This window comes from Homo sapiens, chromosome 13 (genome assembly GCF_000001405.40).
Source record: "Homo sapiens chromosome 13, GRCh38.p14 Primary Assembly".
NCBI lineage: Eukaryota > Metazoa > Chordata > Mammalia > Primates > Hominidae > Homo > Homo sapiens.
Genome location: NC_000013.11, coordinates 22,203,310 through 22,347,488, shown reverse-complemented (window position 1 = coordinate 22,347,488; position 144,179 = coordinate 22,203,310). Strand labels below are relative to the sequence as shown.

Below are 144,179 nucleotides of genomic sequence, written 5' to 3'. Positions count from 1 at the left end.
TTCATTCATTTTATCTTCCATCAGTGATACCCATTCCTCCAGTTGATTGAATTGGCTACTGAGGCTTGTGCATTCGTCATGTAGTTCTCGTGCCATGGTTTTCAGCTCCATCAGATCTTTTAAGGACTTTTCTGCATTGGTTATTCTAGTTAGCCATTCGTCTATTTTTTTTTCAAGCTTTTTAACTTCTTTGCCATGGGTTCGAACTTCCTCCTTTAGCTCAGAATAGTTTGATCATCTGAAGTCTTCTTCTCTCAATTTGTCAAAGTCATTCTCTGTCCAATTTTGTTCCATTGCTTGTGAGGAACCGCATTCCTCTGGAGGAGGAGAGGTGCTCTGATTTTTAGAGTTTCCAGTTTTTCTGCTCTGTTTTTTCCCCATCTTTGTGGTTTTATCTACCTTTGGTCTTTGATGATGGTGACGTACAGGGGTTTTGGTGTGGATGTCCTTTCTGTTTGTTAGTTTTCCTTCTAACAGTCAGGACCCTCAGCTGCAGGTCTGCTGGAGTTTGCTGGAGGTCCACCCAGACCCTGTTTGCCTGGGTATCAGCAGTGGAGGCTGCAGAACAGCGGATATTGGTAAACAGCAAACGTTGCTGCCTGATTGTTCCTCTGGAAGTTTTGTCTCAGAGGAGTACCCGGCCGTGTGAAGGGTCAGTCTGCCCCTACTGGGGGGTGCCTCCCAGTTAGGCTACTCGGGGGTCAGGGACCCACTTGAGGAGGCAGTCTGTCCGTTCTCAGATCTCAAGCTGCATGCTGGCAGAACCACTACTCTCCTCAAAGCTGTCAGAAAGGGACATTTAAGTCTGCAGAGGTTTCCGCTGCCTTTTGTTTGGCTATGCCCTGCCCCCAGAGGTGGAGTCTACAGAGGCAGGCAGGCCTCCTTGAGCTGCGGTGGGCTCCATCCAGTTCGAGCTTCCCGGCCGCTTTGTTTACCTACTCAAGCCTCAGCAATGGCGGGCACCCCTCCCCCAGCCTTGCTGCCGCCTTGCAGTTTGATCTCAGACTGCTGTGCTAGCAATGAGCGAGGCTCTGTGGGCGTAGGACCCTCCGAGCCAGGGGTGGGATATAATCTCCTGGTGTGCCGTTTGCTAAGACTGTTGGAAAAGTGCAGTATTAGGGTGGGAGTGACCCGATTTTCCAGGTGCCGTCTGTCACCCCTTTCTATGACTAGGAAAGGTAATTCCCTGACCCCTTGTGCTTCCCGGGTGAGGTGATGCCTTGCCCTGCTTCGGCTCACACTCGGTGTGCTGCACCCATTGTCCTGCACCCACTGTCTGACACTACCCAGTGAGATGAACCGGGTACCTCAGTTGGAAATGCAGAAATCAGGTGTCTTCTGCGCTGCTCACACTGGGAGCTGTAGACTGGAGCTGTTCCTATTTGGCCATCTTGGCTCCACCGGCTGATTTTAATTATTAATTTAGTTTACTGAATACAGATTTACTGAGATTTTCCTTTCCTTCTTGAAATATTTTAGGTAACTTATGTCTTCCTATAAATTTTTTCCAATGTTGTCTAATGTATTGGCATCAGTCATTCATAGTGTTTCTTTATAATCATTTTCATTCTTGTAAAGTTGTTACAGATGTACCCTCTTCTATTTCTGATTTTGGTAATATATGTTTTTTCACTTTTTTTGGTAAGTCTAGATGAAGCTATATTTTTTTTAAATTTTGTAAAGGATTAACTATGATTTTATTGTTTTTCACCATTATTTTTCCATCTTTATTTACTTTAATTATTTCATTTCTGATTACTTCCTTCTTGCTATTTACTATGCATATAATTTGCTCTTCTCTTCTATTATTGAAGTTATAGCTTAGATAATTAATATTAAATCTTTCTTTTTTTCTAAGTGTTTAATGCTCTAAATTTTCTTTTGAACACTTCTCTAAAAGCCATTCATAGATTTTGATATGCTGTTTTCATTTTCATTAAATTCAAAATATTTTCTTATTTACCTTGTAAATTATTCTAATTAGTTTTTTAGAGGCATATTGGTTAGTTTGCAAATATTTGAGGAGTCTCAAATTTAATTCAGTTGTTTCATTTTATTCAGAGAACATATTTTTGGCATGATTTTAATGTATTTTAACTTATTAAAATTTGTCATGGAGTTTAGCATATGTTCTACCCAGGAGAATATTCCAGGCATATTGAAAAGTATGTGTATTCTGCTATTATTTAGTGGAGCATTCTATAAATGACAATTAGATTGAGGTAACTGAAAGTGTTCAAGTCTTCTATACCCTTAATTTGTTCTGCCTAATTCTCCTGTCAACTATGAGAAAGCTGGATTCAAATCTCCATACTGAAGGTTGAGTTGTCAATTTCTCTTTTAATTCTAAAAATTTCTACTTCATGTAATTTGAAACTCTGTTGTTAGGTGCATATGCATAGGTACTTGTTATTAGATCCCTGATATATTAACTCTTTCATCATTGTCAATGTCTCTCTTTTTCTCTAGTAACACTGAAGTTGGCCCAATTTTAAACTTGCACCTTTTCTCAGAAAACTGAACATCAGACCTCCCAGATGATTTCAGGGAGGTAAGGATTTCCAGATCACTGCACCTGGACAATAAGAAGAATCAATTGCCTGTTGATCAATTCCTTTCTCCTCCCTCCCTACTTCTGCCTTTCTGCATGTGGTTACAGTGCTATGCTGGACCACTGCTGCCTGTTGATCAACTCCTCTTCCTTGTCCCTCCTGTTTTCCTTCTTTGCTATACAAAAACCTAACTTTGGTCGGAGAAGGAAGGCGGATTTGAGGTTTTGCTCCCTTCTCTCTGGCTGACATCACCCATAAAATAGTAAAGCCTTCTTCCCTGGTAATACTTGTCCTCTCAGTGATTGGCTTTCTGTGCCGCAAGCAATGGGACCTGGACCAAACCTCTGGTAACAACACTTCTCATATTAAAGTCTATTTTGTCTGATAATGATATAGCTGCTCCAGCTCCCATATAGTTCTGGTTAGCCTGTTATAACTTTCCATGCTTTTACATTCAAAGTTCTGTTACTTTAAACCTAAAGTTTTCTCTTATTGAAAGCATATAATTAAACCTTGATTTATCATCAAGTCTGACACTGCCTCTTAAAATATATACATATTATATAAGATTATATATGTATACACAGTCCAGCCCTTGTGGACACTATGCCTGCTATAAAAATGTACCTTAGACTGGGTAATTTACAAAAAATAGAAGTTTACTGCAAACAGTTCTGAAACCTGAAAATTTCAAGATCAAGGTGAAGTGCAAGCAAATTCAGTGTCTGGTGTGGGCTCACCCCCTGCATCAAGAGGGTACCTTTTAAGCTATGTCCTCACATGACGGAAGGGGGAAAGTGTCTCACTCAGCCTCTTTTATAAGGACATTGATTCCATTTACAATGTTGAAGACCTCTTGACTTAATCAGGCTTCACTTCTTAATACTATCACATTGTGTACTGGGTCACAGCATAAGAATTTGGAAGACACATCAACATTCAGACCATAGAAATACAGTTTTTGATATTTAGTAAGAAGTGATACAGAATAAACTATACATATGTAACATGTACAACTTGATAAGTTTGACACACACACATGAACCTTTGAATCCACCAACACAATCAAGCTAACAAATATAATCCCCACGATATTCTTTATGGCTACTCTATAATCTCTATTTCCTTCCCCTCCCACAACCACGTCCCTGGGCAACTACTAATCTGTAATTTACTATGCATTGTTTTCTGCTTTCTAGACTTTTTTTTTTTTTTTTTTTTTTTTTTTTTGAGACGGAGTCTCGCTCTGTTGCCCAGGCTGGAGTGCAGTGGCGGGATCTCGGCTCACTGCAAGCTCCGCCTCCCGGGTTCACGCCATTCTCCTGCCTCAGCCTCCCAAGTAGCTGGGACTACAGGCGCCCGCCACTATGCCCGGCTAATTTTTTGTATTTTTAGTAGAGACGGGGTTTCACCTTTTTAGCCGGGATGGTCTCGATCTCCTGACCTCGTGATCCGCCCGCCTCAGCCTCCCAAAGTGCTGGGATTACAGGTGCGAGCCACCGCGCCCGGCCGACTTTTATAAAAATAGAGTCATACAATATATCTTCTTCTCAGTGTATTTTCTGAAGATAACTTTTGAGACTCATATTGTTGTGTGCACAAATAGTTCATTCATTTTGTCTGGCTAAGTAATATTCAATTGTACTTTTATAGCAGAGTTTGTGTACTTGTTGATGGGTATGAGGTTTGTTTTAACATTTTAGCTGTTACAAATAAAGCTGCTTGAATGTTCATGTCTTTGCTACTGCGAATAGTGCTGCAATGAACATACACATGTATGTGTCTTTCTGACAGAACTTTGGGTATATACCCAGTAATAGGATTGCTAGGTCAAATGATAGTTCTGTTTTTAGGTGTTTGAGAAATTGCCACACTGTTTTCCACAATGGTTGAACTAATTTACACTCCCATCAACAGTGTATAAGCATTCCTTTTTCTCCTACAAAAAAATATAAAAATTGTCTGGGCATGGTGGTGCATGCCTGAAGACCCACCTATTTGGGAGGTTGGGGTGGGAGGATAGCTTGAGCCTGGGAGGCAGAGGTTTCAATGAGCCAAAATGGAGCCACTGCACTCCAGCCTGGGAAATAAAATGAGACCCTGTGTTAAAAATATTTTAAAAACCCCACAACCTGGCCAGCATTTCTTATTTTTTGAGTTTTTAATAATAGCTATTCTGACTGGTGTGAGATGGTATCTCATTGTGGTTTTGATTTGCATTTCCCTAATTATCAGTGATGTTGAACTTTTTTTCATATGCTTGTTGACCATGTGTGTGTCTTCTTTTGAGAAGTGTCTGTTCATGTCCTTTGCCCACTTTTTAATGGGGTTGTTTTTTCTTGTAAATTTGTTTAAGTTCTTTATAGATGCTGGACATAAGACCTTGTCAGGTGCATAGTTTGCAAAAATTCTTTCCTGTTCAATAAGATGTCTGTTTACCCTGTTAGTTTATTTTGTTGTTCTGAAGCTCTTTAGTTTAACTACATCCCATTTGTCAATTTTTGCTTTTGTTGCAATTGCTCTTGGCATTTTTGCAATGAAATATTTGCCCATGCCTGTGCCCTGGATGGTATTAACTAGGTTGTCTTCCAGGGTTTTCACAGTTTTGGGTTTTACATTTAAGTCTTTAATCCATTTTGAGTTAATTTTTGCATATGATGTAGGGAAAGGGTCAAGTTTCAATTTTACACATATGGCTAGCCACTTATCCCAGCACCATTTATAAACAGTGAATCCTTTCCCTGTTGCTTGTTTTTGTCAGGTTTGTCAAAGACCAGAGAGTTATAGGTGTGTGGTCTTATTTCTGATTTCTCTATTCTGTTCCATTGGTCTATGTGTCTGTTCTTGTATCAGTACCATGCTGTCTTGGTTACTGTACCCCTGTAGTATAGTTCAAAGTTGGCTAGCATGATTCCTCCAGCTTTGTTTTTTTTTTCCCCCTTAGGATTGCCTTGACTATTCAGGCTCCTTTTTGGTTCCACATGAATTTTTAAATACTCTTCTCTACTTCTGTGAAGAATGTGAATGATAGTTTAATGGGAATAGCACTGAATCTATAAATTGCTTTAGGTAGTATGACCATTTTAACAAAATTTATCCTTTCTATCCATGAGCATGGAATGCTTTTCCATTTCTTTGTGTCATCCTTGATTTATTTGAGCAGAGTTTTGTAGTTCTCCTTTTAGAGACATTTCACCTCCCATGTTAGCCTTATTCCAAGGTATTTTATTCCTTTTGTGGAAATTGTAAATGGGAGTTTGTGATTTGGTTCTCAGCTTGACTGTTGTTGGTGTGCAGGAATGCTATTGATTTTTGCACATTTATTTTGTATGCTGATACTTTGATGAAGTTGCTTATTAGCTTAAGAAGCTTTGGGGCTGAGACTATGGGGTTTTCTAGATATAAAATCATGTCATCTGCAAACAGGGATAGTTTGACTTCCTCTCTTCCTATTTGAATGCGTTTTATTTCTTTATCTTGCTTGATTCTCATGGGCAGAACTTCCAATACTATGTTAAATGGGAGTGGTGAGAGAGGACATCCTCATCTTGTGCCAGTTTTCAAGGGGAATGCTTCCAGCTTTTGCCCATTCCATATGATGTTGACTGTGGGTTTGTCATAGATGGCTCTTACTATTTTGAGGTATGTTCCTTCAATAACTAGTTTATCAAGAGTTTTTAACATGAAGGAATGTTGAATTTTATCAAAAGCCTTTTCTGCATCTACTGAGATAATCATATGGTTTTTGTATTTAGTTCCGTTTATGTGATGAATCACATTTGTTCATTTGCATATGTTGAAACAAACTTGCATCCTGGGAATGAAACTGACTTGATCTTGATGGATAAGCTTCTTTACGTGCTGCTGGATTCTGTTTGCCAGTATTTTGTTGAGGATTTTTGCATCGATGATCATCAGGGATATTGGCCTGAAGTTTTCTGTTTTTCTTGTATCTCTGCCAGTCTTTGGTATCAGGATGATGCTGGCCTTGCGGAATGAGTTAGCAAGAGTGTCTCCTTTTCCATGTTTTAGAACAGTTTCAGTAGGAATGGTACCAGCTCTTCTTTGTACATCTGGTAGAATTCAGCTGTGAATTCCTCTGTAGACCTGGTGTTTTCTTTACGGAAAAGTTTTTAAGTGATGTTCCACTCTTTTACACACACATACACACACACACACACCCCTCACAGCTGACTTCATTAAGCTACCTTAAGGGTGAAAGACTTGATGCTTTCCACCTAAAATCAGGAACATCATAAGGATTCCTGTTCTTACCACATTTATTAATAGTTGAAGAGGAAGCTCTGGACAGGACAACTAGGCAAGAAAGATTTTTAAAAAGGCATTCAAATGGGAAAGAAAGAAGTAAAATAAATTATCATGATTTGTCTATATCATGATGATGTATATAGAAAATCAAAAGGAATCCACAAGAAGTCTACTAATAAACAATTTCACCAGTGTTGCAGGTTACAAGATGAATACATAAATATGAACTGTAGTTCTATACTCCAGTAATGAACAATTCAAAAATGAAATTAAGAATACAGTTATATTTATAATAGCATTAAAAAGAATAAAATAATTAGGGAAAATTTAACAGAATTACTACAAAATTTTCACACTGAAAGCTACAAAACACTCTTGAAAGAACTTAAAGAAAACCTAAATAAATGAAAATACATGTCAAGGTCATTAATCAGAATACTTAATATTGTTAAGATGGTAATACTCCTGTGTTAGTCTGTTCTCACATTGCTATAATGTGAGAACATTACCTGAGACTTGGTAATTTATAAAGAAAAGACATTTAATTTGCTCACAGTTCTGTGGGCTATACAGGAAGCATGGCTGGGGAGGCCTGAAGAAACTTATAATCATGCGAGAAGGCAAAGGGGAAGCTGGCACATCCTACATGGCTGGATCAGGAGGAAGAGAGAGTGAAGGGGGTGGTTACTACAGTTTTAAACAACCAGATCTTGTGAGAACTCTATCTTTAGACAGCACTAGGGAGACAGCACTAAACCATTAGAAACCATCCCCATGATCCAATCACCTCCCACCAGACCCCACCTCAAACACTCGGGATCACAATTCAACATGAGATTTGAGTGGAAACACAAAGCCAAACCATATTATTCTACCCTTGGCCCCTCTCAAATCTCACATCCTTCTCCCATTTAAAAACACAATCATGCCTTCTCAACAGTCCTCTAAGTCTTAACTCATTTGCATTAACTCAAAAGTCCAAGTCCAAATTCTCATCTGAGACAAGGCAAGTCCCTTCCACCTATGAGCCTGTAAAATCAGAAAGAAGTTAGTTACTTCCAAGATACAATGGGGGTACAAGGATTGAGTAAATGCTCCAGTTCCAAAAGAAAAAAAAATGCCCAAAACAAAGGGGCTACAGGCCTCATGCGTGTCCAAAACCCAGCAGGGCAGTCAATAACTCTTAAAGCTCTAAAATAATTTCCTTTGGTGCCATGTCTTATATCCAGGCCTCACTGATGCAAGGGGTGGGATCCCAAGTCTTTGGGCAACTCTGCCCCATGACTGTTTTCACAGACTGGCATTGAGTGTCTATGGCTTTTCCAGGCACACAGTGCAAGCTGTTTGTGGATCTACCATTCTGGGGTCTGAAGGACTGTGACTCTCTTCTCACAATTTCACTAGGCAGTGCCCCAGTGGGGACTCTGTGTGGGGGCTACAACCATATATTTCCCCTCTACACTGCCCTATTAGAGGTTCCCCATGAGGGCTCTGCCCCTGCAGCACACTTCTGCCTGAATGTCTAGGCATTTACACGCATCTTCTGAAATCTAGGTGGAGGCTCCCAAACCTCAGCTTTTGCTCTCTGTGTACCTGCAGGCTTAATACCAGGTGGAGGCTGCCAAGGCTCCCATCCTCTGGGGCAGTGACCTGAGATATATCTGGGGACCTTTTGGCCATGGCTTCAGTTGGAGTGACTAGAACAAATGGTGCCATGTCCCAAGGATGCACAGAACAGCTGGGCCCTGGGCCTGGCACACAAAACCACTCTTCCATTCTAGAAGCACAGGCCTGTGATGGGAGGGGCTGCGCTGAAGGTCTCTGAAACACCTTGGAGGCATTTTCCCGTTGTCTTGGCTATTAACATTTGGCTCCTCTTTAGTTATGCAAAATTTCTGCAGCTGGCTTGAATTTCTCCAGACAAAATGGATTTTTATTTTCTTCTACATGGCCAGGCTACAAATTTTCCAAACTTTCATGTTCTGATTCTCTTTTAAATATGAGTTTCAGTTTCAGGTCATTTCTTTTTTTTTTTTTTTTTTTTTTTTTTGAGACGGAGTCTCGCTCTGTCGCCCAGGCTGGAGTGCAGTGGCGGGATCTCTGCTCACTGCAAGCTCCGCCTCCCGGGTTCACACCATTCTCCTGCCTCAGCCTCCCAAGTAGCTGGGACTACAGGCGCCTGCCACTACACCCGGCTAATTTTTTGTATTTTCAGTAGAGACGGGGTTTCACCGTTTTAGCCGGGATGGTCTCGATCTCCTGACCTCGTGATCCGCCCGCCTCGGCCTCCCAAAGTGCTGGGATTACAGGCGTGAGCCACTGCGCCCGGCCTCATTTCTTTATTTATGCAAATGAGTGTAGGCTTTTAGAAGCAGCCAGGCCACATCTTGAATGCTTTGCTGCTTAGACATTTCTTCTGCCAGATAACTGAAATCCTCTCTCTCAAGTTCAAAGTTCCTCAGATCGCTACAGAATGCCTCCAGTCTCTTTGCAAAGCCATAGTAAGAGTGACCTTTAGTCCAGTTCCCAATAAATTCTTCGCCTCCATCTGAGAACTCATCAGCCTGGACTTCACTATCCATATCACTACCAGGATTTTGGTCAAAACCCATTCAACAAGTCTCTAAGGAGTTCCAAACTTTCCCTCATCTTCCTATCTTCTTCTAAACCCTCCCTCACATTTCTGTCTTCTTTTGAACCCCCCAAACTGTTCCAACCTCTTCCCGTTACCCAGTTCCAAAGTCACTTCCACATTTTCAGGTATCTTTATCGCAATGCCCCACTCCCAGTACCAAATTTCTGTATTAGTCCATTCTTAGATTGCTATTAATAACTACCTGAGACTGGGTAATTTATAAAGAAGTTTAATTGGCTCACAGTTCCACAGGCCATACAGGAAGCATGGCTAGGGAGGCCTCAGAAAATTTACAATCATGATAGAAGCCTAAGAGGAAGCCAGCACATCCTACATGGCCAGAGCAGGAGAAAGAGTGTGGTGGGTGGGGGTGAGAGGTGCTACATACTTTTAAACAAGTAGATATCATCAGAATTCTACCGCAAGAGAGAACTAGGGGGATAATGCTAAACCATTAGAACCACCCCCATAATCCAATCACCTCCCACCAGGCCCCACCTCCAAAATCTGGGATCACAATTCAACACGAGATTTGGGTGGGGACACAGAGTCAGAAATCCCTAAATTGATCTTCAAATTCAATGCATTCCCTAACAAAATTTGTTTTTTTTGTTGTTTTTTTTTTTTTTAATTTGACAAGTTGAATCTAGAACTTGTATGGAAAAGCAAGTGTCATATTGTTTTTTCTTTCTAATTTGGTTTTGAAGTGGGCTCCAGGGGTTTCTAATTTGGTTTTGATGGGGCTCCAGGGGATCTGGTCATGGATACTTACAGTGTGCCTTTTATGTGATGCTTCTTCATCCTGGCAGATGGCCTGTGCCTAAGTGGCTGACCCATGACCAGGTGTACCTCTCACAGGAAACTTGCTCACATTGGCAGGCACACTGTGTCTCTTGTCCGACCTGTGTTCAGTTTATTCCTACTCTTTAGGAGAGCCCTTACCAGAGAAAAATCTATGTTTCAGTATGCCTGTCAGGTGAAACAAAGAGGAGGCAAAGCAACAAAACACATGAAATAACAGAAACAGATTATTACCTACCGATCATAGAGAGAAGAGAGCAGCATGCCTCATGGGGCCAATGGGAAGGGGAGAGCTATCTGGGATACACACTCAACCAGAAGATGAGGAGCAAGAAAGACAGAGGCAGGTACCTCTGGGCCAATGCCTTAATTGCAGTGCAAGGTGTTACATAGGCAGATTTCCCACAAGGATTTCTAACTGGTGGGTTTACAGCAAGCAGGCACAAGTTATGTGGAATCATACTGTGACTGAGAGGTGATCACTGCAGCATATCTATGCAGTTCATACAGGGGTGGGGGCCAGTGCAGTGAGTAAGTAAGTAGTACCTAGCTGTTTCCTCCCCTGTAAGACAGATATTTAGATTGGCCACATTGAGGAAGTGAGAGGAGGTGGAGAAGGAAAACTGTGTCAGAGATGACTATGGTCTGCTTCTGGTATGGGAGTCTAATTTATATTCAAAATGAATGCTGAGGCAAGATAAAATTATAGAAATTCAGCAAAGGACCAAGAATTGTCAAAATAATCTTAAAAAAAAAGCAAATTTAGATGACTCATACTTTCCAATTTTAAAACTTATAAAGCTACAATAGTACAGTGTACAGTGTGGTATAGGGATAGAGGTGAACACAAAGATCAATGGAATATGATAAAGCGTCCACTAAAAAGCCCTCATATTTATGGTCAATTAATTTTTTTTTTGCAGGGGAGGCAGAATCTAGCTCTATTCCCCAGGCTGGAGTGCAGTGGTGCCATCTCAGCTCACTGCAACCTCCACCCCCCTCCCAGGTTCAAGCAATTCTACTGCCTCAGCCTCCTGAGTAGCTGGGATTACAGGCATCTGCCACCACGCCCAGCAAATTTTTGTATTTTTAGTAGAGACTGGGTTTTGCCATGTTGGCCAAGCTGGTCTCAAACTCCTGACCTCAGGTGATCCGTCTGCCTCAGCCTCCCAAAGTGCTGGGATTACAGGAGTGAAGTTGTGAGCCACCACGCCCAGCCTGGTCAATTAATTGTGGACAAGTGTGCCAAAAATGATTTAATGATCAGGAATGGTCTCAACAAATGATGCTGGGACAACTGGGTATTCATACGCAAAATAAAAACGAAGTTGGACCCCCACCTCACAACATATGTAAAACAACTCAAAATTCATAATAGACCTAAATGTAAAAGCTAAAACTATAAAATTCTTAGGAAAAAATACAGAAGTAAATCTTTGTGGCCTGGGAATAGGTAATGGCTTCTTTGATGGGAATACAAAAGAAAAATTGTCAACATGATAAAAAATAGATAAATTGGACTCCATTAAAATTTAAAAAATTTGTGATTCAAAGAACACCATCAAGAAAGTGAAGAGACAATCATAAAATGGGATAAAATATTTTCAAATCATATATCTGATAATAGACTTTTATTCAAGATATATAAAGAACTCTCAGGACTCAATAATTAAAAGATAATTTATTTTAAAATGAGGAAAGAATCTGAATAAACATTGTTTTCAAATAAGATATAAAAATGGCCAATAAGCATAAGTAAAGTTGTTCGATGTTTTATCCATTAGGGAATTGCAATCAAAATTGCAATATGATACCACTTCACACCCAGTAGGATGGCCAAAATAAAAAAAGGCAGAAAAGAACAAGTTTTGACAAGGATGTGAAGAAACTAGAACCATCATGAATTGCTAGTGGGAATTTAAAATAGTAGCTACTTTGGAAAACAGCATGAAATGTCCTCAAACTGTTAAACATAGAGTTACCATATGACCTAGCAATTCTATTCCTAAGAATACACTCCAGAAAAATAAAAAATATGTAAAAATAAGTGTCCATATCAAACCTTGTACATGAATATTTATAGCTGTATTATTCATAATAGCCAAAAAGTAGAAACAAACCAAATTTCCATCAACAAGAGCCACCTAAGACCATATTTTATAATTCCTTATACAAAAAAGTCCAGAATAAGAAAATCTGTAGAAAAAAGAAGAGTAGATTTGCAGTTGCTTCAGTCTAGGAGTTGGGAGGGAAATGGAAAATGACTGCTAATGAGGTTGGGGTTTATTTCTGAAGTGACAAAAATGTTTTAAAATTAATTATGATTATGCAACTCTATGAATATTCTGGAAAACCTTGATTTTTATACTTAAGCAAATTACATCGAATATAAATTATATCTCAAGCTATTTAAAAATGACTTTTAAAATACAGGGCAATTCAGTTTATCTATTTTCACTTTAGTGAGCTTTGGTAGTTTGTCTCTTGCAAAAGAAAATTGTCCATCCATTTAATCTAAACATTTAAATTAATTGGCAAAATATTGTTTCTTATATTCTTTTATTTTCCTGTAAGTATCTGTAGAATCTGTAGTGAGATAAGCACTCTTTTTCCTGATACTGACAATTTGTACCTTCTCTCTCTTTTTTCTCTTTTTATTGTGATAAATCTGACTGTTAGTTTTTTCATTGTATTGGTCTTCACAAAAAATGAGTTTTTAAGTTTCATTGATTTATTGTTGCTTGTTTACTATTTAGTTAATTTCACTCATTTTTAAATTTCCTTTGTTCTTCATTGTTTGGGATTCCTATCATCTACTTTTTCTAGTATCTTAAGGTGATAACTTTAGTCATTTAGCAGACCTATCATAAGGTCTACTTTTCCAACATAGTATTTCAGTACTATGAAAAGTACCGTATGCCCTTTTTGAACCATTTCACAAAATTTTATACTCTATGTTTTCACTTTCATTTGGTTCAAAACAGATTTTTAAGTATCCTTTTGATTTCTTTTCTGATCCATTGTTTATTTATGTTAATGATTTACTTTCAAAATATTTAGGAATTTTCTAGAGGTCTTTGTTGTTGATTTCTAATTTAATTCTATTACAGGGTCAGAGAATATATTCTGTTTAAAAATAATTATTTAAAAGTTGTCCAAACTTATTTTGTGACCCAGAATATAGTTCATCTGGTAAATATTTCCTGTTCCTTTGTATATACTGTATATTCTGCTGTTATTATATAACATAGTCTATAAATGCTAATAGGTCAAATTTGTTTATAGTGTTTTTATGTTTCTGCTAATTTCTCTTCAATTCTCATATCCATTTTTAGAGAGGGCTATTAAAATACTCAATTATAGTTGTGGATTTTTCTATTTCTGTTGGCAGTTCTATCAATTTTTAGCCTTATGGGTTTGCACTGTATGCATACAAAGATTCATATTCAGTCAAAGACTACTAGGGACCCTACACAGATTTCTCAGATGCCTTTCTTCTTCTCTCAGGTGGTCTCCTCATATGTTCTATCTGTCTTAGCCTCTCCCAACTCCTCATTCTGTCTCCTGTACTCCAGACATCACTGGGCACTCTGGGATGCCCTTCTCAGGGCTGCAGTCTGAAAATTGCTTCCAGGCAGAAAGCTTGGCAAATTTTAAATTCCTCCCTTATTTGATGTTCTCCTCAGGGGTCACAGTTCTACACTGGCTGTAGGCTGATGCCTGAAGATAGTTTTTTTATTCCTATACTTCATGCAGTTTTCTCATTTTCTTGCTTGTCATAGCAGGAGTTTAGCTACAAGTGGTTGTTACTCTCAATGATCTGAAAATATTGGTCTTTACTGCTTCTGTGTAATGCCCATCTCTCTCTCTCTCTCTATATATATATATATATTTATTTGAGATTGAGTCTGGCTCTGTCACCCAGGCTGAAGTGCAGTGGTGCAATCTCAGCTCACTGCAACCTCCACCTCCCAAGTTCAAGTGATTCTCCTGTCTCAGTCTCCTGAGTAGCTGGGATTACAGGCATGTGCCACCACGCTTCGCTAATTGTTTATAATTTTAGTAGAGACGGGATTTCACCATGTTGGCCAGGCTGGTCTTGCACTCTTGACCTCAGGTGATGCGCCTGCCTCAGCCTCCCAAAGTGTATCTCTCTCTTTAAACAATGGTGGCTACTTTGAGGTCACCTTGAGGTTGGGGCAACCTTCTTAGTATGATCTATGCTAGTGCATTGGTTCCCATTGTTTGGCAAGGAGGCCTCAATATGATGCCCTTGAGAAGAGCCCAGAGCTCAGGGCCAAAATCTTACCTATTGTAAGGAGGCCTTATTACAAAAAGTCAACACCCTGAGCTAATTTCTCGCAGGGAACTTTGCTAAAAATTTTAAGTAGTCACTTATATCTACCAACATGCTTTGATTTTCCAACCAGTTACATGAAATTGAAATGTATTCTCAACACATTTTGTCTCCCCTTCAAGGCACAATTCTCACCAAATATTTTGCCACAGTAACGTGTTCTCTGCCTGTACCCAACCATCGAGTTAATCGGTTAGCTGTTAAGGCAATATTCCTCTTCCGTTACCAAATGTTGATCAAGTTACTATGACAAAGTCCAAGGTAATAAAAGCTTCAAAAACACAGACACTCCTCCCTCATATAAAGACCAGGATTGATATTGCAGTTCCACACTGTTGGCATTATAGGCTCTACCTTGTTGCTCTGGTTTCTGCAATTTAGGATTTCGTCTTGTAGTATAAAATTGCTGCTCCACTTGTGACAACTGTGTCCGCATCCTCGCAATTGAGGACAAGATATGGAAGAAAAGAAGGGCACATTCCCTTACATTTAAAAACACATGCTAAAAGTTCTACATATTATAGTAACTCACATCCCATTCACCAGAATCTATTACATAGTACACCTAGCTGAAATAATATCTGGGAATTTTCATTTTTAGTTGAGCAACTCTGTAACCAGATAAAATTTCTACAAATGAAGACATCAGAAATAACAGATTCTTGGTGTGGGAGAAAGAGTAGTCAGCTAGCTGTCTCGGCCATCATATCTTACTTTCTTGTTTTGTTCTCTCTAATCCTTGAAGGTATGATAAAAACACCTCAAAGATGGTGTCTAGGGCATGGTGTCTTTTGGAGTGGAGACTTTGATAATTGATTCAATGTTTTAATTGTTATTGATTTTGTAAGGCTTTGTATTTCTTAAGTTAATGTTAGTAAAAATGGTTTTCTGGGAAAATTTTCCACTTTCATTCTTTAATTATTATTGCTAAAAGAGTGCTTATATTTTTTTCTTCAAAGCACAGATTTTTGCTGTTTTTCTTTATTGCTTTTAACCATGGTTTGTAAAATTTTTATTACCTGTGTCTTTTAATCTCTCCTTCACCTTGATCATCATTATTGTTTTGCCTTCTCCAGATTTACTCTATTCTCTTTATATTCTTGAGTTCAAAATTTAACTCATTATGTTCATCCTGATATGTAAAATCAATTAACTTCAAGTTACAACTTTTCTTCTAAAGAGCACTTGATACCTTTCCTCCCTTTGGCTTACAGCCTGCAGATTGATCTGAACAAATGACTTCAAACAACCCTTTGCTTTAAGGATTCCAGTTGAGCTGGCCAATGTCAGGCTTTGGAAGAGACCAGAGGCAGGGCAGGAAGGAGAGTAAGTTCAGGGGATTTACACCACTGGTTTCTTTCTTGCAAGATCCCGTTAGGCTAGTGTGTCTCCCCGCTGAACGTATGGACTTCCCAAGGCAGCCTTTTCAATGATTTCTTCTCAACAGAATCTGGAAATTGCTCTCTCTCCTGCTCCCTTCTGTTCTAGGCACGGTGACAAGTTTACTGATCTTAGCTTGGGGTATGTCCAAGGATTCCTGAAGATTTCACCTAAACCCACCCCTTTCTAAATAGTGCCTTTGTAAATTACCATCCTCAAATCATCCAATTGTATTGACATTTGTTTTCTGTGAGAACTCGAAGCTGTATCCCACAATTTTTAAAATTTTTTGTTCAAACTAAACATATAGAAATAGTCATTGTGATTTCTCCATTAAGCATTAGTTACACATATTAGTTTTCTGATAGACATGCAATGTGTAATCTGTCAATTTCTCCTTGTAATTCTGCCAACTTTGTGTACTAGATGCTTTCTACCAGAATATAAGATCCACAAGGGCAGGGAGTTGTCTCTCTTTTGATTATTTCTATATTCCCAGCCCGGCACATAGCAGCATATAAATATTTGTTAAACAAGTAATTTTTATAACTTTTCAGTGATTTGAGCTTTTCTATAATTAGATATTTTACCTTCCCTTTATTTTCAATCTTCCTGGGTAGTTTTTTTTTTCTTTATTGTAAGACTGTCTCTTGTAAACAGCATATACCTGTATTTTATTTTCTCCAATCGCATAATCTAAATCATTTTACTCATATTGGTGTTTTTGATATAATTTATACTTTCTTTGTCAGTTTATAGTCATCTTCTTCTATTTTTCTCCTTTACTGCTTTTATATTCCATTATAATTTCTTATCAGATTATGAATTTTGCCCTTTACAAATCACAGTAAATAATATATCTTATAGAAAATAGTCAACTATAATCTCTTGTTTACCACAGGTTTCATTTGGACCTTCTTCCTCCTGAACTAATCCTTCATATCTTAAAATAGAAAAGTTTTTCTCACTGTCAAATGAGTTGTTTTATTCATTCTAATTTGCAGTTTAGCCTCTGTACTTTTCAATTTGATTTTTACTGAATCATCTGTTATTTACCTGATTATTTTTTCTTTATAAATAACGTTTATTTTCTGATAACTATTAAGATTTTTCCAAGAACGTCAATATTCTAGGAGTTCACTGTGATGTAACTATGTATTGTGGTATCTTCATCCATTCTACTTGTGAATTGGGATGGGCTTTTGATCTGAGCATTCTTTCTTTCCTCATTTCTGCAAAATACTGAGTTGTTAATCCATTGAATTTTAAATATTTTTCAGTCTTCATTCACACTTTTTCATCACATTGCTTATAGGGATTTTTCTGCGATGTTAACAATGTCTTCTTCATCATCACTATTATCATGATCACCTTGGATTCAGAATCATTTCAGCTATTTCACCATTAGTTCATGAGTCAACATACAGAATTTCTATTTGGTTATAAAATAATGTTTTAATCCATTCCCTTTGTCTACTATTGTTTCTTAAATAAAATATGCTTGTGTTGTTTTACTGTGCCGATTTCGAGTGCAATACTTCACAATCTCTTTCAGTTCATTAACTCTGTTTCCTAAGTATAGTTTGAGTATCCCTATCCAAAAAGCTTGGGACCAGAAATGTCTCAGATTTTACATTTGTTTGGATCTTGGAATATTTGCATATACATAGTGAGATATCTTGAGGATAGGACTCAAGTCTAAACATACAATTATTTATGTGCTGTATACATCTTTTCCATATAGGCTGAAGGAAATGTTGTCTGACATTTTTAATAATTTGGTTTATGAAATAAAGTTGGTACATACTGAACCATCAGAAAGCAAAGATGCCACTATCATACCCAACCATGTGGACAATCTGTGGTTGTTTGGCATCACCATCATTCCTGACTCTGAATGTATATACTACTGATAAGCAGTCATTTTCTTACATTTATTCACATGTAAGTACTCAACAGTAAAAAATACAACATACTATTAACTGAGTGAAAATATAATGTGTTCAGAATAACTCAACAGCACAGTGGCATCATCAGAATGCCTGTATCAGCTGTTTAACGGCAGCAACAACACACAACAGCAGACTTTTAGTCTCCACCTGCCATGCTGTGTTTTGACAAAAAGATTACTATACACTATATTTTATTTTTTTTAGGTGAAAAGAAACATCAGAAGCAGTTTAGAGACTAGGAAGTGGATCTTCTAGGGATGAAGAGACATTCTGCTGGATGACTTTTTTTTTCTTTTATTATTATACTTTAAGTTTTAGGGTACATGTGCACATTGTGCAGGTTAGTTACATATGTATACATGTGCCATGCTGGTGCGCTGCACCCACTAACTCGTCATCTAGCATTAGGTATATCACCCAATGCTATCCCTCCCCCCTCCCCCCACCCCACCACAGTCCCCAGAGTGTGATGTTCCCCTTCCTGTGTCCATGTGATCTCATTGTTCAACTCCCACCTATGAGTGAGAATATGCATTTGGTTTTTTGTTCTTGCGATAGTTTACTGAGAATGATTTCCAATTTCATCCATGCTCATCATCACTGGCCATCAGAGAAATGAAAATCAAAACCACAATGAGATACCATCTCACACCAGTTAGAATGGCAATCATTAAAAAGTCAGGAAACAACAGGTGCTGGAGAGGATGTGGAGAAATAGGAACACCTTTACACTGTTGGTGGGACTGTAAACTAGTTCAACCATTGTGGAAGTCAGTGTGGCGATTCCTCAGGGATCTAGAACTAGAAATACCATTTGACCCAGCCATCCCATTACTGGGTATACACCCAAAGGACTATAAATCATGCTGGATGACTTTTTACAAATGTTTTCTCCAGAGTCATCTGTCTTATTAACAATGGTTTTTTGCATTCAACTCCCTTTGGTTTTTAAACTGACATGATTTCTTATTCTGTTATGAATAAATGCTGCTCTAGTCTTCCAATAAGCCCATCACACTTTTTCATCACATGGCTTATAGGGATTTTTCTGCGGCGTTAACCATGTCTTCTTCATCATCACTATTATCATGATCACCTTGGATTCAGAATCATTTCAGCTATTTCACCATTAATTCATGAGTGAACAACTGGAGCCTCATTATTGATGTTAAAAACTGCTTTGATATCCACTTATTCCAGCTTACTCACGAACTCTGAAAGTATATTTTTTGCATATGTAAAGTTGGGCATCATGTTTTTCTCATTTGACATATGAATTCCTTGAAGATCACTGCTTTATTCATTATCACCACTAAACATAGTCACAGGCCAGAGGTTGTGCCAGATGTGCACAGCTGTATCTTTAGTCACTATATTCCAGACATTGGCAACAGCACATATCATGCTAAGCTCCTTTCGTAAACTTTGAACAACCATGCCTCTGTTCACTGCTGACAGCATGCTCTTCAAGAAAGTGTTCTTATATTCAGTCTGCATTGACTAATTATAGGTCAAATGACTGAATTAATACACTGACATTTGAGAGAAAGTTCATGGCATAAAGATGATTTTTGATGAACACTTCAGGATGAGCAGAATTGTTGTCAAAAAATAACAAAATCTTGCAGTCTTCATCCAGTCCAGTTTCTCTGCAGAAAGTGTGAGCCACTGGTACAAAATGTTTGCAAAAACAATCAGAAAACATGTCCCTGGTGATCCATGCCTTTTTGTTAGCATAATAATGAACTGGTCATAAATTCACTCCTTGAAAGTAGCAAGAACAAAAGCTTTTGCCTATCATAGCAGAAATAGTCATTGTAATTTGCCTGGTGCATTAGCACAAACCAACACAGTTATCATATCCTGGCATTCTTAATTTTTGTACAGGCAGTCTCATCAGCTATAGCCAGTGTCTTTCTAGTACAACAATGTCAAAATGGTCATGTGCCATCAGTATTATAGACTTCTTCTGGCCTCAGATTTTTATCAGTGATGACCCTGGCAAAATCAACAATGAATTTCTCCACTGCTTCATGATCAGCAGATGCTTTATCACTACAAATCTTTAAAAATTTAATGTTGAACTTCTTCTTAAATTTCTGCAACCAGCCTGTTAAATATTCATGGTTCTCTTCAATTTTCAACTCACACTGACATATCTTTACTTGTTTCATGATTAGCATACCATTAATTGGCATGTGTTCACTGCCACTCTGATGGATGCACTCTTTAAATACATAATTAATATCTTCATTTTTAGCTTCTGGGAGTATTTTTCATAAATTTCTGTTCATAACTTTTATCATAGAGTTTCAACAGTTTATTTTTATATTTCTTCAGGTCATATATGGTGGTCATTCCAACATCATACTTTTCTGTTAGACATTGCACATGTAATACCACTGTCTAATTTCTCCTACAGTTTAAGTTTCTGTGCTATAGATAAACATAAATACTTTCTATTTTTATTATCACCATTGACAATACGGGCATCTGCAGGCCTTTTGATATTTTTAATAATATCTTTATACTCCAGAGTAGAGAATAAGCAAAAAAATAAAAAAAATAAAAAAAATAAGTCATGCATGCAGGTCTTGACTCCACGTGGGGCATCCTGGGGAACCTGCCATTGCTGTTATCAGCCTACAAATGTGCCATCATATTACCTTTGTGAAGTGGTTGTGTCGGGAAACCTGGGAATGCATTAAAATGCTGCAGCTGACCCACTGAGAGGGTCTTTTTTCTCATAGGGATGCTGAATAAGCTTGTGTTGTGTGCCTGCATTTTGACTGTGACACATCACATCAGGTCATGTGTGGAATTTTCTACTTGTGGCACTCAAAATAATATGTTGGCACCAAAAAGTTTCATATTTTGGAGCACTTTGAATTTTGGATTTTCAAATTAGGGGTGCTCAGCCTGTACATAAAAATATTTTTATTTAAATCTTAAATTTTCCATTTCTAAGGTTTATGATCAGCTTTTTCTCTTAACCAGTTTTTCATGTTTGCCTATATATTTTTGGTCTATTGTTCATCTTGCTGGCATGTCTTCATGTCTTCATTTTTAACATTCCTAAATGTGTCGAATGTAAAGTCTTTATCAGACTCTTCTATAAAATTAATTTCATCTGACATAAATTCCCATTGCAGTTGTTGAGTTTGTTGTATGACTGTTTTTTGCATTACATCTATTGATGTATTCTGGAATTTGAATTTGTAGGCTCATTTAGGTAGAAAGTTATTTTTATTTAGTTGCTTTGCTTCATCCTCCTGCCCCCACTCCCCTAGACCCCTACTACCATTTATCAGTTCTGCTGTTTTATTTTGGCTTTAACCTGGCCCTCCAGAAGGAGTTCTGACCATGTTTATCTTGATCTATAATGACACGAGGTATTACCAGTTCAGCCTTGGAAGTAGCTGATGGTTTGTCTCAGTTCCTGGCTTAAGGCTAAATCATTATTTGTCTCCACAGCGATAGCTCCATATAAAGTGATAGCCCCAGAGGGCAAATTGATCCCAACCCCTGGCCTAAAGGAGTAAGCCTGGCTTCCCTCCTCTGCCTCTCACTGAGCACTACTGACTCCAGCAGCCCAGCCGTCACAGCCTACCTGACTGCTTCAGGCTTTGGAAGGAGGCAGGCCATGGCTGAGTTCTCACTCATCACTTTGCATTTCAATTGTTCCCTCCCCCTATACCACACAGCCCATGAAGATCATTTTCATGGAATGTGGCTCTATCTTAATAATCATTTTACTTTCATATGTTATATTTTGGCTCTATCTTATTTATACATGTTTTGAAATGGAAAAGACGTTTTGAAAGTCTATACATTTATTATCCATTTAAAAAATCAATTGCTTTAGGTGAACTTTTATTTGATTTTCAGAAATCAATGTAAAATGGAGTAACTACAGACTGCCTCTTTGGTAGGACCCTGCATGACTCTGTCTACTTAATATCTCATATCCACACTTCTTGACTTTTGCCAATACGCTTTTGGGTTATAGACACAGATGATCATTTCTATTTTTTGCATTATATATTCCTTCAGAGATGTTGATATATAGATATAGATAAAGATATAGATATACACAAACACATTTATTTTTCATGTTGGTTTGTACTTCTCCTGTTCTTTCAAGGTCCAACTCAAACCTCACCTTCTCCAGATGTTTTCTTTGACCCTCTAGACTGATAAAAATATTCTTGTCATACTTCCTTAAACATAATAACCACACTATGTACTATAAATTTTAATCTATGTAGACCCAAACTAGACAAAATTTCTTAAAGTCAAGACTTACTCATCTTCATGTTTTTTAGTGCCATACATAGTCTTGAGAATATAATCAAAATAAAATAACATATTTAAATAAATTAATATTATAAATAAAGCTAATTATTTGAGAAAGTGCAACCTCAGATATAGAGGTAAGATTCTCGATTTGCTTATTATTTACTTTATGACCTCATGCAAATAAATCTCCTGGAGACTGCGTTTGGTTTTGTTTGCTTTTAAATCTGTAAAAATGAGAAAGGCATACTCCATACTGCAGTAATGTCTCTGCCAGATCTAAAACCACATAGAAGTTGGACAGACTACTTTTAGTATCATTTCATTATATACAAATCTAAAAATATTTCAAATCACAGGCTGATAGCATATGAATACCTATCATTGGTTGTAAATGATATTGCCACAATATAGCTTTTAAAAGTTAAAAACATGATTCTTATGTAAATATAAAGTAAGTACTTGTCAAAAAAATATTTAACTCTCTAATAAAGGAATCGTCACAATGCTAAATCTGGTTCAATGGATAATTAGAAACAATCTGTGTATCTGGAATAATATTGCAAATTAGATATAAAACTGGTGAGTGTACTATAGGGCAACAGGATTATAGCATTTAACTTTATATTTCTTTTGACTAGATGGAAATTACTTACATCTTTATTTTTGAAATTTACAAGGTAACAACATGTAACTTCACAGAGTCTAGGGTCTAACCAGTAGCTAATAGTAATTCAAAGATGCATTCTCCTAGAGACTTAATTATTGGGTAGGCATGTTAAACAATGCTCCAAGACATGCTCTCAATATTTTATCTTAAATTCAAGTTTTTTGTATTTTTAACTGTATTTTCCTTAGTTCTTTAAAAGGAAAACTCCATCTGAATCCCAGAATGTGTGCATGTATCAATTTCCTAGGAATTGAATCAAAAATCGTAGATAAAACAATTGCCTTGATCCTTAGAAGTAATATATTTCCAAGATTTTTAAATGACATCAAAATATTGCTATGTAACAAACTTGTAAGTTGTTTCACATATCTAGGTTTTATTTTAACTGCTATGATGTTTCAACAGGGATCACTGGTGTGTTTGGCACTGTATATTTCATATTAAACCTTGAGTTAAAACTGGACAGCTCTGAACCCTCATTTAGATATTTTGTTTAAGTGGTTAAAGTTCCATAATATTTAAATGGCTGTTCAATTAACTAAAATTTAAGCACTTATTGTTGAATATTTCTCATAACCACTTTGGCTCTTATAATGAACCATATAGTGAACCAAATTCATGTAGGTCAGTATTTGAAAAATGCATTTTAAAACAAATATACTGAAATCTGTGTTACCAGTATGTCTTGGAAAGATTCTCACAGAAATAGGTTTTCAGAGGTGACATCTGATTCCCTCCGAGATTCTATATTTAGGAAGGTCAATACAGGTAATGTCTTATGCTGGAATGTCATCATATCTCTCAAAATTTGTGACACTTGTTCTGGCCAACATACTAAAAGTTGACATGTTCACAAACTGAATTTTTTTTTTTTGAGACGGAGTCTGGCTCTGTAAACTGATTTTTTAAAAAGGGAACAATTGGCTTTATACCAATCTAGTTAAAACTTGAAGTGAATCAATAGAATTAAAAAATATAGAGGAAACTAGATAGTCACACATCTATTTTTCTGAATGTGCATCTACTTACATTGCTGCAACAAATAGAGACATTCACTGTATTTGTATATTCAGGCATAAAGATTAAGAATGAGCAGTCCATATTAATTCAAAGGCATAACAGTAAATGCAATTGTTCATGGTGCATGCAAAAATAACAATTGTCCCAGGAGAGAATGTTGGGGACACTTTAACTTAAGAGAGAATCAGAAGAAACAAATCTGAGGATGGAAATCACAAAGGAGCTAGAGGAATGGGGAGAGAATTAAGTTGAGGCTTCAGTGTCGGAAACCATGTTAGAATTTTAGAGGAATGGCTTCTCAATGTGGTTATACTTATAGCATGATATCACATCTGATAGTAGGAGAGCTAATAGAAGACCATTGGAGACCTCTGATAAGCAGTGAAAGAAACCAGGGTTGTGGTTCAGTGATAAGCAAATGTGGAGAGTGGCACCGTGAAAATATGATTTCAAGAAATATGGCAGCCAGTGGGAAGGGGGCAATGGAGGAATGGCTTAAAGAGAAACATAAACAAGAAGACCCCACTTTAAATTTTTAATTGTTTTTCAGAAATAGGAAATATAAATATGTTTATTTACCAATGAAGCAATGAAGAAGCTGATGGAGAGAGAGAAGACATTTATCCAAAAAAATCAAGAGACATTTGAGAGAAGGCCATGGAAGATAGGGAAGGAAGAATCACTATGTTTTGTGTCTATTATTAAATAATCATGTTTAATCTCTATTTCTATCCCAGGTGGACAAACGAAGGCTCAAAGAGACCAAGGAGCCAATCGAAGAGAAAGCAACAAGTAGTGGCTCCAGAGTCCACATGCAAGACTAGATGACTCCATGACCAAGCTCTTCCACTACCAATTTCATAGTGGAAGGATTTCCAACGGAAAGGAATAGCACCGCAGCTTCAATTTGAAAATTAGAAAGTAAATAGTTAACTATAAATGGAGATATGCATAAAATGTAAAATGAAAGGATGAGAATTTAGAGGGTTTTCACCTTTTGTTGAAGTCTGAAAATGAAGGATTATTGGAGAGTGTGTTGAGGAAAGTGTGGGTATGATAGACAGGAACTTCAGGGGAATAATGCAATCTTGGAATGGCCTTGAGAACCACTCAAATTTATCAGCAGTTCTGGAGGAAACCTATAACAACAGTTTACCATTTCACTGATTTTAATTGTACCACAGGCAAAATAAAGTCCCGTAAATATGGACAACTTCTAGGAAAAACTTGTCCAATCTGCACCCTAGGATGGCTTTGAATGCGGCCCAACATAAATTCATAAACTTTCTGAAAACATTGTGAGTTTCTTTGTGATTTTTTTTTTAGCCCTTTGGCTATCATTACTGTTAGTGTATTTTATGTGTGGCCCAAGACAATTTTTTTTCTTCCAGTTTGGCCCAGGGAAGCCAAAGGATTTTACACCTCTGTCCTAAAACTCACGTTCAGTGATGAATTTTAAGAGTTTCACACTTTTTTAAAATTTTATTTTTGACAGAGTTTCGCTCTTGTTGCCTAGGTTGGAGTGCAATGGCACGATCTTGGCTCACTGCAACCTCCGCCTCCCGGTTTCAAGCAATTCTCCTGCCTCAGCCTCCCAAGTAGCTGGGATTACAGGTGCTCGCCACCACACCCAGCTAATTGTTTGTATTTTTAGTAGAGATGGGGTTTCACCATGTTGACCAGGCTGGTCTTGAACTCCTGACCTCAGGTGATCCGCCTGCCTTGGCCTCCCAAAGTGCTGGGATTACAGGCGTGAGCCACCGTGCCTGGCCGAGTTTCACATTTCTTAATGAAACAATTATGAAATATACATGGCAGGTCTCTCAAGCCTTATATTAAGGAATCATAATAACTTGCACTATAAAATGTTCATGTACAGGAAAGAAACAATTATGTTTGAAAGTTTTAATGACATTATGAGGAACATAATTCATATCAAATTACATTTTTCTGTAACACTCACCTTTCTAGAAAAAGACATGTTGGAAGGATATTTTAAGTATTATTGATTTAGTCATTCTTAAAGCAGTTGAAGGTAGAGAATTTGTCACCAATTGGCTTCCAATTTTGGTTATAAAACGCCTCAGTGAATAGCTTCAATCTGAGGAGATCATCTACTAAACACTGGATAACATAGAGGAAAAGCAAAGCTGGTCTGATCTTCAATGAAGGCATCAAAAAAAGCCATCTTTGCTCTGCATCAAGGAGTTTGAGTGAGCAGACGTGCAGATGTTACTGATTTAGAGTCCACTGGTCTAGACCTCTGCTCCTCCATTCTCACATGCTGGAGAAGGCCTGCCTTCCGGAGAGTCAGAGCCAGTCTTGCGTTTCTGACAAGGGCCACTCACATGTGAGAATGAGGAAGCAGAAGCCCTGCTTTACACAGCCTGGTGTGAAGCCATCTGGAACACTTTTGGCAGTTCTAATCCCCACTGGATAAAAAGGATATGGGAAAATCTAAAAAATATTCAAGTATAATTCTAAAAAATGACATAGAGCTTAGAATATTAGAGCTATAAGATGGTTAATATGGAAATTAATAGCATATTGGTAGGGGAACAAATTCTAAAAAATGTTTTCAGGCTTCTGTGCCCTCAAATGGAAAGCAAATGGTGCAAGAAAAGGCAAAGTACCTCCACAACAGCTGGCCTTGAAAATGTCCCCCTTTTAGCCCTGAAGCAATAGCAGATGGTAGTATCTGCTTGTTGTTGCTGGTATTGTTTTTATTGTTATCATGCGTTAATAATTAAATGCTGACAGCACACTTGGAGCTGCTCGAACTTCAAACGCAAAGCAGCTTCAAATCCCTTGGGCTTATCACCTAAATGAAACAAAACTTCAAAATAATCAAGGAAAAGGAAAGAAATCATGTAAATCAAAGATTATTGCCTATTCTGTTTGCATATTTCCTTCAAGTTTTCTTCTCATCCTCATGACCAGGTGCCCTCAGACTGGGAAGTAAGCTGTCATAGCTAGTCTACTTGCTGAAGAAAGCTGCTAGAATAAAGCAATTAGAAAGATAGAAGAAGGCTAGTTTGGAGGCTTTCAAGGAGAAAAGTAACGTCAGAGCAAAATGGAAAAATAGTCACAAAGGAAGAGTTGAAGATTGGGGCAGATAAAGACCCTGAGGCTAGACCCATCACAACAAAGCATGGTTGTAGCTGCCTAGTAAGGGGAAGTAAAGGAAGAGCCAACCAGGTGAGGAGAAGACCTCTGTGAGTGTGAGTCAAATATAAGCAGAAGAATGTTTGTATTACTGTGACTAAAATAGCCATTGGATTGAGGCATAGTATTTGCAATTCTCTGGAAAGGCAGTATGACACGCAGGTTATCAGGATAAGGCGGGGATTATGCTACCAGGGTTCTAGATCTGGAACTCATGCAAAAATTGGATCTTTGACTAGGGACAGGTGAACCATGATATAATTGTTCCCTAATCTGGCTATCAAAGTATCACTGGGCTATGAATCATCCTTATTCCATAATTCTTCATGGAGTAGCAGAACAATTAAGGCTGGTTACTTCAGTCCGACCCAAGTCTGGCTCACTCAAAAGCTGACTGACTCAGATTGAGTAATTAGACTTATTGAACTACTTACCTCTTAAGAACTTCATTTTCCTCATCAACAAATATGGTGATACTACTTTGTAAGAGTAAATATTTAATGAAGACATGTGTTAGGCAACTGTGCTATGACTATATTCTCTCATTTATTCTTTCCAAATACACAATAAGGTAGGGAACTACTAAGGTAGATTGAGGCCAAGAAAATAGAAAGTTTTGCAAGCTAGTAGACTTTAGACTTTTTTTCAAGGAACAATAAAGAGCCATTGAAAGTTACTGGTGAGTAAGTTTTTCAAGGTAAGAAAATATAGCATTATTGTGCTAGATACATTAAGAAAGAAATATTAAAGCAGAAATAAGTAGTTAGGAGATTATAATAGCCCAGGCATCAGATAATAAAAGAGATACCACTTGACACTAGGATGGCTATAATTGAGAAAACAGAATAATAAATGTTTGCAAGGATGTGAAGTTGGAACCCTGTACATTGCTGGTGGGAATGTAAAATGTTGCAGATGCTATGTTGCTTTTTTGCTTGTCAAAAATACTAAGTGAAGAATGTTATATTACCCAGCAATTCCACTCCTAGGTATATATCCAAAGGAACTGAATCTAGGGACTTGAACAGATACTGGACACCATGTTCATTGGAGCATTATTCACAATCGCCAAGAGTTGGAAACAATCCAAGTTGTCCATCAACAGATAAAGGAATAGACAAAATGTGGTATATGCACACAATGGAATACTCAGCCAAAAAAAGGAATAACATTCTGATACATTCTACAATATGACTGAACCTTGAAAACATTATGCTACATGAAATAAAGTAGACAGCAAGGACAAACATTATATGATTCCATTTATATGGGGCACCTAGAATACGTAAGATCATAGAAAGTAGATTATAGGTCACCAGCGTCTGGTGAGAGTGGGGAATGGGGGAGTTACTGCTTAATAGCCACAGAGTGTCTGTTTGGGATGGTAAAAAACCTGAAAATACATGGATATGATGGTTGCATGACATAATCAATGTAGCTAATGCCACTGAATTGTACACTTAAAGTGATCAAAATGGCACATTTTATGTTATATGTATTTTGCCACAATTTTGAAAATTAATGATGTGATATACCAAAAACCATTACACTGTAACACTTTAAATGGGTGAATTGTTAGGTATGTGAAGTATATCTCAATAAAGCTGTTTAAAAAATGAGATGGAAAGATGCAGGGTATGGGCAGTGGGAAAAGAAATACTAAATACTTTCCCAGACTATGAGTTGATGACTAATAAAATTTTGGAATAAAATGAATTTATAGATGTTTCCACTCCATACTTCCAGAAACAGAACAGTTAGAAGAAGACACTGGCAGGTCTGGGGAAATAAAGGTGACAGTTTAGGACCCACTGCATTAAGCAGGATGCAGACTCTAGGGAGAGAGGAATGCATGTTTATATGAGAAGAGGGGGAAGACAGGTGATAGAGAGCTGAGGTCATTTAGAGAGGTCCTTGCTAAAGAGAGGAGGATGCAAGTGTGGACACAAAGGGCCCAAATGCAAACCTGTAGTGAACTCATCTTAATTGGAAAGTGGGAGAGGAAAGAGGACTCAGAGATGAAGACAAATAATTGATGTCAGAGTCAGAGAGAGGAAAAGTGAGAGAGAGCTAGGAGTACGTCAAGAAGCGAATGCTTAATCATGCGGATGCTGTGGTGAGAGCACAGAAGAACTGAAAGGACCTGCCCAACAGTTCAAGAAGGAGGCCTTTTGTGACTTTTGTGGGGATGATTTCAATTGTTCCGTAGAGCAGAAGCTAAATTCAAAGAAAAAAAAAACAGAACAGTAAACTAATTGGAGTCAATAAGAGCCAATTGCTTTGAAAATGTTGGCTGTGCATTGAAAAGGTAAAATGTGACAATACTAGGGGGAAATGTTGCACAAAAAATGACCTTTCCTAACAGCCATTTTTTGTTTGATTTTGGAATTTATTTGCAAGTTTTGTTTCACAATTTGGAAAACCTTGACAAGCTTATAGTAAAAATCATTTGAAAGGGAGAATGGAAGATTTAATAGTGGTGATGGGGAAAAGATACTTTTTTCTGAAAAAAATTAGAAAAACCAAGATCGGTTTTCAAAATGGAAGTTAGGTATGGCAAAGACAATTGGTATTTCTCCAGAGCATGGCAAAAGGAGAGGTAGGAGGTGCTGTTTTCAGGGAGTGGGCTAATGAAGGAGTTCCTTCCTAGGTGTGTGCTGAAATGCGAGAAGGAACTTGAGAGCAAAATATGTTTCTTGCCATGGAAAAGCCCACAAGAACTCAGGAGAAATAGATAAAAGTATTACTGAGCAATCCAGCTGTGACTAGATATTGGAATAGGATTCCAATCAAGACAGAGCGCATATCTACATTGCAGAGAGCTATGGTGGTCACAAGCAATCCCAGAGCTCTAGCCATGTTTGCTCAAAGAACAGGACTCTTAGTCCACCCAGGATAGAGCCAGAGACAAAAAAGTGACAAAACTTCACCACCCTTTAAAACTGACTTTTCCAAACTATTTCCTGCCATTGTCCACCAAGAAGGCTGTGCCATGACCAAGCCAGAGTCCTCATTTTCCTCCAAATATGATATCCCTTGCATGCTGTATTCCCCAGGGCTGGTGTGTTCTTCATTCTCTTTTATAACTAACCATATTATATTCATATGCAAGATTCAGTTTCAGGAGCTCTTTGTGACACAAACAGACCTTTACTCAAGCTATTTGCTCCTCTCCCCTAAATTCTTTCCACATGCATTGTTTTATCATTTTTCCTCTGACAAATCTCCCCGTCTCCCCAACAGTACTGTAAGTATTTTGAAAGCCACCTTCTCTTTATTGCAGATCACGTGTCAGGAGGAATAATTCTGCATGCTCAGAAGAGGACACAGATATTCACCCCTGGAGTGCCTGTCATGGTGCTGTCCACCGTACAGATCCCCAGGACACATCCTCATATTTGAACTGAACTGCCTTATTCCACACATGACGGTTTCCATTGCCTGCAGGAGAGGTAGAATCTCTTTTAATATTTTTTAAAAGAATATTAATCAGACAGCCGAATAGGAACAGCTCCAGTCTGCAGCTCCCAGCGAGAACAATGCAGAATGCAAGTGATTTCTGCATTTCCAATTGAGGCACATAGCTCATCTCACTGGGACTGGTTAGACAGTGGGTGCAGCCCACGGAGAGCAAACTGAAGCAGGGTGGGGCGTTGCCTCACCCAGGAAGTGCAAGGGGTCAGGGAACTCCCTCCTCTAGCCAAAGGAAGCTGTGAGGGACTGTGGTGTGAGGAACGGTGCATTCTGGCTGAGACACTATGCTTTCCCCACAGTCTTCACAACCCTCAGACTAGGAGATTCCCTCAGGTGCCTACACCACTGCTGCCCTGGGTTTTAAGCACAAAACTGGGCGGTCATTTGGGCAGACACTGAGCTAGCTGCAGGAGTTTTTTTTAATACCCCAGTGGCGCCTGGAATGCCAGCGAAAGAGAACCGTTGACTCCCCTAGAAAGCGGGCTGAAACGAGGGAGCCAAGTGGCCTAGCTCAGCAGATCCCACCCGCGCACAGTCCAGCAAGCTAAGATCCACTGGCTTGAAATTCTCGCTGCCAGCACAGCAGGCTGAAGTCGACCTGGGACACTAGAGCTTAGTAGGGGGAGGGGCATCCGCCATTACTGAGGTTTGAGTAGGTGGTTTTCCCCTCACAGTGTAAACAAAGCCGCTGGAAAGTTCTAACTGAATGGAGCCACCTCAACTCTGACAAAGCTGCTGTAGCCAGACTGCCTCTCTAGATTCCTGCTCTCTTGGCAGGGCATCTCTGAAACAAAGGCAGCAGCCCCAGTTAGGGGTTTATAGATAGAATTCCCATCTCCCTGGGACACAGCACCGGGGGAAAGGGCGGCTGTGGGTGCAGCTACAGCAGGCTTAAACATTCCTGACTGCCAGCTCTGAAGAGAGCAGCAGATCTCTCAACACAGTGCTCAAGCTCTGCTAAGAAACAGACTGCCTTGTCAAGTGGGTTACTGACACCTGTGCCTCTTGACTGTGAGACACCTCCCAGCAGGGCCCAACAGACACGTCATACCAGAGAGCTCTGGCTGGCATCTGGTGGGTGCCCCTCTGGGACGAAGCTTCCAGAGGAAGGAACAGGCAGCAATCTTTGCTGTTCTGCAGGCTCTGCTGGTGATACCCAGGTAAACAGGGTCTGGGGTGGACCTCCAGCAAACGCCAGCAGATCTGCGGGAGAGGGGCCTGACTGTTAGAAGGAAAACTAACAAACAGAAAGGAATAGCATCAATATTAACAAAAAGGACATCCACACAAAAACCCCATCTGAAGGTCACCAACATGAAAGACCAAAGGTAGATAAATCCACGAAGATGAGGAAAAATCAGAGCAAAAATGTTGAAAATTCCAAAAACCAGAATGCTTCTTCTCCTCCAAAGGATTACAACTCCTCACCAGCAAGGAAACAAAACTGGATGGAGAATGAATTTGACAAATTGACAGAAGTAGGCTTCAGAAGGTGGGTAAAAACAAACACTTCTGAGCTAAAGTAGCATGTTCTAACCCAAAGCAAGGAAGCTAAGAACCTTGAAAAAAGGTTACACAAATTGCTAACTAAAATAACCAGTTTAGAGGAGAACATAAATGACCTGATGGAGCTGAAAAACACAGTATGAAAACTTGGTGAAGCATACACAAGTATCAGTGGGGGAATTGATCAAGCGGAAAAGGAGGATTTCAGAGATTGAAGATCAACTTAATGAAATAAAGCATGAAGACAAGATTAAAGAAAAAATAGTGAAAAGGAATGAATAAAACCTCCAAGAAATATGGGACTATGTGAAAAGACCAAACCTACATTTGATTGGTGTACCTGAAAGTGATGGGGACAATGGAACCAAGTTGGAAAACACTCTTCAGGAAATTATCCAGGAGAAGTTCACCAACCTAACAAGACAGGCCAATATTCAAATTCAGGAAATACAGAGACCACCACAAAGATACTTCTCGAGAAGAGCAACCTCAAGTCACACAATTGTCAGATTCACCAAGGTTGAAATGAAGAAAAAAAAATGTTAACGGCAGCCAGAGAGAAAGGTCGGGTTACCCACAAAGGGAAGCCCATCAGACTAACAGTGGATCTCTCTGCATAAACCCTACAAGCCAGAAGAGAGCAGGGGACAATATTAACATTCTTAAAGAAAAGAATTTTCAACCCAGAATTACATATCCAGCCAAACTAAGCTTCATAAGCAAAGGAGATATAAAATCCTTTATGGACAAACAAACGGTGAGAGATTTTGTGACCACCAGGCCTGCCTTAGAAGAGCTCCTGAAGGAAGCACTAAATATGGAAAGAAAAATCCAGTACCAGCCACTGCAAAAACATAACAAATTGTAAAGACCATCAACACTATGAAGAAACTGCATCAACTAACAGGCACAATACCAGCTGGCATCATAATGACAGGATCAAATTCACACATAACATATTAATGTTAAATGCAGATGGGCTAAATGCCCCAATTAAAAGACATAGACTGGCAAATTCGATAAAGAGTCAAGACCCATCGGTGTGCTGTATTCAGGAGACCCATCTCATGTGCAAAGACGCATGTAAGCTCAAAATAAAGGGATGGAGGAATTTTTACCAAACAAATGGAAAGCCAAAAAAAAAAAAAAAAAAAAAAAAGCAGTGGTTGCATCCTAGTCTCTGATAAAACAGACTTTAAACCAACAAAGATAAAAAAAGACAAAGAAGGGTATTACAAAATGGTAAAGGGATGAACGCAACAAGAGCTAACAATCCTAAATATATATGTCCCCAATACAGAAGCATCCAGATTCATAAAGCAAGTTCTTAGACACCTACAAAGAGATTTAGACTCCCACATGATAATAGCGGGAGACTTTAACATCCCACTGTCAATATTAGACAGATCAACGAGACTGAAAATTAACAAGGATATTCAGGACTTGAACTCAGCACTGGACCAAGCAGACCTAATAGACATCTACAGAACTCTCCACCACAAATCAACAGAATATACATTCTTCTCAGCACCACATCACACTTATTCTAAAATTGACCACATAATTAGAAGTAAAACACTCCTCTGGGAGAAAATTTTTGCAATCCATCCATCTGACAAATGTCTAATGTCCAGAACCTATAAGGAACTTAAACAAATTTACAAGAAAAAAACAACCCCATCAAAAAGTGGGGGAAGGATATGAACAGACACTTCTCAAAAGAAGACATTTATGCGGCCAACAAACATATGAAAAAAAGCTCATCATCACTGGTCATCAGAGAAATGCAAATCAAAACCACAATGAGATACCATCTCATGCCAATTAGAGTGGCGATCATTAAAAAGTCAGGAAACAACAGATGCTGGAGAGGATGTGGAGAAATAGGAACACTTTTACAATGTTAGTGGGAGTGTAAATTAGTTCAACCATTGTGGAAGACAGTGTGGCAATTCCTCAAGGATCTAGAACCAGAAATACTATTTGACCCAGCAATCTCATTATTGGGTATATACCCAAAGGATTATAAATCATTCTACTATAAAGACACATGCACTCGTATGTTTATTGCAGCTCTATTCACAGTAGCAAAGACCTAGAAACAACCCAAATGCCCATCAATGATAGGCTGGATAAAGAAAATGTGGCACATATACACCATGGAATACTATGCAGCCATAAAAAGGATGAGTTCATGTCCTTTGCAGGGACATGGATGAAGCTGGAAACCATCAATCTCAAAAAACTAACACAGGAAGAGAAAACCAAACACCGCGTGTTCTCACTCATAAGTGGGAGTTGAACAATGAGAACACCTAGACACAGGGAGGGGACCATCACATACCAGGGCCTGTCTGCCAGTGGGGGCCTAGGGGAGGGATAGCATTAGGAGAAATACCTAACATAGATGGCAGGCTGATGGGTGCAGCAAACCACCATGGCATGTGTATACCTATGTAACAAACCTGAACATTCTGCACATATATCCCAGAACTTAAAGTATAATTTAAAAAAGCAAATGAACTCTTTAAAAAAGAATATTGATCTATGATGGTTTAAGAACCTCTTAACTATGTCCTCCCAATCTCTCTCCCCAAGCGCACTTCAGAGCCATCACTAACTGACTCATGGAAAAAGGAGGAGAAACAGAACATGGAGAAAACAGAAATAATGAGGAAGACAGGAAAGGAGGGAGGGAAGAAGAGAGGGAGGAAAGCAAGGAAACAGGAGAGGAAAGAAAAAGGGAAGGAAGAGAACAGAGGAAGAGGAGGAGAGAGGGAAAGAGAGAGGGAAGGAGAGGAAGAGAAAGGAAGAGAGAGAAAAGAGGGAGCAAGAGAAAGAAAGAGAAAGGGAGAGAGAAAAAAACGAGAGAGAAAAAAGAGAAAGAAGAATCACGAAAGAAAGGAAAGAGAAAAACAGAGAGAGAGAGAAAAGGAAAAGAAAAGAAAGAGAGAGAGAGAGAAAAAAAGAAGTAAAAATATTGACTCACTTGGATAAAACACCAGAGGTTTGATGAGCAGCATGAGGCATCCCCAGAAACATCAATTACTCATGGAACCAAGACCAAAGAGCAAGGGTGGATTGGTTACACCCACCAACCTGTAACACACATGCAGGCCTCACAAACAGATGGAAAAATGATTTGTTCACACCGCAGTGAGCTGCACTATGCCAGTGCACGGCTTGTTCCAAAGCTGATGTTTTTCTCTGGTCTTCCTGCCAAGAAAGTGGAGCAGCATAAGACAGGCCTCTCCCAGTGCCAGCTGAGGCTCAGCCCCAGCCAGAAGCAGCTGGGGACACACATGGTTCCTGTCCTGCAGTGCTCCGCAGGCTGCGAGGTGTGGAGGGGGATGTGCTGAGTCTCAGGCTGCCAACTCCAGTACTGTCTCCACCAGGTGAGGGCTCAAAAAAGCCAAGAGACCTACAGATTTTCCTGCCTTATCTCCAGCTGTTTCTCATGTTTCTCATACTGGCTGGAGCTGAAGCACTGGCCTCATACTAACTTTAGTGTTCAGTCTGATAATGGGTCCATAACAAACCTCCTGGGTCCCATATTTCATCTTCTCCACCCACGACAGAATTCACTTGAGTGTAGGATTCCCCTGGCAACTTCAGTTCAATTTCAGTATCAGTCCAACGAATGACAGAGGAAAATAACTGAGAAGTCTGGACATTTTTTGAAATTTTTAAATGAAAAAGAACTTTCTTTTTCTCACCATCTTCCAGGAGACTGTCTCTCCATATTGCTGTTGGGAAAGGCATTGTTTCCTGTAGCTGCAGCTGACCTGCGATGTGACAGACTGGCAAGGCCTGAATCCTTGCTCCTTTGGCTTTCTGGGATCTCCCTAGAATTTAACATGGGATGGACTAGAGTCTTGAAATAAAGCTGGGGTCTTAGATTTCCAAGTGTTTGTTTTCTAGGGTTTTTGTAACAAACTAGAACTAATTTGGCAGCCTAAAAACAACAGAATTTTATTATCTCACAGTTCTGGAGGCCAAGTCCTAAATCCAGGTGCCAGCAGGGCCACGCTCCTTCTGCAGGCTAGGGAAGAATCCTGCCTTGTCTCTTCCAGCTTCTGGTGGCCCCAGGCCTTGCTTGGCTTGTAGACACATCACTCCAATCTCTGCCTCCATCGTCACATGGCTTTCTCCTCTGTGTCTTCTCCTTTTCTGTCTCTTAGAAGGACATTCACCATTGATTTTAGGGACCACCCTAATCCAGAATGATCTCATCTTAGGATATTTACCTTAATAAAATTTGCAAAGCATCTATTCCAAATAAGGCCATATTCTGAGGCTCTTGGTAGACTTTTTTTTTTTCAGGGGAGGGGGACACCACTCAAACTATTAAAACCTTTACAGCAACGTGACCGTGGATAAATTATACAATTATAAGTGCTGAGGATTCTTAATAAAAAATATAAGGATTTGAAATTAAATATTGCAAACATCAAGAAAATAGACACATATGTAACAATAATCCAGACTAAAGAAATGTCAGCATTTGTCATATTTATTACATTTTTTAACTTTTTTAAAAAATGAGATATTATAGATAAAACAACTCTCCATCTCATTCTCCTCCTACCCTCTCCAAATATAGTCACTATTCCTGAAGTATGTTTGCATTCATAGCAATTTTATTATTTTAGTATTGCATACTTGATGATGCAAGTAAAACTAACTTATTTTAACTGCTACATCAGAGAGTTTAGAATTGAAATTGACTTCTCTGAGCCTCAGAATCTTTCATAATATTCTTGCCCTAGCCACCCCGTAACATTATGATAACCAAAGGAAATGACTGTGTGACTGATCCACATACACTACATAGTTTACATGATTATAAGGTAGGATATTTCTTCTTTCTCCTAAAATGGTCACCCTCTTTGCTGATGTGCTGCAATTCAGTATGCCTATTGCTATTGTTTCTAAATCATGAAGATTTTAATAAATTGTCATCATACTTTCTTTACTAGCAAAGTGGATATAAATAGCCTTTATTAAAAGCTCTTACATTAATATTGGCATCGTCTTATTTTAACTTAACATGCTACAGAAACTTAGGTAACCCATTCTATCATCATATCCAACTGGCAAAACCAAAGATGTTTCTAATCTCTCACTTTCTTTTACTGGACCGTAGATGGTGGCACAAGCAATTGGCCTTTGTCATGCTATTTCCAAACACAGGTGGCATTTTAGCAAAGCTTCTTCATCTGGTCCCATGATACAACAAAACCAACGAAAGGCAGCTAACCCCTTTAAAAATAGCGTCATTGTTCAGGATTTCAAAGGTTGCATATTCCATGGATTCTAGTTTACATACAACATTAATTTCATTTAAACCTTGGTGTATTTTATCGTAATTGTTAAGACTTCTAATACTATCTTGGACTCCTGTTAATAAAGAATAAATGTACTACGTGGCAGCACCACCGTTTATTATGTATAACCTTGCCTATGTTTAGGTCACTAAATATAAATGTGTAAAAGTAAATAGGATTATATTAATTAGGATAAAATAGAGCCAAGGAAGAGAGTGGAGGTTGAGGTGGGGTATGAAAAGAGTGGAGTTGAGAGAATTTCACCAGAAACATTAAGTTTAAAAATACCACTTCCACTGAGCCCCAAAAATAATTCTAAGCTTCCTGGTAGCAAAAGCAAAGAGGGAATACCCTATATAATTAGAGTCATCTATTAAATGATAGCCTAATAGTTCTTGACAAGAAAAACTTTTCCTTTCTTGGCACATAAATGCCCAATAAATATGTCTTGAATAAATAAGAAGCAACTTGTTATGTAGACTTAGAATCACCTGTGCTTTCAATAACACCAACAAAAAATTGTTCATCATTATTTTTTATATCAACCTTTAAGAAAAGGCAAGAATTGAATTGTAGTTCTGTAAAGGTTTCCCCATGGAAGTCTAAGGGAATAAACTCCAAGTGACTTTCTAATACTCTAATTGATATAATGATAGAGATTTTGGAATTTAAAAGAATGACGAGTTAACATGTCACATGATTTTCTCTTTGAATGTTCATTTTCTTAGCTGGATTTTTAGCAAAGAATAAGAAGCAGAAAGGTGACTGGAGTATAAGTATTTTGTGCTACTGATCAAAATAAAAGCCAAAGCTTGAAATGTCAGGGGTATAGATGTTTGTCTTGAAGTGTTTGGTTCATACTAAAGGAAGAGCACTCACCAAGTGGTACTGTGATCCTTTGATTTACAATAGCTGCTCTTCCAAGCATATTACAGTTGAATATGCTTTAGGACAGGGCTGTTACTTCTTTATCTTTGTATCTCCATTGCCTAGCAAAGTGCCTGGAATTTATAGTATTCCATAAATATGTATTGACTCACAGGATGAAGATTTTTTGTTTAAAAAAGAAGTGGAAAATGCTAAAAGCTGATAATACAATGTCTAGACTTCTAACTAGGTTTTTCTGAGAATTTTATGTTAAACAAATCCAAATCCATGTACAAAACTGTCATGTCGATAGGCACTTGCAGAAACTATACATGGCGTTTTAGAGAAGGAGGAGGTCTAGACTTCAGTCTAGACAAGGTTAAGTCTAGACAAGACACTAGTCGTGAGTCTAAAGTAATCTTAGCTGCCTTTCAGGACATTGTCCAGCTCACAACCAGAGTCATCTTTTAGTCAACATTTTAGGTCCATTCCTCAATGTTTAACTCTGGCCAAGTGTTTTAGCCTCTTTAAATCTCATTATTTCATTAAAAAAAAAAAGAATGTGTTGAATCAGATGTTGTCTATAATTCCTTCTAACTCTAAACTTGTGTAATTCTAACTTTCGTTCTTCAATGACTCCTCTCTTTTTATAACTCTTTCAAACTGAACTTATTTATTCATATCTTCTGTAAATTGCTTGAGTAATTTATTTATTGTTTAATCCCATTAGAACAACACTACCTTTAAAATTTAGTCTACTAATAAAATGACAAAGTTATGTTTTCATTTATTATTTTCACACTTTTGAACTTTATTTTCATTATCTTTTATCACCATGCCATTTTGGAAAAAAAATATCTACTTCTGGTGTTTCTTACTTTTATTTCACCATGAAGATCATTGTCATATTTATGAATTATTCACTTACTCCATTTATATTATTCTCCAAAAACAGTTTTTACCACAATTGATATATAAATGAATTCCACAAGATTACATTACTAAGTGTGATTATATTGATCACAAGGGATAAGACCACTAATTATATATCTTTCAAAATAAGAGAATATACTCGGTGTATGTTAGAAAAATGTAAATCTAAATTGAAATGTTAAACTAATAAATATTACATTTAAGATAAATGTAATGGCCCTGTGAAAGGCCATTTAAAAATCAAATTATAAAGTGATATTGACAGAAATGGCAGAAAAATAATTTTGAAAATTCTCTCTTTCATGACATCAAGAGAACACTAGCCAAAATTATCAGAATCTACTTTTTAAAAACTCTGGAAATAATAGGCTTACAGCAATCCCTGATGTGTATTCAAGAAACATGGGTGCATCTTAGTAGGAACAGCAGACTACAAAGAACTTAAACAAATGTACAAGAAAAAACCAAACCCCACCAAAAAGTGGGCAAAGGATGTCAACCCCATCAAAAAGTGGGCGAATTATAATGAACTTCTCAAAAGAAGACATTTATGCAGCCAACAAACATATGAAAAAGAGCTCATTATAACTAATCATTAGAGAAATGCAAATCAAAACCACAATGAGATACCACTTCATGCCAATTAGAATGGCGTTCATTAAAAAGTCAGGAAACAACAGATGCTGGAGAGGATGTGGAGAAATAGGAATGCTTTTACAATTTTGGTGGGAGTGTAAATTAGTTCAATCATTGTAGATTACGGTGTGGTGATTCCTCAAGGTTCTAGAGCTAGAAATACCATTTGACCCAGCAATCCCATTATTGGGTATATACCCCAAAGGATTATAAATCATTCTACTATAAAGACACATGCACACATATGTTTATTGCGGCACTGTTCACAATAGCAAAGACTTGGTACCAACCCAAATGCCCATCACTGATAGACTGGGTAAAGAAAATGTGGTACATATATACCATGGAATACTATGCAGCCATAAAGAAGGATGAGTTCATGTCCTTTGCAGGGACATGGATGAAGCTGGAAACCATTATTCTCAGCAAACTAACACAAGAACAGAAAACCAAACACCGCATGTTCTCACTCATAAGTGGGAGGTGAACAATGAGAACACATGGACATGGGGGTGGGGGGCATCACGCACTGGGGCCTGTCAGGGGCTGGGGGGCTGGGAGAGGGATAGCACTGGGAGAAATACCTAATGTAGATGATGGGTTGATGTGTGCAGCAAACCACCGTGGCATGTGTATACCTATGTAACAAACCTGCACGTTCTGCACATGTACCCCAGAACTTAAAGTATAATAAAAAATAAACACCATTAACAACTGTATGCCAACAAGTTAGATAAAACAGATGATATGAAAAAATTCTTAGACACAAACTACTGAAATTGATTCAAGATAAAATAGATAATTTGAATACACATATAGTAACTAAGATATCCAGTTAGTAATTTGAAAACATCCCACAAAGAAAAGCTCAGTATGAGATTTCTTCACTGGTGAATTTTTACCAAATATTTAAGGAAAAATATACTAGGTGCATTCATTCCTCCCCTCAATAATTTTTCTTTTTAGAACCTCAGAATGTGATCTTATTTGGGAAAAGAGGTGGTTCGGCTGTAATTAGTTAAGATGAGATCATACTGGAGTAGGATATCCCTTAATCCAATATGACTGGTGTCCTCATAAGAACAGGAGGAGAGACAACAGATGTAGAGGGAAGATGGCCACAGGTAGAGATTGGCATTATGCTGCCACAAGTCAAGGAATGCCTGGGACTATCAGAAGCTTAAACAGGCAAGGAAAGAACCTCTTCTAGAGGCTTTGGTGGAAGAATGAATCTGCCATCATGTTTATTTCAGATATCTAAACTCCAGAACTGTGAGAGTATAAATTTATGTTATTAAAGCCACCAATTTTGTGGGCTCAGCTCTTGTGGGCTCACCTTATTAGGGCAGCACTAGGAAACCAATACAAACAACTAACACCAATTCCTTATAAATTCTTATCAAAAAACAGAAGAAGAAACACTTCCCAACTTGTTCTAGAAGAACAGTGTTTCTCTGATACCCAAACCAGACCAAGACATCTCCCCCACCCTCACACATACATAAAACCATAGATCAATATCCCTTATGAAAATAGGCATTAAAAAATCTTTTAGGAAAGACTAGCAAAGTGACTACAGCAACATACAAAGTGAGTATATGCCTTAACAAAGTGATATTTATTCCAAGAATGCAAGGATGGCTCAACATTTAAAATCAATCAATATAGTAGATGGAATTAATGAAATGAAGTAGGAAAACTGCATGATCATCTCAATAGATGCACAAAAAGAATTTGACAAAATCCAATAACTTTTCATCCCAACAAACTATGGATAGAAAGGACACTTCTCAACCAGATAATGGACATCAATAAAAATCTCACGACTAACATCATGCTTAGTGAGGAAAGACTGACTGCTTTACCCCAATAACAGGAACAAGATTAGCATTTCAAACTCACAGCCTCTCTTCAGAATTATACTGGAAATTCTAGTCAAAGCAATCAGGAAAGAAACAGAAATAAATGGTATACAGATTTGAAAGGAAGAAGTAAAATTATTTTCTGATTACAAGTTCTTATATGTAGAAACTCCTAAGGAATACACATACATACACACACACACACACGCTCAACCTGTAAAAGTTAATACACAATTTCAGTAACTTTGCAGACTACAAGGGTAATATACAAAATTAAGTTGTATCCTACTGTAACAAAATTTGTTTCCTATTAGATCAGATTATAAACAATGACAAGATTTCTATCCCAGTTTTCATTTCTTATTTTAAAATTTGGGTTAAAACTAAATAACACAAAGCCAAATTAGAGTCTCCTTTAAATGCACAAAAATTACAGTTGCTTTTGTGTAATCTCTTAATGTTGGAGTGATGTAGAGCTCCATCCTAAGCATTCTTCTCTTTTCTATGTAGAATTCAAGCCAAAGTGATGTCATTCAGTGTCATAGTTTATTACTCTATCTGTATCTTAACTCTTAAATGTACACCACCATCTCCAGTCTTTTGCCCAAGAATCACACTTGGATGAACAAATATATGTTTTCATCTCCAGCTGTTTTTTAATAGGAGTCTCAAATTTAACATGACTAATATACTCCCCTCACTCAAAATCTAACCTTTTTCTTTTTATCTCTGTTTATATGTCAAGATCACATTGTAGCTTAAACCAAAAACTGAGGAGTGTTCCCAGATCTTGGTTTTTAATATCTCTCACCTCTAATGGGAACAACACAGCAGCTGCTCTGCTGTAGCTCTGTGTAGCTCTGCCTACAAAGGACCTGTATCAGGCAATCTAACTTAAATGTAATTTCAGTCTTAGACAGAGAAAAGAAAGCTATTAGGATGGGAAAAAAAAAAAGGTTTTTTTTTGACAGGGTCACACTCTGTCACCCAGGCTGGAGAGTAGTGGTACAATTATGGCTCAATGCAGCCTCTGTCTCTTGGGGTTAAGCAATCCTCCCACCTAGCCTCCCAAGGAGCAGAGACTACAGGTGCAAGCCACCACAATCAGCTAGATTTTTCCAAAAATATTTTGTAGAGAAGAGGATTCACCATGTTGCCCAGCCAGTCTCAAAGTCCTGGACTCAAGTGATTCACCTGCCTTGGCTTCCCAAAATGCAGGGATTACAGGCATGAGCCACTGCACTCAGCTGAAGAAAAAGTTTGAAGAAACAATTGCCAAAACACTTCCAAATGTGATTAAAAATATATAAACTGATATGGTATGGCTGTGTTCCCACCCAAATCTCAACTTGAACTGTAGTTCCCATAATACCCACATGACATGGGAGGGACCTGGTGGGAGGTAACTGAATCATGGGGGCAGTTACCTCCATGCTGTTCTTGTGGGAGTGAGTGAGTTCTCATGAGATCTGATGGTTTTATAAAGGGCTTTCCCCACCACCGTTTGCTCTGCCCTTCTCCCTACTGCTGCCATGTGAAAAAGGATGTGTTTGCTTCCCCTTCTGCCAAGATTGTAAGTTTCCTGAGGCCTCCACAACCCTATGGAACTGTGAGTCAATTAAACCTCTTTCCTTTATAAATTACTCAGTCTTGGGTATGTCCCTATAGCAGCATGAGAATGGACTGATACCGTAAGCTGGTACCAGTAGAGTGGGCTGCTGCTGTAAAGATACCCAAAAACGTGGAAGCAACTTTGGAGCTGGGTAACAGGCAAGGGTTGGAATAGTTTGGAGGACTCAGAAGAAGACAGAAAAATGTGGGAAAGTTTGGAACTTCCTAGAGACTTGTTGAAAGGCTTTGACTAAAATGCTGATAGTGATATGGACAATAAAGTCTAGGGTAAGGTGGTCTCAGATGGAGATGAGGAACTTGGGAACTGGAGTAAAGGTCACTCTTACTATGCAAAGACACTGGTGGCATTTTGCCCCTGACCTAGATATATGTGGAACTTTGAACTTGAGAGAGATAATTTAGGGTATCTGGCAGAAGAAATTTTAAGTGGCAGAGTGTTCGAAGGAAGTAGAGCATAAAAGTTTGAAAAATTTGCAGCTTGATGATGCAGTAGAAAAGAAAAACCCATTTTCTGGGGAGAAATTAAAGCCAGCAGCAGAAATTTGCATAAGTAACAAGGAGTCAAAAGCTAATCACCAAGACAAAGGGGGAAAATGTCTCCAGGGCATGTCAGAGACCTTCACAGCAGCCCTTCCCATCACAGGCCCAGAGGCCGAGGAGGGAAAAATGGTTTCTTGGGCTGGGTCCAGGGACCCCCTACTGTGTGCAGCCTCAGGATCTGGTGCCCTGCATCCCAGCTCCTCCAGCCATGACTAAAAGGGGCCAAGGTACAGCTCAGGCCATGGTTTCAGAGGATTCAAGCCCCAAGCCTAGGCACTTTCCACATGGTGCACAGAAGTAAAGAACTGAGGTTTGGGAACCTCCACCTAGATTTCAGAGGATGTATGGAAACCCCCGGATATCCAGGCAGAACTCTGCTGCAGGTGCAGAGCCCTCATGAGAACCTGTGCTAGGGCACTGCAGAAGGAAAATGTCAGGTTGGAGCCTCCACACAGAGTCCCCACTGGCGCACTGCCTAGTGGACCTGTGAGAAGAGGGCCACTGTCCTCCAGATCCCAGAATGGTAGGTCCATCAACAGCTTGCACTGTGTACCTGGAAAAGCTGCGGGCACTTGACACCAACCTATGAAAGCAGCTCAGAAGGGGGCTGTACCCTGCAAAGCCACATGGGCAGAGTTGCCCAGGGCTGTGGGAGCCTATCTCTTGCATCAGCATGATCTGGTTGTAAGACATGCAATCAAAGGAGATCATTTTGGAACTTTAAGGTTTAATGACTGCCCTATCAGATTTGGACTTGGATGGGACCTATAGCCCCTTTGTTTTGGCCAGTGTCTCCCATTTGGATTGGGTGTATTTGCCCAATGTCTGTACCCCCACTGTATCTAGGAAGTAACTAACTTGCTTTTGATTTGACAGGCTTATAGGTGGAAGGGACTTGCCTTGTCTCAGATGAGACTTTGGACTTGAACTTTTGAGTTAATGCTGAAATGAATTAAGACTTTGGGGGTGTGTTGGGAGGGCATGATTGGCTTTGAAATGTGAGGACATGAGACTTGGGAGGGGCCAAGGGTGAAATGATATGATTTGGCTGTGTCTCCACCCAAATCTCACCTTGAACTGTAGTCCCCATAATCCCCACGTGTCATGGGGGGTAGCCAATGGGAGGTAATTGAATCATGAGGGCGGTTACCTCCACGCTCTTCTTGTGATAGTGAGTGAGTTGTCGTAAGATCTGATGGTTTTAGAAGGATTTTTCCCCCTTCACTCTGCATTTCTCCTTGCTGCTGCCATGTGAAAAAGGACGTGTTTACCTCCCCTTCCACCATGATTGTAAGTTTCCTGAGGCCTTCCCAGCCCTGCAGAACTGTGAGTCAATTAAACCTCTTTCTTTTATAAATTACCCAGTCTTGATTGTGTCCTTATAGAAACATGAGAATTGACTAATACACTAACAGATCCAAAAATCTCAACAAGCCCCCAAAACGTATAAAAACAACTACATCAAGAAGCACCATAATAAAATCACTTAGAGAAAATTTTAAAAGCTTTTTTCTAAAATATAGACACAGTATATACAGGGGATCAAGAATAACTACTTACTTCTAATCAGAAACAATGCAAACAAGAAGACAATAGTACATATTCAATACATTAAAATAAAAAAAACTTGTCCTAGAAGCCTATATCCAGTAAAAATATTTTCAAAACCATAAGTGATATAAAGACATTTTAGACAAACAAATCTGAGATAATTTAGGTGCAACAAATCAGCATTATATTAAATATTATAGAAAATGCAGATCTAAATAAAGGAATGCAAGAAATGATAAATGTGTATTAATAAAAAAGCTTTTTTCCTCACTTAAAAAATACTTCTTAAAATATAATTAACTGCTCAAAGCAAATATAATAATATTGTAGCAAGGGATATATACCATATGTAAGAGTAAAAGTAGGATAACAATAGGAACACAAAGGAAGGAAGGAAAAAAGGGTATTGGGCTGGGTGCAGTAGCTCATGCCTGTAATCCCAGCACTTTGGGAGGCCAAGGCGGGTGGATCACCTGAGGGCAGGAGTTCAAGACCAGCCTGGACAACATGATTAAATCCTGTCTCTACTAAAACTACAAAAATTAGCTGGGCGTGGTGGTGGGTGCCTGTAATCCCAGCTACTCAGGAGGCTGAGGTTGCAGTGAGCTGAGATCGTGCCACTGCACTCCAACCTGGGTGACAGAGCAAGACTCCATCTCAAAAAAAAAAAAGTAAGTGTATTGTTGTAAAATTCTCATATAAGTGGTTAATAGTATTTGAAGGTAGACTGTTATAGCTCAAAGATGAATATTTCTAGGGAAATGACCAAAATAATTGAGGACACTACTATAGCTAAGAAGCCAGTGAGCATAATAAAAATAGAATACTAAAAATACTCAATTCAAAAGAGAAAAAGAACAAGGAAATATATAAAACACACATGGGACAAACAGAAAACAAATAGTAGGATGATATCCTTAAAATATACAAATAATTACATTAAATGTCAATCAAGTAAATGATCCAATCAAAAGGCAAAGATTATGAGTCTGGATTAAAAAATAAATAAGACCTCACTGTATGCTGTCTGCAAAAATCACACTTTAAATATAAATACATAGGTTAAAAGTGAAGGAAAATTATATACATTAATTTTATAAAACATGGAATTGATATATTAACTTAAAACAAAGATTTCAACACTCTGTGTAATACCTGAGATAGTACAGTAAATTTCTTAATGAAAAAAGGTTCAGTTCATCAATTAAAAACACAACAAAATGGCACACACCCATCCTTATTATTCTTCATTCTCTTATGTTACTTTATTTTTCTTCTTATGGGTTTATCACCATCAGAGCTATATAAACTCTGTTTATTGATAGTCTCTATTAGAATGTAAGCTATCCAAAAGTAGAAACTTGTACTACTTTGCCTATCATTGTGTCCTCGCCACCTATACAGTGCCTGGATTATAGAATAACTCAATAATTATTTGTTGAATAATTGAAAAAATATCCCATTTAACCTGAAATAGGTTAAGGTTATTAGGTGCTTGGAATCAAACCACGGTTACATAATAGATTTTTCTAATACCAAAATAACAAATTTCAATACTTAGAAAGTCTGTAAATATAGATTGTTAGGCATGAGATAATAATTGTTTTTACTCCCTTTTGAATCAAGTTGCTTTTATTGTTTTAAATAGTGTAGATATTTACTGGAAACACAGGATTAAACAAAAGTACTAAACACTTGGCTATTGACTTCGTAAAACTTGGGATGGATGGGTAAAAAGATGACATAAGATAATGGAACTCAGCTACTGGATTTGACTCCTATATAATCTAGAGCCATTTAATTGAACTTTCTAGCATTATGGAAAATTCTATATCTGTGTTTTTCAATATGATAGCCATTATCCATATGTGTCTACTAAGCACATGAAAGTGGCTAGGGAAACTGAGGAAGTGAATGTTTAATTTCATTCCATTTGAATTAATTTAGATATAAACTTAAATAGCCACGTGTGGCTAGCAGCTCCCATTTTGGCATGGCCAGCCCAGATATTCGCATGTGCTGGATTCTCCTCACTGGACCCTTGCTTTCTTTTATGTAGACTTAGACATCCTTTTTTTGTAGCATTTGTCATGACAGAAATAACTTAACATCTCTATTTCCTACCATTGAATGGGGCCAGTGTCTGTCTCTTTCACAGCTTTTATCCATAGCATGGTTCTATGATCTGTGCCCGGTTTACAGAAATTGCCCCAAAAATATTTGTTGAATGAATGAATCAACAAAAATACATTTCACTGCCATCTCTATGGAAGGAAAGATGATCCCATTAATTATGTATGTTTATCTCAATGTCATAGGTGGCTGAGTAAAAACGAAACATGGCCCAAATTTTCCCCATCTGTGTAATAAAAATGATGAGTTCAGATACAAGAGTTTCCAAACGTTGAGGAGCCTTTGGAGAACCTAATAAGAGAGGTCCTCCAAAAACAACCTTCTTCTTCAGACTTCATTTGAAAATAAGGAGAGTCAAATGGAAGCAAAGTTAGGCCACGTGTTTCTATGTATGAGACCCAAGTGGTGTGACGTTAACTAAATTCCAGATTAGACAGAATTACTCACTAATTCACTGGCAATTCTACACTGAACTAGTTCTTTCACACAGGTGGGAGGTGGGAGGCTATACCTAAGTAAGACTTAGGAGATAGACATAGAGTGGCTTGTATTCTCTGAAGATAAGTTCCTTTTCAAGTAGAACAAGATGAAAGCTAAGCAGAAAATGCCCAGCTTTTATTTCCAACTAAAGTAGCCAGTTTGTGTATAATATAATTGAGCTAAATAAGTGTTCTCTTACTCATGTGCATTTATCTGACCAGAAACAATTGCTAAAATAAATTGCAAATGAGATTGCCCAATAACTAGATCTCTCTCAGTGAGTGAGCCATCTTCCCCAGAGGTCTAACGTGTCTCCATTAATATCTCCGTAATACACAAAATGAAATGCTCCGGTAATTTCATGATATCTAGAGTTGGCCATTTTGTTGAATAAAATATTTGATATTTATGGTGCTTTTGAAAACAGGAAAACATTTAGAATCAAATAAAAATTATGGCAAAGGGGAGGGGTACGTGTCACTAGGGCCTTGAAGTGAAACTTGAATAAGATGAGTGAGATGAAGTTGGCATTTGATAACAGGAAGTCAGAGGTTAGTCAGAGAGGGAAAAATTGAAAGAAAAGATTGGTTAAAAAAGAGAGTCTCCGCAGAACTCAGCAGTTCTCTGGAAAATGGAATGACATCTAAAGCTCCCATCTACCCTCTGATGCCAGCAAGAGAACTCCTCTTTGCTTCTGCCAGCTCTCATAATGAAGACAGGGGGTGCTAGAGGATTCTTTTTAACTGCTTCTTGATTGGAGTAAACCTGTCCAGAGAAGATAGGTATAAAAACCACGAATGACGAGGGAGGAAATATATCAAGTTTACCCAGAATTCAAAGACACAAATGAATTATTCATTAGACTAGGGAACAATTGAAGTGCTTCCTCTAGGCAAGGAGTAGCTCCAGAATACAAGTGGGATCTGGCCAAGAGACAGGATGAAAAAGAGAGAAAAGAAGAATCAAAATGAAAAGAGTAAGTAGTAGTATGCCTGTTGCCATAGAGTGAGCCAACTGGGAAAATGATAGGAATGGCAGCCAATGTCTACATCAAAGAGATAGTGCCTCAAACTTGTGCAAGAAAACTACTTGAGTGTTTTTTAAATAACAATTTTAAAAAACCAAATTAGAATTTCATGTTTCCTTGCCAAAATTCATTTACCATTAAAAAACAATTGCACATTTCAGGCCAGGCGCGGTGGCTCACGCCTACAATCCCAACGCTCTAGGAGGCCAAGGCGGGCAGATCACGAGGTCAGGAGATGGAGACCATCCTGGCTAACACAGTGAAACCCCGTCTCTACTAAAAATACAAAGAAAAAAAAAAGTTAGCCAGGCGTGGTGGCGGGTGCCTGTAGTCCCAGCTACTTGGGAGGCTGAGGCAGGAGAATGGCGTGAACCCAGGAGGCGGAGCTTGCAGTGAGCCAAAATCGCATCACTGCACTCCAGCCTGGGCGACAGAGCGAGACTCTGCCTCAAAAAAAAAAAAAAAAAAAAAAAAAAATTGCACATTTCAAAATGCATCTAAAAATAATTTTCTGTTCCTGAATTTATGTGTTTCAAATTAAAAAATGTCTAACATAAAACAGTAACAGTCCCTTCAGCCTGACTTAAAGAAACTTAGTTTTCAGATCCATTTTTCTCTCCCTTATTCTTGCCCATCTTATTTTTCTTTTCATTCCTTGTTTCAAAGCATTCTGTATACAATCTCTGCCAATAAATGTGTGTTGTTCAATAAATGGTAGTCGTGCATGTAAATATAACTAATGTCATGCATGTAAGTGTAACTAATGTAGGGGTGTATGGTACTTACCAACTTTTTAGGATAAGCAGTTTTAAAACAAATCACATATCCTCCTCTCTACCACGGTAGTGAAAGTAACAGAAAATCTGGAGTCAAAAGGATATATTTAAAGAGGACTTTTATTTTACTAAGTGGTGGACAATTTATCATTGATTACATGGCCTCAAAAAAGAGAAAGATGATAAAAGTAAAAATAAATGTGAGAATCAAAGACCTCAGGGTCTGAAAGAAATATTGATGTTGCTACTCCTTTGCCTTTGCTTAGGACTTTACTAGAATGAGCTCAGATGCATGAAAATGTCTCTCCCGTGCTAGCATGGTCCTGGGAGAGGGAACTCGTGCACTTCTCATGGGCTGATCATGCCTTGTCAAGCTCTCTCAGGACACAGCAGGCTTCCCTTTGTCAGATGTACTCAAGCACATGCTGGACCACCTTCTTCCAAAAAGAGAAGATGGGAAAGAGAGAACTCATAGGTAAATTTTCAGAGCTTTGGAATCAAAGCACTATCACCATTGAATGTATTACAATTTTGAAAGCACATTGACATGATGTGAAAGTTAGTCTAGAAATTCCTCAGGAGCAGAGGATGTTACTTTTCCATTTCAGTATCTTTTATGTCTGGCAGGAAAAATAGTTTCTCAATAAATGTTTTTTGAACTAAACAACTGAGTTGCTCTAATTTGTGGGTGCCCTAATCTTAAAACTCGTTGACTTTAATATGAATCTATGAGGTCAAAAAAAAGATGAAAAACACCTGTCTTTTAATGCACACTAAGAAAAAGGCTACACAAAATTTCCTTACAGTTAATTTGGATATTCAGAGTGGTCGAAAATTACAAATGATATGGAAGTATGGCACATAATGTTCCTGTTGCCATGGATGAGGAGAATTACTGTCCTAAAACTCTGCTTCCCTCATCTGATTCAGTGTGTCTGAGCCAACTATGAGTGCTGTGTTACCTCCAGGATGGCTCACTATGATCTATTACTTCTTAAGTTCACAGTGCTATCTGGCCATCTGAGAAGAGGGATTTCCATCATGCAGCGACTACCAGAAGCTCATAGCCCTTTGAGGCACCTTCTGTCTTTGAGCAATCTAGGTCACACCGATCCTCATTACAACTATCCCTTTGCTATAATCATCACTTCCACAGAATCACTGTCCTTTCATTTAATCTATGTGCAAAACCCAAATCATAGAAAAACTAGGTCTGATTTAGCTCTTCCTATACAAGGACTACTAAATCCTGCTGTTTTAACAACTACAAAGCTTGGGGGCTTTGTGCTACTGATAATTCAGTCTTCAGTACTGCCTAACAGTCTCTAAGGGTCAATACTCAGTTATCTCTACTAATCATTTTCAACTTACACCTTTAACTTACTGTGTCGCCATCACTTTTTCTTCTTATTCTTGGTAGATGATTTTTTTCTGGTTCACTAATAGATCAAGATTCCTCTAGGTAAGGCTTCACTAAGTTTCCTCCTTCAGTACCTGCACGCCTACATGGTTATCCTCCCATCCACCTACACACACCATTTGGATCCCATCTCTGCTGTTTCCTTGTAAACTTTGTTCCAAAAACCATCCCTTTCTTACCATGGAAGTAAATTTCCATCACTGTTTCAAAAACCAAATTTCCATCACTGTTTCAGAAATGAAGAACTCTGGAGTCAGATAGATCTGGGTTTGAATTAAGACTTTCCACATCCTAGCTATGTGTCTTCCAACAAACTACATTTATATACCCATTCAACAAATATTTTCTGCTCTTCTACTTTGTCAGCTACCAAGTCAGACATTATGACACAGTCCTTGCCCAGTAGGAGATAGAGAAAATAATGCCATCATTATGTGTGACAAGAAAAATACATTAATTTATAAACTCTTATTATCCTTCTCCTCATTGTCACACCCACCCTTTTATAGTGCCGGCCTAGAATGGGAAAACTGATGGGGATTTTCATGCAAGCTGTGATATCAATGCTTGTCCAGAAAACCATAAGGGAAACATGTAGCAGGAAGCACAGAACAAATGCAGTGTGGCCAAGAGGGCTAGAGAAGGGTTAGAAAGGAAAGACGTCACACCACTGTGACTGAGAGAAGAAAGAGACTTTCTGAAAAGGGGGTTGAAGAGAGAGAAATGAAGGAGTGAACTTAAAGCCGAGGGAATTTGGGATAAAAGGAATGTGTGTAAAGATGCCATTTAGTGAGTTTGCTGAGCAACGAGCAGGTTATCCGCCTTCTCAATCTCTATGGATAACAATCTGTTAAGTCTCACTTCTTTTATAGTCAGAAATCTGCTTTGAATATTATAACCTTTAAGTCTAAGAGAGGCCAGCATCAGCCCATATGGGTTGTGAAAGTATTTAATTATAACTGTGATCAATGGTTTATAGAAAAAGTCAGAGGCACTTAAAATACAAATAACAGGAGACCAAAGTCAAAGATGTGATCCCTGAGGTTTGGGCATTTAACCTGGAAAAGAAAAGAGTTTGACTTCAGAAGCAAACTCTCTAAGCCTAACCTGTAAAATATGTGTCCTAGTCTGTTTTCTGCTGCTTTAACAGAATACCACAAACTGGGTAATTAATGAAGAAAGGAGCCTTATTTGGCTCATGGTTCTGGAGCCTTGGAAGTCCAAGATCGAGGGGCTGAATCTGGTGAGGGCTTCTTGCTGCAAAACATGGCAGAAGGCATCACATGGCGATGAAGTGCACACTGAGAGCAAGAAAAGAAATGGGGGCCAAAGTCCTAAAATAACTAACCGATTCCAGAGATTACGGTAATCCATTCATGATGCCACTATACGTCTATTAGAATGGCCAAAATCCAGAACACTGACAACACCACATGCTGGTGAGGATGAGGAGCAACAGAAACTCTATTCATCACTGGTAGGAATGTGAAATGGTACCGCCTCTTTTGAAGACAATTTGGCAGTTTCTTACAAAAGTAAACATACTCTTACCATATAACTCGGCATTTCTGCTCCTTGGTACCTACCCATAATTGAAAATGTATGTCCACATAAAACCCTGCATATGGATGTCTATGGCAGCTTTATTCATAATTGTCACATTGGTTTGGAAGCAATCAAAATAGCCGATGAATGAATAAACTTAGTACAAATGAGCTTATCAAGTCATGAAGAGAAACAGAAGAAACTTAAGTACATATTACTAAGTAAAAGAAGCCAATGTGAAAAGGCTACACTATGATTCCAACTTTATGATATTCTGGAAAAGGTACAACTATGGAGAAAATAAAATTATTAGTGGCTGCCAGAGGTCAAGGAGAGGGAGAGATGGGTAGGCAGGGCACAGTGGATGTTCAGGGCAGCGAAACTATTCTGTATGATGCTGCAATGGTATAAACATGCCATTAGACATTTGTCAAAACACATAGACTCCAGCACCAAGAGTGAATGCTAATGTACACTATATACTTTGGGTGTCAATGTAGGTTCATCAGTAATGACAAATGTACCACTCTAATGGTGGATATTAAGAGAATTTGATAGTGGGGAAAGCTGTTGAGGGGAGGGAGAGAATATATGGGAACTGGGTACTTTTCACTCAATTTTTCTGTAAACCTAAAACTGATCTAAAAACTGAAAAGTTTATTAACAAAAAATTCTGTGAACAAAAATGGAGTAAGAAATGCACTTAAGTTGACAGAGAATCAGATTTTAGAGTACTATAGTATCAACACTTTAATATTCATGCTGTAGCTGAGCATTTGAAATCAGAATACCATTGCATTAAATAAAATGTAATAAATGTTGGTACAAAACATATACCATTAATTATTTGTAAGGAAGATAACAAATAAAATAATTCCATTAAAGTATGTTTTACTTAAAATCATAGAAGAAAATAGAGCACAGAAAAATCCGTAGAGAGGAGCGACACACGCTGGAGCCAGTCGAAGGGTGGAGGATGGGAGGAGGGAGAGGATCAGGAAGAATAACTAATGGGTACTAGGCTTAATACCTGGGTGACAAAATAATCTGTACCACAAATCCCTGTGACATAAGTTTACCTATGTAGGAAACCTGCACTTCTACCTCCAAACTTAAAAGGTAAGTTTAAAAGAAGGGGGTAATACATGAAAAGTAAAAGAAAGAAAGAAAGCAAAAAAGCAAACATTCGCTTAATGTAAAAAATATAAAGGAAGAATGGAGGAACAAAGGAACAAAAGACATGGTATCTACAGAAAACAAAAAGCAAAAGGCAAGCATGAATACAATTGTGTTAACATTAAAATAAATGTGAATGGATTAAACAATCCAATCAAAACAAAGAGAAAGGGTGTTCGTTTAGTTTTCTTTTACAGAAGGAACTAAAAATCTAAAAATGTTCTGATTTATTGACTTTGACGATACAACAGTCATCAATTAAGAGTATTTTGAAATGTGGAAAGATAACTATTACTATAAATAGCACATTATGGACTTTGCACATAACTGCAGAAGATACTAGCAAACAAAATATATTTTATATATATAGAAAGACAGAAATTAAAAGTAAGAAAGTTAATAAAACAGGAACTAATGGCATGCAAAAACAGTCACAATATATTTTAAATTAAAAGTGAGATACCAACTATACATACAGCATGAATGTAATTTTGTAACATATATTATATGAAATGCATAATTATATATGTAGAAAAAGGCTGGAATGGAAATTTTAAAGTTAATGCTGTTATCTCTGAGTAATGGTTGATTCTAATTTTGCACTCATTATTTATTTATGTGTTTTCTACACCTCCTTTAATGTTTTTATGTAATATACACAAACACAAAAATGTAAACATAAAAACTCCAATTCAAACATAAATTGAGTATGGGTCATAATAATTCAATATTATTTGGCCATCAATCTTAAGCCATGAGAGCAAATAAGGGGATTAATAACAACCTAAAATCACGACCTCAGCCAAACCTGTACAAAGCAGGAGACAACGAACTAATGGGAGCCAGGAATTGATAATGCCAAGATAAAATATTAAAAAGTTATTAAAAGCATTTCTGCCAAGTTGAAAGCCATAAACATAATACAATAACTGGAGCATGATTCATAGAAAGCATCAATTCTCCCTTATATAGAATGAGCCCAGGGAATTCCTTTCAAATTATCATGGCTTCACAGAATGCAGTCTCTCATGTGTACAGATCCAGGAATTTGGTGTTGCACACAGCGCTGTGGTATACTGCAACTAGTTTGGTAATTACATCTTTCTCCTTGGTTCCTCTAGCAGGTTTCAGCCAAGGAGATCAAATTCCTTTACTTTCACAGCAAACATGCATTGTACAGTTATGCGTCACCTTTTGATGAATAAGTGAAGTTGGCAGCTTCCTCATGAATAGAGTGACTTTGTTAAGCATCACTTTTTCCGGGAGGGCTTGGAGAGGACATTTGTCCCCCTCTTTTGTCTGCTAGTCACAACATAGACTAAGTTGGATAGGCAAGCCTGCTTATAACTGAATTCGCTTAAACACCCTACTCCCAACTAAATTCTCTAATGTTAAAACAGGTGAGGTGCAAGTAAATGTGCTTGAATGAAGTGTAGTACTGGTTAGTAAAACCCTTATGATTGTTTAAATAACATTTAAATGACATACTCAGAAAAACCATTCATTTTTTTTTAACCTCCTTTCTATCTTTTAGCTTCAGAAAACATCATTTGCCCCAAATTAGGCCAAAGGACTATGGCAGCCCAGCCTTCTGATTTTCCAGTCAAAGACGGACTCAAAGGCTCGTTTCTAAGACCATACTTTACCCTGCAAAATACTCAGCCTCAACCATTAATTGGAGAAAAAAATTGTCAGAACACCTCTCCAAACGTCATACAGGGGGGAAAAAATTATTCTAAAATGTGACTAAGTACTTTGCCATAAGAACTAATCCAGAATATATTTTTTCTTTTTCTTTAGTCTGGACTCCATATGGCATTCCTGGCTAGTTAAGCCATCCAATACACACATTTATTTTGTTCTTAAAATAATAGTAACCAAAATAGATGCAAAAATTATGTGTAAAAAATAATGGCTAACTCAAATTTTCCCAGAACTTCAGCTACATTTAAGACGTTAGTTTCCAATGACAGTAACCCATATAAAAATGCATAATATATGAGATGTCAGTGACGATTCTGTGGCTTTTAGTACATTAACAATACAATGTTGTTTAATCATATCTTTATCTAGTTTCAAAATGTTTTCGTTGCTCCAAAATAAAATGCTGTACCCATTAAGCAATTACTTCCCATTCCCCTAGCTCCAAGCTCCCGGCAATGACCAATCTGTTTTCTGTGTTTATATATTTACCTATTTTTGATATTTAATTAAAAATTGTACAATATGTAATCTTTTCGTCTGGCTTCTTTTACTTACATTAACCTTCTTCAGCTTCATCCATGCTATAGCATGCATCAGTACTTCTTCTTTTTTTTTTTTTTTTTTGAGACGTAGTCTCGCTCTGTCGCCCAGGCTGGAGTGCAGTGGCGCGATCTCGACTCACTGCAAGCTCCGCCTCCCGGGTTCATGCCATTTTCCCACCTCAGCCTCCGGAGTAGCTGGGACTACAGGCACCCACCACCACACCAGGCTAATTTTGTTTTTGTATTTTTGGTAGAGATGGAGTTTCACCGTGTTAACCAGGATGGTCTCGATCTCCTGACCTCGTGATCCACCCGCTTCGACCTCCCAAAGTCCTGGGATTATAGGCGTGAGCCACCCTGCCCGGCCAGTACTTCATTTTTTTATGACTGAAGAATATTCCATTGTATGGATATTCCACAATTTGCTTATTCATTCATCTGTTGATGGATGTTTCAGCTGTTTCTATCTTTCGGCTATTCTCAATAGTGCTGCTATTAATATTCATACACGAGTATTTGTCTGAATGTCTGTTTTCAATTCTCCGGGGATTATACCTTGGAGTGGAATTAGTGGGTCAGATGGTAAATTTGTTTACCTTTTGAAGGAACCACCAAACTCTTCTTCACAGTGGCTTACCCATTTTACCTTTCCACCAGCAATGCGCAAGAGTCCAGTTTCTCCACATATTAACCAACATTTGCTGTTTTCTATTTTCTTCTTTACTTCTTTTTAAACTTGTAGCCATATTCATGGGTGTAAAGCGTTCTCCTTGTGGTTTTTAATGTGTATCTCTCTAATAAGAGATAACGCTGAGCATCTTTTCATGTGCTTATTTTGAAGCCATTTGTGTATCTTCTGTGGAGAAATATCTGTTGCAGTCCTTTTCCCATTTCTTAATTAGTTTTTTTGGGTTTTTTTTTGTTGTTGTTGTTGAGTTGTAAGACATCTTTATTTACTCTGGACATGATACTTTTCATATTAATGATTTTCAAGTTTCTCCCATTCTGAAAATTACCTTTTAACTTTCCTGAGAACGTTCTTTGATGTACAAAAATTTGGAATGTAGGGGTGTTTCAACATAAGAAAATCAATCAATGTAATAAATTATATTAAAAGCATGAAGGGGAGAAATTGCATGATTATCTCATTCGGAGAAACACACACAAAAAGTATTTCACAAAATAAAGCATTCTTTCATGATAAAGACACACAGTAATAGAAGGGAACTTCCTCAACATGGTAAGAAGCACTTGTGACAAATGCACAGCTCATATCATACTCAATGTTGAAGACTGACAGCTTCCCCTCTAAAATCAGGAATAAGAAAAAGATCCCTGCTTTCAGCATTGCTATTCCGTTTTACTGGAAGTTCTAGCCAGAGCCATTTGGCAAGAAAAAAGGTATTCAAATTGAAAGGAAAGATGTAAAATTATCTTTATTCATGGATGGCATGATCCTATATATAGAAAATCTCAAAAATTCCACACAAAAACTGAAGCTAATAAACAATTTAGGAAACTTGAGGGTATCAGATCACCACATAAAACACCACTGTCTTTATAAACCGGTAATTAACAACCCAGAAAGGATATTATGAAAATAATTCTACTTATATTTTCATTAAAAAATAGAATGCCTAGGAATACATTTAACCAAGTAGGTGAAAGATTCGTACATTGAAAACTATAAAACATTACTGAAAAAAATTAAAGGAGCTCTAAATAAATGGTAAAAAAAAATCCCATGTTTATGGATTAGAAGAGTTAATATCATTAGGACAGCAATCCCTATACTGCCCAAAACAAACTCTAGTAAAAATTTAATGCAATCCCTATCAAAATCCCAGCAGGTTTTTTTTCTTTTTTTGCAGAAATGGGAAATCAGTTTTTCAAATTCACATGGAATTATAAGGAGTCTCAAATAGCCAAAACAATCTTGAGAAAGAACAACATTGGAAGACTCATGCTTTCCAATTTAAAAACTTGCTACAAAGCTACAGTGTTACAAGACTATAGTATTGGCTAAAGGATAGACAAACAGACCAAAGGGATGAATTTCAAAGTCCAGAAATCAACCCATACCTCTATGACTAATTGATTTTTGATGAGGGTGCCGAGACCAGTCAATGGGGAAAAAATAGTCTCTTCAACTAGTGGTGCTGGGACAACTAAACAGCCATTTTGTATTACTCAAATGACTGTGATAAAAATGTCATTGGTACACTTAAAGCAATATGCAGAGGAATTAGAATAATTGGCAACTACTTTCACTTCAAAATTACCTTGAGCAGACACAGTCAGTGCTCTGCCCACATTCCTGGCACAGCCTTTGACTGCCATTGCGGCTGGCTGCTGGGCATCTTTCTGCCTGGCTCTGCATCTCTGTGCCAGAGGGCACTCAGTTCCTGAGCCAAGAAAGGCCACTCTGGTCACAGAAAGGCAGGCTGGAAATGATAGAATGAACACCCCTGGGAGCAGCCTTTAATTCATTTTCAGAAGTCGGTGTTTAAATAGAGCAGCGCCATTGTTTCTTGGGTGGGAAAATTCTGAGACATGTGTTCTGCAATATGCCCCAGAGTTTCTCTGTGTGATTACACTCCCACATGACGCTACTGCAGAAGTAGACTGAATAGTGCACATTCTATTGGCTTCCTTCTCTTCTTTTATATCGCTTCCTCACTCCTCTTATAATGACCCTGAACCCTCCAAAAAAGCATTTAAATCTTTGTCTTAGGATCTAATTCTGTGGGAACCTAAGTCCCAGACTAAACAGCAGCAACAACTTTTCATTGAGTCTCATCTAATACAAGGTTTCATTCTAAATATTAGGAATACAGTAATGAACGAGATACTGATATCATTTGGCTGTGTCCCCACCCAAATCTCACCTTGAATTGAAATAATCCCCATGTACCAAGGGCAGGGCCAGGTGGAGATAACTGAATCACGGGGGCAGTTTCCCCCATACTGTTCTCATGATAGTGAATAAGTCTCATGAGATCTGACGGTTTTATACATGAGAGTTCCCCTGCACAACCTCTCTTGCCTGCCGCTATGTAAGACATGCCTTTGCTCTTCCTTCACTTTTCACCATGATTGTGAGGCCTCCCCAGCCATGTGGAACTGTGAGTCCATTAAACCTCTTTCCTTCATAAATTACCCAGTCTCAGGTATGTCTTTATTAGCCACATGAGAACAGACTACTACAGATACTGATTGATCTTGAGCTCACAGTGTAATTTAGTATTATTGTAGTCCTTGATGTTATTAAAACAGTAAAATTTTAGACATGAATGGATCATATAACATTCCTATAAGAGTGTTACATGCTGACCTCAAGCATCTAAACTTATAGATGTTAGGTAACCAATAGTGTCACATAAAAACCTAGTGTTCAGAAAATGATGTGAATCTAGCATCTGCTTTCTTGTTCTAGATTTGCTGGAGAAACACCAGCCTGAAACAAACCAATTTAAGATGCATGAATGAGAAACAAGATTTTATGTAATGGAAGAGTGAGCGCAACAGCTGTGTGGCTTAGAGAAAAGTGAGTGTGCGCTTTATGTTTCCTTTGTCATGGCACATTGAATTCTATCACATGCCCAGAAACACAGCAGCAAGATGAAAACATAGGCCAATAACCGGAGTTGTAGGCGTGTAAGGAGAGGTAGTCATTTGACAGAGTTAAGTCCTCAACACAGTGCCTGAGCTTGTAGATCCAGCACTCTAGCTGCATTTTCAAGGGTCCGAGGTCAAACATAGGTGCACGGTTCCACACCACAGCCTGTCATGCCTGCTCAAAAACAATTCTCAAAACCTCCAACTGCTTCCCTTTTTTCAACAGGCCAAAGATGCAGAAGAAGGGGACTGGGGGAATCATAAAACACTATGGAAAATTCCAGGAGCCTCCATTCCTGACCAGTCTGGAAAACCAGGTTCCTGCCCCGGCCCCTTGCCTTCACCATTTGACAATCCCTTTCTCCTGTGAAGAATTCAGGAAGCAAAGACACTTGTGCTTGTTTAAGGCAAGAATTGAGCAACAAAGAAAACTATGAAATATGAACAGAAGTCTAACCAAAATCTCAATTACTCCGATTTAATCAGTACACATTGTATGCACGTATCAAAGTATCACCTGCGCCCCATGAATATGTACAGTTTTAGGTATCAATTCTTAAAAACAAGAAGAAAAGTTAAATTTTAGAAAAAAAAAAAAAAAAAAAGAGGTGAAAAACTCTCCAAGGCTGGGGAGGAATTCAGACGATTCTTTCAAAACTGTCATCCTTATTTCCTTTATTCACAGAACCAGTTTCACAAGAAACAAGCTCTTTACCATCTCCCTTTACTCAACAAAACCTGTATTTTTCTTTCCCTTATAAAAGTTTGATCAGTTACACAGACAGAATCACCATAAAAAGACAATAAAGTGTTTAAATATTTCTTTGGTTTCAAACTCTGACAAAAAGAAGTAGTCCCAGAAAGTGTATATAATCGTCTTCATATGAATTCTCAGGGTATAAGAAAGCCCTGGGCCGGGGCCAAAATAAGAAGTGTTGAGCTACCCAAAAATGACTTGGCTAGTCAGGAGGGTAAGAAAGTCTGGGATTAAAGCAGTTTTCATAAAGTGTTCATTGGCTCAGTTAGAATAGTTGCCTTCCTGTTGGCAAAGAAATCATAAGGGAAACAACATGCGAAGACCCTGCTGTTTCTCCCACCCATGACTGTTTTTCTTTTGATTCGTTTATTATGTAAGAACAGCAGAACTCTCCAGATGGGAATGAGGGACAGAGTCTAGACATCATTTATTGGCCACTGAATAGTGGAAACAAGTCTGCAACATCGACTATTTTTCTCTTTTGGACTCCTCCCCCCACCCCAATTTACCACTTGTTTTACACTGCACACTCTGAAAAGTTAAATGATCCTGACACTTAGAATTACTCAAAAGCTAGAAAGATATTCCCAACGGTGTCAGAAACGGCTGCTCCCTTTTCCTGAGACAGCTACTCGGGCCAGTTGCTCCATCAGAAAGGCCTGTGATTGCTATCATGTCTGTGGTGTGTTTTCCTGCTACTCCTAGAAGGTTGCTTGCAAATGAGTAGTAAATGAAGCAGCAGTTGATCACAGTACCCCCAAGAGCAGCTTTTCCCCCCACTGGCAATGTTACTGAAAGACTCCTCCAGTCTTCAACTTGTTTTACTTCCTCTATTTCATAAAACTTTACCAAATGTTCACTCGGCACCAGGTGACAAAGTAAGCCAGAGAAATACAGTCAACAATACAAAGCCACTTAAATGAATCTACATTCAGGTTAGTAGGACAGATAAATAAGTTAGCAGTTTCAGGTCGCTTCTGTGTGACCTGGCCACTGCTTACTGCTCTGTCCTCGTAGCTCAGCACCTGTTTCTCGCAGTCTGCCCCACCACACCGGGCTCCCCCAGTCCCTCCAATGCCCATGCTGCTTCACGCTGCCAGCTTGGGACGCAGGCTGCTCTCCATGTCTGTGGTGGTCTTCCTTGGCTCTTCATTTGGCAAATGTCTATGAATCCTTCAGGTCTTGGCTTAGAGGACACCTCACCAGGAAGCCTTCCCAGAGCCCGAGACTGGGCTCAGTGCTGCTCCAACATGCTCTCCCATAGAGTGTGGTGTTTCTCACACCATATCATAGATGCTGAGGCTCAGAGATACAGGGATTGTACCAATCACTATATCTCTGAGACATGATGTCATGTCTGGTACAGGGCAGATGTCCAAGACATGCTTATTCAATGAGTGAATGAATGGATGACCAGACTAGAGCTATGAAGGCATTATTTTTCAATGTCTGTTTACCCTAAATCCTTACCTAAGTAGTTTTATGGAATTGTGTAGAGTTCCTCTGGTGTTAGAAATTATTTTAAGGCTTTGTGTGACTATTTCCAAAATGGTAGTTGGTAATAGGGTAATAAAACAAGAAGCTTCTGTGGTTAAATACATTTGTCAAACTCTGGCGTAAACAAAATGAAATAGATTTATCGCAGAAAAGTCTCAGAAGCTTCAAAATACTCAGATGAAATGTAAGTCTACAAAAGGGGGCTGTGTGAAGCATTGCCTAAGCTTTCTTGGGCCAAAGAACCCTTTCATAACATACACACCGTGCCAACACTTCTCACGGGCTGCATGTCCTGCCCTGGGCACTGCTCATGGCCCTGAGGAGAAACAGTGAGTGAATGGGATCCCTGTCATCAAAAAAATGGCTGTCCAGTCAGGACAAACAGACAATAAACAGCCCAACAAACACATAATCAAATGATCAAATACAAAGAGGAGTTTAAAAATCCTTTCATCAGTGCTGCTAAGAGTTTATGATAAAATAATTAGTGAAATCACGATTGGAAGGGGTGGAAGAGTGATTAGGGAAGTTTCATGCAACAGGTACATAAAGGTGAGAAGAAGCTGGTCTCAGCACCTCACACCTGTAATCCCAACACTCTGAGAGGCTGAGGTGGAAGGATCACTTGAGGCCAGGAGTGCCAGACCAACTTGTGTGGCATATAGCTAAATTCCATCTCTATACAATTTTTTTTAATTATCTGGGCATGGTGGCATACACCTGTAGTCCCAGTTACTTGGGAGGCTGAGACAGGAAGACTGCTTGAGCCTAGGAGTTCAATGTTGTGGGAAACCATGATCACATCACTGCACTTCAGCCTGGTTGACAGGCTGATAACATTACGTGGAGTGAGACCCTGTCTCTAAACAAGTAAAGAAAAAAAAATGATGAGACAGAGTCCTCAGTGCAAACATCTGAACAAAAAGTATCCCAGGAATAGGGAGCAGCAGGTGTAAGGGCCTTGAGGTAGAGCAAGCTCAGTGTATCCCCGAACAGAAAGGAAGTTCAGAGGGGGTGAAGCCTGAGGAACAAAAGGAAGTTATGGTGGGAGGTAAGGGCTGAGAGTCAACATAGGCCAGGTAGTACAGGGCCATGTGGTTCCAATTCAATATGGATTAAAACAGGAAGCCATTAAAGAATCTTGAGCCAGGGCCGGGGAGCGGTGGGGAACGTGGGTGATCTTTTTTAAAGATCATTCTGTTACCTCTTTTTGTCATCTTAAAATTTATAGTTAAAGGATGAAGAGAAATTTCAATTAATGAAATACAAACAAAAGTGGCAATGAAATCAACACATATTATTCTGACATCAAGAAGCAAATTGTAGCAGTGGCAATACTAAAAATTCAGATCATACAAAAGTTGTAACTCATTTAGAGGAAGAAACAAACTGCAAAAAGAAATAATAAATAACTTTTTGGACTGTACCAATGACTAAAGAGAGTAAATTGCATGAACACATTGGGAAAAGATGTGAGTTTCTCCCTGACTTTCACAAATATAGTGAAAACTCAAAATACACCACTTCCATGAGTGAATGGATGTTGTCAGTTCAAAGACTATGTAAGTTTAGTCATGGACCGAGAATGCTTGAAATGACTTGAACTCTTACAGCTCATCTATGAAAGAGACTCAGTAGAGGATTATCCGCATTTGACAACAATCCTAATAATCTACGTGTAACCAGAGATGCGTTGTGAAGCTAAAAGTAACTTTTCCAAATTATTTTAACCAACAATGCTGGAAAAAAGGCTGAATTATTTTTTTTCTATTTTCCCTACAGAACATACTTTTACGAAATTTTTGTTACATGTCAAGGCAAAATACAAGTAGCCCCCCGAACCCCTAAAAAAACAGGAGAAAAAATGTTATGAAGTTGTGTTAGGACATAAAGAAATCTTACTTTTCTGGATTTTATGTTTATAGCCTTTGAAAGCTTTTTAAAATGTATAATTTGTTATGTTGTTTCTGTCTCTCTAAACAAATATTTACTTTGGTATTAATGATATATTTCTAAGTTTATACTCTGTTTCTTAAAGAGGACCTTGCCAACCTGGGTCTATGCTTGCATGGAGGTGTGAGACAGTCAAGGAGCATGAGGAATTGGATGTGCATGGAAGATGAGCGACTAGAGATGAATAATGGACATAGGGAAGCAGAAAGGAAGACACAGGAAGTCCAAACTACTAAAATTGCTGGGCAGGGTGGTGCAAGCCTCTAATCCTGGCTACTTAGGAGGCTGAGGCGGGAGGATCCCAGACCAGCCTGGGCAACACAGTGAGGCTCTGTCTCAAAAAATAATAATAAAATAAAAATAAATTGAAATATCCTTTTGCAGATTTAAAAGTTACATATAAATTAAGAAACAGGTCAGAGAAGACAACATAGCTTTGGAGGGCTGAGCAGGCTATTTGAAAATAGTCTGGAATAAAGACCAGCCATATTTCCCCATGAGGCAGAAACTTTAACTTTTCTAGGCATTGTGATATTAACTTTCCTTTATAGACTCCACATAATGCATCATGAGAATAGTACCATCTTATCAGTTAAAAGAACACATACTCTAAAAGCATTTACTAAAATTTAATTAATAGCATTTAGTAAATTTAATTTAGCGTAATAAAACCTGATAATGTAGAAAGTTATTGCCTGGGTTTTTTAAATTTTTATGTCATTTTCCCTGAAAAAATATTAAAGAGCAAAGTAATGCCTATATATGCGTAATAGAATTAAAAGTTTCTAACAGAAAAACTTAAAAGGCATCTCTGAGGATTAAAATGTAGAGACTATGATCATATTTTAAAATTTATATTTACTTATTTTTGAGTAAACAATAATATATTTACATGTTTCATAAATCAATGAGAACAAAACTTTTTACAATGACACTCTCTGTCCTGTCCTTATCTCCCAGTTGCCAGTTCTCCTCTCCAGAGGAAATAAATGTTATGATTTTTTTTTTTTACAAACCATCTCAAAGATAGTCTATTCATTCTAAAAATGTATATACATTTTATACCTGCTTTTGCACAACTGCTCAAAGTGTCCTGCACCTTGCTTGTTTTCACTGAACAACACAGAAGAAATAATTTTAGATGAGTATCTGAAAATCCAATATTTGTAATGGATGCAGACTTGTACATAACATTAATAAAACAAGCTTCCTATTCAGAGACATTTACACAGAACTAGATTTACTAAATATTAAAACATATTATAAAGCTATAATGATTAAAAGTGGTACAAGAATTGTTAAAGAGATCAATGGAACAGAATAAGAAAGTCCAGAAATAAGCCAGGAACGGTGGCTCACACCTGTAATCCCAGCACTTTGGGAGGCTGAGGTGGATGGATCATGAGGTCAGGAGATCAAGACCATCCTGGCTAACACAGTGAAACCCCGTCTCTACTAAAAATACAAAAAATTAGCCAGGCGTGGTGGTGGGCACCTGTAGTCCCAGCTACTCGGGAGGCTGAGGCAGGAGAATGGCATGAACCTGGGAGGCGGAGCTTGCAGTGAGCCAAGATCGCACCACTGCACTCTAGCCTAGGCAACACAGCGAGACTCTGTCTCAAAGAAAAAAAAAAGAAAGCCCATAAATATAACCTTGTTGTTTTTAGCACATTTTTCATTAAATTTATTTCAAGGTACTTTATCATTTGTATGGGATTGTAAATTGGGTCTTCTCTTGCTGTATAGATTCTGTATATATTCTGCATATTCATTTTGAGTGCCTCTAATTTATGGAAGAGTTTTTCAGTTAATTGTCTAGACTATTTGAAGATATGCTACTATACAATTTGCCAACAAATAAAATTGTACCCTTCCTTTTTTCAATTTTCAGTTTTTAAACTTTATTCTCTTGTCACATTGCATTGGCTTATAGCTCCAGAAAAGTGCTAAAGACCAGAGACAGCAAACACCCTGGTCCTATCTCTTATTTTAATGGGAATGTTTCTAACATTTTTTTCTTGCTAGTCATAATACTATCTTTAGCATTATTATAAATATATTTTATCGTGTCAATGAAGAATTCATCTACACTTGTTTTATAACAAATTTTCTTTTTATTAAGATTGGCTATTACTTATTCCTTTGTAATATCTGGGGAGATTAGCATATAATTTTTATGCTTAAATTCATTAATGTGGATGAGAATAGATTTATAAATATTAAATAGGCTTGCATTCCTGAAATAAACACATTGATCATGGTATTTTTTAATGTTATGGAATCCTATATGTTAACATTGTATTTGTTTTCATATTATTATTTATAAATCATATTGGACTCGCCCATTTTTAATGGATATTGGTTTTGTGGTCAGTGTGAAAAGGACTCCCTGGCAGGGCGCTTGGCCTCCCCACTGAACCCAGTTGTCCCCAGATGGAAGAAGAGAGTCCCTTCACACCTGCAGAAACAGGATCACTGCCCTGGCCCTGGCCCTAGGTGTCGGCCCTTGGCATAACTCTTGTTCAATCCTTGATAGCTGGTGCTCCAGCCCACCTGGTGTTTTCAGTAGGATTCCCATTGGATCCAAGGAGAAATGGGCCTATCTGGGCTGCCTTCTGCCAGGCCTGGGGTTCTCTTTCTTGTTAGGTTAGATGCCTGGATAAGACACAGGACACTGGCTCTGCGTTGTCCCTCACCCGTATGGATCCCTCATCAGTCCCCACCTTCCTCTTCCTTTTTTTGGTACCCTCCTTTGGTTGTCTCTTAGGTTATTTCCAGAGTTTAAAGTTGTATTTAGCAGGGAGGAGCAGGAAGAGAGGACTTGTTCAGACCTCAAGTTCGCAGTTAACTGAATAGATACTAGATGAAATCGCAGCATTCATAATAGTGATGTCATTAATACCAATCTCAGTGACTGCAGATTTCAGGACAAAAAAAACAAAACATGTCCTTTGCCTAACCCTTCAGTACACTTATTTTTAAAGTGGGCCTCCATTTTGTAAAGCTGGCGTCAACAGAATGATCAGAGATGTGCGCAGCTTCCACTTGTTTCTAAACATTCGTGAATTTGGCTTCTTGTCTTATTTTATTTTTTCCCCCCAACACCTCTGTGTCATCACAGTGAACACATATGGCTTTTTTCTTTTCTAGTAAACAACTAAAGATTTTCTACCCCCATTTCTTTCTCCCGTATCTCTTTTCTGCTAACATGATATCCCATAATAATTTTGATAATGTGATGTCACAATGGCCTCCTCATCTCATTGAGGCTCTATAAACTCCATTAATCTTCTATTCCTACAAACACCAGATCCTTCGTAACAAGCTCTAAGATGTAGGCTTCAGCATCACACAGGTGTTTTGATACTTGACAGTACTTAGAAGAATTGGGCCACCAATTATCCTGGAAATCTGGGCATATTTTGGTACAATTTTTGAGCCATGTAGAAGGTTCACAACTGTATACTTTAGGGTGAGATGTATGAAGACAAGTGGAGCTTCCTTGTTTCTTGGGGCTGATCCAGTTTCTCAGTTTGTCAAACTTAGTCTGATCCAATAATTCAAATATTTCCTTAAGGAAATTCTGGGTGTTCTATATCTTTTGCTCTTCTCCAAGGTAACTTCCAGGCCTTTTAGGTGAGCCTGTTGCAGTCTGGCTGTGGCATGAGTGCCAGAGAGCAGGGCCCTACAAATGCATAGCATTCTGCAATCTCCCCTGTGCTCTAGGTGAGCTGCCCCCCTGCCTTGAGCCCACAGCACTGCAGTGTGCCTAACTCCACAGCCATCCAGGCATCGTGATGGCACTTCTTTCCAAAATCCTTGGTCTCAGCCACCTGCCTCATCCCTGAAGAATTTGCAAACTGCAGCCTTGGTCTCAAGCCTAGGAGTTTTGACTCCTTCATCATTTTCTGCAGGGACTTTAAAAATCTCCTGCACACCACACACAGGCTGTGGGACCAGGAGCCTGCCTCAGTCCTGTTTGTTTTGCCTCCTCTTTCGGCCAACCACACATCATGCTGGATGCCAACTGACCCCAGCTTCTCCTGGGAGAAACAGCTTTCCAGCTACAGTACTTCTCCTGGAATGTCCTTGGGGTTTTGCCCTACCTCTAGCTAAAACTCTCCCACTCCCAACCCCACTGGGGTTCTATCCATGAAAGGAGAGATAGGATGCACACTGACTTTTCTACCTTAGCACTTTCTTTTTTATTTCTTCCATCACCTTCCCGGCCAGGAAAATGGGGCACTCTTATTTCTCCTTGCATTTCCTCAATCTCATACTCCCTCCCTTCTTCATATGGAATTCAATCTCTGGGACCCTTATTCTCTGGGACTCACTCTTGTGTCAGGAGAAGTCCCCCTATCAATAAAGGAGTACAAATCAGTGATTTTCAAAGTATTATACCTGTAATACACAAAGACACTTACTGACCTATTTTGTCCTCTCTGTTTGAAGCACATTCTTCATCACATCTTGCTCACTAGAGAATGCTATCAGCAAAAATCTTCAGCTCATGTAATATTGATTGGGGTGGATGAAGGTGTATGTGTGCATTTCAACTTTAAGACAAGTGAGAATTAATAACCAGATAAAATTAGCAACATCGAGTCTAGTAATAACACATACCACATTGTCATTTCCTGCCAGAGGAACACTGGAGGCATGTTCAAACATTTATCACTATTTAGTATCCAGTTTTCATGAAGTATTTTACTGTCATCCCTAATTAATTCTACCTTTCAACAAGAAGCTTGGGATTGGCTGCTATTGTTATTCTACTCTTATATGTCAGGGAACTGAAGCAGAGGTTAATTAAATGACTTACTCTTATACCCATAGGCTACGTTGGCAAGGCTGTGTCTTAACAGGGTTGCTGGCACAGATGGCCCAAAAGATGGAAATTTAAGTAACCCTGTTCCAGCAGGGGGCACCAGCTACATTACAAATTTGGGTACACCCTAGTATTCTGCTGGTTCAAAATCTTACAAGATGGTATACCCAAGAAAAGTATAGACTCCAAGTGTTGTGAAGAGGACACCGTTCCCTAGTATCCCTCGCACCGAATACAGTTCTTGGGATATAGACAGACTAACAAATCAATAGTCATCTTCCTAGCATGTTTTAAACAGTTCAAGACAGGAGTTCTTACTCCCAAAGTTCAACCCATGATGATTTCTATAATCTTATAATCACAGTTATACTTTCATTCCTTTCGGTCTTAAGAATTTGAAGGCCTCATTTTTAAAACCCTGTAATAAAAATCTCTTGGAAAGGCAACTCCATTAATGGAAATGCTCCGGTCAGTGCTTACGGAATTGGAGAAGCGCAAAGCATAAGAAGGAAGAGTGTGTGGTTACAGGATGGGCAAGACGGTCTCCAAGAAAGTGATGCAGGGACACCACCAATCAACTGACTTCCTGCGTCACGCTCTTATTTAGAGTTATGTCTTCTAGATTTAGTGAGTTCTAAACTCTTGCCTCTTTATATATCCCTTAGGTGATACAGTTTAAAGAAAAGCACTTAGGCAGAATTTAGTTCTAATTTTGGGTCCATTGTGAGCCACAGGAAGCAGTTTAAAATTTTCATTGAAAAGAAGGTGTTTTCAAACAGCCAGAAAAGTTCCCTTTAATTTTTCATATCTATTTGCCTAAATAGATACAATGAACTCATCCAGTGTCAAATCAGTAATATGAGTACGAATTATTTGAAGATCTTATTAAAATGCAGATTCTGGTTTTGTAGGCCTAGGGAGGGGTCTGAGATTCCTCATTTCTCACCAGCTCCCACTGTTGTTGGTCCCTATGGAACATATACTGAGTAGCAAGAAGCTAGATGACAAAACAGGATCCATCTTCCTCAGCTTTCAGAGATGGATTGTGCAGAAAGCAGTCTAGAATTCATTAAGATACCCTCTGCCTCTCCACATCAAAGAGGCCATTTCAAAAAAGGGTGTCACATAAGCAAAATGCTTTAAACTCCAAGTGAAAGACGATCTCCAATGAAGGAGTTACTCCTGGTTCTTCTAGATGAGGGAAGCACAAAAGTTCCTAGAGACATAGAAAGACCCTGTCTTTTAAACCTTCTATATTCTTTGCAGTAAAATCAAGATGTAAAAGTTGAGACCTCTACTTCTTTGGGAGGATTGCTTTTAACCTAGAAAACAACACAGCAGTTGTTCAGCATTTTGTTTTAAAGGTGTACTAATAGAAATAGCCTCCAAGTGCATTGCACCAAATTGATGCAAGATCTACATTGAAATTTTTATGTTGACTAATTCCTTATAAAAACAGAATTGATATATTATTGGTCTAGAGGCAGGTGAGGGGGAAGAGGGTAGAAAGTGCTCTGGATGGGGAAGAGGAAGAAAACACTTATTAAGTGATACATACAGCGTGTTAGACAATGTATTATAAACTTGGTGTTCCTAATAGTCCAATGAGTAAATAATACTAGCTTCATTTTACAAGTAAAGAAACTGAGATTTAAGAAAGTTAATCATCTAGTTCAAGTTTGCACAACTATTGGAAGCAGTAAAGCCTGCACCAGCATCGGCCTCACCCTGTTAAAACACAGATGGCTAGGCCCGCCCCTGGAGTTTCTGATTGAGTGGGTCTTGGGTGAAGCCCAAGAACCTGCCTTTCAAAGGAGCTCCCAGTGATGCAGAGGCTGCCCGTCTGGGGACCACAGTAAGAGCCGCAGCTGGTTCTAGGCCAGGTGGTTCCACGGATGAGATCAAGCTTTGTGGATCTCAGGAAACATGGATGCACTTAGAAGAACAATGTTAAAAACCTGGATCCTAAACAGAGTGGCCCAGGAAGAATCCAATTTAAGCCACTATGCATGCTATTGTGTTTGAAGACATTATTTGTAATACACTTTAATGGAAAACAAGGAAAGAAAAATCAGAAATTCTCTTTGGCATCATTTTCTGTATTTTTACTGTTGATAACAAAGAAATCAAAAAATAAATGTTATATGATACACACAAACACACACACGTCTATCTTCAGAAAAGAAACATACATATATTTGGAAGGAGTTGTAGTTTTTCATTTTCCATGTGAAAAATTGAGGATATTCTTCTCCAGCTTGATTGTTAACCATCAACTAATTTCTCGCTACCCTCATACAGTACAAAACAACGTGGAGAATTTTTATGAGGCAAAATTTATACCAAAAACTCCCCTCCATCTCTCCTCCATATTGTGAATGAGACCCTACAGTGACGAAGACTCCTTTTCTATCTTTCTAGATTCCTGAGGCATATTTCCGAATTTGGAGTCAGTCTATTTGACAAGTAGAGGCACATCTCTACCACGGGGCCCCCATCTGTGGGTGTGCATGCGTTTCAGCCATGAGAGTGACAGAGGCCAGAACACGTGGCTAGACTCTCGCCAAGTCCATCAGACCGTTGTTAAGAGGGCTGGAAGAGCCAAACCACAGCACCATCAATGCTGTGATTTATGCTTTGAAAACACTCCAAGTGGAGCAGCCACACATTTATCAATACTAATGCAGGAACTGCATCTGTGAGAAAAATAAGAAAAACAGACAAACAAAAGGGGTAGTAGTGCTTACACTCTGTAAAGGAAGGGTGTCCCGTAGTTTAATAACCTTTTCTATCCCAACTAAACCCTATCTCAGCATATCTTTTTAAAAAGTGGTGATTTCTCCTGAGCAATAAGCAATCTAGACCAAAATCTCCTTGATGATAAGAGGCCATTTCTGATATACTTTGGTTTTCCTACTTTCTGAACTGGCTCAGATGTGCTTACAGGTTGCAGAGGCAGTGCAGAAGTCAAACACAACCTTGGATGCGTCATCGCTTCTGGCTCTGCAGGCCCTCTCTGGACCAGTGTTTTCTGCTGTCCTTCCTTCTGTGCCTACTTGTGTCCCTTTGCTGGGAACTGACTCATCCAGAGCCTTTGGATTTGCACTTGATGCCTGGGTCTGGACTCTGCTTTTGTTCCTAGGCATTGTCTCCAGTTCTCTCTCTTCCTTTCCAAATGCTACGGCCAGCTCTGCCCACTGGGGATCCCTGCATGGCTCCTAGAACCCTGGTACTGATGCAATCACTGGCCAAGTGGCCCAAATGGAAAAGTGGGTGAGGGGAGACTTCAGACGCTCACACAGCACCTAATAAGTAACTGCACAACGAGGGTTTCATAAGGGATGGAGGAAGAAAGGAAGGAAGGAAGGAAGGAAGGAAGGAAGGAAGGAAAAGAGGATGGGAACACAGGGTGCAATGAGGAAGGGTACTCTAGCCTGCCTGGGCAGGTCACCAGCAAATGTCTATAGAAAGCCCAGAAGCAAGTGGGGCCACAGGCCTCAGAGCTGATGTCCACGTGATTCCTTTATTCTCTTTCCACCACTGATCTCAAATTACAGTTCCTGTGCAGATATTTAATAAACTTCTAGAAGTATGTTAATAAAATCTTCATACTTTCATACTCCCTAATATGCCTTTCATTCCATTCTATTTCAAGAAAGCCATTATGTTTTAGTAATTTTACTCAGATAGGTCTTCATGAAGATACATATTTTTCTTAATGGAAGATGTTTTTGAAAGCTTTTCTTCTCTTCTACCTCCATTCGCAGTCACTTTAGAACCAAAAAAAAGAAAAGCTAAGTTGAGGAATCTCCCAGTTCTTCTATTTGCTTTTGAATGGCAAAAGTTCCCCAGTTCTTATCAGAATAGCTCATCCGTTCACCTATTAATCACAGGAGGACCACTGAATGTCCAGATTGCTGCAGGCCACCTCCTACGACACAGAAGATCCTTCTGTGAAGAAGCATAAACGAACAATTTTGACTCATCGTCCATTCTAAAGGAAACAGCACAAACAAAAAGTGCGTGTGTCCATTATGGAGAAATCCGTAATTTTATTCTCAGCAATCCAACTCTGTTGAATCCTGTGGAGTACATGGAAAAAAGATAGGATCATTGGAAATGCTACAAAGAGTTTTCGAAATGAAATTTTAGCTCAGGCTTTGACACTTACCACACATGTACTTTTTTAAAAAGCTGCATGACATGATGTTACAATTAAAAAGAAAACATCAAAACATGTTGTCACATGCAAATATAAAACAATGGGCCGTGTCTTAGAGCATCTGCTTCAAGTTAACTACAGATGTGAAATGTTGATAGAAATTATTATCATTGGTGGGTGTTTTGTACTTTACATTATATCACGATTTACTTAATTGGTTCAGACATATTTTAATAAATTTGATCTTAATCCAACCAGGCAGAAGTGTTCTGAAAAATTTACGTAATTGTTATTATAATACCTGAATGCGCTCAAGTAAAGTGCTTTCAACAGTGTCTAGGTATTTAGGAATTTGGAGTTTGGTTTTCAGAGTCTATGAAAATCCCATAGACATTACAATATAAGGCTCTTTTTCCATCTGAAGAAATTTTTACTCCTTTAATGGAAAATCTCAGAGAGAATTTTGGAAAAAGACAAAAAAGGGAGACAGAAGGCCTTTAATTAACATATTTTACATCAAATCACATGTATCGTTCTCTTGGCTCTGCACCTAGGACCTGTCCCCACTGGATGGTGACAGAGGCAGATCACAGCAAGACAGCCTAGCTACTGAAGGCATGTGGCTGAGAGAATCCTGGTGTTCCAGGTGAAAGTTCCAAGACGCTGCATCTTCAGGTCACTCTGGGGTCAAAGATAGTTTCCCATGAGGCTTAGTGGCCAATTGCAGTTCAGAAATAAATAAAAACAATAGAAATAGATAAGCATCCATGTTGATGAATATTGCACTGTACCTGGCACATAATAAACACTCAACAAAATGAAATAAAGCAAAATAAGATTAAACACCAAGAGAACATCGTGAAATCTAACTGAAAAGAACAATACATTTAAAATAAAGCATGCATTATCACTTTGTTATCTAGACTGAACTGTTCAATATAGTAGCCACATGTGACTAATTTAAATTTTAACTAATTAAAATGTGATGAAATTTAAAAATTAGTTCCTCCATTGCACTAGACACATTTCAAGTGACTAACAGGCACTTAGGACTGTATGTACACTGCAGTAGACACAAAGATAAAGAATATTTTCATCATCAAACAAGGTTCTGTTTAAAAGTAGCGCTGCTCTAAACAATTGCCTGGAAGACCCTTGAAGGAATAAAACACGGCTCTGAAATTTTTGATGGAGGAAATACACAGAAAGGACAGAGCAAATGGTACTTTACAGAAAAGCTAATTCATGTGATACCCAAATTGAGGAGAAAAAAGGCTGGGCGTGGTGGCTCACGCCTGTAATCCTAGCACTTTGGGAGGCCAAGGTGGGCTGATAACCCGAGGTCAGGAGTTCGAGATTAGCCTGGCCAACATGGTGAAACCACGTCTCTACGAACAATACAAAAATTAGCCAGGCATGGTGGCACGTGCCTGTAATCCCAGCTACTTGGGCGGCTGAGGCAAGAGAATAGCTTGAATCCTGGAGGCAGAAGTTGCAGTGAGTGAGATCATGACACTGCACACTGCACTCCAGCCTGGGCAGCAGCGTGAGACTCCATCTCAAAAAAAAAAAAAAAAAGGAGAAAAATATACATTTTTATGGGGACATACAGAATATCTGGAGATTCGTTTTGAGGGTGAAATCCCAGGGGAAAAACCACTGAATCATCTAAATCCATCTGCTTATTTTTTGTGTTGTAAAATACAAAGAGGGAAAAATCATTGTTTTAAATCAGGTTAATAAGACACTATTTGATGTTATTTTTAGTGTTCAATGTAGACTTACAGTCAACACATCAAAGAATGAAATGATCTGTGATACTTGGTGACAGGCAAAAGTACATGGAAATAAAAATTTATGGTATAAGGCATTATTTTCAATTTGGTTTTTCATATTTTTCTTTCAGTGGGAAGATAGCAAGTCTCATCACTTACAGCTTTTTTGTATGACTTATGATGACAATCCACCTAAGTGGTTGAATGCACCATTAAATTTTATCTTCAGTATATTCCCAACATGAAACCTAAATCTCTATTAAGCCTCAGCAATATAATGCAGTAAATTTCTCCAGAGTAGGGATAACCATTACGTCTCTGTAAAAAAACATCATTTTTTCCACATATGAAAATGGTTAAACTAAAAATTTAATGACTGAATCTAGAAAAGCTCCTTTAGGCCACAGAAAATGAGTTTAATCTGTGAATGTGATTTATGGCTGTCGGGGCAGCAAACTTCATCATGCAGCCATAGCACACAATAAAATATGTTGCAATACTTGCCCTTCCTAATGATGCCTGTCTTTGTCCTATGCATGTATTTAGTACCTTGGTGATTCTCTCCGAGCTATAAGAACATCTATATCCACCCTGCTAGATGAGGCAGATGTAACACCAGCTATCAAGATTACTGACCTATGACTGAAATATTGCTCAGAAGTAATGTTTTTCTATCCTTAGAACTACAGCATTCTATTTCATCCTGGAGGTAATTTGAAATATAGAGGGGGAGGGTGAAAGTATTAAGTTAATGAATTAAACAAGACAGCTACTTAAATTAAGTCACATCCACCCAATTAAGCCAATGTACTGGGAACTACAGCCACTTACCATGTAGTTGTGTATGCAAAATTATAACACAAATTTTCACTGAATGAACCAACACTGTGAGTTTTCTCAAGGAATCTGGGGCATTTTTGTTACACAGGAAATGCTAATCAAGGTAAGTTCAAGGGACACTGCTTTGATCAGTGTTATAACTATAACTTCCTGCCAAATAACTGAGGTTTAATTTGGCCACATATTCTCATTACTTTATAATTAATCAAAATTTATGTAATTTCTTAGCCATTTAAATATGCATTTATAATTTTCATATAGTTCTTCATACCAAGAATGAACATATTGAAGAAAAATATTGTTGGTACATCAAATGCTGATAAAAGTTAAAATATGCTATTTTGATATATTTTATATGAAGAGGTATTCAAATATTATCACTAAGAATTTCCTTCATTAACATTCACATATTTCGAAGGTAAAAATTCATAAATTTTCACATAATATTTTGCCATTGTCTTATTCCCTGTATTGTTTATTTGCTGTGTAACAAATCAGTACTCCAAAACTTATGCCCTAAAATAACACATATTTATTGTTTAATACTCCTGTGGGTCAGAAATCTGGGCACAACTTAGCTGGGTCTTCTGCTTCAGGGTTTCTGACAAGGCTGTGATCCAGGTGACATTTAAGACCATAGTCATCTTGGGGCTCAAGTGAGCTGGAATCAGCTTCGCAGCTCTCTCGGTGGTTGCAGGCAGAATCCTGGCCCTCAAAGACTGTTGGACTGAGGGCTTCAGCCCCTTGCTGGCTTAGCGCCATGCCATCTGGCCCTGTCCATTACAGCAAGCTCGGGGCAGAGTGAAGAAGAGTATACCAGCAAGATGGAAGTCACAGTCTTCTATACCCTAATCCCAGAGGTGACATCCCGCCACTTTTATTTACTCCATTTGTTAGAAGCAAGTCACCTGGTCCAGTGCACATTCAAGAGAACCTGAATATGAACACTCAAAAAGACCGATTGACTCCCACAGCCTAGGGGAGTGAGTAAAGAGTTAAAGAGCGGAGTTACCAACCTATGTAGGAAGTAAAGATGAAAGGATAGGTTTGAGGGAGGAGGCGATAATGAATTCAGTTCTGTTTAGTTTGAAGTCTCTATGGGATGGTCAGGTGGAGGATGTCCCGTAGGCACTTGACACAGGGTCTGTGAGAGGCCAAGCTAACCACATAGATAAGAAAGCCATTAGCACACGAGAGGTAGGTTTGGGAGCAGGGACAGAGATAGAAAATATGAGGACAAGGACAGAACACTAAGGAGCTCCAACATGTAGGACCAGGCAAAGAAAGAGGATCCAGAAAGGGAACTTAGAAGGAATGGTCACAAAGATAGAGTTGTCATCATAATAATATTAAAGAAAAGACAAAAGCAGAAGTGAAGAAATAAGAAAATAAGAAAGAAAAGACTTCTGTTCCATTGTTAAACTGATACAAAGAGAGAAAATAAGACAAGGAATTAAATACATCCATGTGATCTGATAATTCAGAAGTCATTAGAGACCATTAACAAGTGCATTTTCATTTGCTTAATGGTGTGGAAGATAAATTGTAATAGGTTTAGAAGTGACTAAAAGGTGATGAAATGATGGCAACCCGTACAGGCTACACTTCAAGCTTAGTCAAGATATGATTTTTATTTCTCCTGTCACTTTGGTAAATTTTTGTAAAGTATGTTGGCAATGGTGGAAAAACACGGTACTACCATCCAATTCTGGTAGAAATAATTACAAACTGAAATATTCTTTCTGAAAGGCAATGAATATTGACAGCCTCTCATAACCTCCACATTTCACACTAGGAATGTATTCCAAAGAAATAAGCAGGGATGAGGTCGGGCACGGTGGCTTGGCTCATGCCTGTAATGCCAGCACTTTGGGAGGCCGAGACGGGCGGATCACAAGGTCAGGCGATCGATACCATCCTGGCTAACATGGTGAAACCCCGTCTCTACTAAAAATATAAAAAATTAGCTGGGCGCGGTGGCGGGCGCCTGTAATCCCAGCTACTCAGGAGGCTGAGGCAGGAGAATGGCATGAACCTGAGAGGTGGAGCTTGCAGTGAGCCGAGATCGCGCCACTGCACTCCAGCCTGGGCCAAAGAGCAAGACTCCATCTCAAAAAAAAAAAAAGAGTTCGAGACCGCCTGACCAACGTGGCGAAATCCCGTCTCTACTAAAAATACAAAAAATTAGCCAGACGTGGTGGCACATGCTTGTAATCCAAACTACTCGGGAGGCTGAGGCAGGAGAATTGCTTGAACCCAGGAGATGGAGGTTGCAGTGAGCCGAGATCGCGCCACTGCACTCCAGTCTGGGTGACAGAGTGAGACTCCATCTCAAAAAAAAAAAAAAGAAAGAAAGAAAAGAAATAAGCAGGGATGAATCCAAAACTTCATAGGTTAATATTGTTGTAACAGTAGAAACCTAAAAACATCTAAAATGCCTAACCATAGAAGACATTTCAAATAAATTAAGGAACACTTTATATGTTGGTAAAGGTAAAACTTTATATTACCATAGCAGATAAGCCCTAAATTCTCAGTGGCTTAACAAAATATACCTTTATTTCTCCATCCAGCTGTTAAGGGATCCTGTCTGACACAAGTCCCGCCCTATTAAACATGCAGAGCCCAAAGTCATCTTGAATATATCTAGTCAGAAGATGGAGGAAGAGAGAAAGGAGAAGGCATATGCACTTCTTAACCAGGTGGAAGTAAAATACATTCCTTCTATCCCCTCCGGATGCAAGGGGAAGTAAAAAATGCAGTCCTTAAATAGGCAGTTACTCCCAGCAATCATTTTCTAGTACGGAAGGGGAACAGGATCTCTGTGCATAGCTAGCCTTCTCTGCCACAGTCCTCTTCTCTGGTCAAAATGTATCCATGTGCATCCTCATTCCTACATACAGGATCTATTCCCCACACCCTAGTAGACTTGGAAGCCCCATGTTCAATGTGTTAAGATTCCCTGCTCAGTCTGGCTCCCCACGAGACCGAATGCAGCAGCATTCTGCTTTTCCAACAAACTCCAAACATGTGTATTATTTCTATTCCTTCTCAATTTTTGCCTACAAACAGAAAAATTTTGCCTGAGGCCATGTAATTTTCCAATGTCCATTTTGTGGGTTGAATTGCGGAATTCAACTTGAATTCCACAATTGAATTGAATTTGGAAAAACTGTACTGAAGACCTAATCCTTGATATCTGTGAGTGTGACCTTACTTGGAATTAGGATCTTTGCAGATATAATCAAGTTAAGATAAGGTCATACTGGATCAGGGTGGGCCCTACCTCCAAGGATTGGTATCTTTGTAAGGAGAGAGAGATTTCGACACACACACACACACACACACACACACACACACACACACACTGCGATAGACATGTGAAGATAGGTGAAGATACAGGCAGAAATTAAAATGATGCGGCTACAAGCCAAGGAGTGTGAAGACGCGTCAACCGCCACCACCAGCAGCTAAGAGGCACAGAGGGATTATTTCCCAGAGGTTTCAAGGAGAATGGCCCTGCCAACCACTTGATTTTGGACTTCTAGGCTTCAGAACCATGAGGGAATGAATTTCTGTTGTTTCAAGGGCCCAGTTTGTGGCAGCCCTAAGCAACTAATATAGCCTGCATTCAACCAACACATCCTACGAATATTCTATTTTCACTTTCTGCATTTACGGCTACAGGCAAATTGATTACCTTTAAACTTATTTTTGGAGACAGTGTAACCAAATGTTTCGTTACCCCATACACTGGACCTCTGTCTTCCCATGCTTCAGCGCAAGGTTTTTTACTGTTCCCTGCCTGGCATCTAGAAGCAATGTCACATGTTTTAGGATATTTACTATACTAGCACTCACTTTAAGATACTAGTTTCTATATTTAAGTAACACTAATCAATATAACAGAGAAACTCCATATTTCAGTAGCTTAATCCCATGAAATTTTGTTTCTCACCCTGTAAATCTAGCGGGCAGTGAGGGGGTGGGGGTGTGGAACCGTGTTCTACTCTGTGGGATCATTCATGACCCTACTTTGATAGGGGCTCTGCCAATCCTCAACACATGGCTTCCAAGGTGACCTTGGCCATTGTGACCCAATGAACAGATGAAAGAAGTCATAGAGCTTGGAGAATACCTACTTCTTCACTATTTTGGCCCATAAGCTACACACACCACTCTTAATGAGCACTAGTCGCACGGCCCTACTGTGATGAAGGTGTCCTGGAAGGACAGCCACACCCCAGAAACAACTTTACAGAAGGGAAAAAGAGCATTGCAATGGGCTGAATGTTTGTGTTCCCATAAAATTCATATGTGAAATCCTGATGCCCAATGTGACAGCATTAGGAGGTGGGGGCTTTTGGGAGATAATTAGAATGTAAGCATGGAGCCCTCAGGAATAGGCTGAGTGTCCTTACAGAAGGGACGGGCCTCTGTCATGTAAGGATACAATGAGAAGTTGGGTCTGCAATTCAGGACCATTAATTAGCACAAACTTTGCATTCCAAGACTATTCAAGAGGGTGAGAAACATCTCATTAAAATACTTAAAATAATTACAATTACAAACTTAAAATAATTTATATTGTAAGGCATATTTTGTATTTTTACTCTACCTGTATCTAGAATACATCATTACCAATAGGCAGCAGTACATATGTGGTTGGTTATATATTGATATTACCAGTGTTGGGCATGTGAGTAGGATTATTTATAATTTTTATTTATTTTTTATACATTTCTATATTTTCCCAATTTATATTTCTAATTTAATACATACATGCTTTTTGAGACTGAAGAATAATAACTGTTGTTCTGATTATAGAATTAAAGAAGTTTAGCATTGTACCTGGCACATAATAGCTGCTCAACAAACTTTTATTGCATTAATGAATGACATTGGATGAGAAAGAAAAGAGAATGGATAGTAATTAGGAGAGAATTTCAGGGTCACAAGAGAGTTTCTGTAAGGATAGGCTATTTGAGCATGTGTATAGGTTGAGGAAAAGAACTTAGTAAAGAAGGAATAAATCTAAGATACACTGTTGGAACATAAGAAGCTGAGATCAAGGGCCTGAGGGGAGACTGGTCTTGGGCAGAAACAGAGACTAAAGAGCAGAGGTTTGCTGAGCAGACAGGCAAATAATAAGGAAGGCAAGGAATTGTTTCATAGTTTATGTATATAACTTTATCTCTGTTCATATTTTATGTATATAACTTTATATACTGTTACCAATATGGCAGAGTTGGTGTTACTCAACCTGAAAAGTCTGTACTCTGACTCCTGTAGCCTCTACACCTCTAAAATTTTCATGTAAAATAGAAAAGGTTTTCTAGGGAGACTGAAAGACTAGGAGCTACATAGAAGGCTCCAGTGGAGTTTTGGGGAGGACAGCACAGTAATGAATAGTCATTGTGTTTAAACTAGGGAGCAATGGAAGATTTAATTACTAAGTGTTCTGTAATGCAGTATTTTAGAAACTTTGTCTCAAGTTATATGCTACTTTCTGTAATTATAGAAATCTAATGTTATTTTATCTAATTTTGATCTGGGTGCAGACAGTGTCAACATCTTGGCTCTAGAATCAATAACATGTGTTCAGGTTTTGTGATTGGTAATACTCCCCCTCGGAAACCCCCTTTCTCCTGCATCATTCAGGCCACTACAACAGCAGGTGGATCTTCATGATGTTTTTTGTTAGTCTCTGATGGAGAAGAGACTAGTACAGTTTTGGCACATGGACTGAAAATACGTAAGATATAGTTTGCAAAGCCGGCATGTAGAAAAGTTCTGCCTTTGTTAAAAACAAAATCTTATCTCAATAACTTCAAATAATTTCACACAATTTCTTATGCCCTGAATGAGTCTTGGTCTTAGGTATGCATATATGACTTACCTACTTTTTTCCTGCTATTAGCCAAGATCTGCACCACCCCCCCACCCCCACCCCATGTCAGATACACTCAAATTTGCTAGTTTCCATACTAAGAGTTCCACCTACTCCTTTTACACTCAGGGGAAGGAACAAGTACTCGTTGTACTTTCCACTTTAAATAGAGAGCACCTGCCAATGCACTTGGCACATAAAGCTTGTGCTCAATAAATGTTAGATACTAATATACGGAACATAGTGGTCTTCGTACACTGCTAAGAATTACCAGTAGTCCAACAATACACTTCCTAGCTCGCTAATGACGTGTGAGTTTAAGAAAGGGCTCAAACCAATCAAGGGAGAAATTTCTTACATTAAAGCATTATACAAGGAGTGAATTCATTATTCAACAATAAATGTTCTGCTGGTTATTAATCCAGGTCCTGGGGATGGTATTTAGAGCTACCAAACCAGCTAACTTCCCTCAGTCATCTACTGCTATAACAGAGTTTGTGCAAGCACAGTTATAAAGACCATAAGAAGGAAGAAATCCAAGTTGTGCCAAGGCTACTTGGAAGAGAATTATGATGGAAATGTTTATTAAGATTCTCAATAAATAAAATGCCATGCATGGGATGGCTTATTGGTGAATTTGAGCTGTTTCAGGCCGATTTTCTTATAATCCCACATGTGCTCACCAGCTGACCCGTATCTTGATATCATCTGCTGGACGTTACTGAGATAATAAGAACATTCTCCTGGGATGGGAGTAGGGATACAAATCAGTTTTCTCAAAGTAATGTCAGTATGTGTGAAATTTACCATAACCACGGGATTGTCAAATATATATATATATATATATATAAAAGAGATAATCATTGGCTAATCTTATTTTTACAGTAAGCATGGGATGAAAAAGGTTAGTGTATTCATAACTACTATAAAAAACATTAAAATTATCTAAAAATATCATTACTAATGCTTAAATGTAAAGTTAGCACAGCAGTGAACACGAACATTTTAGAGTTGTAGAGGCTCAAGAAGTCAGAGTCCAGAATTTTCAGGCTGAGCAACACCAACTCTGTCTAATTGGAAACAGTAGCAATTAAAGTAGAGGACTATTAAATCCTATCAATATCTCTTTCAACCAATCATGATGCAATTTTCACTGTCAACTTTGTAATCTGTATTAAAGAATAATATCTTTTTCTTTATTGTGTTACAAGTGATGTCCTGTAGGTCATGTAAAAATTTAAAAAAAATAAAATGAGAATTAAATCAATTTTGTAGACAATTTAGTTCTTATTTATATCTACCAAGATTTTTCTCTTTTAATATTCAGATAAAGATAGGTTAGGGGACTTGAATCACACAGATAAAGCTTCGGTGTTTTACTTCATTGTGTTTGGATGAACATACACATATTAAAAGAAAAGACAGACATAATTTCCTGTCATTCATCTAAGGACAATTCAGACTTAATACATGGAAGCAACATTTTTTAAACAATCATTTAAAAAGCTAAGTGCTCCTTGAAAAACATTATTGACCTTTTTTAATCACCAGGGCTTGTATTCTCATCCTTATTTGCACTATTTGTACTGTGTACATCATCAGTCTTAGCGCATCTCCATCCTTGATGCCTGTTTATGAACAAAAACAGAGTTAAGCAATACCTAGTAAGTCCTTCACGTGTGTGGCCCTAAGCGTTCTGTCTATTAAAGGCAGCTGGATTTGAAACCCCGTAGGACCCAACTTGCAAAGATAAGGAAACTAATACAGGGTATGGCCATAAGCATTGATCCACCTTTCTGGGTCAACAGCTGCTCATCTGTTGATATCTCTGATGAAAGCAGGGGAGCATGACGAAATAGCCATGAACGTATCATGCATCACTCCTTCCGCCATCCCCACCCACAACACCAGAGGTTGATTTTTTTTTTTTTTTTTTTTTTTTGGAGATGGAGTCTTGCACTCTTGCTCCGGCTGGAGTGTGGTGGCGCCATCTCGGCTCACTGCAAGCTCTGCCTCCCAGGTTCACGCCATTCTCCTGTCTCAGCCTCCCAAGTAGCTGGGACTACAGGCGCCCACCACCACGCCCAGCTAATTTTTTTTGTATTTTTTTAGTAGAGATGGGGTTTCACCATGTTAGCCAGGATGGTCTCGATCTCCTGACCTTGTGATCTGCCCGCCTCAGCCTCCCAGAGTGCTGGGATTATAGGCATGAGCCACCGCATCTGGCCCACAGCTTGATTTTTAAAGGAATAAACTGCTGCACCCAAAGGATTGTTTAATTTTACTGAGAAAGTCCAAAGTTATAACAGCAATAAAAGTCAGAGTTTTATGGTAAAGAATCCATTTGGATTGTTCACGAAACATCTTTTTTCAGATTCCTCCAACCTGCTAAAATAAAGGATAGGAATCCATATATTTTGTAATAATCAAGAAAAGTACCATAGTGCATAGTGTTTCCTAAGGGAAGGCTCTGATGGAATCACAATATGCCATCATCAATGAAGTAACATTTCATCACATTCATTTGACGATGTTAACCCAGCTCAGTGGGATACCCCTTCATTTGGCCAGTTGACAGCTTCTGGTGGCTTCTTAAATGTGAAAGATGTATTAAGTTCATACCTACTGAAGACATTGGCAAATCATTCCTGACACTGTGCAATTTCACTTGGTAAATCCAGAGAATGTGTCAGCAAGCTGAGTGTAGTCATCTGTGAAAAATACTCTGCTTTCAAATAGAAAAATAAAACTTGTTACACTTCCCTTTGCATCTTTAAAACTTATAGGCTTACACGTGAATATGCAATTCTGCATTTCCATAACTATAAAATACATATCCCACTAGAAAATTTATTCTTGTTAGATCCTAGAATCACTAGATTCTGGTTGCTTGGGAGAAATTTCTTAAAAAGCATTCTGGCTCAGCTTGGTATTCTCTACGGTTGTCTTTTACTGACAAGACAAGGCACTTTGTGATATTTTAACATCTTATATCCTATACCCCATTCACTCCACTAAATATCTGCTTTCTTCACAGCCCATAGACATAGCTGTAAGAAAGTCTAGCCACAGAAAGAAATTTTAATTTTTAAGCAGCTGATGAGATGGCAATCTGTCTTGGTTGCTGCCATAATCTTCCATTTACAGCTGACATGTTTATTCTTGGGCATTTAAACTGTGGCCCAGAAAGCCATGAAGGGAGGCCAGTTATAAATGTTAGATTTGATTGGAAATGACATTCCAAAATAAACATGCCAAAGTGCAGCAGAGCATTCGCCTATGCATCTACGCTGCATCACACTCAGCACACAAACCCACAGACACACAAACACACACAGAGCATTTGCCTTTGCAACTCCACTACACTCAGGCATACAAACACACAGAGACAAGTGCATGATTTCTATCTGATTCAATAAGAGGAAAGAAAATGAAGCGAGCACTGGTCAAAACAAATGTCATTCTACTCAGCAGCAAAGCATGTAAGGAAGGCATTAAGCCTCATCTTCCAACATCATAGAAGAATATTTTTAAAGACACAGAAGGAAGTATTTCTCCTGAAAGATCAGCTGGGAGGTCACCTTTCCACATCACTCAATTCTCTAATGAGAAAATAAATGAATGAGAATAATAATTATAAAGGAAGGAATCACTTTGAGAAGATATAGATGCACAATAAGTATAAACCAGACTGGGCCTTCTGCCCAGAAAATGAAGCAAACGAAGGCAAAATCTGGAGGGAAAAAAAAAACGATTTTTTTTTTAAGAGAATACTTGAAAGGCATATTTAGCAAACTATGGGGGAAAAAAAAGGAAGCAAGAAAAACAGCATGAACAAGTGTGTTTACACAATGGGAAGGCCTGGGAAATGAAAGAACAGAAGGGAGAGGCAAGTAAAACACTGAAACACGAAGCCCACCTTTCTCCATAAGGCTCTGCCTTCAGGAGCCAGCCTATTATGTCAAATGTCCTGCAACAGGAGGAAACTGAGGTGGAAACCCTTAATTAGAAATCTTTAAACCCCTGGCCTGTTTTTTTTTTTTTATTACTGTGTCTGGGTGCCAGAAGGACACATAATAATTTTCATCCCATTTCTCCAATTTGTCTTTACTTTTTGACTGGGCCAAAAAAAAAAAAAAAAAAAAAAAACAAAAAAAAAAACACACCATTAGCCTGTATCTGCTAGAATTATCCCCAGTATGGTTAGAAGGAGATAATATTAGAAGATACAAATTGCCAAATGGTCAATTTAGTCCACGTGGCTGTGGGCATGGAATGATGAACTGGTGAAATTTTAAGCTGCTAAAATTTCCAGTAATGTTACACAGGCAAAATCATAAAGTTCACGCTTCTGAAGGGTAAAGAAATTTGTTCTGCCTGGACTCAAATGTTAACTTACTCTTCCTGCCTAAAGAAACAATGTATAAATCCCATTTATCTAAGTGTGGGCTGAGCTCCTGGAGTCCTCAGAAAGCAAGAGTGGACCTTGTACCACTGTGAAAACTGTGAAGGATCAGATATTTTACCCTACCTGCAAGCTAAAAAGTTAGCCTGCCACCATTTCATGGTTACCCCTAAAGGTATGAGACTCCTGGGTTACAGACAAAAAATTTTATTACTTCCAGCAAAAGTAGTAGTCAGTGACTGTGTAATTGCACCAATTTTCCAAGCCCCGAGTCCCACACGAGCTTAAACAGACAAAAGACATCTACACTGACCATGGGTGGCTTTACAAAAGATAAACCCTGAGTTTGGGGTATTCACTGCTTTTAGAGTTAGCAAAAGACAGACTTCTTTTTTCTGCAGGGAGATAGTATCTCGTGCCTCAAAGTTGCTCTCGCTGCAAACACAATCCTGAGCCCAGGTAAAGATCAGTCAGGGACTTGCATTTTGGGGACATCATAAGACACAAATGAGCACAAGACTCCCAGTGAGGAATGTCTCCCAACAGGCACCATGAGCCTCATGAAACCACTGTTTGGATAATCATCATTGGTGGCAGGCATTTTGAAGAAATCAAAGCCCTTTTAGAAATATAGCTAGTGGTAAAGATTGTGCTTCAAGTTTGAACTTGAAGAAATTGCAAATTAAAATAGTAAGTAAGAGTTCTCTGAAATGTTCACTAAATTCTCTGAAACTCAGGAGAGCGACCACATCTGCCTTAGCTCAAAGCTCAGCTGAAAGACCTTGGTGAAATTATTTAGTCTCCCTGTGCATTAGTTCCTCATCTGCATTAAGGAAATAATGATAACTAATTATTAGATCATCATGAATATTAAATGACTACATTTCTATACATAACACCATATAGGTGTTAGCCACTACTATCACTGTTACTATCATCATAATAGTATACTGGATGGAATATGGAATGTACATTTAATAGGACCAGGATAATGATAAAAGATATCATACATATTAGAATTAGAACAAAGTTTTCTTAAGCATTTCACTAAGTCTTGGCAAGGTTGAATAAGACGTTAATATTAGACTTCCACTTCCAAAGAGATGAAATAGAAGTACTTTTTCTCATTCCTTCTGCTAAGTACCATTTAAAATCCTGCACATTGTGTATAAAACAAACATAAAAAGCCCCTAAAAGACAAATGAGAAAGCTCACTGGCTAGAGATGGTAGGATACAAGGAACAACATCATGGTGAGTTCCTGGGGGTTTTAGTTTGGGTTTTAGCTGGAGAAGCTGACAAGACCAAATGTCAACAGGAGCAGATAAAAGTAACCCCCCAATAAAAATGCCTGCTATCCTTAACCAAAGCACCAGAAAGGAGCAGTTTAGCAAGACAGTAAACTTTCAGAGTATAACTTCTCTGCTCCAGCCAAAGAAAAGACAGTGGCCCCATCATCATGCCAGCAAAGACAAAGTGAGAAGCCTAGACTTCCACTTACTCCAGGGTGAAAGGAGACACCTCAACGCCCCTATTGGGGTGGTGTTAGAGAAGGCAGAGAAGGGAGCTGGGATGTTCATCCTTGCCACATGGTAATGAGGCTGCCTCACTACAGGGTCAGTGGAGACTTTGTGGGAAACCTGGACTTCCACCCCAACCCAGTAGTAATGAGATGCCCCTCCCTCTCCTTGATATGTTGGTGTCACAGGTGGCCTAGTGCTAGATAAGTGCACTAGGTCTTTCGCCATCACTCAGTGATCATAAGATCATTCTCCATGGTGTCAGTGGGACCATGTAGGGAGCACTCATGATGTATTCCTTCCTCTCCTTTCCAGGGGAATAAACAGGGGCCCAGGGGCTGGAGGACCCAGAACTCCCATCACTTTCCAGCAGTAACAGGAAACTCTCCACTTCAGGTATCAGTGAACGCCAAGGGACTGGATTGGATTTCTTCCCCTAACTGGAGATAATGAGGCAACTCACTCCCCATTTTTCTGTCAGAGGATGTCAGAGGAAGCCAACTGATACAGGTTTAAATAAGACCCTGAGTCTCATAACGTAATACCTAAAATGTCCTCACTTCAATATAAAAAATCACTCATCACAACAAGAATGAGAAAAATCTAAACGAAGAAAAAGACAATCAATGGAGGCTAACACAAGGATGACAAAGATGTTGCAATTATCTGATAAATACTTTAAAGCAGCCACAATAAAAATACTTCAGTGAGCTATTCTGAACATACATGGAACAATTGAAAAATAGAATCTCTCAGCAAATAAATAGATAGAAGACATAAAAAACCAAATGGAAATTGTAGAACTGAAAAAACACAAAAACAAAATTTTTAAAAAAACTTAGTGTATGAGTTCAACAGTAGAATTAAAGGGGCAAAAAGAAGAATTAGTGAGCTAAAACAGAACAACATAAATAACCCAATATTAAGAATGGAGAGTAAACAAACTGGAAAAAAATAATAAACAAGGCCTCTGGGACCTATGGGACTATAACAAGAGACCTAAAATTCTTACCATTGAGACCTTGGAAGGAGAGGGGAAATAGAGTGAAGCTCACAAGTACTCAAAGAAATAATGGCTGAAATGTCCCAAATTTGGCAAAAGACCTAAACCTACATGTTTAAGAATCTAAGAGAAATCCAAACAGAAAAACTCTGAAGAAGTCCACCCCAAGACATAGCATAGTCAAATTTTTGAACACTGAAGACGAAGAAAAAGTCTTGAAAAAAGCAAGATAGAAATAAGCAATTATCTATATTGAAAAAAATAATTTAAATGACGGCATATTTTTTCATTAGAAATCATGGAGCCCATAAGGAAGTAACCTACTTCTCAAGTGCTGAAAGAGAACTGTCAAATGAAGAATCTATATCCAGTGAAAAATATCCTTCAGTAATGAACAAGAAACCAAGACATCTTCTGAGGAAGAAAAAGTAATAGAATTTGCTGCCAACAGATCTATCTTAAAAAAAAATTGTTGCTAATAAAAATTCTCTAAAAAGAAATCATAACAGAAAGAATCTTGGAACTTTGAAAAAGAGAAGAGAACAAAGGAAAGTTAAGTATAAGCAAATACGTTTTCCTTTTCCTCTTAAGTTTCTAAATTATGTTTGAGGGTTTAAAAAATATAATATTCTCTAATGTAGTTCTAAATATGTGGAGACAAAATATTTACAACAATTTTATTATGAATGGGAGAAGGTAAAGAAATGTAAAGAGAAGCAAGGATTCTATACTTCACTTTAACTGGTAAAATATCAAGACCAGTAGGCTGTAATAAATTATGTACATATAATGTAATATCTAGGAAAACTACTAAAATAGCTATACGAGATACTTAAAAACACTACAGACAAATCAAAATGTTACTCTAAAATGTGTTCAAGTGACCCACAGGAATGTATGAAAACAGAGAAGTCAAAACAAGACAGAACAAACAGAAAACAGAAATAAAATATCAGACTTAAGCCTTAACATATCATTAATCATATTAAATGTAAATGGTCCAAACACATCAATTCAGTAACAGAGACTGGCATAGTGAATTTGAAAACATGACCAAACTATACGTTGTGTATAAGAAACTAAGGTCAAATATAATGATAGGAGTAGCCTAAAAGTAAAAAGATGGGGAAAATATATTATGCAACCATTAATCTAAAGAAATTAAGAGTAGCTATATTAACATCAAGTAAAGTAGACTGTGGAGAAAAGAAAATTACCAGAGACATACAAGAATATTACATAATGATAAAAGGGTAAATCCACCAAAACATACGAATTCTAAATGTGTATAAATGAAACAACACAGCTGCAAAATATGTGAGGCAAAAACAGAACTAAAAGGAGAAATAGACAAACTCACAATTAAAGTTGAAAACTTCAACATCCCTCTCTCAACAATGATAAAACAACTGGAGAGAAAAGCAGCCAGGATCTATAAGAACTCAAAACACATCACCCAACAGAGTCTAACCAACATTTATAGAATACTCCAATCAGAAACATTTTTTACACTTACAGAACCTTAACCCATGAGAGACCATCTTCTGGGCCATTAAACAAACCTCAACAAATTTAAAAGAACTGAAATCATACAGATTGTGTTCTATGGCCCCTGTGGAATCAAACTAGAAATCAATAATGGAAAGATAACAGAAAAACCTCCAGACATTTGGAAATATATATATCTAATAATCCATGGGTCACAAAGGAAGCCTCAAACAAAATTAAATATATATATATATTTATTTACATACTTGAATAAAAATAAAAACACAACATGTCAAAATTTATAAGACACACCTAAAGCAATGCTGAGAGAAAACCTTAGGAAATTAAATGTTTATAACAGTAAAGAGGAAAAATTCAAATACATAATCTAACCTCCTACTTCAAGGACCTAGAAAAAGAACAACAGAAACCTGAGGCAAGCAGAAGGAGAAAAATAATAAAGTTAAGAGCAGAAATCAAAGAAATTTAAAACAGAAAACAAATCAGGACGAAATGTTAGGTGACCTAGCTCCTAAAAATGATGTGGATTCAGTGGCCATAAATAGCAGTATCCAATTATCATCTTTCTTCTACTTTGTAATATGAAAGATAAACAGAAGCAAAAGGAGGCCATGGTGTGCATTTCTAAGTAACATTTTGATGTGAGCTAGGATCTTTAGCTCTCCATATAGACAGAAGTTTCCATCTACTACCACATGGAAAAATGACACACAGAAATGTATTTATTACTTTAGTGTATCTTTGAATTACATGCATCCTCTCTCAGAGTATCCATGCATGAGCTATCAGATGAAAATAAAAAAAGAATGTCTGAAAATTAAAATACGAAGAAAAAAATTGAAAAAGGAAGTCTGAAAACATCTTCCATCATGGAAGAATATTGTGGTGGCATGCGATGAAATAGACACGTGATTGCCTTCCCCAAAGTATATCAGAAATTGCTAGTGTTTTGATGCATTGGGTTGGTACCATGAGATTGCATATTCAAGTAAAAGAACAGAATTCCAAGAAAAATGAGGCATATGTAGTTGGAAAAAAAATTTGTAAACTTTGCAGCATGAGGAACACCCCCTTGTGGCTGCCAACCTGCCTGCTGCCCCAGCTGCCAAGTTCTCCCTTATTAATGTACTGATTTTAATGATGACAGCAAAGAGAATAACATAGAGACTTGTTTTGTTTTGATTTTGCTGTGTCAGCATTACTTAAATATTAGTTTCACTATTCAGCTATAATATCACATTCTCCAAATTGTTCCACAACTAGTAAAATTAAAGATAGCATCACTCATGCAGCTGGTAATAAAGAGAACTTTTTTATGTCTGAGTGGATCAATATTTATACATCTAAATTGTAGCATAAAGTTTTCAAATTCTAATCTGATATCAATTAAACGGAATAATTTAGACATGCCAACTTTTAATACTACATAAAATTATGTCATTTAATTAATGCTAAACTTAGTCATATTAGAAGCACAGACAAAGTTGTAATCTAAAAAGAGGAAGTCACCTTTTATTTCTAAATATCATGGTAGTTGAGGTTGGAAGTTTTTAAGATGTATATATGATATACATCATAAATATATAGATACTATTTCATATATATAAATATATATAAATATACATATATAAATATATTTTATACATATAAAATAGTATATACACAGACACACACACACAGTACAGGGTTAAAAGAACACAGGCTTTGGAGAACGCAAATGTGTGCCGAACCTGTTTTGGGCTAACCATGCCTGTGGTATTTGGAAAGTTACATGAACTCTAAATCAGAGATGTTTCAAGTGTCAAAAAAATAATAGGCCAGTGGGAGACAGAGCGAGACTCGGTCTCAACAACAACAACAAAAAAATAAAAATAAAAAATAGGCCAGGCGCTGTGGCTCACGCCTGTAATCCTAGCACTTCGAGAGGCTGAAGCAGGTGGATTACTTGAGGTCAGGAGTTCAAGACCAGCCTGGCCAACATGGTGAAACCTTGTCTCTACTAAAAATAAAAAAATTAGCCAGGCGTGGTGGCGGGCGCCTATAATCCCAGCTACTCGGGAGGCTGAGGCAGGAGAATCGCTTGAACCCGGAAGGCAGAGGTTGCACTGCACTCCAGCCTGGGTGACAGATCAAGATTCTGTCTCAAGTAATAATAATGATGATGATGATGATGATGATGATGATGATAATAACACACCTTGTTAATGTTAATTCACTGTGTTAAATCAATTAACTCATTTTCTCATAATTACCCTTGAACGAGTAAGTTATTGACATTCTCTCCATGGGAAAAAAAACCCTTGGAGAAAGGTAACTTGAATATGGCCAAATGGGCAATTTGGATAGAACTGGGATTTGAACCTAGGACATCTGATTCCACATCCTTTTCATGAGCCACAATGCTCTACATGTGGTTTTATTTCTTGGATCACATGTAACACATCCATAAAAGTGCCTGGCCCATAATAGCTTCCCACAATTAATAATTTTATTCTTATTACTATTGGTATTAACGTATCAGTGTATCATATCCCAAAGGCTTTCTGAAATGAGCCAACATCCCCATTTATTATCAAATGATAATAGTGTCTATAGCCCTTATCTAATATAATTTATGCTGTCATCACATGCGCGTAACTTATAACTTGATATAATTTGTTCTCAACATTTTAATTTTAGTCCTAACCGTTGCTCCTACTTTCCCTTTTTTCTGCCTCTTCTGTAGTACTTACTATGCTCCAGTTAAGCAACGTTTTTCTCTCCCAGTAGACATCAAAATCCTTAAAGGCAGAAGTGACACGTTTTTATCCTTATTTCCCCAAAGCTGAGAACATCACTGTCCAGAGTTAACACGCAATGAAGACGTGAGCAATGAATGAATGGCTGTTTCCTTTCTCTTAAGTATCATTTTTCAATTTTGATGTGGTAAAAAGTCTAATAAAATTGTCAGTGTTTGGAGAAATCAGGAATTTCTACCACATTTGATTTTTTTTTTTTTTTTTTTTTGCAATATGAAGAAGATAGATTTTGAAAAATATTTAAAGTTAAGAAAGCAGCTTTGTGCATAGGACTCTATATACCTATTCATGTCCTTGGCACAGCGGAGAAGGCTGAACATCTACCCTAAGAAAGAAGACAGTGGTCTGCAAACACTTAGCTGTTTCTACACACGGAGTGATAAAAAGATCAAAAAACCTTCCCATGTATTATATCATGTTTAGATAAAAGTGATGAGAACTAAACCATCTCCACGATTTTATGATTAGAGAAGTTCAAGTGTCCGAAACCTTAGCCACAATACATTATGTCAAAAGACTAAGGTCAACAAGCTTGATGGAAAATGAAGAGTAGAACAGCCCATGGATTCATTCTGTGGCTGTCTGTGTCTCTAAGTGCTTTCAAGAACCTGAAGCCCATTCTAATTGTTCTATATTATACAGCTATGTATGCATATTATTAAACAAGCCTAAGGCTATTGATACAATTCAAAAGCTAGAAACAAATAAAAGAAATAAAATCTTAAGTGCCATTCATGAGAATGTTTGCTCTATGTGAGTGGAACTTATATTTTAACTTTTTACTAAGTTCTTAATTCAGAAGTTAGTGATATAAAAGATATTTTGTAATTATAGGTTCTCATACGACATAATAAAAAAAATGAAATTCCTAGACCATAAAGGCCTCTGGTTACATTTCTTGGCATATACTATAGAGGGTATTGTAAAGATTAGGGATAGAGATTAAGAATCCTGCACATAGGACATATGCCACAAAGAATAAAGTTTGACCTCCATTCCAACATCCTAAGATTAAAAAATTACCCAAATAATGTAAGCAGCTACACAGACAGAAACCAATGTACTATAGCTACAAAACTCAAATAGGTTCGGCTCCAACTCAGGCTATCAGTGAATCAAAACGAAATACACATGGTGTCACAAAATCAGTTCTGCATGAATGATTTCATAATTCTAATTATCCCACTGATCCGTTTTGCCACATTTATTGTGAACTGACTACACAGTCATGTCTCTCAATCTTTAAAACACCACTCTGCTGTTTTCTTTATTCCTCACACTTCCATTCCTGTTGTCTCAGACTTGGAGTATTATGATGGATTCCCCACCCACACCCTACTTCAAGTGCTGCCTCACCTCCGCCATGATATTCTGATTGCTTACATTTCCTAAATTGCAACCTCATCATTTTACCCTCTACCTGAAATACTCCAGTTGTTCCTCACCCTTTTCAGGATAGACTCCATAATCCTTATATAACATATTAGGCCAGGTGCAGTGGCTCATGGCTGTAATTCTAACACTTTGGGAGGCTGAGGTGGGTGATCACTCGAGGTCAGGAGTTCGGGACCAGCCTGGCCAACAAGGTGAAACCCCGTCTCTACTAAAAATACAAAAAATAGCTGGGCATGGTGGTGCATGCCCATAATCCCAGCTACTGGCTATTCAGGGAGGCTGAGGCAGGAGAACCACCTGAACCCAGGAGGCAGAGTTTGCATTGAGCCGAAATGGCGCCACTGCACTCCAGGCTGGGCAACAGTGTGGGACAAACAAACAAAAAGCCCACATCAATTCCCACATAATCTGACCTCTGCCCTTCCATGTTTCTTTCCTCACCCCACTCCCCACCCTTGCCTACGCACCAATGGTGCAGCGACCTTGAGCTACCTAGTAATGACATTCTTGCTTTTTCACAAACTATTCCTCTGCTTCCTGGGCCTGGGAGGATGATTAAAGCTGCACTAGGGAAGGGCCAGCCCCACCAACTCTGAAGGGGCGGGGCTCCCACTTGTACCCTGGCAGTCGCTGGCTCTCTACAGAGCATGCAGCCCTGGGGGTGCCTTTGAGACTGGAGCAGGCACCAACAGCAACAGCAGGGAAAAGCCAGGCAGCGGCAGCAGGCACTTCTGAGCCTGCAGGGATTTGTGGCGGGGAGGAGTCTTCCTGGCCCCGCAAGAGCACAGAGATGACGGTGTCTGGAGCCATGGCAGGGCGGCTGCTGTGTCACCCGGAGCGGGAGGCGCAGCCCAGAGGGGCAGGGCCACTGCTTGCACCATGGAGCATTATAGCCCCAGGCATGCATCCCCCCTGAAGCCTGTGTCTTGGCAGCCATGGCTCTAGATGGGCAGCTGCTGCCATCATTAGGATTTAAAAAGCAAAAAGAAGCAAAATAATAGTAATAAAACAAAGAAAACAGGCTGGGCGTGGTGGCTAACGCCTGTAATCCCAGCACTTTGGGAGGCCGAGGCGGGCAGATGATGAGGTCAGGAGATTGAGACCATCCTGGCTAACACGGTGAAACCCTGTCTCTACTGAAAATACAAAAAGTTAGCCGGGCGTGGTGGCGGGTGCCTGTAGTCCCAGCTACTGGAGAGGCTGAGGCAGGAGAATGGCATGAACCTGGGAGGTGGAGCTTGCGGTGAGCCACGATTGTGCCACTGCACTCCAGCCTGGGAGACAGAGCGAGACTGTCTCAAAAAAAACAAAAACAGAAACAAAAAAACATGTTCATATATCAAAGTAAGTTAGTAAGTTACTATGGTTAGTAAAGATAATAATAATGACTATTAAGTGGGGTTGGAGGATGCTCAGTAAATTATGTGCACCTCTTGCACCTAACTATTGAACTTGTTAACAAATAAGACAAAAGCATTAGCAATCGAATATCAAATATTGCCTTCCTTGCTTAACAAGCTGATATTTGAGAAAGTAAGATAGTGGCAACAGTGGGCTTCTTCATACTGAACCGCAGAATTGTACTCATTCACGGCGACAAGCACTGCTTCCCATGTAAATAAACGCGGAGGAGCAGCCAGCTCCCAATGAGAAAGAAGAAGGGAAGAAACTGCTTTCTGTGCTCACTTCCTCTCCAGAGCTCATCCGTGAGGAAAGCGTTGCCTCCGCACCTGGGATGGACAGATAAAGGGGTGAAGACAGGCCAAAGCTGTGACAAGTCTATGTTCCTGCCCTCAAAGAAAACATTAGGAGTGCACATTATGTATTTTACCCTGCAAATGACTAAGTTAAAGGCATTTGTTAAAAGAATAAGAATACGAGACAGCAATATTAAGATGTGAAGTCTTTAAGTTGCATTACATTTAAAATTCAAAGGTAACTACTAAAAGAATACAAAGGGAAAGTCTATACCAATACAGATAAAAAGAGGAATGATGTAAATCCAATTATCCAATAAAGAATGTTAAATAATAAAACAAAAATCAAAGAAAAGGTTTGGTGTATAAAAATAGATACACAGAAGTCTTGATCTATTAGTAATCATAACAAATGGTATTGCAGACAAAAAGCTGAATATAATCATAAGGAAATTCAAGAGAATTCCAATTTAGAGACTTCTGATGAAATGAGTGACCTACGTGCTTAAAAAAAATGCAAACATAATAAAAGACAACAAATAACCGAGGAATATTCCAGATAAAGAGATATGATTATTAAATTTGGTGCATAATCTTGGGCTACACTGAGTCTTAGCAAAAGCTGTTATAAGAGACATTGTTGGGACAAATGTTGGTATAGAAACAGTAGATTAGAAAAAATATATCAATACTAAATTTTCTAAATTTGATAAGACACTTATTCTTGTACATTACAAAATAAACAGTAAGGTCAAGGGACATAATGTATATAATCTATTCTCAAAAGCTTCAAAAATTGCATATGGGGGGATGAATATGTGTGTATGAGTGTATATGAAAGGAAATCATAAATTCATGTGGCAAAATATTAAAAATCAGTGAATCTAGATTAAGTATATAAGAGAATTATACTATTCATGTAACTTTTCTTTAAATTTTAAAGTATTAACAAATAAAATGTTTAAAACTGTTAAAAGAGAGTTGACAATAGAGTTTGTGATCATTTTAAAAACAAAAATAGCACTGTTGTACTGTGTGTGGACATATTGGTACGTAGGATGAGTATAAGTTCATGAGTGAGAAGGATTCCACTAACTTCAGAATGCAGTTGTCCCCCCTTCCTTATCAGTGGGGGATATGTTCCAAGACCCCCAGTGGATGCCTAAAATCGTGGATAGTACTGAAGTAGGAAATGTCCCTGACCCCTTCACAGGCAGGATCTGGAGTGCACAGGCACCAGCAGGGGCAAACTCCACTAACTCGCTGCTTCACCTCTCACAGGAGGCGGAGTGCAGGGGAGCAAGTGCAAGAGCTGGGGCGAGCACTTTTGGATGCCAGCAAGAGTGAACTCCATGCCAGCCCTGCAACAGCATCTAGGGGAGGGTGCCCACAACCCTTGAAGCCCCAGAAAAAGTGTTACACTGCCCTTGTAGCTTTGCCATCTGCAGATGGTTTATGTATTAACAGCTCAGTGGAGGGTCAGTGTGACAGCCTTTTGCATTTTGCACCAGCACCTGAGTTCTTGTCGTGCATCCAGGAGGAATGAAGTTGCACAAACAACTTGAAGACAGTAAATGTGGGGGTTTTTATTGTGATTAAAGTGGCTCTCAGTGGGAAGGGGAGCTGAAAAGGGGATGGAGCGAGAAAGTAATCTTCCCTGAAGTCGGGCCATCTGCAGCCAGACTTCCCTTTAAAGATATGCTGTCAAGCCATCCCTCTGAAGTTAAGCCACTTTTCTCCAATGTCTAACCATAGTCTCCGACATCCAGCTACATCTCCTCTCTCTGCCAGTTCAGCCTGGAGTTTTTATGGGCACAGGAAAGGGGATGGGGCGGGCCATGGGTGGTTCTTGAAAAGGCAACATTTGAACAGGAAAACAAGGATGTATGTTCTCACTTTGGGCCACAGCTCCAGGCTTGAGGGTGGGGCTCTCGCTGGGGACCTACCCTCTTCTGCCCAGAATTTCCCTGCCTTCTGTCCCTATCGCTACCGAACCCTATACACACTATGTGTTTTTCTGTGCATACATACCTGTGTTAAACTTTGATTTATAAATTAGGCACAGTAAGAGATCAACAATAACTTATAATAAAATAGAACAATCATGATGATATGCCAGCATCACTACTCTTGAGCTTGGGGCCATTGAACATAAGCCCTGGGATACTGAAACAGTTGATATGATGACCAAGACAGCTACTAAGTGAGTCTACTGGGCAAAGGAATGATTTACGTCTGGGTGGCACAAGATTACATCACACTACTCAGAAATGTGAGTGAATTAATACTTATGAATTATTTATTTCTAGAATTTTTATTTAATATTTTCAGGCTGAGGCTTACTGCAGGTAACTGAAACTGCAGAAAGCAAAACTATGGATAAGGGGAACTACTGCAGTGAATATTTCTGGAGAGGGAGGAAGAAGGGAGAAAAGGAAGCAAGGAGTGGGATGGGGAAGGGTACAAAGAGCATGGCAAATGTCTTTTCCTTTATTCAAAAAGAAAGAGATGTGAATCAAAAGGGTCAAAATGTTTCTACTTATAATCTGGATGAAAGTTTCTTATCTTATTCTCAGCTCTTTCTGTATGCTGAAATTCTTTATTATTAAAGATAGATTTTCAAAAACTATATATAAAATATCACATTTCAAACAAAGATTAATAAAATAATAAAAAGACCAATAATTCCATAATGATATGGACAGCTTTCAGATACATACGTATATTGTTAAATGAAAATGGGTGCAGACAAGCAAGTGTATGTAGTATAATTCCATTTGAATCAATATTTTTTAAAGATGCATATCATAACGTCTAATGTCGGATGCACCATATTTGTCAGTACTGTGCCCAAATGCCACTTACACCAATGAAAATCTAGTGAGCAATCTTAACATAAAAAGCTTTCTTCTAAGTACTATGGAGAACACGAAGATGCGTTTACAATCTCTCCATTCATGGAGTTTACACTCTAGTAAAAGACTTTGATGAAGTACTAACAAGAATTGATCTAAATCTTTGGAAACCTTGGTAGCAAATGTGCGGAAATCATAGCAGTGGAGAATGTTCTAAAACCTCCACTTCAAACGTTTTAAAGGTTTTAAAGTGTGAGTAACTGTGGAGTAAGGAGGACTAATTTGGTCATAAAGCTGGCTCAGAGGGCAATAGACAATGGCCAGGATACCCAAAGGGAAATTATGATAGGAGATCTGATTTTGGTGAGATCAACATCCAGGATGTCGGGGGTAAGAAGAAGCAAAAGGAAACAGCAGATTGTATCAGTCGTGACTCCAGAACAAAACAGACAGCCCCACTCTCAAAGGGGAGACTGAGGAGCTTTAGAAATGTCCTATTTGTAGTTGTAAAAGAAGCAGCAAGGGATGGTGAGGGATCTAGGGACAATGTCAGTAGAAAGCCACTGCCACCTGGGACCGTCAGGGAAGGGGAGAAGGTAATGTTTCAAGTCGTGCAAGGGCTGTAGCCCTGGAAAGGGGCTGCCCTGTAGGAACTGTGATGACAGCTTGAGAAGGCACATCACTACCAAAACGACAGCCTGGCGAAAGCGCAGCAGAAGTGAATACCCCAAACTCTCTCATCTGTTCCCCATTCGCCTGCCAGTGTTTCTGTTTGACTAAACCCAGCCAGAAGCCAAACACCAGAGGAGCACAGGGGATGCAGTCTGACAGGCCAGCCTCCTGGTCATGAAAGACAAGGCCTAAGAATACATCAGGAGGGACAAAGGGAAGCAAAGGGAAGGTGACTCTGAAAGTCTGACTCAACACAGAGGTTACAGGTGATCAGTTAATTGGCCAGTCTTGGACATTAGCGTGGGGCAGGGAGATAAGGGTGAACTGCGAGTGCTGTCATGGGCTAGGTGCCTTTGTTAGAAAATAGATGTTCCAAAATCTATGGTCTCTACTCCATAAGGGTGACAGATGCCAAAAAACAGTGCTATTATTGATGTCAGTACAGACTGTGCAACGAACAACCACCAGAGGTACCGTTTGCAATTGATGTCTATATGATGGTGCTCCCTGGATTAGTGCAACCACGACCTGTGTGGACGTACATGAGAGCCTTGCTAACTCATTTAAACTGCGAGAGCTTATAAGGCATAAAGAAAAGGTGATGAGTATTTCATTATTTGGAGAGGTTTGCTGATTTGTAATCCTCACCTGTAATTTTAAGAAACAAGTAGTCTTAAAGATTGCCCTCTCCATCACTAATGATCCTAGAAGGAAGTATTACAGAATAGTCTCAGAATCTCAGTGTAAGAATTCTAGTAAAACTAGAATCCTGCTGTAATATACCACATAAGAGATTATTATTGCATGAAAAAAGGACTTCAGAAATATTCTCTTTATGCAGAAATCTCTCTAATTCACTGTGCTTGCCATCTAAGTGGATCAAGACTCAGCTTTTTCTCCTAAACCAACACTGTCTAGAAGGCAAGAATGATTTCCTACCCACACCACACACACCAGCAGTAAAGCATGCCTCCTTCTTTTATGAAAGTATAACATGACATTGTGAACCCTAGGGATTGAAGAGTAAACTAAGAAAAGACTTCTGGAGTACTTTGTTCATCTACCTAGACAAGAACAGGAAGCCATTTCGAATGGCCTTAGTCCCTACAAAATAAGTTATGTACCATCCAGGACTTGGACTCTAGATCTCATTGATTCAACTTAATATGGCTTTCACTGGTGAAATCTCCCACTCATCTTGGCTCGAGGGCTGATTGAGGAATACCTCAGAGTTATCTATGCCTTCTACTTAACCAACAATTCCATGAATAATACTTGTGAGTTGAGTTTTCATTATACGGCATTTTAGATGAAACAGGGATCCCTGGTATTATGGATTGAATATTTGTTTCCCCCCCAAATTCATGTGTTGAAATCCTAACCCCCAATACATGATATTAAGAGGCGGATCCCATCATGAATGGGATCCTTGCCCTTAGGAAGCAGGCTCGGGAGAGCTCTCGCACTCTCTTTTGGCCACGTGGGGACAGAATGTGAAGATGGCAGCCTGCAATCTGGAAGAGAGTCCTCACCGGAGATCAGCCATGTTGGCACCCAGATCTCAGATTTCTAGCCTCCAGGACTAGGACAAATAAATGTTTGCTGTGTAAGCCACTTGGTCTATTGTCCTTTCTGATGGCAGCCTGAGCTGACTCAGACACCTAGGAGTTGAGGTCTATAAGCAGAGAAGGGGTATATTCTGGTACATTTCGACTCCCTCATATAAATTCTGGTACATTTAGACTCCCTTCAATAAACACATTCTTTCACAAATTCTCATTGAACATGTACTAATTGCTAGGCCCCCCACTAGGAGCTGGGGATATAACCTACCTTTAAGGACTCTGCTGGAGAATTGACAGGTAGGGATGGCAGAGACTCCAGTCAACACTGCCTGTGCTCTGCCAGGGTGTGCAGAGCCGGGTAGCAGCAGGGAGCTGGTGGGAGGAGAGGGAAGGCTGCTCTGCCCGAACTGGGGCAGGGATCCTGCATCTCTCACAATGATAGGGACCACTAAAAGAGTCCAGTGACAAAGTGAGAATGCCTCACTCACATGCTGTCCCCACATCAATCATTGTTCCCTCTCATCCAATAAATAGGTCTTGCCAAAGTTACTACTACACTGCGAAATATAATGTACTAGCAGCAACAGAGCCTACAGATCTGCTTCATACACTTACAGATTCTAAGAGGGCATCCTGAGGCCCTGAGGCTGACTTTTTAACAATGCTGTTATTATTTGATCAACAGCTATTTGTAAAGAGGGAGATAGATAGATACATACATACATACATACGTAGATACATATGTAGATACATACATTCACAGATACCTATGTAGATACGTACATACACGGATACACAGATACCTAGATAGATAGATAGATGATAGATAGATAGATAGATACATAGATAGAGGTTCATGATAGATGATAGACAGACAGACAGACAGACAGACAGACAGACAGATAGTATATGTGTACACTGTTCCCTGAGGCTATGTTTATATTTCAAAAGGCTGAATTCGAAATACCGAGTAACAAAAATCATAAATGAATTCTCATCTTAAGTGTGTCCAAACTTTTACAGGGTGAAGCAATTTTCTCTTTTAGTTTCCCAAAGCAATGTGGTCTCGGAATTTAGTGCTGGCTTCTAAGAGATTTTGGGGCCTCACTCCGTATGTCTTGAATTGATGTCTATGGAATTTGGTCCCTACATTCATATTTTAATGTAAGAATACTAAACTTTGAGAATCTGCTCTTAAGCCTGAAAAGCCTTTGACAAGGGCTGGGAGATGGGCTCAAGTCCCCTGAGGCCTGAAATACAGAGGCAACCACTGACCACACCCCGTGCTCCCACTCCTCCAAGGACACCAGAGAACTGCAGCCACGGGCCTGGCTTTGACTGTGAACTGGCAGGAAGGTCTACAGATAGCCTTTCTGATTTCCTCAGACTCTAAGGCACTCGATTTTTTCTGTTTGTTTTAAAATATTTTAAAACCCTCACTTACAGTTGCAATTGGAGGTAATCGAGAACCATGTAAGTATTAATATAAGGAAACTGAACTGATAGATGTATCAAACCAAAAGCAATAACACACACACACACCTTTAAGAAAAGCAGTGAAAAGGGTATTGGGATATATTTTAAGGCCTTAGAGTGAAGAGCAACACGAAGGTAAGTGTCAAAAGACAAAATGACAACAGATTTAGTTTAATGAGCTCATTGGCTTTGATTTGTGACTGTGGAATCCAGCAACACCTCATTCTATAAAACAGAATGGGTGTTCCAATGAACGAAGCAGAGGAGTTCAGCTTCATAAGCAGAAAAGAGCTGAGGAGAGCAGACATAGAGAACAAAAAGCAACTGGTCATTTATTTCAAAGTTAACCTCCTTAGGGCTAAAGGTTGACTGGAATCTTCTGGTTTGGGGGAAAACTGGCCCATTTCAAAGTTCCCTTTGATGAGTGCCACTTAGCACCAGCAACTCCGTTCTGATTTGGTTTGATCTGCTGGATCCCAGTCCAGCAGCTCAGTCCCATAAACTTTGTTCAACACAAGTAAAATGAAAAGCGGAGTATTCTACTGCTCAAAACCACCTCAACCCAGAAAGGAGCTTCTGTGAGAATCACAAGGCTTGGAAATTCAGGTTGGAGGGTGGGATTTGCGGGTGAGGGATGAAGTGGAACAGAAACAAGAAGCCGGAGACAAGAATGAAAATGGTGAGATGGCCTCCCCTGTGTGGCTTCTCACAGCTGGGTCTGGCTAGGCCCGCGGTCCCCCAGCTGAATCCCTTCCACCCTACGAAGGGCTGACAAGGGAGAGGAAATGGGCGAAAAAGACGGGAGGAAGGGTAAATGGAGCAGCGCTGAGTTCAGAGGGGACCAACTACTGGGGACTCTGAGAGTTGGAAGCCCACCCAGCCATTCTCAGATCCCCTCTTTAAACCTGTTCACAACCTCGGCAGCCACATCCCCTCAGGGGAAAGCTGTGTTAAAACTGGAGGTGTAAGATGAAGACAGCAGCCTAATTAAGCAGATCACAATCTGTTCCTGCCTGGGGTCACCAGTAGGCCACTTCTAACCTTTCTGTTCAATGAGTCTGGGGCTCTGGGGAGGCGGGGCAGGAAGGCAGGAACTAAACACTTCAGATAACCCATGGCCACTCTAGTTCTCCACTCACATGTTAATTAGGAAACCACTGGAATTATAGCTTTGCCGGCTCTTAAATCAGTTTCCACGCTTAAAAGTTCCTGAAATTCTGACACCAGCGCCCTAAGATGGAAGGCCTCTTAGCCAGGCTGGCCCAGGGGTGTTCAAATGGGCACCCGTCAAGCAGCTGAGATTTATATAAATGAGGGCATTGTGTGTTCAAAAGGAGATTGGTATGTTTGATCTCGGCTGTTATTGATTTACCTTTTCCACATGATAACATTCATTAAGTCAGATAAGTAAATGTTGATGTGTTCCCTTTCAATTGTCAACAGCTAAAACATAGAGCAACCATCACACCCGGTGTAACTTCCATCCATTATCAGTGGGCTGAGACCAAAACTGTTTTCCTACCTCACCATTACCTGAGATGACTTATGACTCCCGAAACAAGAAACTGCTCTTATTTTTCTTGACTTTCTGTGTGCATGGGTTTGCATTGCAGTTCAAAGGAACAAAAGCAATAGAGAAAGGAAGCTACACCACGACAGTTTCTCAAGGTGTTTAACGCTGGACTCTACCAGCTAATTAAAATCTACACTGACCTACAGGGAGGTTTCTTTTCAGTGAGCCCTTATTTATTTAAAACCCTAAAACTGCGGACCCTCAATAATTTGGAAAACCAGTAACTTTTTATAACAACCCCATGCCTAAAGTAACTTCATTGTAACTGAATAGTGTTGATGATTCAGTCAGTTGAATTTCTATCTAGTAATTTTTTAAAAATCAGGCTGAGATGTTTTAATGATGTTTAATGTCACTGCTGTTTTTTTCCATTAAGTACACAAGTACTAATGGCTGATTAAATTAGGGCATCCATTTTTTGACACAACTACAAGGTAGCATCAGGTGGGACCTGGCATGCAGGGCTATCTGGTCTACCATCTGACTGCAGGCTCTGGAAGGAGGCTGGAGATGACTTGGCTCGCCCATGAACTCTATTGCTTTTGTAGAACCTTATACAAATGGGTAGACGCTTTCATTATTCACAAACACTATTTATTTTAGAAATGAGAAAACTGTTAATCAGATAAATTAGAGATTACCCAAATCAGTCTCTTTTAAAGAACCCTCCCTCAATATCTGTGCTGTGTTCTCTATTGGACTCCTACAGCTTTGGAATTTTCCTCTGCATTACACTTACGACCATTACATTGATAATATCTTTTCTTCATCAGTTCCCCCCAGAGAATATCCATTCCTGGAGATAAGCTGCCTTGTATTATTCATGTTTGTATCTCCAGCGCCTAAATTAGTACCTGTTACCAATATATGCTGAAGTGAACTGGGAGCTAGAACAAAAACAACAAAAAGAAAACAGGTCTTCTGATGATATGGGACCTAAAAAGAAGGGTTCCTCTAGTGGAAAACAATAAAATTTTCCCCGATTCCATCTCCAGTGAGATACATGCAGACCACAAATTAGTATGACAATGTAAAGCAAGCCCGTGATGCCCATCTTTCCAGCAGAGACCAAAATTAGCTGAGGGGAAAAGGGCTTCAGGCAAAGGGTCCGAGAGTAAGTGGAGAAGAGCAGGTAGATTGCTCAACTAACTCTCTTTATTCTACTTCATCTCCACAAATTGCAACTTGCAATCTAGAAATATACATGTACTTCTTCGTAGGCCCTGTCTTTTGTGAGGTAAGCTAAAGAATAAAGAGAATAAAACTGAATTGCAAGATTTAGGTTCTATATTAGGTTCTGCCACAAATATGCTCTGTGACTTCTGGAAAGTCACTTCATTCCTTAAGGCCTCAATGTCCTTAAGTGTATAAGGAAGACTTTTGATCATGCCCTTCGATGCACACCTACTGGGCTCCTCCATCCTCCAGGCCCCGTTGAGATCCTAGATACAGAAGTGACCAAAACAAACAAAGCCCCTGCCTTCAGGGAGCTCACCTTCTAGGGAAAACACAATATGAAGTAAATAGCTAAGATTTTGAGATGTGATGAGTACCATAAGGATAAATAAAGGAAAGCATTTGCAAAATTAAAAATAAACTTCCTCGGCTAATCCATGAATCAAGTGATTCTGTGAAAAGAAATATTATATGTAGAATCACAAAAAGTTAAAAATGGAAAGTACCTTATTATCTGTTCCACACAATTTTATAATTGAGGACTATGAGGTAGGTAGGTAAGTAGATGAGTGGATGGGTGGGTGGATGGATGGATGGATGGATGGATGGGGGATGAATGAATAAATGATGGATGGAATGGATGGATGATGGATGGAATGGATGGATGATGGATGGATGGAGGATACATGCATAAATAATGGATGGATGATGGATAGATGGTGAGTAGATAATTAGATAGATAGATAGAATGGGTTGAAGTCATGCTACGTATACAGGCTTATATCCAAATTTTCCCTCTCCACAATGGCACATGAGCATTTCCTATCACTCTCACATGGTCAGCAGTGGAGTCCTGAGCTTGTACCTGTGCATTGCAGCTGATCTTTAGTCCTTCTTCCCAGCTTCACCATCAGTGGACTAGTGACTTCATGCTGGTTACTTAAAATCAGCCATCGTAGGGTATTTACACCATAAAAATTTCCAAATGCTACACACCAGGCCTTTTTCCTTTCTTTCATTTTTTTTGGAGATTCAGTTGTTTAATATTTAACAGCATTCCACTGATGGTAAGGTCACTTCTAACTCTATACTGCTGGGATTGGGCAGCATTTGATCTATGAAGAGAGTTAGTATCTCTTCCAAGAACTATCATAATTGTAGTGACTGAGGGGCAACTAGGAAAAAAAAAAAAGAAAGAAAGAAAAACTCTCATCCCTAAACGGATGCTGAAAAAGGCTGCTTGTTTTAGTCTTGAGCTAAAGTGAGCATTTGTCCACTTCAACAAAAGCTTCCTTCAGTCTCTAGAACTTGTCTAGTAGTTAGTGTGAGAATCCTTTTTTTAGTTTCATTTAATTGCCTCCAGCTGTAGGAATCCCTTTTGCCTCTGATCTATTGAAACCAGCCTTTTGGTTAACCTCCCTGTTTATTTAAACTCCAAACCCACAGACTGTTTTCCTTCTTTTGTTTTATCTTCTGTTTCAGAAACCAGGAAGGTGGGATGGAGGAGGTAGCCCAGGGGCTGTGGGGGCAGCTCTGGGAGCTCAGAGGGCCCACTGGGCAAGTGCCAGGGCTTATTTTGCTGCGGGGGGTGGGGTGTGAAAAACTTTTAGGTTCAACTGTTAGGTGAGATGACTGCTCCAGCAGCTCCAGCGAGACAGGGAAGCCCAGAAACGGAAGGCCATGGTGCTATTGGCATTTTGATGCTACATGACTTTGAAGAACTCACCTGCCCCATTATTAAGCTTGGATTTCTCTTATTGATACAGAAGTGCTGGGAAGGGAAGAGTGGTCCCTTTAAATGATTCAGAAGTGAGGAAGGGGAGTGCTGGGTAGAGGAGGGCATGGTCCCTGGCTAGGGCTCCAACCCCATGGACCTAGGTGAGGACAGGCATTTCCTGCTCAAATGTTGCATTTCCCAAGACCACCCTGGGCTGCCACACCCCCATCCAGCCTATAAAACCCCCCAAGACCCTGGCAGGCAGACACACAGGTGGCTGGATGTCTAGAAGAGCACATCAGCAGAGGAACACACAGGCAGCTGGACGTCAAGAGGAACACACTGACTGACAGGCAGCAGCACCCTGGCAGCCCACTGACCGCAGAACTAGCAGCGTTTGGCTGGGGCAGTCAGAAGAGAGGCCAGGCAGCTGAGTGGCCCGACTCCCGGGGAAAACCTTCCCACTCTACCCACTTCTGACTTCCCCCGAGCTACCTCCACTCAATAAAGCCTTGCACTCATCCTCCAAGCCCAGGTGGAATCTGATTCTTCTGGTTCACCAAGGCAAGAACCCAGGATAGAGAAAGCCCTCTATCCTTGTGACAAGGTAGAGGGTCTAACTGAGCTGGTTAACACAAGCTGCCTACGGACAGCTAAACTACAAGAGCACCCTGTAACACACACCCACTGGGGTTCAGGAGCTGTAAACGTTCACCCCTAGTTCACCTCTAGACACTGCCATGGGGTCGGAGCCCCACAGCCTGCCCTTCTGTATGCTCCCCTAGAGGTTTGAGCAGCAGGGTGCTGAAGAAGTGAGCCACTCCCCTGTCGCACACACTGCTAGGGGGAAAAGGGAACTTTTCCTGTTACAACTGGGGACCTTGCCCGTGATCCTGGGAGGTGAATGTGAACGAATGCAAAACTGTCGGGCCTGTCTCTCTTCCAAAACCCTGCCACTTCTCTTTCCTGCAGGTAAGAGGCTCTATTTCCCTTCACGGAGTTTCAAAAACTCCACCCTAACTGGGCTGGTCAAGACCCCTCGATTTTGGGGGACAAGGGAACTTTTCCCATTTCATTATGAGAATAACGGGGATGGAATTAGACAAAATTGGCTCATTTGGCTCTAAAGTTCTATGCTTCTCAAGAGGGCAACACAACTTTCCTAATTCAAGGCTCCGCTTATGCAGTGAGGGATGGCCACCAATCCCACCACAGTCCTGTGAGCCCCAGGAAGCACTGCATTCACACAATCATGTTACCATTTCAGGAAAGCCACTGCTGTAGAATGACCAGAACCTAAAAGAGAACCCAAATATAAGTGGATGGTGTTTCTTAATAAAAGAAACAGAGACAGCAGAACCAAGTCCGTAATGATGTGCAGTCTCTCCAGCCCTCTTTGCAAGCGCATATCCTTCATATTACCTCTAAATGCCAATGCAGTTACATGTGTTCTCATATCTCACAGATGGAAACAGAACATTAGAAGGACTCTAGGTTGCTACAGTCAGGCATAATAAGACATGCAGACATAAAAAGAGACAGAGTTTGACCATGTGAACAGAGGGAAAAAGATGAAAGTAAAAAACTGGCGCATAAAGCCAAATCCTGAGGCCATTTAGTTTAGGGAACAAGAGTCCTCTGAAGCTGACTGCGTCATAGTGCAATCGATTTTAATAATGAGTAGTTCAGAAATAGCTTAAAATGACCCACATACATTTAATAAATAGGAAATTTTGTTTTTTAAAAATTATAGCTATATTTCAATATGATCTCCTTAGCTAACTTGTCTGTGGCACTCACTGTGTTAGACCAAGGACTTTACATATTAACTCATTTAATTCAGAAAATGACTCTATGAATCAGTTACTGTCGTTATCCCCATTTTGTAGATGAGGAAACTGAGGCACAAAGACATTAAGGAACTTACTCAAGATCACACAGCAAGTAAGTGGCAGCATTCAGATGAATGCCATACTATGCCACCAGGTGAAGGGAGGCGGGTTTACTCCAGAAAGCAGTCTCCACAGTAGCACTATGACCGACCCCCAACCACACACTCACACACACTCACACACTCTCACACTCAGTCTCTCTCACACACACACATGCACTGACACACAGAAACTCATTTTCACACACGCACTCACACACTCACAGTCATACACATGCTCACACACTAACACACTCATATACAGTCTCACACACACTCACACACACATGCATACTCATACACACATACATACACACATTAAATACACATAGTTGTCCTTTTTCCCAGCACCATGATGGCTCGACATTGTTTACTCCTTCAGTTGCTTGTTAGTTGCCTTTCTTTCCTCCTGGAATGTAAACTCCATGAAGACAGCGCCCAGGAAGGCTTGTTCAGGATCCTGTCCTGTGCATTGATCAGGTACAGCTGGGGGACATGCCCTGTCCCTGAGCAGCTGCCATGAAGCCTAGGTCAACTACCTCATTTCCCTGCCTGTAGAGAGCACCTACTTGTGGAAGATAAACTTTTCTACTTTTTAAAGGGATCTAATTTTTCTGAGAAAAAACAAAAGCCAGACTAAAAGATAAGACCAAAAGATAATCTATCTCCACAGGTGTATGAAGACTGACAAATACACTTCATGAGGGAAGGTTCCATAGATTTGCTTTGCATCTGAGAGGAGTAAGTGAGATGCTGCAAGTTTGACTTAGCTTCCTGCATTGTAGACGTAGCTCCGTTTATCGACATAACCAGGCAATAAACAGGGTGACTTGCTACCCAGTTAGGCTGCCATGATTCCATATGGTGCTAAATTGATCTCAGCTCTGAGTTTGTGGATTGAGGAAAAGAGTGGAACAAGGTACTTACTGCTCTTCCAGATATTACCTAGAAAAGCCCATGCTTTTCTAAAGGGTAGCCAACATGTAGATGAAAAATATACCCATAATATTTTAGGCATTAATTCTCAGCCTGGTGGCACAGTATGGCAAGAGGCACACCAGCCTGGGAAAGCAGCAAGCCTGTATTTGAATCCTGGCTTTAGCACTTGCCAGCTCTGAAATTCATTCCCATCATCTGTATCATGGGACTGAGGATACTGACTTGACAGTTTTGTTGGGATGATTAAATTAAGTAAAATACTGCTTGTGACATTCTTGGGACACCCAAGAATAGGATTTTGGTAAATGTGGGTCTACCTTCTTCCAGCCACAGTAAATTTTGTAGCTAAGGATAAATCTTTCCAAAAAAACCCCACTTGCTAGTAGATACACTTTTCGATCCATAAACAAGTTTTAAAGTTTAGAATATTTTACAAGTTACTTTAAATCTAAATGCCCATGAATCTTACTCCTGGAGAAGACAGGAGTCCTGCATTTGTACACATGGGTGACTTCTGTTTGGAGAGCTGCCGGGTGCCCTCAAGGCCTGGGGCATGCTGGCTGTCTGAGAGACCCTTCCAGGGACAGGGTCCTGTGTGCAGGCCAGGGGTACACTACTGGAGGGAGCCCCAGCTGCTTCAGCAACTCTGGAGAGAATGCATCAGCTCCATTACACTTGGCTCAGGGTATTTGAGGGCCCCAGGGAAAGCACACTTCCCCACCTGAGTGGTGGATAGGGACCTCACGCGCCAGCCATCAGCCCGGAAATTCTTCCTGGGCCCTGCTCCCTAATATCCAAGGCCAGCCCTTGATGAAGCCAGTAAGCAAGTGGCATATTTCTTCCAGATCTCTCTATTTATTTAACTCTTACATCATTTACTGCAGCTTGTAGCCCCTTTTGTGCTCAGAATCTTACACCAGGCTCGCACCTCTCTGCTTTCAAAATTATACTTATTTTTTTCTCCATTAAGCTGACATTTTTAGCTTGATGTTATAAAGTTTTTCATTAGGCTAATTGATTCTAAGATACCTGTGGCTTCTAGCCATTTAAAAGCAATGTCTGCCTGTTAAAAGAGAACCTTGTTATCTGTAAAATTATATCATTAATGATAGAAATTCTGGCAGCAAAAAGTGAAATTAAGAATTTTCACACGATCTGGAATGGATTGTTTTGCAAGGAGACGTGTTGGAACCTCTTAACACCCTCCACGTGGGGGACCACCTACTCCTCTGTTGTCCATGGTTTTGGCACTGCATCTCCTCTGGGTTCCCCACTTTCGCCCCCCACCCCTCACTAAGAGCATACACAGAGAATCACCTGCACACATGCATACACACACACACACACACACACACACACACACACACACACGCCATCTGTGGTGTCATATGGTCAGCAGGTACCCCCAGCAAATGGGTTTACCTATTACCTATTATGTGGTGAGAGACGATGCACAGTATCACTCTGCTCTTCTTTGGATTTTGCTTCTGAAGCAAAATATTTCATCTCCCTACACAAACTGACCTTCAAAAGAAAGCATGAGTTCAGTTTCCTGGCTCTGTGTAGGAGAGGCTCTACTCCTGCAGACAGAGAGGCTTAGCTGAATCGCCCTCCCCAGGGGTGCTGGAATTTTTGCCTGGCCTCCTACCACATATCTTCTTTGTATTCTCTCAAGATCAAAACAAGAGAATCCTTACTGAAAACACTTTGGTGTTTTAGCTATTTTGGCCCATTTTCCCTCCTCTGCACCTCTCTCAGCCAGGCCTGTGGTTTGAGACGAGGGAAGAGGGTGAGAGCTGTTCATCCCTGTGTCACTGGCAGGGTCCTGTCTACCCATGAGGAGCTCGATGGCATCAGTGATGAGGAAGCCCATGTCCTCTGCATAACCTGGCCTGGTGTGAATCACACTGCAGTGACATCCTGCCTACAGAACTCCCTGCAAGCTGCTTCCCAGCCACCCACTCTCAGCCCCACAGAGTCAGCCCTTACAAGGGCCTAGAGTGTCAGGGCCTCCCTGGGGAAAGGAAGCCCCCAGCCTTTGGAGAAGCTTGGGTTTAGGAAGCTATCACCCAATTCAGTAAAAAAAATGAAAGCATCTGTTGTTGGTGGTTTTCTTTCTTTCTTTCTTTCTTTCTTTTTTTTAAAGTAAGAGGAAGAGGAGAAAGAGCTCAGTAATGTGATCCTTTCCTAAACCCCACCCTGCTCTGGTGCAATCAGGTAATATCCATTACACAAGAATTTCAAAGGTTCTTTTTCTGAGACTCTCAGCCACAATGCTGCCCATTGTTTACACTTTAATTAACTTCTGTTTTACTGATTTATTTTTTAAAAAAAGATGAATTAGCCTTATGCTTGGAGTTGAATTATTGCAATTTGAAACTCCTCATACCTTTCCTAAGAACTTCAAAGAACAGCAAAGGTTGTTTATGTGCAGGAAATCAAATTAGCAAAACTATTACAGTGGCTTAATGGCTTAGGGTGGTCAGGTTGATGAGAAACAGTAATTGGAAAGCCTTCCTCCACACCCCCCAGTCTCAATCCGTCTGTTTTAAAGCATCATCAACTGTAAGTAGGTTTGTTGGCTTCTGACTGACTGCTCTTCTGTTTGCCCATGTAAAATTTCATCTATTTCACATGGAAATATTCAAACGAGAGAGAAGAAATGAATTTGGGAGAATGAAAAAAAAAAGTGTCATGAATGAAGACAGTCAGCTGAAAACAAGAAACATATTTGAATGTGTAACGAAAAATAAATTGCATAATTCAACAAAAACAAACGCTGGTCCATTCAGAAATAAAACACCACAGCCTGTGGAATAGGCACTGGAAATCTAAAGAAGGCTGGCTGACCACATTTGAGGCAGCCCGGGAGAGGAATAATTATATTCTAGTGTCAGCACATCCTCTTTCCACAATGGCCATACACATAGAAAATAAATAGTTATTTTGGGCTGTTTTACAGCTGTGGGAAAACTTAAGCACTGAAGACTTAGAAATGTCCCAGTGGAAATCATATCACTGATGAACAGCCTTTTTCAAGTTTGTGTGAATAAGAATTTAACAAGAGGATATATTTATCTGAGCCATAATGATACCTGGTAAGGATTCTAAAGTTATCTAATAGAATAATTAGATATTCAAAAGCCTTTTGCTCTTTATGACCAGAAAATAACTGCATTAACTCTGATGTGAATGATGTACTCGCTCCAGTCAATGGCAATGTCTGTACAGTAGTAGGTGCCAAACCAAACCTTCAAAAGCATCCACACAGCTCTCCCAAACACTCAGGTGGCTAGCTGTAAAAGGGAGTACACCAGAACAGAAAATAAACTTTCTAAGCACCAAAGCATAAATTACCACACTCTAATCCTTAGTTGTTAAAATGAACAGATCCTCCGGAACAAACCTTTTCCTGTAACACTAAAATACGTAATTCGGTGTCTTAGACTTCTATAAAGAGTGGCCAAAATTCAAGCCTTAATAGAGGCGGTCAGACAGCAGTATTCCAGAATCTGATACAGACCTTAAAAAGATTAAGCTATAATAATATTATAGGTTGGTCTCTGTATAATTTAGACTAACATGTGCCTAGAAATCAGACCGAACCTGAAGAATTCTATGTAACGGGCTACAGAAAAATTTCATAAGCTGTTTCTCTTTGTGGCTATAATAAACGGACTGTTAGAACTGAATGTAGGTATTTGAGTTCTAGTCCTGGCTTCCCTCCACTTAGCTGTGTGACCTTGAAAAATTTTATACAAACCTCACTATCTTCATCTATAAAGTAGGTACAAAAAACACATCTGCCTTCTTCTTGGGGCAGTTGTGAAGACCAAGTGAAAGGACATTGTAAATTAAGCATTGTACACATGTCAGGGTTTTGTGTTTATAAGGAATTTGGGTTGGTAAAGATATTTTTAAATTGTTCTGCTATTCAATTTGCATTTTGAAGATTAATTGTATAGGGGATTAAGAAAAATATATTTTTTTGGAACAGAAAATCTTTTGGCAGGCCAAATATTTGGGGGCTTATCTTACAGTTATTTTAAAGACTAAATTTTTTAATATTGATATTTACATAATGTGCAGGCATCAGAAGTGTATGGAAGAAAGTGGCAGCTGGTATCAAGGAGGTTTAATGATTCACTGTTGCTTTTTCTGTATGTTTGAACCTGAATAAGGTCAGACTTTTTCAGAAAATTTTAGGAAGAGCAAATTTAGAGACTCGGATAGTATTTTATAATTGACCTTTTAGTTGCGAAAAAAATTTAAACTCATGCAAAATAAAATAGCAAGTACAGGTTTTAAAATAAAGTATTAACCTAGAAAACACACTTAGTAAAACAGACAACGACTTTTAAAAGTTAGCATGCAGGTTATGGCTAATTCTAGACAAAAATTTAATTACGTGCTTTAACAAATAATAAAATTAAGAGTGGATTCACATTGTTAAAGAGGATCGAAGTGTTTTTCAGTCCAAGAGCACCTTATTAAAAAGTAGAAAGTGGTGTCATCTTCATTTACCAAATGAATAACACAGGTCTGGCAGATTTCAGAAATTTGCCCTGAGTTACATGGTTAGCGTAACTTTGAGTCCAAAGTTGTTTCTTGTTTTGTTTTTAACTTCTGCTGCCTTTTCAGCTATCAATTTTCAAATGGAAGGAAACAAGGCCATTTGATGCACTCAAGTATTATTATATATTTTTTACTTCCTCATATAGTTCAGTGAGAGAGCATTTTGAAAACTATCTCAAACCAAAATGAAACTACCATATGTAAAACACCTGGAATTAGGGTCCAGGTCTCATTATAGGTAGCTAAGGTGAACATGTACCCCTCTGTTAAAGACTATCTGAGAGTTTAATTCATATGATGAGAGAGGGAGAGAAAGAGAGAGGAGTCTCACTCTGTCACCCAGGCTGAGTTGAAGTGCAGTGGCGTGATCTTGGCTCACTGCAACCTCTGCTTCCTGGGCTCAAGCAATCCCCACACCTCAGCCTCCCGAGTAGCTGGGACCACAGTTCTGCACCACCACACCCAGCTAATTTTTGTATTTTTCATAGAGATGGAGTTTCATTATGTTGTCCAGGCTGGTCTCAAATTCCTGGTCTCAAGTGATCCACCCACCTCTGCCTCCCAAAGTGCTGGGATTACAGGCGTGAGCTACTGCCACATCTCTTTTAAAACTGAGAAGATTTGGGTCCACAGGGGAAAATGTCTAGACAATAGAGAGACAATTGAAAATAATTTTCAGCTGGGAGGCAAGTAGTGTGGACCAGTAACTATGGAAGGATGGCAATAGGCACAGGCTGGCCTGAGCCCAGAAACCAGCTGAGCTAGATGAAGCACACTTCCTGCAGCAAAGTGAAGGACCTAGGCCAAAAACAGGTCGCTAGTACTTAGGAGGTTGCACGTTTAGCAGGACTAAGAGAGCTTTGCAAGATAGCTCTTAAGTGAACTAATTTGCTGTTACACTGAGTAAGAGAATAGAGTCAGAAACAATGACCATTCCAACTCTCATTATCGTTAAGGCTATTTGACAGTGTTGCACAGGAGGTGCCCTAGTATCAATGTTTGCATCCAACAGAGGGTCCCTCTTCAATTTAGACCTCATTCAGGAACGGACCCATCTGATCAAAAAGCAGATGGGAAAAGGGAAAAATACAATCCTTCTCATGCTTCTCAGAATGGCAAAGACATCAAAAGCAAAATGCTGTTGGGCCAAGCTTGCATACACCAGACACAAAACACTGAAAGGGCAGCCGGCTGAGACCCCACTACAGGGAGGAACATACACAGCCTCAGGTGTTGACCAGCACATGCTACAGGGAAAAGCCATTTCCAAATGTGCATATCATCAAGATTTGAAATTCAAGTGAACTCAGAGAAATAAAAGACCATCCACAAAGCATGATGAGGGCTTTGAAACTAGAAAGTAACATCCCAGTGGGAGAAAAACAATTTGAGCAGAAATTAGGTCACCCACAAAGCATAGCCTTGACCAAATCAAAAGGAAATCTATCTCTTAACCAAATGTGGCTAAAGGTTTTCACAATTTGTTTGGTGAGACTAAACAAATCAGTATTTGTTTATCCCTAACTATACCTAGGTTACCAGTATAGTTATTGCTATGGTGTTTTCTTGGCTTATCCTTCGTTTATCTGGACAGATCATATAGTACCTAGTTAAAAGACCCGTCCGGCTTTTGTTGTAGATAGATATTGATACTATGTCACTCAAGGTCTGGCAAAACCAGATCAGCAATACCTGAGGCTACACAAAACCCAACTCTTTTCTATTCTATGAACTTCTTCATACAGATGGATGGATGGACGGACGGACAGATGGACGGATGGATGGATGGATAGATGAATGGGTAAGTGGATGAATGGGTAAGTGGATGAATGGGTGGGTGGGTGGGTGGATGGATGGATGGATGGATGGGTTGATGGGTGGGTGACTGGATGGGTGAGTGAGTGGATGGATGGATGACTGAGTGGGTGGATGGATGGATGAATGAGCATATAGATGGATGCATGGCTGGGTGAAGGGGTAGAGAGAAGGGCAGTTAGATGAATAGTAGAATTAGGAACTCGTACAAAACCACATGTAGGGAACAGATTTGTTTTAAATTTGGGGATTGATGGGATGATACATCTAATACCAATTAAGTCACTGAGAGACAATTTGGCACTAGGTTTTATCACAAAGGGCAGAGATGTAGTAGAATTAGATGACAGAATGGGAGAGAAGATGGACAGGGAAGATAAGCATCATTTTTGTCTGCACTTCAACCGTTGACTTATTTTCCAGTTTTTATTTAGCCCATGTTCACATGTTTAATGTGTCTGTGATTGATTCTGTTTCCTTCACATCACTTTCAAACTATAAACTCACAGGTGGCAGGGCCAGGTCTCTATGCATTGTCTCCATAAAGGAACTAGTACAAAACCACATGTAGGGAACATATTTGTTTTAAATTTGGGGATTGATGGGATGATACATCTAATACCAATTAAGTCACTGAGAGACAATTTGGCACTAGGTTTTATCACAAAGGGCAGAGATGTAGATTCTAAAGTAAAATTTCAATGTAAAATTACTACCAGAAGGCAAGTTTATGGAAGCAAGAAATATCAATAAGAACTAGAGACATAAATAATCCTAAAAAACTCAACCAGAATATGGTGACAAGAGCTTACCTCCATATTCCCTCAAATAGCCCCTCTTGAAATGAAACCATATAAAATAAGAAATTCAGCACAACCAAAATAATAACAGATGTACTTTAAGTGTTCCCAGACCTAAGCACCTTGGAAAGCTGAGGTCACATTGATTAAAAATGATTCCTCTCTTAAACAACTTTGACACATCGTCTTGGCTTTAGTAGTGAGCAAAGGAGGTCTTTGAAGAAATCTATACCAGGCCAGCTCAGCTCTATCATACATGGTTTTTCTGACCTTTTATTTTTATATCACTGTTCCAATTTTGTCAAGATCATGGAGGTTTTCAAGTGATGGTTCATTGTAATGACAGTTTAAAGCAAAGCAGGTCTGTGTGGGAGCCTGTACTTTAGAAAGACAGCATTGTGGGTTTCAGTCAGCCCCACTGCTTACCGGGAATTCCTCTCGGGGTGGTGCGTGGTTTAGAATGCTAGCACGTGGATTCTCAGTAGAAACCCTCTGTCCAACCCCAATAGCAGTTTACTTCATTAACATCAGAAACTGCAGTTTACTTCATTAACATCAGAAGGTCAATTCTACCTGTTATCACGTCCAGAGATGGTGAGTGCTCCATACACATTATTTACTGATTTTTATGCACCTGACGGCTTAGGAAATGTCTTGAAATCCACTTTAGAATGTTGCTGAAATGATTTCAGTGCTGGGGGAGGAGCAATGGGAAGACCTGTGGGTAATCAAAGGCCTGGGATCGAAAGCCACACCTGGGCAGTGTGGTCCCAAGGTGACAAGGGATTCTAGCCAAGCAGGAACGGGTTTGTGCAGAGGGCTGCCTTTGTCTAGGAATTCTGTCTTAGGCTTCTTATTAACACTCTTGCTGTCCATCATCATGTGACCTGACAGAGATGGAATCTCCCACATCTGGGGACAGCATCCCCCAACATCAGTTCACAGGAAGCCTGTCCCGCAAAGCATACAGTGCACACCTGCCTGAAAATACTGACTGCCAATATTTTGGCAAGGAATGGAATTCTTGTGTTTTTGTTTGCTTGGTTGGCTTTTTCTCTCCTAGAAGTCCCTGTAGGAATAATTAAACCAAAAGTTATTTAATCAATCAAGCATTTAATTAATCAAAGGTATCATGTGTATTTTTTTCTAATAGACTGGATAGTCATGTGTTGTATTGCAAGTGCTCAACAGCCTTTTAAGTTGCTAGGCTCTTCAGGCACAGACACTATTCTTCCAGAAGCCGGCCCTGTCCTAGGACTGTGGGTCGCACCTGCACATGTGCGTATTGTGTGCATAATCACTGAGCTCAACCAATAGCCATGGAGCTTTGTAACAGTTGACCTGGGGCACATATGTGTGTGTGTGTTTGTGTGTCCACACTCCCAAAGGAGTAATGGCAGCACATCCAGGAGACAATCAGAAGGTACATCATCCATTAGTTTAAGTTCCACTGAGAAATCAGCACCCTCAAAAGGCCACACTGCAGGCAGTTACCATGAGTGTCAGTACCAAAGTCCTTAGCTTGCATCACCAAGTTGCTCAATAAATCCTTACAAGTGTTGAGGTTTTGCTCTGATATAGGAGCTCAAACGAGAGGATGAGCACAGTGGTTCATGCCTGTAATCCCAACACTTTCAGAGGCCGAGGCTGGGGGATTAATTAATTGAGGCCAGGAGTTTAAGACCAGCCTGCACAACATAGCGAAAACATTTTTTTAAAAAATTAGCCAGGCACGGTGGCATGCACCTGTAGTCCTCACTACTCGGGAGGCAGAGGCAGGAGGATTGCTTGAGTCCAGGAGTTCAAGGCTGCAATGAGCTATGATTGCACCACTGCACTTCAGCCTGGGCAACAGAGGGATACCTCATCTCTATTAAAACCAAAAAAAAAAAAAGAAAGAAAAAGAAAAAGAACTCAGACAGAGGCTGTGTCTTCTTCATGCTTCAATCTGCTTCAGAGTCAGGCTGGCCGGAGGTCCAGCAGCATCAGTGTCACCTGCAGAATTGCTAGAAACGCAAAGTCAGGGCTCCACCTCAGGACTCCTGGAACAGGGTCCATATTCTCACAAGATACTCAGGGGTATGTTGGGATGTTGAAATTTGAGCCTCACTGCTCTAAAGTAGACAAATAGGACTCAGGATTTGGGAGCCACCTGGCAAATCCCAGAGACACGACTCCACCTGTCATCCCTGGAGCCGAGAACCAGCAGAAGTTATGGAGTGCTTACGGCAGCTTCCTCACCCACTCCTTTGCTAGTCCCAGTTTTCACAGGGCAGAGAGATGCTCCCTGGGTTGCCAGCATATTCCAGGGCTCAGACTGGAGAGAAAGTAGAATGAGAGGTGGCTCTCAAAGGTTTGCAAAGTCTTCTCAGGCTGAGCAATGAAGTGTGCCTTCTTCCTGTATCTTCCACAAACCCACATACAGTTAAGAAGTTGAAGAAAAAAAGAGGAACAAGGGACAGTTGAAGCAAGCCTACTGAAGTGTCCGATGAGATATATTTTTAGGTTTCTGGACAGAGGCTCAGGTCAAAAGGAGTCTGATGAACCTGAACATCATTGATTAAATCATTCACTCATTCACTTGATATTAATCAAGTAGCTACCCTATGGGAGGCCATGTTTCAGGTGCTGTTGTGCCAGCACCATCCCTGATACAAGGCTGGACATCCCCAACATGAAAACAGGGTCCCCAGAGACACCACCTGCTACACAGAGTTTCCCTCCAAGTTGGAATCCTCTCAGGAAAGGCTGGGCCAGGTACAATAGGCTGTTTCTCCCAGCAAGGTCAAGGAGTCATCGGGGTGACTGGTTTTCAAAGCGGAGCCTGATCCACCCCTGGGGAAATGCCCTTGCTGTCTACTGCTATCTGTTTAAAAGGTGGCTCCTTAAAGGGTTAACATCATCCTCAGTGCTACTCTCAGATCCTACGCACAAAGAATATTTAAAGCACATCTCCTCCACTGCTATTTATCCACACGCATTCCCCACCCCAGCCTAATCACATTCCTACTTCAGTCTATTCATAAAAATGTTGGTGTAACAAATGGCTATTTAAAGTCCTCCTTCGGGAGCAGATGCCTCTTTGCCCTACAGGCTCCTTGAAAGTAGGCACCTGTCTGAGCCCCCCGGTCGGCCTGCCAGTTTGTCTTGTTCATTATTTCTTAGTTCAGCGAATTACCTTACTTCATGAGGCAAGAAAAATTCCTGGCACTCTCTCTCATTATTAAGAATGATTTCTTTTTATCCTTAATCCCAATGCCCAAACACTCAGTTGCCCATGGCAGGAGCTAATGTGTGTGCATACCTGAGATAAGGGCCAGTCCTCTTGGCCTTTTTATTAGGACATTATGTTAGATGGCTCTTCTCCCTTCAGTGCTTCGATACAATTTCATTCCATGTGAATAGGGGTGGTTCTCCAGAAACCCCAGCCCTAGTGAGACACACGTTCAGATTTTATGAGGTAGGTGCTGAATTTGGCTCATTCCCACTGGGACAAGGATTCAAGGGCAGCCTTTCAGAGCACATGGCTTTCTCTTTATGTCGCATAGGTTACAATGCAGACTGCAAGGACCACAGTCTTCAGAGTAGGATTTTCCTCCTATCTGAATAGACATATTTGCAATCATTTCCAAATGACACTGTAGAAATTACATATTTATCAAATAATCCCGCTTGGTTGGTTGTACCAATTTGTACATCCTGAAATCATTTCTATAACAACATGGAAAAGGGAAGGCTCCTCTTTGGACTATGAGAACTAGGAATTCATTTCTAGTCTATTGAGACTTTCCAAACTAAATTTTTTTTCTTTCCTATATCAAATAAAGTGATTTTTGTGATCATTTTCATGTAAACAATTTGCATAACAAGAGCCAACATTTAAACACTGTGTCTGTGCAGTTGTCTCCTGGCATAGACCGAGAATGTATGAACTCAACATGTTTGCCCCTCTGTCATTCAATGATGTGAGTGGACAAGGTTGGGATGGAGACTGGAAGTAGAATTTTCCAGAAGGTGTTGCATATAAATGTGGAAGTATATATATATCCTCATTATAATGGGTGAATTTTATAGCTATGTCTACATGTGCAAATTAGTCTATTTTAAAGTGCTATACTATTACCAACATAAGGCAGCCGGAGTGGAGATGAGTCCCAAGATTAATTAAAAGGAACTGGCTATTTAAGAAAGTAAAATAACTGTATCTAAGTTGGAGAAAGATGAGTTTGGAAGCAGACAAACGAGTGAACCAAGGGAGAAATGGCTGCTGGCTCTCTGCCTGCAAGTCTTTAGAGGATGTGAGTGCCACTGAGGAAAAAGGGGACTGTTGTTTCTCATGGCACCAGGAGGCTGTGACTCGGAGAAAAGAATGAGATTAAAACTTTAAAAGCAAAGACAAACCTTCAGCTCCAGAAGAACGTTTCCTAGAGATTGCTCTAAGCTGAAGAAAATTATCCCAAGGAAGTATACTCATAGGATTGTAAAGGGAAAGTCTTAGAAAACCTGAACTCATATGTCTCAAGCAAAGGACTTGATGTCCCAGTAAGATGTGTGTTGCCCTGAATTTCCACTTTCTGCCTAATGTGAGGCTCCTGGACATGGGAGAGAATCACGTGCTGCCATGCCTCTACCCCAGTGTGCTGTAACATGGCCCAAATGCTGCTCAGCTTCCCGCATCTATGCAGCTCAGAGCTGCAGTGGGTCTGTGTGTGAGTGTTGGCACTAACCCAGCAGGCTCCAGCCTTGAGGGATGTTTCCCAGGATGTGCAGCCACCAAAGAGGCCCCATGAGAGGATGATTCCCTATACCTCTGAGTACCTTCACCCTAGAGAGCCCTGTTGTCCCATCCGTCTGTGGGGAAATGAGTGCTCCCTACCTCAGTACCTTGCCTGGGGAGTTACCTGTGATGGGCTCTGTGACAGACAGCAGAAACACGGTTCTGATCATCAGACAGCCTCCTCAGTGGTTCTTGAGCTGAGAACACAGCCACTGCTTGATAAGGACTGAAGGTACCACAAGCAATGCAGACTTCACTGCCGCATTAGCTGCCTCTGACCAGTTTTCTCAAGGTAACTGTACCAAGAACACAGAAGGACCCTATTCACCCTAAATCCATGCATTTTTGCAACTGCTTCTCCCACCTGGAACTGCAAAAGAAGCAAAGGTCCAGCGAGAAGCACCCAATGCATAATCCTTCTCTAGTGACCCATAAGGAAGTGGAAGCCATGGGGCTTACAGACTCACCATACCAGGCCAAGAATTGGCGTGGCTTGCAGAGCTCAAATCAGATCCACATCCATTCCTGGCCCGTCACACCCACATGCATGCTACCTGAATCCTGCACTACATCCCTCAGAAGCTTTAAAGCTCATGGTGAGCTTTAAAACCAACTCCCAGACCCCATTCCTAGAGACACTGGATTGAATCAGTACCCCAAACTAGAATGTGCAGACACTCAGAGCCACTAGGGCAGCTTATGGCCATCAGATGCTTATATGCCAGAAGGTCTAGAGATGACAGCCAAATCTTGACTAGTCCGTATGTCAAGGGATCCCAGGTACTAATTTTCATAGAGAAACTGCCACAGAGGATGCCACATACTCTGCCTACTTGATTTCTATTTGGAGGGCAGCACTTTGTAATGAAAATCATGTTGGGCCTGAATCCCCAGGTGTCGCTTTAGTCACCGGAAGTTCCTAAGCCTGCTTCTTTACCTGTGAAATGGACTAATACTTATGCAAAAGGTTCACTCCAAGAGTTAAATAATAGACAGCATATACAAATGCTTGGTAGCCAATAGGTTAGCTGGATGTTGGTCAACTGAAAGCATATTAAGTAAAAGAGAGGTGTCAGATACTTAGAAGGTTCAGTTTTTACACTTTGGTTTTGTTTGGTTCATTTATTGCCCATGTGTGAGGTCAAGGTCAAGCTGATAGGTTCCTGATTCCATTGCCCCTGGCTGGAATGTCAGCATCACCAGGGCAACAGTTGTGTCTGTTTTTTTCATGTGCCTAGAACAATGCCTAGAACATTACAGACACTCGATAAATATTTTCTGAATAAATTAATATGAAGGTAGACAAGTGACTTTGCCTCCCTGCATCTGGTCACTGTCCAGAGGAATCTGAGCAGTGTCCTGGCATCGTGCCTGGAGGACACTGACCATGGGGATGCCTGTGATGCTCAGACACAGCCCCGCATGCAGAAGATCCTAGAGAGGCGGCCCAGAAGCACCTCTCAAGTGCCAGGCAGTGCTTTAAGGCTTCTGGAAACATCCGATGTCATTATTTAGGGGGAGATTATGAAACAAAGCAATCTTAATTTTCTTCTATTGCTCTTTTTTGGGGCTTAGAGCAAAGTTAGTTCAAATATTTTTAAGCGGCTCTCATCACATAGGACTAAATGCCTTCAGATCCTTCTGTGATTCTGCAGGGAAGTTGTTTCCGGCTCTGTCATTTTCTGAGAAAAATTACTTGCCAAGGTGTCTCTTGCAGTGTGTGGCCTGGTATTCCAGGTGGGATCTGGTCTGAGCAGAGCAGTAACATCTGCCCTTAGACGGTGCCAGGCCCACTCGAAAACGCTTTATACAAAATCCCTCAATGAATCATCTGAGCAACCTACAGGGGGGTGGGTACTGCCATTATCTACTCGTGCTCTCACTTTAGAGAAGTAAGAACTGAGGCACAGAGGGTTGTTTGTTGTTTTTCATTCTTTTGGTCGAGGCCACACAGCTCCTAAGTGGCAGAGCTGCAATAGGACTGTTAAAAGAAAAACCTTAGCCAAATTAAATTTAACAGAGTTTAATTGAGCAAAGAACGATTCACGAATTGGGCAGCCTCTTGAACCAGAACAGGCTCAGAGAGACTCCAGCACAGCTGCGTGGTGGAAGGAGATTTACAGACAGAAAAAGGGGAGTGATGTGCAGAAAACAGAACGGAAGCACACAAACAGCTGGAATGGTTACAGCTCAGCGTTTGCCTTATTGGAAAACGGTTTGAACAACTGGATGCCTCTGATTGGCCAGAATTCAGTGATTGGCACAAGCGTAGGTTACAGTTTGTTTAAACCTCCATGTAGGTTATAATTCACTATATACAGAGAAATCTTTAGACTGAACTTTAAATATGTAAGGAGGTAGCTTTAGGCTAAACTTGCTTTAAGAGAACCCAGGCCATCTGGTGCCATGATCATGCACTTATTACTGAAATCCGCCTTCTCCCCACAGAACAGGACTGCTACCTCCCCTACTCTGGGTACTGCATGCCTATCCGTGAGGCTACATCACATCTTGGAAAGACAGAATGGCTTGGTTTAAAACACAAGACAGAGACTTTAAGAAACATCACATTGCCTCTCATTTGCTGTCTGTAGTACCTTGGCCAAGGGACTGGACTTCTCTGAGCCTCAGTTACCTCATCTGTAAAATGAAGATGGCATCCACCCTGCAAGGTGGGCCTACACAGTGAACAGGAGAAAATGCTCATGCTGTGCATGGTGCTCAGCGATGGGACAGTGTTGCTGTGGGCAGAAACAAGGAAACATGAGTAGAGCGCCCAGCTCAGCTGCTGGGCCCTGACAGTAGCTGCTTAATTCAGGTTCACCCTCTCCCCTTCTCCTCTTTCACTCTTGACTCATTTACCCAACAGGTTTTGTTTTGTTTTGTTTTGTTTTTGAGACGGAGTCTTGCTCTGTTGCTCAGGCTGGAGTGCAATGGCACGATCTCAGTTCACTGCAACCTCTGCCTCCCGGGTTCGAGCAATTCTCCTGCCTCATCCTCCTAAGTAGCTGGGATTAAAGGCACCTGCCACCACATCTGGCTAATTTTTGTATTTCTAGTAGAGATGGGGTTTCACCCATGTTGGCCAGACTGGTCTCAAACTCCTAACCACAGGTGATCCACCCACCTTGGCCTCCCAAAGTGCTGGGATTATAGGCGTGAGCCACCGCATCCAGCCCCAACAGGCTTTGCTAAGTAGTCTGCTGAAAAATATTCGCCCCATTAGGCAATTAAGCATTTATATTTTAAGACCTAAGTCTGGTTCTTATTTTTGTTTTCATTAAATTTTGCTCTGTGAGAATCAGCATTCCAACTTGTCATACTCTTCTTAGGTTCTTATTCATGGATCCAGCATAAAACTATACCTGAAACTTCATGCCATCTGCAGATTTGAGAATTCTACTGCTCATAGCTTTATTTATTCTACAAATTGTTTTAAAACCTTGAAAAATACATTGCTCACTGCTATATCAAACAGTATACAGCATCTTCTCCATTTCCAATGAATATAAAGTTGGCCATTATAAATTATTGGTTATGTTTTAGGGGTCAAGTGTCTGGTTCCCCAATCAGATTATACACTTGCTGGAGCCGCAGAAAAGTCTGTATGCATTCTCTGGTTTCACAGAGTACGTAATCAATACAATTTTACAGAACCAAGTATACACTGCTAACCGATTTGCCATTGAGATATCATCATTTGCTAACGACACTGGCCCTTACTTTAATCCGATGACTTTGCCTCTCATGCCTGCATGTCTGTAAGAATACTGTTTTCAACTTTACCCTGAACTCCCAGATCCCACAAAACATGGAAACAGTGCTTGGTACCAGCCAGGAATGTCAGTCTCATCTGCCAGGATATTTGTCTTATGTACCTATCAGCTAATATGCAATCACTCTACCTAGTCTTTCCAGGAACAATCTACCATAGACATCCTTGGAAACGCAAGCTGTTATTTTCACAAAATGTTGACCAAATCTAAACTTTGCAACACTTGCTTTCCAGGATAGTTGCAAAATCTAGTTCTTTTTCATAGGAGGACGTCAGAAGATTGGGAATTCATAAGCAAACAATTATTTCAATAATTGTCACTTCTGCCACGACCGCTGGTGGTAAAACTATTTTGGATAAGCTTGCAATATTAATCGCTCAGTTCCTCACCTATAAAACAAATGTGTTCCATCGTTCTTGCGTCATGGCTTAGAGAAAAAATAGATGATGTGAAAAGTACTTGGTTCCTGAGATGCTGAGGAAAATGCAGGTAGGTTCCGTTAGTACCTACACCTTGCTAATAGACAGTATGTTCTGTTCCACTTCCTAGAATTTAAAAATCCTTTGTATTTTCTGTTCTGATAGGGCCCAGTTTCAACGTAATTTGGATGTTTTTCAGTGAGTCATTACCTGTTGAAACTCGAGGGTGAAAAATGGAAACCTTCACACAATCTCAATTTTGTCAACTCAGATGACATTGCTCTAATTTTTGACATAAAACTTCTTTGGATGCAGTGGTGACAAGAGTGTTTCTTCACAAGCTGGGTCCCAACAATTACTGCTGATGCCAGATGAACCCAGAGAGGGAGCGCAAGAGGTTCTGAAGGCACACCTTTTCATACATCTTTTTATTTGAAGTGGCTGCACGATCCCCCAGCCCACTTAGTAGTCCCCTACCAGTTCTCCTTTTAATTAATAGACTTGTGAATAACCACAACTGCCTTGTGGGACATGCCAAACACTAAACAGATGACTAAGTTGCAGTGGGCAATCTGCTGAACACAGGGTGCCTTAATTTAAACCATACGTGGTGAAAAACGAAGGCACGGCAAACATGCAGCTCAGTGTATATAGCTTTTGGTCTGTTTCAAGTTAAGTAAGTCCCTGGTGTGCAGAAAGTAACATCCATAAAAGCGAAAGCAATGGCTCTGATTTATTACCACCTGTTAGCATGACTCTGACCTGCTTGAATGGGGCAGGCATTATAGTCCAGAAGGAGAATAGGGCTCAGGTCTGGGCAGGAGCCAAGGCCGGTGAGGGTGCAGTAAAGTCCGCTGGGCAGGAGCCCCAGCGAAGACTTCCTGCTGCGTGCCGATGAGCAGGTAACTGCAGATGCCTGTCGCAGGGTGGGCAGCACTCAATGTGCCGCCACTGTCATCTGGCCCAGTTTATGGACAAAATCCATCTCTTGGGGGCTGCAGGGAGGGGCTGGGGTGGCGGGTCGTTCATTAGAACCTGGCCGGAGGGCAGCTCCGATCTGTAAAGGACAGCTGTCTAATTAGATTTGCTTGTGTGTACTGTCTTAGCTTTTACAATGGGAATAGGCTACCCGGCCTTTCTAATTAGATTGTTAAACATAATAGCTGAATGGCACAGCAGTGAAGAATTTGCCCTTCTCTTTGTAAGCACAAAATAGGGCTCAGAAAAGATTCAGGGTTTTTCCAGCCCATTTCCCCCATCATTGTATCTGATGGTAATGAGATGAAGTTTATTTCTTTTTAAAAGCTCCCAAAGGAGCACAGGCCAGGTTGAAGTTCAAACTAAATGTCAAAACACACACAGGCAATACAGTAGCAAACTTCTGTTTTCCTTGGGCCTCTTGTTTCCCCTAATTGGTGCCTTGTTGGTAGTCTCTACCGAGAGACTGAGAATGAAATGGGATTGGAAATTGAATTACCCTGTTATCCCTCAAGGTGGTCTTCAGACCTGGGTTGAGAAAAATGAGTAGAACAGGGTGGGAAAGACTCACTTGCTGAGGCTCTGGGTCCAGTCTCCTGAGTCTCCTAGGAAGCAGCAGGAAGTGGAAAGAAAACCAGGGAACAAAAGAGAGGAGCGAGGAGAAAGACAAGAAGGCAAGGGGAAAGACAGTGGCGCTGGAATGATGTCATCACCCAACCCTGTGGGTCCTGTGGCTTGAAAGCCATTTTCATCCTCATCTTCCCATTGGAAATGACATTTTCTCTTTAAGGTCTGTGGTTCTCCAAGATTCCATCCTGCACCTCATTTCCCAGTTGTCATCCTACAATTGTCATCCTTCCCTGACGTTCATCATCTAGGGAACACTGATCAGACACACAATTCAGGTTTGATATCAAGAGGACCTGCACATAAGTTTTTATTTTTTTTACTGTAAAAGGAAATGTATTTCTCTGTGTCTGCTATGCTCTTTAGAATGTAAAGTGCCAGCATGATGCAACATTATCTTCTGTAGGGTTCATAGAAGTCAACCATCTGATGTCTGAAAAGCCCTCACAGCTTCAGCCACTCACTGAAGTTGTCCTTCTCTTTAGAAAGTGCAGAATAAGAAGATTTTCCTTCTTCTGAGGCAGCCACATCAACACTGTGTCCCCAGAGTCCCACCACCCAACAGACACAAAGTCTCTGCAGCAAGAAAATAATTTTCTTCTTAAATGCATTCAGGAAAGCAAGGAATGACCCCAGCAGGGCAAAGGACAGATTACAACGCTGAGATCACGTTTGCCATTTTTATTCTGTTTTGACATCATCCCAGGGAGATGACTACCTGGTTTTTAGGAATATGAATAATGAAAGCAGGCAATATATTACTCAAAACCAGCAACAATTTAAAAAAGAAAGAATAAATGAGTGGATAAATGAGCAATTGTCCACCTTCCTGAAGCATTTGAGCTGTTATTTTCCTTCTCCTCCTCTTGCTCGTTGGATGCCTTCCCTCTCTGATTGTGATCTTGAGATCTCTTTGCCAAGATTCAGCAGTGACTCCAGAACTCGGCTCTATTTATAGCCCTTTGTTCACTACACAGAGTTCAAACATTCTGTCTGTGCATTTGGGTGGTTCGACTGTGGGGACACACCCTGCACCCAACGAACACTTGGTTCATGGGTTACAAATCATAGCCTACAGGTGCATTTTTGTCTGGCCTGCACATTTATTATTTAAAAATTGGATCCAAATCCCTGGAGCCATGACAAATGTTCTCTGGATTGCCAAGCCTCACCGCCACCTCTGTATTAAGTCTGGCTACTTCCCATGGTCAGTTTATCTGCCCAGGTCCTGAAAGCCTTGAAGGTTAGGACTCCTTTTTGTCTCAGTCACTTTGTCCCACTGTCTGCCCAAACCTTACGACAAATGTATCTGCAGATTCACATGAGTATACCCTCAAAACTTGGTAAATCCTCCTGTGTAGTGATTCCCAGAAAACGTTTATTCTGTCAATCTTTGTAGTTGTTTTATAACTTTCCTTAAAACTCACTTCTTTGAGATGTTGCTAGGCTTTTATTTCCCATACACTCTATATTGAGAAGGATGATCAATGGAGAAATGTGAATGAAAATTCACTAAAACAGAGACAAACACAACTCTATCCCAGCAGGGTGAGCCATACTATGTCTCTCTACATGTTGCTGTGTTTTATTCAGATGATGGGTGCATGGATTGGGTGGGACTGGACCCACTTACCCAGTTCTATGTGATGCCCACCTAGAACAAATGATTACTATGAAGTACATTTTTCTAAAGTGATGAGAATAAATAGCATTGTATGGAAATTGTTTAAAGAAATTAGAATCATCTCTTCCTTATATCATACAAGTTTTAAAAAATTGATCCATAAAATCAGCACAGACCCTGACCCCCGCTCTAAACCTTTAAATAAAAGAACGATGTGCCTGCAACGAAGACACCTGTGCAGAAGTACAGTTGTGCAGTCATGGCAAACCCAAATACTGGTTTTGTTTTGAAATGAGAGATCCCTCTGCATTCTGCTGCTGTGTGATGTTTCTCATTCCATTCTTCATTCTGCACACATGGGTGACTTTAAATCAGTATTCATGGAAACAGCTCTAAAAGGTCCTGAGACTGAGAAGTGGATTATGTCAAGGACTAAAATTACTTGAGAACTGTTTGATCATGCAGATTTTGGAGTATGATCAATTTGACACATGTGTCCATGACATGAGTGTGTGTGCGTTCTGTATTCCTGCAGCAAACATGAGATGTGAGCAGAAGTTGCTCCACACGCTCTATATAATGTTTTATTTAGTTTGGAACAGGTGTTGCAAATAGTGTCTCAAATATTACTAGAAATGCTCCATCACACTCACATTCCTAGCAATCCTTTCCTTTCCTTCTAAAAGCTTATTGACAGCTGATTTTGCTCCTTGAATTTCTAAGAAAATAACTTTCCATCTATATGTGAATGCATCGTTCTCATTTTTCAGGCGTAAGTATCAGATAATGTGGCTGTGTGTGACAAATGGGAGTTGGAACAGAGGACTTAGCAAAAAATTGGAAAAAAAATGCAGGTAAATCTTTCCTTAGACTTACTCTATTTTTTTGTCCAATTCTGGAATGAGTTCTGGAAAAATATTCCTGAAATTAAAACATCATGGGATGAAGTTGGTCTCAGATGACTCAATGTTGTATTTTCCCTCTATCTCCTTTCATTTCGAAAGTAATTTTATAAAAAGAAAAAAAAGAATTAGAGGCTAAAATCCCAAGGATTGGTTTCTTATCAATTCTTGCAGGCATGAAGTCCAGACTTTTACCTAAGTAATGATAAAGGCATTGGAATATGTGATGGCTTGATTAACTCATTTAGAGCGTAAAAAAATGCTATTATGAGACGGGCAAAAAGAACCTCTTTTACCCTTTCCCTTTACGTTATTAGTACAAATAGGACAGCTGAGACCCCACACAAAGACTAGAGAAGACCTGTAACCCCTGTAAGTGTGCAGGCGAACACTGTGACATTAAAGTCCAAGGAAGTTCTTGGCTGGCACTGCCTGATCCTTTTCCTCTCAGTCACTCCCATGGAGCTGCCCAGTGGCGTAGATGCCAAAGCATACTTTTTTCCAATCCCAAAGCATCTCTTCTCTGTAGCCAAACTGACAGGGACAACAGTCATGATATAATCTTACACAGAAAACAGGATGCTGGCAGAAATATGCCTTCTGCAGAGACGACTCTGGGACTTTGAAGTTCCAGCTCCCAGCCTGTTAAAGGTCACACAGTCTCAGAGGGCAACACAACCAAAGGTAGAATACTAAAGTTAAGAACGGCCTTAAGAACCACCAACAGGGCTAGGCACGGTGGCTCACGCCTATAATCCCAGCACTTTGGGAGGCTGAGGCGGGCAGATCACAAGGTCAGGAGTTCGAGACCAGCCTGGCCAATATAGTGAAACCTCATCTCTATTAAAAATACAAAAATTAGCCGTGGTGTGCCCCTGTAGTCCCAGCTACTCTGGAGGCTGAGGCAGGAGAATAGCTTGAACCCAAGAGGTGGAGGTTGCAGTGAGCCAAGATTGCGCCACTGCACTCCAGCCTGGACGGCAGAGAGAGAGACTCTGTCTCAAAAAACAAAAACAAACAAGAACCACCGACAGGGCCAGGTGCGGTGGCTCATGCCTGTAATCCCAGCACTTTGGGAGGCCGAGGCGGGCAGATCACGATGTCAGGAGTTCGAGACCAGCCTGGCCAGCATGGTGAAACCCCTTCTCTACTAAAAATACAAAAATCAGCAGGGCATGGTGGCATATGCCTGTAATCCCAACTACACAGGAGGCTGAGGGATGAGAATCGCTTGAACCTGGGAGCTGAAGATTGCAGTGAGCCAAGATCGCACCACTGCCCTCCAGCCTGGGCAACAGAGTGAGACTCTGTCTCAAAAAAACCCCCAAAAAACAAACAAAAAAACCCACCAACAACTTGTTGGAAGCCAATGGAAAGGAAGTTTATGGTGAACAACAGTACTGTCCTTCACAACAATGCTGTCCTTTCATGCAAAAGGCTTCCTCAGTAGGGGTGCTGTTTTCATCCTGCTCCATCTCACTGCAGTCTTCTTATGGGTCCCCCAAAGTACAATAAGTACGTGTTGTCCCCGCCTTGCAGGGGCAGCCAACTACAGTCCACGAGGTAAGAATGGTTTTTACATTTTTAAATGATCAGCGGAGGGAAACAAAAGTTGAATAATATTTCATGACATGGAAAATTACAAGAAATTCGAATTTCAGGTTTACTAGAACACACCATGGCCATTTTGCATCGTCCAGGTCTGTTTTTCTGCTACAACCGCAAAGTTGAGCCACTGTGACAGAGACCCACAAGGCCGCAAGGCTGACATGTTATTACCTTGACACTTGCAGAAAAGTTTGCAACCTGTGATGTATTCCATTGCCAAGCCACTGGTGAGAATTCCAACACAGCCTTGATTCCCTAACTCTAACCCTCACCCCCACCCTCACCCTAACCCTCTACCCAACAAATATTAAACAAAATACATAGGCAGCCTGTTACCCTGGCAAACAATTCTGCGAGGAAATAGCAATAGGTCAGGAGCTGAGATAAATCCTTCTAGCATATGTGGTGGATATTGGTGCCCCAGGCAAAAAAGTTTGGTGTGCCTCTGTCAGTTACAGAACACTGGGGCTGTACTGTTCAGACCCAGGAGAAAAATCTTTATGTGGTATATTCTTTTTGCCATAATTAAGAAGAGATGCAGAGAGCGATCAGAGCAAGATGCCCCAATAAGAAACAACGCAGATTTTCCTGAGATTTTTCACAGAGATGCCTCAGTAGGTACACATATGGCATTAGCGAAGTCCCCAAAGACAAACGTCATTTACTATTCACTCATTGATTCATGAAACTAATGTACCCATTTGCTCATTCATTCATTCACACAGCAATGTTTTTTTTTTTTGTTTTTTTTTGTTTTTTTTTTTTGAGATGGAGTCTCACTCTCTCGCCCAGGCTCTGGAGTGCAGTGGCGCAATCTCGGCTCACTGCAAGCTTCCCCTCCCGGGTTCACGCCATTCTCCTGCCTCAGCCTCCTGAGTAGCTAGGACTACAGGCACCCGCCACCACGCCTGGCTAATTTTTTGTATTTTTTTTTAGTAGAGACGGGGTTTCACCATGTTAGCCAGGATAATCTTGATCTTCTGACCTCGTGATCAGCCCGCCACAGCCTCCCAAAGTGCTGGGATTACAGGGGTGAGCCACCGCGCCCAGCCACACACAGCAATTATTTTTTATGCACAGGTGATTCATAGATGACATAGTAAGGCCCCTACCAACAAGCAGCTTAGAATCCATTGAAGAAAACAGACACATGAACTAAATAAAATAAAACATAAATATTCCTAAATAGAAGAGCACAAGTGTAACACACCAGAATCAATTCCCTGCTTCTTTGTCTAACAATGAGTTCCTACTCCCTGCCTTCCCCAGGCTAGAAAAAAACTGTCAGACAATACCAGCCTAAAAACAGTGCATTTGAGAATTCAACAACTCAGGGGTAATTCAGAACAAACAAGAAATGTATCAGCAGAAGTCTAGAGAGGGAGAGGCTGGAGGGATGTTCATACGCACACACCACCCCCATCCCCTAGTTCCCCTTCAACAGATGACAGGAAATAAACTTTTTTTTTTCCTTAGCTGCTATGCACATAAAGAATATGCACGCAGAACTAGGCCTCAGGAGAAAAGTCGTGCTGGATCTTAATTCATGGTATGTGGTTAAACATGTTTTCATGTTGTCAAAGATTAAATAATTAGGAGAACATGGTCAAGATCAAAAGGCAGCACCATGTCACAAGCAATTAGGAGGCTCCTACAGCTGTGACAACTAGGGATCCCCACTGGTATGGTACCTGCTTTAGCAAACCATGTGGGCGCAATATGAAGTCTAGATTGGGCACTTCAGGACTTTTCATTTAAATCTCATTAAGAGGGTTGCAATCCAATAAATACAAAAATAACAGCTAAAATGGGTTTTAAGTTCAGCGCAATAGAAGAGGGGAGAAAAAGAAAACGCAAGTCAATTGACTGTAAATGAAAAATCTTTTCTGGAAAAATTCTAAATCGAAATGTATCACACGTCTTAGAACGGATCTCCAACCCAAGATACATGCAAAATCCTTTTTTCAGTGTACGTTCTTATGAAGAAAGACACATGTTGATGATTCAAGTGAGTTTACAAAGGGGCGTGTAAGTCATCATAGCAATATTAAGTGGGTTTTTTGTAGTGATCCTATCTGTTGCTGAATTTTATGGATTAGAATGTCAAAGCGTGAACCAGAGAATCTCACCTGAGAATCCCTCTACAGTAAAATCCTTATGAAAGTGAAATTTGGCAATAGGGAAACAGCACGAGTAAGTCTAAAATGAAACATTAAAATGGTCTGATTTTCAAACCTTAAAGTTAAAATCAAGCTTTAAACATCTCTGTGGTCTGACCTGGGCACCAAACAGTTTTTATCCCCAAGTCTTCCAGAGTGTGTGGGGAAGTCTTCCATTGTCTAGGCTGGGGATCCCATGCAGGAGAGCCACACACGCTGAGAGGAAGAACTGAAGAGAACTGCTAATAGCCCCAGATGTGGCCTAGTCCACACAATCCAAACACGCGGGTCTGCCCTGGACCCAGCTCGGTTCAGGAAATCACAGAATTAAATGGCGATTTTACTCTGTGATTTCTCACCATAAAGCTTCTATTAAAACAATGTTCACATGGTTAGTTTAAAACATTTCTGTGGATAAGAAAAGCCTTGTAACCCCCAGGCCAGATTATTTGTGGATACCACTAAGGTCCCATCAACAGCCCAAATGGCTCTTATCTGCCCTTGGCAGGACCTCATTTGGCCCCATTCTGAGGTCCTCTCATTCCTCCAGCATCCTCCCGGAAGTCACAGAGAAGCTTCTCATCTGCCTTGATATCCTGCACTTGGGTGGGGCTTTGTTCGAGGCATGAACTGCTCTCCTTTTAGACTATCATCTCTAAGAAAATAGCCAGGCAAGGAAGGACTGCCCTCATCCCAGGCCACACGGACTGTGGCCCTCGAATCACAACACAGCTGCTGCTGCCCACTTACATGTGACTGAGTGGCCACTCAGTCCCTGCACTAAACTCAAGGCTGTCGCCTGCTCTGTGGCTCTTCACTGCTCCAGAATTCTCTCCAAGTCCACTGTGCCTCTTTAGACAGCGGCCATGTCCCCAACGCTACCCACTCCCTGACACCTGCCTCTGTCCTCCCCTCCACTTGGCTTGCCTGGCACACCACTGCCTGGGGCTCCCGGTCGCTGTGCTCTGCGTAACCTGCCTTTCCACAACGAGGATACTTCAGCCCCTCATGGCATAGCTTTTAGAGTTTTGTTGTTTTTTGTGAGACAGAGTCTTGCTCTATCGCCCAGGCTGGAGTGAAGTGGTGTGATCTCGTGTCACTGCAGCCTCCGCCTCCTGGGTTCAAGTGATTCTCCCGCCTCAGCCTGAGTAGCTGGGACTACAGGCGTGCGCCAGCATGCCTAACTAATTTTTGTATTTTTAGTAGAGACAGGGTTTTGCCATGTCGCCCAGGCTGGTCTCAAACTCCTGACCTCAGGTGATCCACCTGCCTCGGTCTCCCAAAGTGCTGGGATTATAGGCATGAGGCACTGCACCCAGCCGAAGCTTTTAGTTTTTGCACAACTCTGTCATCCCTACAGTGTGCACTCACCTAAAGGGGCACTGGCTCTGAAACGACTCTCACAGCAGGTGCGGCTCCATCATCCTGCAGGCCCTGCTGTCAGAGAGCCGCTCCTCCCTGCTGGCTCCTCTCCTAGGGTCCCACATGGTGACTGCCTTAATGTCCCCTGACACCTCCACACAGACACAATGGAAACGTCTCCCCTGACCCTGCTTCTGACTCACTCGATGAGTCTGAGATATTGGAGCAGAGATGACCACAAAGTTAATGTAAGCTGACGGTGCGATGTAACCACTGAAAACGCGAATGCTGCCCTAAGCTGAAAACCCTCGTGTATGGCACCCGGATGGAGAGAAGGAAAAGTCCCATGCAGTGCACCGCCCGTGCCCATGCCCACTGCAGGGCGCCATGCTGGGCTCCAGGAAATACACTTTTCGAGGACAATTTGACTATGATTAGTTTAGAAGGAGGTAACTTGAGTGGTGAGGAGCTAAAAGCAAGCCTGTTTAATGAGGGATTGAAGGAACTTGGGGTGTTGACAATGTGGAAATGAAGAGGAAGCATGATTCGGCTCTCAAAGAGGAGAGGGTGCCAAGTCTGTGAAAGATCGCCTGGTTCTGTGTGGCTCAAATGGGAAACCCAGCCAAACATCTATCAAATTCAACGTATTAGCAATGTTTTCTATTCCTTCTCCATCCTTCTCATCTTTACCTAACCCCACTGTTTTTCATTCTTTTTGTTTCTAACAATAAAGCTGCCCATGAAGGGACTCTGTGGCCTGGAAGGTGGTGACCTCCCTCTAACTGGGACTGTTCAGGCACGGGTGGACAGCATCGTGGAAGGGCATTCAGGAAAATACCAGCTTAAATGAGGCAGGAGCCTGGACTGGAAAACTTCTAACATTTGCTCAAGAGCCCAGATCCCAGGACCTGAAGTGTGACTCAGAGCAGCGTCCCCAGGCTGGTGTGCAATGACACATTTCAGAATGTGTCCTTTCCATGGTCTATAAGTATGTTCCTCACAGAAAAATTGGAGACATAGAAAAGAAAATGAACCACTATTAAATGTATTAGGAATGAACACAGTTAGCGGGAGACATGAAGTGTATATGTATTTTTTTCTCTTCATTTTTCATTTACTGTAAATTTTATTAATACAGTCTTCTGACCACCCCACCACCCAGGAGTTTCCTTTTGAATTTGTATCTACTGAAATGCATTGTGTTGAGTATTTTCTTCCAATGCAAGTATTCCTAGGACATTTCAAAGCAGAGTACTCCACGGGCAGGAAGGCAGCATGCGGAAATTCCAAATAAAAATCAGTGAGAAAGGCTTCCTCCCACCAGAAGGTCTTGCATAGGAGACCAAGCAGGGAAGGGAGCCGCAGACACCAGCAGTATGATTTTGCCCATGACCTGGTACTTGTGACACACCTTTAGTAGGTGACAGTGAATGAAATAGCTATTTTTCCATAAATCCAAAATCTTAATCTGAAGATGGTGCAGGTTGGGGGTGCGGATCCACACGGACAGGAAAGAAAGGCGAGTTAGCTCTGAAGAGGTCACACGGCCTCACAGGCTGGGCAGGCTGGACGCTGAGGTGCCCTTCCAGGCATATGGGTACTCCTTGGGGCTAGAATGGGAAGCCCTGCTGGTGTCTGCTCCCATCTGCAGGGCATGGGGGTGTGAGCAGAGAGAAAGAAAGGTGCACAAAGCTCTATGTTGGGGGACGCCAAAGAGAGACAGAGCCCCACACTTCAACCCTCCCCCATGCCTGCTCCCTCCACAGGAACTCAGAAGGCCAGCATCCTAAGGCCACATTACCAGGGGCCCCCGTCAACCACCGGGGTTCCCAAGGAAAAAGGATATGCAGAAACTCACCCTGAGGCCTTTGCTAAATCCTCAGACACAAAGAAAGCTAAATGAGAGACAAAGTTTGGCGGGAGGATCAGAGAAGCCCGGGCTCCGTGGCAGGTTTTCTCTTTCAGGCCATAGGCAGGCCCTGGGCCGGCCCGCCCAGCCCCTGTGGAATGTTCTGGGGGCTCTCTCTGGCCCTGGCTTTCAACTCTGCTTCTGAAGTTAGTCTGAACAATGGAAACAATTCCTTTCCATGATTAAAATCTTCCACCCTCTAAAATTAGTCCCAGGAAATTAGAACACCAGTAATTGTAGGAGGCTACACAATCCCAGCAATTTAAAGTGGAGTCATTTACGGAAATCACCAAAGTCCTTAGAAGATACTTCCTCAGTAGTTTTTGTCCTATAACTTGAGGCCACTAAAGGGTCATCAAAGCTCAATGGCTCTCAGTCTCCCAGTTATTAAATCCATTTCAGTTAAGAGATAACATGGAATTGTTAGCAAAGGGAAATTGTGACATAGTGGTCTTTCCTCATACAAAGGGAGATGGATTAATGTGTACCTTGTGTCTATGTGTGTGTGATTAGAGACTTAAGAATTCAAGATTTTGCCGTTTAAGTTTTCTTTGTCATTATTTTTTATTACAAATAGAAAAACTGGGATCAGATTTTCTCCTTTTCACACTGTCCTTGTTTAAAACCTAATCACAGGAGCGCTTCATATAGCAACACACAAGCATAGGATCAATTCTCCTAGAAGACTCACAATGCAGCCTTGCAAGGGAGCCATGGGTTCACCAGCTCAGTAAACAACGGATCTGCGTTAAGCTTGTATGTGTTTTTCCTGAATGTGCTGCATTTTCTTATGTGAATCTTTTCTGACTTACAAAAAAAAAAAGAGGGCCTGTGAAAAATTGCTGACAAGGGGCAGATGAATGAACCCTGAAACTACATTTCCCATCACTAGAACCGGGAGTGCTTTCACACTGTTTGTGGAGTTGAGGCCAGAAAATGGTGACAGATATTTGTAAGGGGTTCAACCTCGACTCCTTCCATAGAGTTGCAGAAACACACTTCAGAACACCCTTCCCTCTCTCCAATGCCCTGCCATCTCTTCCTCATTCCCCTATTTCCACCCTCACCAATGGTCTCACCTTCTCTTTATAAGATGGTTGTTTCCAAAATGGCAGCTGCAGGACTGAAACCCGAGCACGGTTACCTCACCCAGCCCCAGCCTACCTTTCCAGGGCATTTCCTTGCATGCCCCGGTGGGGGCCATATTGTTCAGTGACTCTAAAACACCCTCTGTGTCCTAAATGTATGCGTTCATCTATCCAACAAATATTACTGAATTTTTTCTTTTTTTTTTTTTCTTTTGAGACAGAGTCTCGCCCTGTTGCCCAGGCTGGAGTGCAATGGCATGATCTCAGCTCACTGCAACCACCACCTCCTGGATTCAAGCGATTCTCCTGCCTCAGCCTCCAGAGTAGCTGGGATTACAGGCATGCGCCACCATGCCCAGCTAATTTTGTGTGTGTGTGTGTGTGTGTGTGTGTATCTTTAGTAGAGATAGGGTTTCACCATGTTGGCCAGGCTGGTCTCGAACTCCTGACCTCGTGATCTGCCCACACTGGCCTCCGAAAGTGCTGGGATTACAGGCGCGAGCCAAGTCTTTGCCCTCCGAGAGCTAATGACCTAGAGGAACGGACACGACCAGCCATCATATTACAGAAGCAAGTATAAAATTACAAATTGTTCCTAGTACCAAAAGCAGAGTGACAAAGTGCTGTGAAAATCCACATAATTGAGTGCTTTTACTCAGTTTGACTGGGCAGGGAGCTTCTTGGGAACACAACAAGCAGCTAAGGTATCAGAGAGGTGTGGACAGCTAAGAAAGGCAGGCAAGCCAACAGTATCCCAGGCAGAGACGATGGCTGCGCAGCCTCCTAGGACGTCCTTCCCAGGCATCCCCGCATGGAGAGCCCTGCTTCACCTTGATGCACCATTTGAATGACACCCTTTAGGAAGCCTTCCTGGATTCTTTCAAACCCCTCCTTCTTTCCTCCAGCCAATCACTGAATAAGTGCATACTAAGCACCTACTGTGTGTCAAGCACTGTGAGGACAGCCGGTGCCATGGGAAGAAGACAAAGCCCTTGCCTGTTTGACAATGGGGGTTGCATTCTTATTCAGGTATGATGAGGCCAACTGCTCAGGAGACAACACCATTGGAGAGTGTGTTACTCAGTTCCCAAGAGGAGGGGGCACTCCAAACCACACAGGGCCACATGGGAACCACCGGCGTCGGGAGCAAGAGGACATGGTGGGGAGGAGGCATTACTGTGGTTTCCACGGGAAGGAACAGGCAGAGCAGGGTGGGCAGGCTTAGGACTGGCTGGTTTGAATAATTTCAGCAGGCCCTGGTATAGGGCTGTTCCTAGTTGTCTGGTCCCTAACCTTGGGGTGATCAGAGGAATAGTGGCCCAGAGGATGGGAGCCTGACGGAGGAGATGTGGGGTGTGGGCTCTGGATTGGTTGGTTTGCAAAAGAGGGTGTGTCTGCAGGCAAGTGTTTTAACACTACAGACACTGGCTCACCCTGGGAGGGGCAGCCTCTCAGGGTCCACAGGACCCAGATGTCAAAGCATCAGAATAAAAAGACACAGTTAATGCATTGCCGTTGAGGTTTAGCTGTTTACCTGGGGAGATGAGCAAGAGATGACCATGCAACACAGCTAAACACACAGCCGGGGCCCCTGGCCAGCCTCCGGAGGGATGGGCTTCTCTGTGGAAGCTTCTCTCCAGCCCTGAGGGGTGGACAGGAGTCAGTCAGGCAAACAGGACATCTAGACAGAGGAAGCACAAAAAACAGAGACAGAGGAGGAGGGGAACAATTCAGAAAATGAAAGAAGCTCAAAATTGATGGAAAGCCCAAGCTTGTGGGAAAAAGCGCCAGTAAGAGAGAAGGCTGTCAGGACCAGATCGTGGAGGGTGGGGTTTAACCCAGAAGCTGGCTTTATCCTGAAGGCAAGAAGAGCCACAGAAGGGTTTGATGGAGGTAAGGGATGTGCCTGGCTTTACATTTTGGATCATTTGGAAGGGAATGAGAATGCCATAAACACGTGTAACTCGCAAGGCCACTGCAACCATCCAGGGGAGAGATAGTAGTGGTGGTAGAGATAGGGAATGAACAGATGTAAGGGATATGAGCAAAGAAAAATAATGGGATTTGCGAGCTCAGGTGAAGGGGCAGGGATGACCCCACCTCTCTGCAGTACCAGCTGGCAGAGCGTTCACTACCACAAGGGATGCCAAGGCAGCCTGGCCCAGCAGACAGCAGGCAGATTTTTTACTCAGATCCCAGAATGAGGGACTCATCCCTTATGGATTGAATTATTTTAGAAAATTTACATTATACCATGAGTGTCCATGGCACTGGGATACTGTTCACCTCAGGACATCATTATAAGGACTGATTGAGATAATGGCTCTGAAAGTGCCGGCTCTGGAAAACACTGCTCATGTGTTTTCTTAATTTCTTGCTACCATTATTATCCTTGTGCGGCCCAGGCCTCTCTATGCCCAGAGCCAGAGTGACTAGCCACGGTATGCATATGGTACACAAAGGAACCAGCGGTCCTCGTGGCCACAAACATCTCTTCTCCCTCTCTTCCTTAGGAGCATTGCACAGCATTCAACAGAATTTATTCTGGACAGTATTTCACCCCACTAAAAGATCATACTCTTCAGGATCCCAGGAATCTAGGTGTAAATTCTGGCCAGTGAGATTTAAGTGCAAATGGATGCAACTTGCGGAAATGTTCCTTGAAAGGAGAAAGTATGACATTTTTCACTACTTTATTCACACTTTTGATCAGAACTCAAATGAGATGGCTGGACTTCTTGCAGCCACTTTGGACTATGAGGAGGAGGTTTTTTACCAAGGCATCAGTCTGCATTCCACATGGCTACAGAGCCACTTCCAAGTCCTGGACTCCTCTGCTCTGAGCAGACTTACCTGAGGAATAAACGTTTTCCTATCCTGTTTAACCTACTGTTTTTCAGGCCTTTGTAACTCACAGATAAATCTAATGTGAAGTGATACATCTGATATCCTAATAAGCCATCAGTATTTTTACCCTAATACAAAGAGTGTGAAGGAGTAAAATAGGTTATGTATTCATGAAGAATGTGATCATAATATCTATACGTTTAAATGAGGGGAAAAATACCTGTTAAACCTTTAAACAATGCATTTCATTTACTTTGTCAGACTCCTCTAAGATGAAATTGAACATTTTCTCAGAAAAATAATACTAAAACAATCTCACTTTTGGTGTAAAAAAAATCAATATCCACTTTTTTAAAACTATCTTTACTACAAGACTAGTTGTAAAAAAAAAAAAAAACTTTAATTCAGCTCCTATTAAAAGTATTTTAGAGCAAAGCTGCTCCAGAGAATTCTCAAAGAAACAGGAAAAACAATATCATTTCTCTGGATCTACTTGAAAGAGAATTGGGTGACTTTTACTTGCCCTTTCTTCTCAAAACAAATTTTTGGACTAAGACAAAGTACGGAAAATTTCTATGAAGTATTTGATACTTCAGTGAATGAGAAAGCAAGCAAGCTGTAAATGCAGTGCAAAGTGTACATTCAGGCTTCAGGGATACAAGAAGTAATAAAAGTTTTGTGTTGTTGTTTTTTGTTTTTAAAGGCAAGCACTCACTTGGAACATTTAAATAAAACTTTAAAGATAGCGAGTAAGACATTGCCATTTTCTAACAAGAAACATTCATCTTCTTGTTAGATGAGGGAACTAAATTGTGTCCCTCAAAATTCAAATGTTTCTGAACCTTAACACCCAGTATATCAGAATAGACCTGTGTCAGGAGACAGGGCCTTTAAAGAGGCGATTAAGGTTAAATGTGGTCATTAGGATGGGCCCTAATCTAATATGACTGCTGTCCTTATAAGATATTAGGGCACAGACACATATAGGATGACCATGCGAGGACACGGGGAGAAGACGGCCATCTATAAGCCAAGGAGAGAGGACACAGAAGAAACCAGCCCTACAGACACCTTGATCTCAGACTTCCAGCCTCCAGAACCTAGAGAAATACATATTTTTTTGCTTCAGCCTTCCAATCGGTGGTACTTTGTTAGGCAGCTCCAGCAAACTAAGACACTACCTCATGCTGTTTCCCATCCTAGCTACAGTTGCAAAGCAACAATTTTTAACCATGCAGACAAGATTCTGGAGCAGAGATGAGAACAGCCGCTGTCTTCAGCAGATGTTCTGCCATGACACCTGCCTAGTCAGTAAGCCCACTGACCACTCTGATTGGATGGTTCAGTTCTTCTCGCCTCTCCTCCAGCGATAGTCACCTGAGTCCTAATTTACATAAAAAACTTGGAGTCATCAAATGGGAATTCCCACTGTCTCCAGACACCATGCTGACAATTCCATTTAATCTGTCCCCCTTTCCAAGGCCTGTGCCTTGGAGTTTGGAACTTTTTCTATTCATTGACTCTTCTGTGTCTTCAGTGCTCACCCCATGGCTATCAAGTGGCTCCTGGTTCCTCCCTGCTCTTTCATAACCAAGCTTCTTTAAAGATCTTGGGAGCTGCCATTTTTGTTTCTTAGCTCCCTCTCACTTCTCAGCCTGCTCCAGCTTGGTCCCTGCCTTCATTGCATAAGTTCACAACTCTTGCAGAGCTTGCAAATAAGCTCCCCGTCGCTGAACCCAGGAGACTTGTCAGTCCATTCCCAGCAGCATCCAATGTGCTTCACGTCCAATGCTTTCTCTCCTTATTGTCCGGTTTCCCCATTTTTCCCGGCCTTTCCTTCTCTGAGTCATTTGCAAAGTCATCATCTTCCACCTGGACATTTAATTCTGAAGGTCCTCAAAGGTTAACTCTATATCTGGGCCCAAAATTCTATCTATGCTGAGATAAGTATCAAATTGAGACCTGCAGTTCAGCCCTTCCTCTGTCATTCATCAGGGAACCACACAGTAACCTCACAGACCGAACCCCTGATTCCTCCTCCAGTCTCCAGCAATAACCCGGGTCCCCTCCCAAGCTTATCCGTTGTCTGAGGTGGTGCCATCTGCAGTGTTTTTGTTATTCGGACAGAAAGCCAGGAGTCAGCCTTAGAACCTTCTTCTCCCTCAGTCTCACCTCCGAACTATGACTAAGTCAGTTTTTCCTCCTACCATTCAGTTTCTTTCAATGCCACAGGGGTCCTTCTCCTGGAACTCCCGGCTTCTCTAGCACAGGCTATTATTCCAGCCCCCTCATCCTGCTCTCTCCCCAAGAAAGAAATGTTTGAACTGCAGCTGCAATGTCACCTTCTCTTCCATCCATCCCCAACACCCTCCCTTCACAATCTGCTCTCTACACCAGGAGTGAAGTCAAAATGCCTGGACTCACCCCTACAGGGTGCCACACCAATAGCCCCAGCTCACCCCCTGACTCTTCTCATGGATGCCGGCAATTTGGGCCCAAAACATGGGAACTTTATTTTACTCTCACAACTCTAGTTATATTGTATCGATTTTAAAGAGCTCTTTATGTAGCAACAGTATTAATTTTCTGTTACAGATTTTGCAAATATTTCCCCGGATTTGGGCTTTTAGGACTGAAATCGCCATATTCTCTATGCTCTTGCAGAAGATGGCAAATAATACATCAGGAGTTACTTCTGATGTTGCGGCCTCCTCAGCAAATGGAAGCACCTGGCCTGCCTCACCTGGTGAATCCACCCAGGATGGACCGTGCCTTGGAGAAAAGGAGAGAAGCTGCAGAACAACCCTCAAAGCCAGCAGCCTGATAAACTACATTTCAGAAACAACCACCTTTTAGAGACAGGGAATAGCAGACATTCTTTGTGATGAACGCACTGAAATTTCAGGCAAGCAGCACTACAGGGTTTCTTAATTGAACTTTTGTGAATTTTATTCAAAGCAGACTATAACAATATGGTTCTTGATTGCTGTTATTTCTCTACCTCGTGAAGAATGTGGGCCTGGTGGAACTGGCTATTGTTCTGCATATCACATGCTTCCCCATTATTTCTCTTTCCATGTCCACACTGAAATTTGGTCGCAGCGAGTGGGCAGGTAAAGGGACCCAATTTTCG

The 144,179-nt window shown here is 40.2% G+C and overlaps 1 long non-coding RNA gene across 1 annotated transcript, besides 2 other annotated features; it reads right to left on the bottom strand.

The window, feature by feature from the left end:
- Window positions 1-70,967: 70,967 nt before the first annotated feature.
- LINC00540 (long intergenic non-protein coding RNA 540) lies at window positions 70,968-137,204 on the bottom strand. Its single transcript, NR_103810.1, has 2 exons — window positions 137,061-137,204; window positions 70,968-72,966 (listed from the first exon to the last, which is right to left on the bottom strand). It is a non-coding gene; the product is annotated as a long intergenic non-protein coding RNA 540 (long non-coding RNA).
- Window positions 106,737-107,237: an enhancer, noted in NCBI's record as "H3K4me1 hESC enhancer chr13:22814391-22814891 (GRCh37/hg19 assembly coordinates)". NCBI's record gives its function as "activates a minimal SCP1, AML or CMV promoter by ChIP-STARR-seq in primed H9 embryonic stem cells {active_cell/tissue: H9 hESC(primed)}" and the evidence as "EXISTENCE:reporter gene assay evidence [ECO:0000049][PMID:30033119]".
- Window positions 135,140-135,319: a silencer, noted in NCBI's record as "fragment chr13:22786309-22786488 (GRCh37/hg19 assembly coordinates)". NCBI's record gives its function as "represses an EF-1alpha promoter that drives an FKBP-Casp9 reporter gene in an ReSE screen in K562 erythroleukemia cells {active_cell/tissue: K562}" and the evidence as "EXISTENCE:reporter gene assay evidence [ECO:0000049][PMID:32094911]".
- Window positions 137,205-144,179: the final 6,975 nt, after the last annotated feature.